Source organism: Anomalospiza imberbis, chromosome 8 (assembly GCF_031753505.1).
Source record: "Anomalospiza imberbis isolate Cuckoo-Finch-1a 21T00152 chromosome 8, ASM3175350v1, whole genome shotgun sequence".
NCBI classification, from domain to species: Eukaryota; Metazoa; Chordata; class Aves; order Passeriformes; family Viduidae; genus Anomalospiza; species Anomalospiza imberbis.
Window position 1 is genome coordinate 3,334,047 of NC_089688.1, and position 115,272 is coordinate 3,449,318.

The 115,272-nt window shown below is 48.7% G+C and overlaps 3 protein-coding genes across 6 annotated transcripts; 1 reads left to right on the forward strand and 2 right to left on the reverse strand.

The window, feature by feature from the left end:
- Positions 1-7,638: 7,638 nt before the first annotated feature.
- On the reverse strand, positions 7,639-56,681 carry PTEN (phosphatase and tensin homolog). 2 transcript variants are annotated; one of them, XM_068197005.1, is made up of 9 exons: positions 56,194-56,681; positions 40,370-40,454; positions 35,953-35,997; positions 31,090-31,133; positions 27,694-27,932; positions 22,222-22,363; positions 19,552-19,718; positions 12,409-12,633; positions 7,639-11,199 (listed from the first exon to the last, which is right to left on the reverse strand). In XM_068197005.1, exons 1-9 carry the CDS (start codon positions 56,270-56,272, stop codon positions 11,014-11,016), a joined length of 1,212 nt encoding a protein of 403 aa, XP_068053106.1. In that variant the 5' UTR covers positions 56,273-56,681; the 3' UTR covers positions 7,639-11,013. The 2 variants fall into 2 exon arrangements, with proteins under 2 accessions (XP_068053106.1, XP_068053107.1); XM_068197006.1 differs by lacking the exons at positions 27,694-27,932; positions 56,194-56,681.
- Positions 56,682-59,515: 2,834 nt separating this feature from the next.
- Positions 59,516-73,845, forward strand: ATAD1 (ATPase family AAA domain containing 1). 2 transcript variants are annotated; one of them, XM_068197009.1, is made up of 10 exons: positions 59,516-59,661; positions 61,989-62,159; positions 63,370-63,468; positions 63,706-63,826; positions 65,651-65,851; positions 66,461-66,567; positions 68,251-68,340; positions 69,901-69,951; positions 71,404-71,540; positions 72,402-73,845. In XM_068197009.1, exons 2-10 carry the CDS (start codon positions 61,998-62,000, stop codon positions 72,520-72,522), a joined length of 1,089 nt encoding a protein of 362 aa, XP_068053110.1. In that variant the 5' UTR covers positions 59,516-59,661; positions 61,989-61,997; the 3' UTR covers positions 72,523-73,845. The 2 variants fall into 2 exon arrangements, with proteins under 2 accessions (XP_068053110.1, XP_068053109.1); XM_068197008.1 differs by lacking the exon at positions 59,516-59,661 and having other exon boundaries at positions 61,984-62,159; positions 71,404-71,510.
- A 3,133-nt stretch (positions 73,846-76,978) lies between these two features.
- PAPSS2 (3'-phosphoadenosine 5'-phosphosulfate synthase 2) lies at positions 76,979-104,925 on the reverse strand. Of its 2 annotated transcripts, XM_068197010.1 has the most exons (13): positions 104,791-104,925; positions 90,533-90,638; positions 88,890-89,125; positions 88,050-88,188; positions 87,667-87,785; positions 87,435-87,548; positions 86,681-86,792; positions 85,012-85,032; positions 82,701-82,906; positions 80,633-80,768; positions 78,572-78,840; positions 77,869-78,098; positions 76,979-77,516 (listed from the first exon to the last, which is right to left on the reverse strand). In XM_068197010.1, the coding sequence occupies exons 1-13, from the start codon at positions 104,809-104,811 to the stop codon at positions 77,375-77,377; spliced, it is 1,851 nt and encodes a 616-aa protein (XP_068053111.1). In that variant the 5' UTR covers positions 104,812-104,925; the 3' UTR covers positions 76,979-77,374. The 2 variants fall into 2 exon arrangements, with proteins under 2 accessions (XP_068053111.1, XP_068053112.1); XM_068197011.1 differs by lacking the exon at positions 85,012-85,032.
- Between the last annotated feature and the right edge of the window lie 10,347 nt (positions 104,926-115,272).

Below are 115,272 nucleotides of genomic sequence, written 5' to 3' on the forward strand. Positions count from 1 at the left end.
GGTCTCATGTGCACAGGTACTGGATTCAGCCGCAAGCTTTGGCTCCTGCCACGAAAGCCCTCGGATGGAAGCCAGGTGTCTGCCACCTCCAGGCTGAAATGGTCCAACATCTCTTGGGAAAAGAGAGAAAAAACCTTTAAAAAGATGCTGTAGCTCAGCCTGAGGATGCAGCTCCAGCTGCGGGAGGCTGAGGAGGTCAGATCACAGGGGTGCCGCTGATTACAAGCCCAAAGGGATAAATATCGAGGTAAAGAGAGTGAGAGCAGCACACGTGGCACCGAGTGGCTCTGCTTTTATTTATTTGTGCCACAAAGGCTGAAGGAAAAGAGGCTCTGAGAGACCACAGCTCGACCTGTGCCGAGCACAGCGGGGCCGAGGCACAAATCAGAGCGGGGACCACATCAGCTCGTGGTGAAAGACCACAGATCAGATAAAAAGTCAGCTTTTGGCAGCAGCTGGAACAGAAAAACAGAAAAGCTGCAGCCCTGGTGAGACCCAGGTGTCCAGGGGCCGTAGCCTGTGCACAGCCTGTTTGCAAGAGCACTGGGCACCTCCAGGGACACAGAGAGCAAAATCCTCACTGGGGCTTGGCTGACAGCTGAGAGCACAGCACAAACATCACCCCTGTTTAGGACACCCCTGGAGGGGGGATTAACCCTTCCCCAGCCACCTGCACAGTGCCACGGCCACACAAAAGGAATGACAGCCTGGGCCACCTCCCAGATGCAGCAAAGAGGGAGAAAAGAGGTGAGGAGCGACTGCCACGTGAGGCAAAACATCCTTGTGAGGCACGAGCACGGCGAAAGCAGCTCATTAATTCCAAACGCTCATTCAAGAGCACCAGTCTGCCAATTAAACTACTCAACGGGCTTCAAAAGAAGGAAACACGTGCTGGAGATGCTGCAGATAGAAAGGGCTGACTTTGACCTCGTCATTTGGAACGCAGCACGCAGGGCAGAGAGGGAAAGCGCTCCAGCAGCGCACACACGGGGACACCTGTGGCCATGGCCCACACAGGGTTTGTGGCACTTCAGCACCCCTGGGAGAACCAGCCTGGCCCATGTCACCGCCAAACCCGTGTCACAAGGATGGTGACAAACTGAGTGGGAATGCCATTCCTGGGGAATGCGAAGGGTCCAGCAGGCACAGCTGTGCCACGAAGGACCAGGGGGAAAACCAGCCTGGCTCCTGGAAGGGGGATTCTGCCATGGCAGAAAACCTGGAGATTGCATTCAGGCTTGGAGACTTCAGCCTGGAGGTGGCTTTGCCAAAGATCTCCAAGAGGGCACAGAGGAGGAGGAGGAGGAGGAAGGACTGTGCTTCCACTGCCTCTTGCCTCACAAGGACTGGGAGTGGCTGACTGAATTCAGGAGATGTTCCCTCACTTCCCCCAGCACCTGTGAAACCCCTTGTCCAAAGAGGCAGAGGATGCCAAGAGTTTCTGCATCAGTTTGAGGGGAAACGGGAGCAGTGCCTTGCAGATGAACGTGTTGGAGGTTGCTGAATTCACAAACCACCCCAGGTTCAGGAGATCCCTGGCCACCAGCTGCTTCTGGTGAAGGGCCGGTCTCAAATGTGCATGCCCTGTTCTTACTCACCCCTGAGCAGTCACCTCCAGCACAGGGCAGGGCACCCATTTTGGTGAGCCAGAAGCCCAAAGGGTTGTGCAGTTACACAGCTGTACATTCAAAACTGCTCCTCTTATATTTTAAGGCTTTACAGCAAGACACTGAGCTAAATAAAACCACAAAACCAACCACCCAAAGCAAGTAGTCAGCAGTGGGCCATTCGATTCCTCTCGGGTTTTCCTTCAGATATCGTTATGTGGACATTCACCTCCTTTTACCTCCCTCACAACTCCTTGTCCAGACTTCTCACCTCTCCTCTTCCCTGCATTGAGCCAAGCTTGCTTTGTCTGGAGGACTTTGACTCTTGGAAAAGTCAGAAGGCATTAATCAAACGCTCTGTTGTGCAACTATTTCCATCACTGAGCTACATCTGGTCCCTGAGGTCTCTCAATTCCTCATTAAGAAAGTGCCCCATGTGGGAAGAGGCGAGAGAGGACCTGGGCAGCACTTCACAGGCTCTGCTGTGCACGCTTCTGCACGGCTGGGAGCGGATCCCTGCAGCCCCACCAGCAGCTGTGACGTGCAGAGGAGCCCGGCACCGAGGGGTCTGCCAGAAGGAAGAGGCCCAAGCAGCAGCAGGGCCGCTTCTGAGTCATCTCACAGGCAGGGTGATGGAGAGGAGTCACCCAGAGCTGCAGGGACAGAGCGCCAAACAGGGCACAGAGGAGTCTGACCCTGAGCACTGCTCCGGGGCTCACACCCTGCAGGACCAGCCCAGCTCCCCGGCAGCTGCTGCAGGAAGTGAGCTGCTTTGTGAGAAGCTCAGCTGCAGAGGAGCTGGGCACTGGGCTCCATCCCAAAAAGGTCATGAGCTTTGTCAGAAAGATGCACCTTTCAAAGGGAAGGCAAGCGTTGAGGAGAGGACATCAGGTCACAGCCACCAGCCTGTGACAAAAGCACACCTTGGACACCCTGGCCATGCATGCACGGTGCTTACTGCAGTCTTGACACTACTGAGAGCAATGCTAATTGCTGCTGTAGACAACTCAGGTATTTTTTAACCCTCTCAGAACACACCTCTACAACATAGTGAAATATGTGCACGTGTCTTTTTTGCGCTCCAGATTGTACCTTTTCAACAACCTTGGCTGCACTGTGTAATTTTTAGAGAAAAGCAAAAACGTCTCCTGAACTAAAGAAATGGGGGTAATGGGGCTTAGGGCAGCACTCCTCGGCCAGCTCAGCACCTGGGTGAGGGTGTAGGTGCTGCCCCAGGGCCCCCAGCTGCTCTCAGAGGACTGTCTTGTACTTCACAGATCCCCCAGATTATTTCCTTTCCCAGTCCCTTATCTCAGCCCCTCTCTGGCCAGTGGAAGTGACTCCAGGGCACATCCACCTCCTCATGCTGCATCTTCCCACCTCCCAGCCAGGAGCCACCTCAGGGGCTGCCTGAGGCTGAGTCCGCCCATCCACCTCCTGCATGTTGTCAAATCCCTAAAAAACAAACCCCACCTCCCCAGAGGGGCCTGGAATGCTGCCCTTGCTCTGAACCAAGGTGATCAAAGCTTCCCACTCCCAAGTTTTTTTGCTATGGGGACAGGGGAGAAGAGGGATGAGGGTGGATGGATGGAGAGGGGAAACCTCTGCAAAGCACACAAAGCTGAGCCAGCTCCCACCTTCAGCAAGGGCACGAAGGATGCAACATGAGCAGTGGGCTGGCTTAGGGTCATTCATCCTTCCCCCTCCAGCATCCAGCTGCCTTCCAGATATTGGTCAGGAGATGTTTTGCCAAAGCTCAGGTTTTTGTCCTACAGGTAGAGCTTTATCCTGTGTGAATGTCAGAGTTGGCAGATCTGATCATACTCCTCTACAATGAACTCTCCAGATCTTACTCTCGTGGAATGAAGTTTGTCGGGGGGAGCTGACAAAGAGATGAAGGTGACAAATTACGCTCCTTGCAGAGTCTTTCTTCTATGCTTCAACCTTCAGGGGAAGCCAGAGCATTCCCTGGAGTGCTGCAGCACAGACCCCACCCCCAGAAAAGGCCACAGACACCTTGGGTGCCATCCCTTCTCCTGCTTCAAGGCACAAACACATGAGCTGGGAGTTGCTGGGCAAAGCTTTTCCTTCCTTTCAACACAAAAGAGACAAATTAAAAGCCAAGAGGATGGACAAGCTGGGGTGAAAATAACTCCAACCTTCCTATTTGGCTTTGTGTCATTGCTCTGTGTTCCTCAGCTCAGTGCCCAGCTGCTTCCAGCCCTTTCCCTTTCCCAGGGGGGCTGCAGCTTCTCCAGGAAGCCTCCAAGCCCCCAGCCCTCCCCAGGCTGGTTTGAAGGGTGCCCACCTGTGAGTGAGGCCTGAGAGCCACTGAACCTTCAGACACTCAAAAGACATGGAGCAGAGCTGCTTTTCTGCACGTTCAGATTTCGGGGGAAAGCCACGTCCTTCCCAAGTGCTGATATTCAGGGAAGGGGAATAACTCCTTTTTGTGTGGTGAGTGGATGTTATCAGTCTCCTCTCACTGCTGCGTGATCTTTACCGTCCTCCAACGCAAATTCCAACGTTTTCCTAAGCTGGTTGCAGTCCCAACTCCAGTCTGGAGCTGTCAGCCCTCCTGTTTCCATAGTTTCAAACACTTTTTAAAGCAAAGGATCCCCAAGCCAACCTCTCAAACGCATCTCCCGCCCTCCAGATGCCTCTCAGACACCTCTCATCAGCTGCTCCATCCCATCCTTGCAAAACCCCAGCAAATCTCTATAAACATGTGCCATCACCCCTTTCCTCACAAGTTCCATGCCTCCACCCACGAGGTTTCACTCTCCCATTACCAAATCCTGCTTTACATTAGCCTTTGCTGCCTTCTCCTCCAAACTCATTAATTTCCCTTTAAAAGGCTCCTTCCTGCACAGATTTCCATGACAGAATCCTTCCCATTTTCCTGCTGCCACAGGAGGATGGGGCAGCCCTGATCTCTCGGTGCAGGCTGCTGGAATTCCTCAATCCAGCATTTCCCAGCTGCTCTCAGCCTCTTCCAGACCCCACATCACCTTCATGCTACCATTCCTTTGTCAAAGGCCAAAAAAACACCAGTAGGGCCCTGATGCAGCCAGAATTACACAAAGGGTAATTTAAAGCACAAAGCTCAGCCTCTGAAATATCACCTTTTACCAGCTTAAAACCCCTCCACGAACAAGAAATCATGAAAGCAAAGTGCCACCTATTTCAGGGCTTAGCCATGGGAGACAAAGTAAATTACCAAGCACAGGAGCCCTCAAACAGTAAAAATAAACCACACCAAGCCCATTTATTTTTATATTTCTGTAGCCACTACAGCCCATACAGCAACATTTGCAGCTGGAAAGTGTAGCCCAGCAGTTCCTTAGCAAGTTTTTTTTATTCAGGTTGCTCATCACGAGTCCCATTGTTCCCATTAGACCGGAGAAACACGTCCAGGTTTGTGCACAGCACCAGGAGCTCACCAAGGCAGACACATCTGCTGAACCTGCACAACCCTGACGTTTCTCAGAGCTGTTCTTTCTGGGAAAAAAAAAAAAAAAAAAAAAAAAAAAAAGAAACCTAAAAGTGTTTCTCCCTGCTATGCCTTCAGAATAAAGCTTGGTAGACAAAAAGGAAAAAAAAAAAACCACAACCAAAGAAAAACAACCAAAGAAATAAACAAAACAAAAAAAAAAAAGTAAAAAAACCCAGGCAGAAAATAATTACCTGTTCTACACTGCAGCACAGAGCAGTGGATGAAAAGTGGAAAATGAGAAGAAAGACATGGGAAAATGCAAAAACAATGAAATGCCATAAAAAAGCCCAACTAGGAAAAGTCACAAAGAACAGGGAGCAAAAGGCAAAGAAACAAGTAATGGTTTTTATTTTAGTGGACCCATCAGTTCAAAATAAAGGGATTTTCTCATCTGCCTAGCACAGGACAGTATAGAAAAATTAAAAAAAAAAAAAAAAAGAGCATAGTTACCAGGAACATATATGGAAAGATGGGGTTTGAGAAGACCCCAAAGAATGAGGGTGACAAGAAGCCACAGAAGCTATTCAAGTTCTGGTTTTGAGAAGACACTGAGCTGGCTCCTTATTTGACCTCCCTCCCTTTGCATCAATCTCCATCCGTAGGGATGGTTTGTTGGCTTTTTTTTTCAGTCCAGCTCCCACTGCACCCAGGTCACCTCAGGGAATCAGGTCAGACCGGCACAAAGAGCATCACTGGATCACTGGCAGGTGCCATCACTCATTTCAGAACCAACCAACTGCAGAAAAAACACTTTCAAATTCTCCTAAGGACATCTTTCCTTCTTAAAAGGGTGCAATTTATAGCTCTGCTGCAGCTTTAAGAGAAGACACAATTAATTATTAACCACCCCTCCGTGGCTGCCTGGAAAGGGACCTGAATGAACTGAGCTGCTGCTCCCTGGGGTTGGGAAAGCTCAGCCAGGCCCTGGAGCTGGAGAGGGCTCAGAGGACATGGAAAGCACAGGTGTGGGGATGGAGCACAGGGATTGTCCTCTGTGCTGGCACCCAGCACCTCCCTGGGAAGCTCTGTCACCACATTGGTCATCAGAGTGGAAAAAATGAGCATTTTTGCCTAGAAACCACATTTAGCTGCTGGGGGCTGGGCAACGAGACTCTCAGTCAATGGGAATAGAGTGTAAAAGTCAAATATAATCCTCTGGCCGTAGCACTGCTCGCTGTCTCCAGAGCAGAATCCTTCCACAGAGAGAGATCTCTGTATTTATAGGCATTCCTCATCGTGTTGAACCCTGTTCAGACTACTCTCCTTTGAACTTCCTGCCCTTCCCCTGCATCTTCCCACCCTACCTTCATTTTTTGGATGCAAACCAAGCTCAGCAGAGCAAAAGGAACATGCACTGACAGCTCGGGTAGCACCACGTGCTGAGGTGTAAACCCTCACCTGTGGGCTCAGCCCCACCTGGCCAACACTGCACCCCACAGAGCACCCAAACCTTCCCTGGCCCAACAGAACTGGAGATTTTTGGAGATGCTCAGCCAAATGTGGGCCAGGGCTGGCCTTAGCAGCAATGGGAAGGAAGGAGGAGTGACAAGAGCCACCCCAAATCACCCAATTTGGTGACTTGAGCACCCTGGCTCCTCTCCATCCCTCTCACAGCCCTGCAGGCCCAGGGTAACCCTGGGAACAGGGAACACCACCTAGGATTGAAGTGCCACTTTAAAATGTGGCTTGGAAACAGCCAAGCAACCAGAAGAACCCCAGAATCACCTACTTGACCTGTCCTGAGAGTGGACTTGATGATCTCGAAGGGCCTTTCCAACCTTTATAATCCTATGATTCTATGGAAAAAATGCCTCTCCTTGTCAATGTAAAGCCACTTTAGGAAAAGAATTCTCAGGTGGGATTCAGGTCTCATTATGCAGCAGATGCAACATTACCATACTTACAAGGTGAAATTTGAAATAAGTTCTCTTGGAGACGAAACAGAGAATCCCAGAATGGTTTTGGTTGGAAGGACCTTAAAGTGCATCCAGTGCCATGGGCAGGGACACCTTCCACCGTCCCAGGCTGCTCCAAGGTCAAAAGTCCAACCTGGCCTCCTTGGGCACTGCCAGGGATGCAGGGACAGCCACAGCTGCTCTGGGCACCCTGTGCCAGGGCCTGCCCACCCTCCCAGGGAAGGATTTCTTCCCAGTATCCCATCCGTCCCTGCCCTCTGGCAGTGGGAGCCATTCCCCTTTTCCTTGTCATTAGTCCGTCTCCACCTTTCCTGCAGCTCCTCAGGCACAGGGGACGGGCACCTGCCTGTGTGATTTGATGCCCCAGGAGGTGCCCCTGCCCCTCACCAGGACAACAAAGCGAGGGTTTGATATCCCTGCACACGTCTGGACCTCCACTGCTGCACTGGTCAAACCTGTGGGACACACCAGGCTTTGGAGCTGCAGCTCCCTTCCAACCCCTGGATGCACAAGGAGCACCCTTGGCCCCGAGCACCACGCTCCAAATTCCACAGCTTTACAAGCACAACGTCTCAGCTGTTTGCCAAGCTCAGAGCACTGCAATAAAACACCCACACAGTGACAAGAATGAGACTTTAATCAGTTTTAAGTGGAGTTTTAACACTAAGAGATAAAGGGTTGTTAAACACAATAACAAACGGACATCTGATTTGTATGAGGCATTATCCTGTACATGTCATACTTGGTTTTTGTGTATTCTCAGTTACACACAGAGCCACTGTTGCACAGCACAATAGTATTTGAAGAGGCTGAATCAGAGTAAGGCTGCTTAACAGACTGATTTTTTTTTTTCTTTTAGTATCTATATATATATATGCTATATGAAAACAGACTGGAAATTTGAACTGGCAGAGAAAGGCAGCTCTGCCAAAACGCTGCAGTTGGAGCCCCTTTTAGTGCACAGTCCCACCCCATCCATCTGCATGCACGACACTTTCCAACAGTATTGAGAAGGTAAACGAGGCACTTCGTGGCAACCACAGGCATCGTTAACATATTGCACACATTTGCTAGAACTAAACATGGAACTTGCACACCAGCATCCTCTTTTTGGATTATTTGAAGGTGGTTTGTTTGTTTGTTTTTAATTTGGAAAGCTAATTTTGATGCTGCATGTAAACTCCACTTCAGTTTACAATGTGTGCCCCGGGGAGGAATTTGGAGGCTATTTGTACAGCTGCCCTGGAGGAGCTGTGGCAAAGATTTCCACTGGGGCTGCCCAAGCCCAGGGGATGCTTCAGGGCCTTACAGTTAAGCTCTTACCAAAGTGATGCCTTCAAGTAGTTTCAGACATGTAAGCTCTTGCACATCCCAACAGGCTGAAGCGTACAGTCCGGAAACTCTAGGAAAGATTACCTACAGAATGCAGCTCAAGCTAATTATGAATACTGTCATAAATAAAGTTTTAATAAGGACTCAAAAACCTTTCAGTCATAGCAATTCTTGTCAACTTCTATGGGGGTGGTAACTGAAATAAAGTATAGGAGAGTATGTATAATATATATTTATATATATAATATATATATATATAATGCCATTTTTCCATTTCCAATGACTACACCATAAAATGTAAGCAAGGCTTTTCAAAGACGTCGAAACATTAAAAAACAAAACAAAACAAATTAAAAAAAAATCAAAACCCTCATTCCAACCTTCACATTCCAAAGGAAAAATAACAGTGCAAAAGCCCATCCTTGCGTCCTGATTCCCGATCCGGCGTCACCAACTGGAACTGCACCATCCAATCCTGATTATCCAAAGTGGGACACGCAGCACTGCCAAGATCCCAATGCTATCCAAGCAGGAGCAGTTTGCTTTATTAAGCACAACACAACTTTCAACTGTTATAAACCAGACAGGGTGAAAACACGATTGGAAGGGTAAGAGTTAAAATTCCTGTTCCCAAGGGAAAACCACAATGAGCACTGAACCTTGATCCATTAAAGTCTAATTAAACCTGTAAGTCAGAACGTGTTACCAGCTTTGTTAGAAGTTTGAATCATGAATCTGAGAAGCAGAATTGACCAACAGAAACCAGATAAGACAAAAATTCTTTAAAAGCCCTTTACACCTTGGTTTACCAATTGTAATTAGTGGAAGTCCTGCCTTGTGTGGCTCAAATTCCAACCATTAATGCTGCTGTACAGGGCTCTGACAGATCCCATTCATAATTCTGGCTGAGAACACAGCTCATGAACTTCAATGTCAGCACCAAGAAGTTAATTAAGCAGGGGGATGTATGTTCTACACCCTAAAAAAAGCGTCAAATTGGGGTCAGCTGTTCATGGCCTCCCTTAGAGAGGCCTGTTTGGGCAGTGACTTCACATCTGGATGTGCCAGCAGCTGGAATCCAGAGCCACCTCAGAATCATCCACCAGAAGCCAACTTTGAGCCCTACCCTAGGAACAAATAATCTAACATTGCCACTTGGTTTAGAAAAACAATTTGTTGGGTGATTTGAGGGGTTGTATTTGGGACAAGTTCTGCTTTTTAATCTTAATTTCCAGCATTGAGAATTTACTGCAACACTGGTTTCCTGTCTCTGGTGTGTAATGTCCGTTTTTGAAACATTGCAGGTAATGAGTATTCAAGTAAAATTCCCTAACAGTTAATGACTTTTTTTTAAAAAAAAGTGTGCAAAACTGCAAAACTCATTGTAATAGAATGTGTAAGGTCAAAGGGGTGGAACGGCTGACAGAGGTTTGATTGAATAAATGCATCAGAAATCTTCCAAACAAACACTAACCTGGAGAATCTCCAATGACATTTCCTGTGCACCATTACAAAATCTTTTTATATTCATGAGAGGGGAAAAAAAAAAAGCTTGCAAGGCAGCACATGAAGTATTCACAGCAGGAATATGATTGAAAAACTACTAATATAAATGTAAGATGTTGACTGATGTTTTTGCACTAAGAGCATCTGACTTTTAGCACTGGCCTTGATTACACAGGAGATGGAGCAGCCATTACAATTCAGAAAAAAATCCCAATAAATCATTGTCAAATTTTGTAACCATTTGTTTCAAGCTCTTACTTTAGTTGATAGCCTCCACATTTGTATGGTTAAGTCATTGTTGCTGTGTTTCCTTTTGGTTTTTTGTTTTGTTTTTCGTGACCCCAATTCCTTGTCTCCCTTCATAGCGCGGGTCTCGTGGGTGTCGTGAAGGTTCATTCCTGTACCCCTAGACAGAATCACTCTCTCTCTAGCTGCCTTTTCTAGCACCATTACACTTAAAAAAAATGAAAAATGCACAAACAACAAGCAGTGACAGCGGCGACTCCTCACCCATTGTCCCGGATGAATTAGGGCAGCATGCTGAGGAAAGGTGCATGGAACAGCCGGATATGGTACACAGGCCACGCTCCCTTCCGAGCATCACCTTCCAGCCCCCATCCAAAAAACATGCATTAGAATGTAGGAAAAACCTTCTAGAAACATCTCTTAGCCAACTGCAGACTTTTCTGTTGCCACACAAGTGCAAAAAAAGGGGCAGGATGTGAACCTGTAAATACTTTTTTTTTTTTTTCGGTTTTTGAAACTTCGTTTGGTGACAGAACACAAAAGGAAAAATTCCTACGCATACACATTAGGTCTGTCTCCACTTTTATAAAACTGGAATAAAATGGGAAAGTGCCATGTTTATAGTTCCTAATTGAAGTTTTAATGTCCTTTGACACAAAAAGGTATATACATAAGAGCTACGTAACCTTTCTTTTACCCCCCCGACTGGACAAGTGTCAAACCCTGTAGATTTGTAGGGCAAAACGAGATTGGTCAGGAAAGAATTGTTCCTATAACTGGTAATCTGACACTATGTCCTTTTGCCATTTAGAAAGGTCCTTTTTTTTTTTTCAGTTTATTCAAGTTTCTCTCTCTTCATGGTTTCTTTTTTTTTTGTATGGTTCTTTTTTATCTCTGATAAAAAAAATATTCAGACTTTTGTAATCTGCGTATGCTGATCTTCATCAAAAGGTTCATTCTCTGGATCAGAGTCAGTGGTGTCAGAGTATCTATAATGATCAGGTTCATTGTCACTAACATCTGGTGTTACAGAAGTTGAACTGCTAGCCTCTGGGTTTGATGGCTCTTCTACTGTCTTTGTGAAAAATAGCTTCACCTGGGGAAGGAAAAAACAACATTTAAAAAGGGAACCCGGACTTCAACTGAGCACAGGCAACAAAGCAACTTTTAACAGCACAGGTCCTCGCTACCCTGAGTCCCACCTGTGCTCCTCTCCCCAGAGAGAGGTTTGCCAGCCTCTCAATACCACCCCTGGCAAACAAAGACCTGGCAAAGCAGCAGATTTTCCAGCCCAGCTGCAGGAATTGTGTCAGGCTGAGTGCTCAGGTGCTCCTGAGCTGCAGCAGCAGGACATCCCAGCACACCCTCCTGCCTGCCACAACTCCCAGAGCACCAGGACATTGCAGCAAAGTGCACAGGAACGAACAAAACACTCTCTAATGGGTGACGCGTGCGCGGGAAGTCTGATCCAAGCACTACTCCAAGCAACTGTGACCATTACCTTCAAATGAGCTCTGGCTGATCTTTTATGAGGAAGTCAGAAAATGCTGGAATTCCTACAAATGCCTTTTGCACATTTCAAACACTGCTGGCAATGGCTGATACTCCCCAAAGCTAAAGTGCCAGGGTAAGGTATTCCCAGAATCACAGGACAGCTGGGGTTGAAGAAACCTCTGGAGATGATCCAGTCCAAGCCCCTGCCCAGGCACAGGAGCATTTCCAGGTGGGCTTGGGATCAATCCAGAGAGGGAGACTCCACACCCTGCCCAGGCAGCTGCTCCAGGGCTCTGCCACACTCATGGAAAGAAGTTCTTCCTCGTGTTGAGGTGGAACTTGTGTTTCAGTTTATGGCCTTTGCTTCTCAGCCTTCCCTTCTCCAGACTGACCAGGCCCAGCTCCTCTCCTCACCAGAGAGGTGCTCCAGACCCCAGATCATCCCTGTGGCCCCCTCTGCTTCCCATGGAACAGGCACAGCTGCAAAGCAGCTCAGCTGTTCAGTGTGCCCAGCCCACAGCTCAGGCAATGCAGCTGGAGCAGGGAAGATGCCACCTGGCCACCGGCTCTCCCAACCTCTGATGGCTTTGACAAACACCTGGAACAACCCGAAGACTTCAACCCCAGACTCTCAAAATCCATCAGCTCCCCAAAAAGCAGATCAAAGTACAAAGCTCAAAGCTTTGCTAAGGGATGGCAATACCAACACATGAACACAGCTTCTACACAGCAGTTTCACATGGTCCCTCCACAGTCAAGACAGACAAATCATGCAGCTTTTCAGCTTTGTTCACACATAAATTATACTGACCTTGAAGTTTGGAGAGAAATATCTGTTGGCTTTGTCTTTATTTGCTTTGTCTAGATCGTTTTTTGTTAATGTAAGGATTAAATATTCCTTATCATTATCTGAGCGCTCTGTACTGAAAATACCATCAAGTTCCTGATCTGCAACTAGACTTCCATTTTCTACTTTGTCTGAATTTTCATCCAGTCCTATGAAGAATGTATTTACCCAAAAGTGAAACATTTTGTCCTGGGGGAGGAAGAACACAGAAAACAAGCTTGCTTTAGTATTCACTAATGGCACGTTAATTAGACTGCTATCAGCATCTGGTCAAAAACAGATTTGTAATATCAGGCAAAACTTGGTTGGACAACAGTATGTCATTTGTTACATTGCATGCAAAGACATTTTCACCACATCTCCTGGACAACACACAAAAATCTGCATTCATCAAGCTCAATTTTAACCAATTAAGCTTTTAGAAGTCACTCATGGAGAGCTGGGCTCGAAACTATCATACCTGCAATAAAAGTAGATGATAATAAATTCAATAAACTTAAACTTGCAATTATAAGGCATAAATGATTTTTTTTTTTTGCTCACACCTTGCCAAGCAATCGCTAAACCCAACAGACAACTTGTGAAGGAGCTGAGGTGAGTAATACTGAATCTCCCCTGTAACAGAAAGCTTTTCTTATTTTTATACAGAAATATTTACAATTGAGCAAAACCACAAATCACTGAAGGATTCATGGGTGCTTTGCTGCGATGCTTTCACCCAGTCAGAGCTTTGCTGAGCAGCACTGAGAGGGAGGCAGAGCCAGTGCCTGCTGCCCTGCAGGAAGGTTTTAGGGAGAAGCTGAGGCAGGGGCAGCTGAAGGATGCTCAGCTCAAGCAGAATTTGACAGATGACCATCAGCAGTTTGATTCTCCACTCTGCCACAGCCCCAGCTGCACCAAGAGGCAGGTGGGGCTGAACCCTGTATCAGAGTTCCTGAAGGCTCTGGAGAGCCAGCTTTCTGCCAGCCCAGAGCTGCTGTTTCCAAGGTCAGCTCTCCTTGGCAGCTTGGTCCTGACGGCACACCAGACCCCTCTCCCTCTGACACTGAGCTACATCCTCTTGCTCTTTACACACAAAATCTTCTCTTTGACTTTGATGTGCCTTTTCAGGCTCAAGATCCAAGATGCAAATGGCCAGTTCTTCCCATAAGGGTCAGTATTCCTGCATTGCTGCTGAAGCTGCAGGGAAAGTAAGCCATTGCAGAACCCAACATTCCTTGGTATTACACAGGACCAGAACACAAACTCACTCCTTCTGAGCTAACTCACATTTTTTGGTTTACCAAGGAGCTCTAATTCCAATTTCTTACTGGAAAATCCATGTCCTGCCCTATCTTCCTCTTCATCTCTGCTGCTAAGGGAGCAGGGGGGAAATCAGAGGTGGAACAGAAGTGGTTCCAGTGTGTGTGACATGAGCAGGCCTCCTGCTGAAGACAGTTTGGCACCAGCAAAATACCACAGCATTTTCCTGAGCCAATGAAAGAGGGCAGGGAAGAGCTGGACTGCTTCTTAACTCACACTCATCCTCCTCACGAATTTGTTCAAACAGGATACTGGGAATGCACAAGTGTCCCTCTCTGCCAAAGGTCAGCAGAGTGATTTTTCAGTATTTTAGGTAAAGCCTACAAAACCACTTCCAGCTTGTCTGCATTTCTGTAAGCACCTGAGAGACCCCAAGACAGAAGTTAAAAATCCAGCCAGGAACTCTTCTGGTAGCTGAGTTCCCCACTTCACCAAGTGCCTCTCTCCAGCACTTTGGGAACAAAGCTCATCTAGCAAATGAGTTGTTTGGGGAGACTTACAGATGTTTCCCACTGCCACTGAGCCCCTTCAAGCCATCCCATCTCTGAAGAAGCCTTGCTGGAGCCCATCCATGGGAGGCAGCACTTAGCATGGTCTTGCCAGGCCCTGCTTATACATTTCACACCCTCCTCTTTCCCCAAGAACAGCCTTAAAAATGCCCTGCCTGGGTCTGGAGTTGAGGATGAATATCCTGGGTTCACTCTGCTGATGTCTCTGCCCCAGAGGAAGAGGCAGCAGACAAAATCCTGTGAAGACAACCTCAGGGTACCCAACCCAGGCTCCTCCTCATCCACACAGCGAGTCCTTCAGAAAGAACTCCAAGGAGGTGAGATGTTTACTCCTGCTCAAAGCAAAGGACCTGCTCAGGTCAAAAGAGACAAGCAGCAGCTTTCCTGCTGAAAGCCCCTCTGGTGCTGGTCCCCAGTGCCACCCGGGTCCCCTCCACACACTGCAGGGTGGGAGAATGGCTCCTGTCAGCAGCAGGAAAGCAGAGGCACAGCAAAAGAGGCCCCTGGATGGGAATCAATGCCAGCAGAAGCAGAAGGCAGAGTTTTGTCGTGCCTCACCTTCAGCTCCATGAGTGCAGAACCAGGAGGGATTTAGTTGGCACTTTAAGGGCTGGGGGGACTCAGCTTCACTGACAGGGGCTGGCAGACAACAAACCTCTCCCTAGACAGCTTTTAATCTGTGTTCCTTGGGACAAATTTGCAGAGGTCTTCAGGGACCCAAACTAAACAGTACAACTCAGCTGAGCTGGTCATTTCTCCTTTTATCTCCCTCCAGCTTTTTAAAGCATCAAGTTATTTTCCTTTCCTTCCCACTACACAACTTAATTAGCCTAATAAACTGAGTTTGTGGGTCTTGGAACATGGCACGGCAACTCAAATTGAGGGAAGACTTGGTCATGTTTTTTGGAATTAGCTCTTAAGGCTGATAACTGTGTCACTCTTTTCACAGAAGAGCAAATCCATTATTCAAAGTGAGGATTCAGCAGAAGCATCAGGACCCAAGATATTTCATGGGAGACAAGGAAGAAAGATGATGTAATATGGGCCAAAGATAGGAATTTTAAAAATCAAGGCATGAACTGAACTCAGGCTTTATATAGCAAATCAAAATACCAGACCAAGTGCTCACATAACACAAGTTAATGAATAGACTTCTGAAAAAAAAAAAAGTATTAGAGACTGTTTTTCAATGTGTTCTTCACTTCCAGTTACATCACAGACATCTGTCTTAAGAAAAAAATCAACCACAGATGTACTTCTTCCCATAACCAAGTCTGTGCCATAAATCTCCAGTGCAGTATCAGATGAGACAGAGGCTGATTTAATCCCACAATTCTGACAAACAGTGCTTGTCCCCACCTCGTGCAGTTTCTCAGACTGACACAAAAACATTCTCCACTATAGAGCTGGTCTCTAGCTGCAGATTGGGATCCAAATCCAAGATTTAAGGCATCAATCAGGAGTTCCCATGTCCTCCTGAGAGCTTAACTTTTGCAGAGAGATGCAGAGGCACTCAGTCACTCTGCAGCACCCGCTGAGGGTCTGGAGATGCTCTCCAAGAATGGGGATCTTGCTTCAGCCTGTTCCCTAGGCCTGCCTGATGGAACTTCCTGTACCATTTGCAGATCAACACTGAGTCTTCTGACATTTTCAGAGTTCATTCCTCAGCGTTTGCTTAACAGCAACTGCCCAAAGTCTTGTTGAACTCTGCAGCAGAACTTATCTCTACACTTGAGAGATGAAATGCAACTGCTCAAACAATGCTGTCAGCCCTCCTACGCTGGAGTCTGGGGATAAAACACCACTGACTCTCACAAATTAAACCCACATCAACATTTCCCTCTCATTTGTACTGGGAGGACTCTCAAAAAAAGGTCTCCTTCACCCCCAGGCTCTGCAGGCAGGAAGATGAGGAGATTTCGGTATTATTTTTAAACAGACTCCCATTGAACCTTAGAGTGATCTAAGGATACTCTGAAATACTTTCAGATTATCATGTCAACATTAATAACTGGAAGAAAAAGGCTTTGCAGGGATCCATGGAAGCAAAACTAGAGTGACTACAGCAGCAGTCTCAGATGGAAAAACGGTCAAGCTACAAGAAAAAGCCATGTTCAAAAAAAAAAAATCCCCCAAATTACAAACTTCTACCCATCAGAAATTCATCCACAGTCACGGCACTTGAGCCTCAAGCCATTTTGTTCTCATGTGGGCATGTATTTCTTTCTTGAAAGGAAGTAGCTACAGCTCACTGAAGAAATAGTCTGAGACTAAAGTAAACAACTTGATTAGACAAGAAAAGACCAAGAGTTGGGGCCTTCCTAACTGATACCAGGTGGCAGAAACTATGGAAGGGATGAAACTTTTCCAAGGCTGTCAGCCCTGTACCAACACCCCAGTGGCACCAATGGTCCTGTGGCTGAGGTCAGCTCCCAGAAGCCACTGAATTAGCTTAAATTAATTTTTTGCCATTAAAAGAAAGGACACGTGGCTGCTTTAAATCTCACACTGACTCTGCAACATTAGGTGTTTGAAGTAATTTGGTCCTTCAGGTTTGGTCTGGTTTATGGATAATAATTTTATCCAAAATTGAGGAGGGCCCTCCCTGCAGAGAACTCTGCAGATAATGCTGTTCTTCAAAGGATTGGGAAATTTGGAAGCAAATACAGGTGAGGGAATCTGGGGCACTTCAGTTGAGATTAGTGTTATCAAACACCAAACCAGAGCCAGGGCAATGAAGTTTTTTCATCTCCAGAGATGACACACAGCCATTCTCCAGCCTGAGGCTTAGAATGGATCAGGAATTACACATTTAACTGATCTTATCAGGTTTTTATTATGCTAAAGTGCAGACTGGTCAATATGTGATGACTTTAAGACTTCTTTAGCTACCTGTAATCTGCTAACAGAAAACATGGGAAGAACAAGAACCAGTGGCAGGCAACAGACTTATAATTCCACTTTTCATAAAGCCGGTTAATAAAGCAGAATCTCTGAAAGATAAGATGCTGTTACTCCTAATGATGCCGCTGCTCATGAATCAGGTGATCATTGCATAAAGGGACCTCTAAAAATACAAGTCTCCCCAGTGGAGGGCCTTCAGTTCTGGGTAAAAGCTGGGTAGACAGTTGATGTAGAAAAGGAACAGGCACAGATGTGGAACACCTGGACAGAGAAATGTGTTCAGTTTGAGCAAAGGTAGGTTCTCCTGGCACCAATGCTCCCCTTTGCCCTGTTCTCACCTTATCCACTTTATGCAACAACCTGTGCAAGGACCATGTGGAAGGATCAGCTCCTGCATTTTGCAGCAGAGCTAAGAGAGGTGATCTTAGCACAACTATGGAACATCTCACACCTATTTTCCTCTGTCCTCCATTCATACTGAAAGCTGAGCCAATAAGACACTTAATTCAACAGATATTTCAGAGAGATTATCAAGGTGTTTTTTTTACTAGGTGATGAAGGGGCAGTTTCCATTTCAGAAAAGTTTGCAGATGTGAAAAGAACCACCTTCACCCTTTCGTTGGGTCTACCAGGCCAAAAACACTGAGAAACTGAGCACCTCTGCGCTATCTGTAATCCACAGAACCCAGACAGTTTGGGTATTTGATAAGGAGACAAAAAGGAAAAAAAAAGACACACAAAAAAAAAAAAAAAAAAAAAAACAAAAAAAAAAAACAAAAACCCCAACCAGCTACTCAGAAACTACAAAGATTCTTAAGAAATGAAACCACAATCTGACACTGAAACTCCAGCACAGTAATCCTCCTGCTGTGGTTCTGCTCTTCTACACACTCCTGAAGACCCAACTCATACTGCAGAAACTGTGGGTGCTCATGAGGGGCTCTCTTTACTCTGTCTGTGCATCTCAGTGCTCTCTCCAGGGGCAAAACAAATACAGCAGTTTGTTCCTGGGGCTGCAGAGCCAAGATCCTGACCTGCACACTGGTATTTCAGGGATGGGCAGGGCAGCACAGCACTTCCCATCAGGTCTGTCTGCAATCCACGTCTTCCTGGAGATGGCAAAGGAACAACAAACTCACAGTCCAGCTAGGAGAGAGTAGATAAGTGTCTCAGCTGCTGGGGCTCTGCAACAGCTCCTCCCTTCATCCCTCATGTTCAGCCCACAGTACTCATCTGGTTACTCCCTCACAAGTCTCTTCTCAGAACTGGCTGCTTGCATGTCAATAATCTCAGCTTTGAAACAGAGTTTCTACTTTTAAAATGCTTTTGCAGCCTCTGCACTGCACATAACTGCACTGATCAACTAAAACATCTCCTCAAACAGGCAGAGAAGGAAAACAGGGCCACTAAGGAACTGTCCAGAAACTTTTGCAGACACCAGCACATGAATTGAACTTGTTCACATAAACAAGCCCACACAACAGTGTGCATGTTTACTCACAGCTGGCAGGTACAACCTGTGTGCACAGCTCTAAGTGATGTTACCTCATCTCTTCTTTGTCTCCTGATCCACTTGAGCATTTCTTCCTTTCATGAATTCACTCACTGAATGCTCTTAAGTTTTCTAACCTCCATTCAACAGCAAGTAACTACTGATGAGGAGTTTTAAGGAGCAAATACCAAGGTACCCTTTAATCAGCACAGTCTCATCCTCACTTTTCACTCTGGTAGATCCAAAGTGGCTCCACAAGCACCAGAACTGAAGAAACTCAAGGATTCATCTTTAAGAACTGGCTGACTTTGGTTTCAAAGTAAGTCCTAGGTTAATTTTTTTTCCATAACTGAGACCCCAACAAAATCCTCAGCTCTGAGGGAATTCTCTAAAGCTCTCATGTCAAGGCACTGCAGCTGGGAACAGAGAGGTGGTGGAAGAGATTGCAGAGATACTTTTACCAAGTGCGTGGGAACTCAATTATCTCAGAAATTCAGCTAAATTTGACAGATGGGTACAAATCAGCCAACAGCACAGACAGGATCTTCTGTGCCTGCTCAATCCTCAGGAAAATTTAGTGAAGAAAACAGCTGGAGTTAACTTGCTCAGTATGCAAGTCTATTTTTAGAAGGTGAATGTTTCTTCCTCAATTAGATTACTCACTACTATCCAAACGACTGCAATACAGACCCAGGATCATTTTTACCCAACCTTTGTACTTAATCTCACAACTCCCCAAACATCCAACTTTCATTTTGTGGTCGACTGGCTCCTTGGGAAAACCAGAACTCAAAGAATTAAATGCTGTGATTACACATCCCTGAAAAATAACCAACATCCCAACTCCCAGCATCAGGGGCTGGCTTGACAACATTTTCCAGAGAAAGCAAGGAAACCAACCTTTTTCAACATCTTGTTCTGTTTGTGGAAAAATTCCACTTTGATATCACCGCATACCGGCAGAGGTTGAGGGAATTCAAAGTACATGTACTTGTCTTCACGTCGTGAGGGTCCTGAAGGGGAGGTGAATATCTTTACCTTTAGCTGGTACACCACAAACTGAGGATCTGTGGGACAAAACAGTGTCACTCGGTGAGAAAAGCCTCCAAAGTGTCAAAAAAAGCACAGCACTGGTAGCAGAAACAAAACCGTCAGCTAGGATATTTCCAAAGTTAGCTAAATTTCTATTAAGGGTTTAACACCACAGGGGATCAAACTTTGCCAGATGCTACTGGAAACAACCTTAGAGATTTCTGTCCTTCATGCCAATGTTTTCAGGCCACCAGGGAGTTCCTAAAACATTATTCCTTTTTAATACAACGACTGTAAAATGAGACAGTTTTGTGACTGTTCCTTGCATTTTCCCCCTCCTCTCTATTGCACAGACCAAAGTGAGAGGTTTTATTCTCTCTCACCTCTTCCAGCTGTAGAGTGGCTGGTCAGCACAAACTGACTCTACTCTTACACATACAAGCAAAAACAAGGACAAAATTGAACATTCATACTGAAAACCAACCAGCAGAGCCTAAGCCGGTCCTGTAAATCACCATCACCAGACAAGTGCCAGCCATGGCTTAACTTCCCCAATTCAATCTGCAGGGGTAACACTGAAATTAAAAGGGGGTTTTGGTCCAGTTTAGGAAGAGGTGTTTTGGAAATGGTCAGGTCAGACAGCGCTGTAGAGCTGTGGAAGTCCCTGCTAAACACACGCACACTGTCCTGCTGAAGGGCCCAGTGATGACACTATTACTGGCAGGCTCAGAGAATCCCAGGATGGTTTGGGTTGGAAGGGACCTTAAAGCCACAGTGTCACCCCTGCCATGTCAGGGACACCTTCCCCTATCCCAGGCTGCTCCAAGCCCTGTCCAGCCTGGCCTTGGACACTGCCAGGGATCCAGGGGCAGCCACAGCTGCTCTGGGCACCCTGTGCCAGGGCCTGCCCACCCTCCCAGGGAACAGTTCCTTCTGTGTATCTCACCTAAATGTCCCCTCTGGCAGTGTCAAGCCATTCCTCCCTGTGCTATCACCACAGCTCCTGTTGCAGGGTCCCTCTCCACCTTCCCCTGTAGCCTCTTCAGACCCTGGAACGTGCTGTGAGGTCTCCACACACCCTTATCTCCCTCGAATCCTCAGAGCTGTGAAACTGTCATCCCCTCATTCAGCCCTAGAGGCTGGACTCTGCCCTGTCAGTGCCTTTAAAGCAGCAGAATGATACCAAGGAAGGCAGATTGAAAGTTACCACGTTGGTAAAACCACTGCCATCACAGCTGACAACACAACTGAAGACACAACACCATCGATTTCATATGCTGAAAAATCACTGAGAACTCCAGAAAAGCTGAAAATATTGCAGCATACAACTGCTGAGCTTGCTAGTTACTTTATCTTCTCAGGTGCTTGGGCAATCTGTTGTCTGGCCCAACATCCTCCCATGGCTGTAAACACCACCCCAGCAGCCTCCCATGGACACACAAGTCAGCACTCACTTGGGCAGTTCAGCCTCACAAGTACAGCCCAGCTCATCCAAAACATGAAATAAGTGGTAATTGCAGAAATCTGTAACCTCCACACCTCTTCCCTAAGGCAGAGGGATTTTGGCAGAGGCTGCTCCCTCCCTCCTCCTCTACAGCCTGACAAGCTGCTCCACTGTTTCTTGTGTGTGTTACATGTTCAGGTACAGTCTCACAACAATATTAACAGGGCAATTTTAATCAAAGCCACAGGAGGCACTGGAATTAATTACACATTGCTGTAATCCCCAAAGCAAAACCATCAGATTTTTTCCACCAACAAAAACCAAGCACGCAACACAAGGCAGTCACTGCCCTGTAACACAGCCCACAGGACAGAGCAGAATTTGTTTTTGTATTTCAAAACTTCATGAAATCTGCTGTTCCTCACTAACACAGTGTATCAGCAGATGAGATTAATCATTTACAGGTGTATTAATGCTTTAGAAACCTCCACATAAAGAAAAGTTTATTCCAGAGTTAATTAGCTATTTACCCAGTTGAACTGATTCATTTATTTTTTTTTTCTTTTGAACATCATGGGAAGAATGATGTTGCTGCATTGGAAGCCAACATGCCATCAGGCAAATGTTTTTCAGAAATTCATATTTCCCAAGAGTTGCTGTGTTAAAAAAAAAGGAGGCTTTTCATTAAAGTAAGGAGCAAATACCCAAATATACATAAAATGGTGGAGTCCCCAACCCTGGAGGAGTCCAAGGAATGAGTGGATGTGGCACTCAGTGCTCTGGTTTGGGTGACAAGGTGGGGACTGGGCACAGGCTGGACTCAATCTTGGAGGTCTTTTCCAGCCTCAATGGTTCTACATATGGAATCACTTATCTTCAAACCATTAAAACACTTGCATGTAGTAAAATAGTCATGAGCCCTTCACAGGCTACACCTGGGGGATCCCAGAGGACAGAGCCCACAAAGCCAGCAGATTTGGGACTGTGAGGTGCTTAGATGTGACTTCCTCCAAGATGTGCAGCTCTTGGTGCCATCACCCCATCCCAAATGCCAACAGGTTCCCTAGCAGAGGTGAAGGGCTGCTGGTACTTACTGCAAGTTCCGCTGCTGAACATGGGAATTGTTTCAAACATCATCTTGTGGAACAGCAGTGCCACTGGTCTGTAATCCAGGTGATTCTTTAACAGGTAGCTATAGTAGTACACGTAGCGTCTCTGACTGGGAATTGTCACTCCCTAAACAGAGGGAAAACAAGTGTCAAAAACCTTGGATCAGCATCACTGCCAGGGCTCCTGGCCATCCCCTCCAGCCCAAAGGAACAGGTCAGTCACTGCTGCCAGCCCCCAGCACACAGAGCAGGGCACTGGCTGCCAGGTACTCAGGGGATGGAGCACCTCCCCACCAGGAGGGAATTGGGATCCTTCAGCCTAGAAAGGAGAAGCTTTGGGGTGACCTCACTGTGGCCTTGCAGGGCCTGAAGGGGCCAACAAGAAACATGGAGAAGGAACCTGGAGTGACAAGGACAAGGGGGAATGGCTTCCCACTGCCAAAGCAGATATTGGGCAGGAATTGTTCCCTGGCAGGGTGGGCAGGCCCTGGCACAGGGTGTCCAGAGCAGCTGTGGCTGCCCCTGGATCCCTGGCAGTGCCCAAGGCCAGGTTGGACAGGGCTTGGAGCAGCCTGGGACAGTGGAAGGTGTCCCTGCCATGGCAGGAGGGCTGGAACAACCCTCTAGGGTCCCTTCCAACCCAAACCCTTCTGTGATTCTCTGCTCTCCAAACACCCATATCCAGCAATGAAGCAAAGAATGCAGATTTTTCTCATTTCTGAAAAGCAAACACCACAGACACCCTGAGGGTCATGTCAAAAATAGTCTCATGCTGCTGCTTTTTCGGGGATGGAGAGCAAAAAATGTTTAACAAGAGGTGCCTTGAACATACTCTAAACTTTAAAGCACCACTACATTAAGTAATTCTAAAATCTATCACTACAGGAATTACATTTTGACAGCACTTTATGTCAAAAGACTAATGTTTGCTAACATCACTGTACTCAAGACTGATGCTGCCTTCTCTTTACAAAACATCCTGGAATATTTTCCCAAAAATGTGGAAAGGTGCATTAAAACAGGCCCAACAGCCCGAAGTGTTCAAACTCTGAGGTAAACATTTGCTTTGAGAGCATAAAGCCTAAGAATGCTTTTATTACTGATTTTAAATCAGCTCAAAGCTTCTAGTAAGGGAACAGTTTTAAAGCTTTTAGAGCCAATACTTTCAAGTAAAATTGATAGAGATGAAAAATTGTTTCATTTCCCAGAAAATGCATTACATGGTCTAAAACAACCAGTAACTGCAGACTTACAACAGCATCAGTAAGGAATCTTTCTAGTTAAAACTGAATGTGGAATTGGAATAAACTGGAGATAAACAAAGATTTTTTCATACACAAGTCTGTGAGCATTTGGTGACACAACCTAGACCTCTTATTTCTATAAACTTTTAGTTTCACCTCACAACAGCCAGGAGCTAAGAGTAGCCAGAGTGCTTTTAATTTAGTAAATCTCTATTATGCACACATGAAAATAGTCACTTCCTGCCATTTAAAAAAAAATGTTGATCATTATGTCTCCTTATCACTTGAGCTGCTTCTAAACTACACAAAAGCCCTTTCCCTGCAGCACTTGCACAATGACCTTCCCAAGCAGCCTTGTACACTGGCCCTGGTGTTGGCTCAGATGTCCTCAGTGCTTATCACACCCACTCTTTAAGGGAGCTCTAAAGTTCTCCTTCCTGGGAGCTGAGCTTCAGGACTGAGCAAATCCCAGCCCCAGCAGTGCCTGCCAGGGCTGCCAGGCAGGAGGAAAGCACAGAGGTGAGGAGAACACATCCTTCCCTGCCCAGAGCTTCCTCGGGCCATAATGGATGTGTCCTATGGAAAAACCCCAGGACACCTGGCCAGGACAAGCAAGGCTGGCACCACAACCAAGGGAACACTTTCACACTGCCAGGCAAAACCACAGCAAAGCCAGTTCTTGTCCAACAGGGCAGTTTTAGCCCTGCAGCCACAGTGTGACTCCCTGGAGACACAGCCCTTAGATCCTGAGACCCTAAAAGCAGTCCCACTGAAGCACAACTCCGAGTTCTCCATTTCCAAAGGTCTGCATTCCCAGCAGAACACTTTCCTAACGAACTAACAATGTTCCAAGGGGTGCAATCAACCACCACACACTTTTACTCCAGAAGAGTAAGGACAGGGAAGTAGTTCAAGCTTGTATTTCCCATCTATCACCATTTTTAAATAGATGTGAGAGAAGCTCCTCTGGTTCCTATGCCAGAGCTTCCCAGGGCATCCCAAACATTGCCAGGTGCTGCTCCTGGAGCACAGGCAGGACTATGAAGAACAAATATTTTGGAAACAATATTCCCACACTCCCTTTAGGAACACACCTTACTGTGAGAGTGAAGCTGCAGCCTCAGAGCAGGCCTAGGGCATCAGGTTTGGCAGAGGTTGGCACCTGAGCATGTCCAACAAACAGACCCCAAGAGTGAGGAGCTCTGACATCAGACATGGGAACTCTGCCCTGCTCAGAGGGTCATTCTGAGGCTTCCTCACCAACGTAACTGGGTTTCACTTCCTGTTCAGTTATAGCAAACACAGCATAGTCTGGGTTGGAAGAGACTTAAAGCCCACCCAGTGCCACCCCAGCCATGGGCAGGGACACCTTCCACTGTCCCAGGCTGCTCCAAGCCCCAATGTCCATCCTGGCCTTGGACACTTCCAGGGCTCCAGGGGCAGCCACAGCTGCTCTGGGCACTCCTAACTCTCACAGGGTAGAATTCCTTCCCAAATATCCCATCTAACCCTGCTCTGTCAGCATGAAGCCATTCCCCTTGTCCTGTTCCTCCATCCCTTGTAGAGTCCCTGGCCATCTTTCTTGTCAGTTCCTTCAGGTACTGGAAGGCCACAGTTAGGTCACTCCAAGGCTGAGGAACTCCAATTCTCTCAGCCTTTCCCCTTTGAGAACTCTTCAGAGCCATCCTTGAAAATAAACCTCTATGGTGCTCAAAGAATGCTCCTGAGTGGATCATCTCCAGCATCTGAATAGCTGATCCCTATCCACTGAGCTTCTTTCCAAGCCTAATCCTCACCACAAAACCCTCCAAGGCAGAAGCAGGAATAAATAAAGACCTTCTCCAGCTGCAGGAAGGTAAGCTGCCACTCTTTTGTCACCACAGTAGTGTGTCAGTATCTATCATAAGGGAAAAGTGGGATAAACTAATCACCTCCAACAGTGGAAGCAGCAGCTTCTCTAGAGGACTTTTTGGGGAGGTTATTTCTTCCCCAGCTGTGCCAACAGACAAGTACAGTTCTTTATCCCAATTCAGAAAACCCTTTGTCTCCTTTGGATCAAAAGGAAAATAAAAAGTCACTTGTGTTCTACAGTGGTGGACACCAACAGACACAACCATGCAGCCCACACTTCCTAATCTTCATCACTCCCTTCTTCTGACTAAGTTCCCCCCACTACAATGACTTTCAGAAGCCAAAGGAGGCAGCTTGTAGAGGAAATAAAATACCTCACAAGAGGGTTTGCTCAGAGACAGCCTGGACTCTGCCATGTCTTATTGCCCAGCACAAGAACAGCAACTCTGAGCCTCACCTACAACAAGTCTCACTTGATGGTGCAAAGGCCTCCCTGGAGCTGCTTCTCCCAGCAGGCACTTGGGAAAAGCTGGCTCCAGAAGTACTCAGGGCTGTGCTCTTGACCAATTAGTCATACTTCCTCTTGCAATTACACTCACACTTCCTGCCAGCACAGCCTGAGCCCTCGCAGCAGCACTCTGCTGGGAGCATTAATGGCAGCGGTGGTTGTAGCTGGGTTGCTCTCAGCAGCTCCAGGTGCAAAGTCGTCCTTGCTTTAAACCAAGAAAATCTGGTCCCTATTAAAGCCACTTTTCCTTTATCATATCTATGTTGGCCCAAAATGAAAGAAAAAAAGGCATTTGCTTGTCCCTTTGTGCAAACAGCTCTTTTGATGCCTCGTTGACTTTGAATTGAGGAAGTCAGTTATACAAAGGTGTGGTGAAATATCAAATCAGAGAGCAGCACTTGACAAAGAACACTGAAATATGGGCCACAAGGGAAGAAAAGGCTCCAGAAACCTGCACTGGAATACCTGTTTATAAACACTACTGAAGGATTATGTGAATCACATGCTGCCCACTGGCCACATCAAGATAACCATGCTCAAGTGGAGCTGGAAAGGGAAAAAAGTCAACCCTTGCAGTAGAGACACTGAAACCAAAACAAGTTGCTGGTTACAGACAGTATTTACAGTCAAGTAAACAAGGCTCTCCCTACTCCTGTTTGCTGAGCTCTCCCTCCTCTCCAAGATGTCCAGGTACCCCTGGGGTACTGATAAACACCCAACTGGCCTTACCCCCAACTGGCAGAAATACAACCTTCTTTTCACAAAAGAGAAACTGAGGCTCAGCATTTCGTTGTGTATTTGTTCAGTTCTGTAGTTTTCATGCTGCTTTATCCAGCTTTGGAGATAACCCTTATCAGCAGGAGCAATCTACTCTGTTTATTCAGCACACTGCTCATTCCTAGCCTCTCTCATGCACTTTTACCAAAAGCCACAAAGTTTTGATGGGAAACCTTGATCTTGTCCCCACTTCAGCATTACACCACAACCAACTCAGCAGTACATGGAATAAATAACAGCTCCACCTTGTCAGCAGAGCAGACTGAGGAGTTTCTTACTCCTTCCAATGAATGAAGAGCCGAATTCTAAAATTCTTTATGTGAAGAGCCTTCAAACATGAAGCTCTTCTTATTGGAGACCAACACTGAAATTAATACCTTGTGTAAATACCCCAGGAAAAGAAAGAGCTCTGTGCCTGAGGAGGTGGAAACTGGCTTGCAGGTATGATCCCCTTGGGATGCTCAGCCAACACACTCAGGGAAATAGTGGAAGACAAGCAGGGAAACTTGCTAAAACGTCCTTAAAAGTCACATCCTATCATCTTTGGAGAAGATTTCAAATAAGGAGGTTAAATTCTCATTAATGAGGCCTAACCCTGCCAGAAAGGTCCTTAACTACTCTTTACTGACAAGAGGCATCCAACAGTAAGGGCCTTCCAGTTGGGATATTCCCCTATGCATCTCCAAACCCCACCACAGCAGTTAAGGGAACATGAAGAGATGAACAACTCATCCATTCAGGCAAAATCAGCTGGAACAATCCTCTCATTTGGCCTGAAAATGCTGAATGAGAAAGTTCACTGCCCCTCTGATGCACTGTGCAGCGGAACAGTGCTGAAAAAGCCATTTAAAATCAACTGTCCAGGTCTTCTTGAACAGGACATGTTAAAAGCAGGCTGGTTTAGTGTTGTGACTAAAGGCTACTGCTGCTTAGGAAAGCTTTTCCATTTCCAACTGCACTGATCCAACCCTATTGGAGCTGAATCAGACAACACAAAGGGTTTGAGCACCAAACGGATCCCAAGGAAGAAAAGCAGCAAGTTACAGGTAGAGGGACAGAAGAACAGCATCAGCTCACCTTCTTGTCTCTGGTCCTTACTTCCCCATAGAAATCTAGGGCTTCTTGGGCCCTTAAAAACTTGCCTCGATGCAACAAATATGCACAAATCATTACACCAGTTCGTCCCTTTCCAGCTTTACAGTGGATTGCTGCCACATGATTGTCATCTTCACTTAGCCACTGGTCAAGATCTTCACAAAAAGGTTTGATGAGCTCCAGCTGTGGTGGGTTATGGTCTTCAAAAGGGTACTGTGCAACTGCAGGGAGAAGGAGGAGTTCATCAGAACCTCAAAAGGCATAGCAAGCTCAGGTCACCTTTGTGACAAGCATGTAAAAAATTAAGTTATTCAATAACCCCCCCTCATCTCACATACTGATATGTATTTTTAATTCCAGTATTATTCAGAGTATCATAAGCACTGCAGACATTTCTCCATTAATCTGTAAACAGGCATCCTGCTCCATGGAGCAACTATTTCACACCTCTATTGAGCTGAGCTGCACAGGCTCTGTAACATGAATTTTCCAGAATTTAAGAGCGTGCTGGCACACAGAATAACCTTGTGAAAAGCCATTACCCCAGCAATAATTAAACTACCTGCTGAGAGAGAACAAGGCCAGACCTCAGTCACTGAGCAGACAACAGGAACTTTGCTGAAAAATTACTGAACACGGTTGGGTCTACATTGGGAACAAAGTCTCAAAAGCCGCTCAAAGGCCTTGTGAAACAAAAACCTGCCATTTCCATATTTCAGAAATGGTAATTGGGAGAGAAACCTCAGGTAAGGCACTGGCAATGCTTATGGGGTTTAGAGTCAAAGCACTTAACTCTGTCCTGTATTCACGCACACTTTTCCATCTAGGGACGAAAAGACTTTCAAGTGATGCAGGAAAAGCAAGAAAACTCAAGAGAGCTAAAAATAAGCGCTAAGCAGAGAGAAGCACCCAAACTTCTCCCACCTCAGATCAGATGAGGGACAATATCACCCTGACCAGCAGAACTACACACAATGTTCTGGTTTCAGCAGATGAACTTGATGAAAGTGCACCCCAATTCTCCACTGACAGCCTTGGGATCTTACAAACACAACTCTGGTACACTTCAAAATTCTCAGCTAGAAACACCATTTCCTTTTCTGGGCTAAAAATGAATACATTTCATTTTTTTGGCAAGTGTCTGTATTGGTTTCGTAAGCACCACTCTGTAGTCACGCATGCAAGGCTCCTTTTGATGAATCCCCAAGGACTCCAAGAGCACAAGGGAGGGATGAAGTTATGGAACTGCTGGAGGACTGCAGGACAAGTCCACAGCCTTTTGGAAGGATCACCAACTTTATTCACTCGCAGTACAGACAGCCCCCTTCATCTCCCAGAACAAATGGGGAAGGTGATAAACTGAATAATCTTTGCTAAAGAGGCAACACGTGTTCACAAACATGAACACGCAAACTCTTCCACATGGAAGATCCAAAGGCTCCCCAAATGAGCCCTAAAGTTTAATGTGAACCTAAAGATGGAATTTATTTAGAAATCCCTAAGAAAAGAAGTTGCAAAAATGCTGCAAATTTGTCTGTACAGCTTTGAGTCTATCACAACTACAGCCAGCGAGGTTTCCAGGGAAAGGGGAGTAAAGAAGTCCTGAAAGAACAGCCTGAAAACTCCCAAGTAGTAACAGGATGCTGAAGATGCTCTCCAAGATTTGGAATCAAAGGCAAACCTTGTGGTACTTTCTTCAAAGCTGGAGTGAGAAGAGGAAATGGCTGTCCTGGGATGGTGTGGAGGGATTAAGAGGAAGGAAATATTAAGCTGCACAGTCTTAGAGCAGGGTCTTGAGAAGGTACAGTTTCTCAACGGATTTTGATTCCTTACAATGGAGAATAATCCTGCTTGCTTCTCTCTCCCAGCCCCTGCACATTGCAAGAAGAATCCCATAGCACCCAGAAGAGCTTAAAAAAAGAAAATCTGTGGCAAAGCAGAAGACAATGCCAGCATGGAAGGATTTCAGAAACTGGAAAAACCATGGACACAGAGCTACTTCCCAAAGAAGATGAAGAGCTTTCGGTGTTTGGGGTTTAGTGTGATGCAAGATCATCCTGGGTGAATAATGAACTATTCTGGTGTTTCACACTCAGTACAAACCGAAGTTCCCCTTGCAGTCAGTTCACTTCAGGAGATTTTCAAGTACAACTTTTGTTCCTCTGCTTAGGGAAGTCCTGAGTCATCAATTTGGTTATCTGAGGTTAACTAATTCGGGGATGAAAATTAAAAACCTCAACATGTCTTGTGCAGAGGAGCTGTGAAAGGGGCTGTCACAAACAGCACTTGGGGCTGGGATTGACAGCGAAAGGGAGCTGAGCACCCCCGTATCAAAAAGCAGAAACTCAAGCAAACATATGTTGTGGCCATATTAGAACATGTCCTCTTCTCTTGTTCCCCACAAGGCACTGCTCAAGCAGATCCTAAAATACTTTTTCCTTGCTGGTGAGTATGGAGTGAGGTTTCAGGGCACTGTCATTCAACATCCTAAAAGCAAATCAGAAGCGCTGACGACTTCAACAAGACAATTTCAGTCCTTCTATATTCAGACATTAAAGCAGCCAATTACATTTTGGTCATGTTCTAAACCCTCTTCCATAACTAGATGGATGGTTTAAAATAATAATAATGGAAAATAGAAGCTGAGCCATTGCTATGATGCAGAAGAAGCCCAACATTTGTTCATCTCCTACGATTCCGTAGGCACAAGGACTCCTCATCTACCCTCATCTGAAGCACAGGAACTACAACTTCTGAGCAAGAACTGCTCCTCTGCCCAAAGAACAAAGGTAAATCTGCATTTATTTATTGCCTGGGGAGGTAATTCTGACACAACAGCTACATCAGTAGCCACCCACAAGGACCTGGTCAAAAGGCACCCCTGAAAGATTCCCCATTGCTTTTGGCAGCTCTGCAGAGTGTCTAAGACCCAACTCATCTCTAAGAGACATCACATGGGAATTAATTTTTATTTTAGCATCTGAAGGCTCTGCCAGATCTCCCAAAAGCTGCTTCATACACATAGTGATAATGGCTTAAACATTCTCCATTTCCATCCTCCATAAACACCAGACTCCTCTGAGCCTCACACGTAAACTGTACAAGGAATTTGTACTTCACTGAACTGAAACTCCTGTGTAACCCATTCTGCAGAATTTTTTTTGCAACTGCAGACTTTGTATGAGATCTTGATCTTTAATTGTCAGGAACACACTTTTTTGAAAGCAGCAAGAATATAGCCAATTTTTCCAATGACTCAAAGCAATCTGACATCATTCCTTGTGCCCAAATCTCCTACATGACTATTCATCAGCTCCTCCTTTAGGCCTTCATTCACTGAGGTTTAAAGAGAACACACATTAGGCAGTAAAAACTTACCTCTGCAGTTAAATTTGGCGGTGTCATAATGTCTTTCAGCACATCTGAAAAAGAAAAATAGACAAGAGTTCAACACAAGTCTCTGAGGCACTCCCAGCATCTGTCACACCCTGGAAAATCATGCATGCCCATCACCTTTATGATTTAAAACTAGAGGTTACACACAGAAAAAAAAAACTGTTTTGCAGCAGACTGCTCACTAAAATGTGAATTATTTTACTGAAAGGGAAATACTTACCCTCTGGTAATTGTAGTCCATGGCTATGTTTTAGTCAGTGTGACTCAATTCATGCAAGCACGAGTTGAGTATGCACCTTCTAACCCTGTGCACGAGCAGCTCCAGCACTGGAGCAGCTTTGTGCTGCCAAACACATGGAGAGAAGACAGCTATGACCTTCATGCAGGGATGCTGAACCCAGAACACAGCTCAGGGTGCCTCAGCAGCAGTGGGGGTGCTCAGAGCAATGGGGATCACAAGGATATCCACCACAAACCCCACTAATATTATCACAGAGATCACTTGGATCAAGCAGAGGTTGTGGCACTGCTCTGCCACTTGGCATTGATTCCTGAATTTAAGTGACCCCTGAAGGCCAGGCAGCCACACTCTCCCTCAGAAATGTGGGAAATTTCCCCTGAAAAATGACACGTTGAGTAGAAAACCATGAGGGACTAAAAAATAGTTTTGTTGATACCAAGGATACACAAGCAATGGCTGAACACAGCCAATGCAGAGCTCCTGGCTCAGCTGCACTAAATTTGTGGGTATTTGCAGCACATTTCTGAAGGCTCTGGAGATGCATCAGTCTCTCCCCACTCGAAGTGACCCTCTCCAGCTAGACAAGAACACAGCAAACCACACAGGATTTGCCTTGCCCAGGGATAAACAGCAGTGATGAGACACAAACCACCCCTCAGCTAGGCTCTAGACCAGCCAAACCAGCACACTAAGGAACAACCAGATCAGATCCTGGGCTAAGGGCAATGAAGGCAAGAGTGGATACCCTCCAGAATTTCCCTTGGAAGATGATGTGAGTGGAAGTGCAGTTCACAAAGGAAAACCGACAACAATCCTGCCAAGACCAGCTTGGATGGAGACCTGAGCAGCCCGATCTCAAGAATGGCATCCCTGCCCACAGCAGGGAGGTGGAACAAGATGCTGTTTAAGGTCCTTCCAACCCAAACCATTCTGGGATTCTGTGAAAGAGGACAGCAGGCTGAAGCACAACTGCTGGAGTCATTTCAGCAGACAAATCACACCTAGATCTTCAGCTCTGATTACAGCCTGTGCTCTTCACAGGACTCCAATTCCCACAGCAGTTTCAGGACTGCTATGAACTCATCTCTGCTTACCAGGTATGTTATGACTGCAGCCTTTGGAGCCATATGGAGCTTAGTTGACACTTTCAGACACACGAACTTCTGGACTGCTCCCTGTGTGACTGTAACTGGAGCCTGCCAGTGCTGCCCTGAGCTCTGCCCATGACACAGCCACAGGCAGGTCTGCTGGGGCTGCACATGATCTCAGGGCTTCCCTTTCCCTGAATTCCAGAGCCTTCTCAGCTCTACCCTCTGCTAGGGAAAAGCCTGGCAGCTTTCACAGCTCCAATCACATTGCTGACACTTCCTCTGGGTCAGAAGTGACCATGTTAAGCTGGCAGAGGGGACTCCCAAAAATATTATCTGCACTGGAGCCTTTGAGAAGAGAGCTGGTTGCAGGAGGTCCATCCAAGGGGGATGGAGCAGCCAGCAGCACAAGAGCTTTGGGAGCTGCTAGGAAGCAAAGCAAAACATCTTATCCAGGAAAGTTTCCTGCTTCCTTCTAAAGAAACACCCAGCTCAAATGGGCAGTAAGAGATGAAAGTCTTCAAAACATTTAAAAAATCCACAAATGGCAGAAAAAACATCAAATTTGGAACTTTGAGAGAATATCATTGAGCAGAGTATCATGAGGGATTAAAAAATAGTTTTGTTGATGCCAAAGATACACAAGCAATGGTTGAACACAACCAATGCAGAGCTCCTGGCTCAGCTGCACTAAATTTGTGGGTATCTGCAGCAGAAATCCCACCAACACAAACTGTGGGGATACTGGTGGGGCTTAATGCTTCAAGTGCATTTGGGGTGGGGGTTTTAAACACTATGATAACTCAAATAGCATCGGATCTCCAGATGAAACCTGAATATTTTTTGGCATTTTTGGGGTTAAGGAAGGGGTTGGCCGATTCTGGGGTTCTCCTTAGGATTAAAGTGAGTTTAAAGCAACCCAGAAGCAAAGTGCTGCCAGCCAAGCACCCTCCTGATCACTCATGGTGCCACTGCTGACAGGACTTGGGGCTTCCTCTGCCAGAGCCCAGCTCCAGGGACACAGCAAGCACAGAAAATCCCCATTTTCATCACAGCTCCTTTCTTTAACCACCTGCCTGCAGGACAGTTCAAGGAAACCCACTGGAGAAGATGGAGATGATTACAGCAGGGCAGGTGACAATCTGTCAGCATGGGAAGTCAGCAGATCCAAGTGGAAGAACAGATTTAAAGGAGATTTAAGGAGATTTAAAGCAGATTTAAGGAGAATACTGAAGAAACAGCAAAGGCAAACAAGAGAGGAGCAACACCAGAAGGAAAATTAAACTGCTCAAACTGCTGGGAAGTTAAAAGCCAAGACGTGAGGATGGGGCATAACTGACATTATTTCAGAAAAATCTCTAAATCCTTTTAGATAAAACTGCTCAATACATACATTATTATCAACTTCACGGAACAGCTACCTTAAGGGAACTCAAATCCCATGACAGATTTTGAAATAATTCTGACTATAATCACGTAACTCCTCTGAACTCCCACCTCCTCCTTTGAAACACAGACAATAGATCATTATTTACAAAGGATCAGCTTAATCTGAAGAAATGGAGTTCTCTGGAATACCTGATGGATGCAATTCCTTCTCATCTCCTGACCAAACATTGCCACAATTCACCTGATGGCATTTTATGTGTATAAATTTTGCCTGCATAAGCATTAAGATATCTCCAGACACTTTTATCCTCTGAAATGTTTCATCTGAGGATGAATAAAGTAATTCCAAATAAAAGCAAGATTAGTTTGTGATTGTTTTGCAGTTAACAACAAGAAAATCCATTTTTATATAAGGAACCCAAAGACAAAAACTTTGGCACACCTGGACAAGTTTTTTCCACAGCTGAAAACACACAAAGCAGCAACAGGAATGTCAAATTCATTTGTCTCATCACTGCTCTTCTCATTTAGAAACTTTAAAAAGCTGTTCCTGTGCACGGCTGGGGGACTGAGTTGTGCTTTTTTTACAGTAAAATGAGGCAGCTGGCAGACAGCAAAGTGGAAACTTAGCAAGGAGCTCCTAAGGGAGGTGGCACTTGAAAAGATGCTCATCAGTCTTCCTAAAAAGCCTCCTTTCTGACAAATTGACTCCAGCAGCCTCTGGCTGTTGCCTGGTACCTCTGGAGCCACACTGGAACAAGGGGCTCAGCACACCCAGACCCTGTCAGGGACACCAAAGCCACCCTTCCCAGCAGGTGACAGCTGCACTGGCCCCAGGCAGCAGCAGGAGATTGGCTTTAGCTGCCCTTGCTCTGCTGCTCAAAACAAGCAGGGGCTGCCAGGAGGCTTTGAGGGGAATGATGAACCAGGGGAGTTTGATTTTAAATGATCCAGATCTCCAGGAGATTCCAAAGGCAGAGAGCCAGGAGTTCCCTCCTCTACCTGCACCTCCATGCCAAGGAGCCATCAGCTCTTCTGGGAAGCACTGGCCTTTCCACCCAGAAACTTTATCCAGATATTAAAGGGGTGACACTCTGGAGAGCTCCTAAGCTGGAAAATCTAATCTGGCTACTGAACTCTATGAAAGGTGAGCAATGTCTCTCTTTTTATGTATCTTTTTCTGCCCCACAACAACTTCAATGACCACTGGATGGTTTCGCAGCTTCTACTGTCACTTCTCTCCAATATCAGGGAAAATTGATGCACAGTCCTTTAGCTAACTGAGAGGCAGATTTAAATCCTTATTTTAAAATATTTTGTTTTAATGACTGACAGATTACAATGTCATGCATTGCCTGGATTTCAGTACTACAGTAAATTTTCTATTAATTGTAGCTATTTAAAAACATATTAATTAAAAAACAATAAAGCTGTAACAGTTCAGAGACTCAATCTTCAACTTGGATTTTTAGGAAAAAAATGAGGGGCAGGAAAACCACAACTCTGACATCACTAAGTCATTTATACAAATGAAATTAGACTAAGCTAACAAATAAATTAGATGAAGGAACAGCAACAAAAAACAAACAAACAAACAAAAAACCAAAACCAGAAAACTCCTGTAACAGTTACAGCTTTCTGCAGAACTAAATATTCAGAGCAGTCAGAAACCACCACCAATTGTTCCAACAGCTTTTTCAAAGTAATAAACAGGGACACACAAGAAGAGGGAGGAAGCAAACAGAGCTTTGGTACCAATGCAGTTTGATTTAAAAAAATAGAGAAAATCCCAGGAAAATATTCATTTGGCAAATGGACATTAATACATGAGCAGAAAGCCTGCTGTGAATTACTTTTCACTTTTTAATCACATGGCCCAAGCTCCAGATGGGCTGGATGCCAAGTCATTTAAAAGCGTTCAAGTAACATGAATACACACCAGCATTTCATTTAACCTCACTCAGCTCCACTAAATGAAGTACCAGTGCTCTCAATCACGCTTAATTGTTTTAAGAAATGTGCAAAACATCTCCAGCTCTGCTTCAGGACAGCAACAAGCCACTTGCACTCTTCAGCTATTTTTAGAAGTCATTATTTTGGAGAATGTATCTTTAAGAGCATACTTACAGATTGTATATCTTGTAATGGTTTTTATGCTTTGAATCCAAAAACCTTCAAGAGAAAAAAAAAAAAAAAGTATGCATGAATATACATTGAATAATATTGACCTTAATTTGCAGCATCCTTAAAGCAGCACCCAGCATGTGCAATTCTGCATTCCCAGTCCCAGCCCTGCAGTGCCCCACAAATCAAGGAGGCAGCATGTTGGAAACCTCACCTCAAATAATCCAACAGCATGGATAACGCCACTAATGTAACTAAGGGAAGCAAGGTCTGACCTGAAGCTGAAATATTTACTGTACATGGACTGATTTCCTGATTCCTAAAACACCTGCAGGTCACCGTAAGAAGCTGAGGAAGGCTCGGTTATTTTCAAGCAGAAAGCACTGGTCACACCAGGTATCTGGAAACACTTCCTATTTAATCACCAATGCCAAATATTTTGCCACAAGGAAGAAAAGCAGGTAAAGTAACTCTTGTGGTCCAGTTCCAGCCAGAATCATTCACTTTAACCCCAGGTTTTTTATTATTTGCCACTGAAGTGCGTTCTCAGTGGTATTCTGGGTTTTGGAAGGAGGACCACTACACTTTTTCACACTCATTTCATTTCCATGCTCACTTTGGAACACAAACTTCCCAGACAAGCCTCGACGAGCCAAACTGCAAGCATGATTCATCAGAACTGCTGTGATTATATATGATGTGTCACCTGGCAATGTGCAAGAAGAAATAACATGCAAATGTTTACACTTAACATCATCAACAGTGTGTATCTGCACATCAGCCAGAAGGAATTTAATTAGCCATGACAGAACATGCTGTTCAAATTGAAAAGAAACACTAGCTGCTAAAATCCTGGAAAGCTCAAGCAAAAACAAGCTCTGGTTATCAGTCATAATATTCCAGAAGAACCTAGAACAGCTCTGTGGTTAAAGGCCTACACTAAAATAGGAACAGATGTGAGTGCTCCTCGTGAGTGTGAAACTCCAAGTGCAGCAGGAAAAAAATTCCATGACTGCCACTGGTGCCCCTGTTGGCAGGCTTGGAGAGCCTCAGGAAGATGGTAGGCACGGGGATTTGTTTCAGGAGATGTTCCTGTTTGTTAACACACACCAGAGAGTGAGGAGAGCTGGCTCTGCTCTTCCAGGAATATCCACACTGTGGAGTAAAAGCTTCCAGGCAAGGTTTTTAAGGACAAAATTCCATCCAAAACCTCTCCAAGTGTCAGTCACAGGAGACAGCCAGCAGTGCAGGTTGTACTTCCACCCAGCATTAGCCTAGAATTTGTCAGGGTACCAGCTATTCAGAAAAAGTCCACTGCTGGATCCTGGCTGAATACCAGCTGCTCAGGAGCTCGAGCACCTTGGATTTCTGCAAAAAAAGCACTTGGAAAGAAACTCCCCAATAAAAAGATGACTGGAGCATATGAGGACTGCAACATGCAGAATGCTGCATGATCACATTTTATTCTTGTTTAAAAAGAGAAGGCAACAAATGTAATAATACTTGACCATTCAGTTCCCTGCAGCCACTTGATTTACATCTCTGCTTATCTTAATTTGGCTGATGATGCTTTTAGGTGATCACTGCTCCTTTTGATCAGGGTTTATGGACAGCTTAATAATTATATAGGCATTCCAGTACTAAAATCTAATTTACACATATCTACCTACTCAACCACTAAAATATATTTTCCTTCATCCAGAAGCTACTGAAATCAAGGCTGTGAATGGATAGAGGGCCTTCAAAGACTCCTGCCTCTCAATATTTATTTACATTATTCCCATGTTAGATTAGATATTGGGAAGGAATTGTTCCCTGAGAGGGTGGGCAGGCCCTGGCACAGGGTGCCCAGAGCAGCTGTGGCTGCCCCCGGGTCCCTGGCAGTGCCCAAGGCCAGGATGGACAGGGCTTGGGGCAGCCTGGGACAGTGGAAGGTGTCCCTGCCATGGCAAGGGTGGAAGGAAGTGGGCTTTAAATACCTTCCAACCTAAACCATTCTGTGATTTATCCAAAGTCCAGCCTTTGCCCCTAGCCCCCAGTTTTCAAAGGTGGATTATCCAGGGACTGGGTATTCCATCAGCTTGAAGAAAAGGTGCCTCTGACTGCTGGGAAAGAAAACTGGCTGGAGAGGTGGAGTTTGTGGCTTGGGAGGGATCTTGAAGTCCATCCAGTGCCACCCCTGCCATGGGCAGGGACACCTCCCACTGTCCCAGGCTGCTCCATGCCCCAAAGTCCAACCTGGCCTTGGGCACTGCCAGGGATCCAGGGGCAGCCCCAGCTTCTCCAAGCAATGCTTTCCTGTGTGCACTAGAGAACACGGCTTCCCCCTCTGTTACCAATCCAGGCACACACAGACACACCCCAGGAGTGTCTCCTGCCTGCTGCACTGACCCTCACTGATCTGCCCAGCCCTGGAGAAGTGATGACTTCTCACCAGGGCAGCAGAGAATGCAGGCACTGCACTTCCCCCAGCCAGCTCAGCTCCAGGCTCTGACACTCTCAGTGCTATTTGGGGATGGTGATTTTCGTCATGACAGTGGAACATGCAAAACCAACCCCCTGGAGCCCAGCTGAGTTCAGCTGTGCAGGGAGCCACTGCCTCCAGAGCGCTGGCTGTCAGGTGAGGCTGACGAGTCCTCCCAGGGAGGGGATGCAGGAGCTCAGCTCACTTCTGTCCCAACCTGGATGCAATCCCCATGGAAATTCCTGCAGCTCTAGTTCTGCCTGCCAACAACTGTAGAATTATGGAATCTCAGAACAATTGGGTGGGAAAAGACCCTAAAGTCCATCCAGTGCCACCCCTGCCTGGCTCCAGCGCCATCAGCAACTCAGTGGCCTCCTCTGGACTTGCTCTAAGAGTTCCACATCCTTATGTTGGAGGCACCAGAATTCCAGGTGGGGTCTCACCTGAGCCCAGGGGCAGAGGGGCACAATCCCCCCCATCCCCTCCTGCCCACGCTGGGGCTCAGCCCAGGGCACGGGGGGGTTCTGGGTCCCAGCTCTCACCCCCAGCACCCCCAGCTCCTTCTCCAGGGCTGCTCCAGCTGCTCATCCCCTGGACTGATCCTGGGAGCTGCCCTGAGCCAGGTGTAGAACCTGCACTTCACTTTGCTGGACTCCATGAGGTTGGTGCAGGCTCAGCCCTCCAGCCTGTCCAGGTGCCCCTGGATCCATCCCTTCCCTCCGGCGTGTGACTGACACCCACAGCTCGGTGTGACCACTGGATGCGCTGAGGGTGCCTCAATCCCACTGCCAGTGTCACCCACAGAGCTGCTGAGCAGCACCAGCCCCTCAGAGACCCCCACTGTGCCCTGGTCTCCACAGGGACCAGGAGCTGCTGCCCACACCACTTTGCCTGCAGCCATCCAGCCAGTCCTGTATGCAGCGAGTGCCCACCCATCAAATCCATGTCCCTCCAGCTCAGACAGAGGATGCCATGTGGGAACACTGCACATTTATGAGACACTGACACCCTCTGTGGCACCTCCCAGCTGGGAGAAGCACCACCTTGCCCAGACACACCCAACACCTTCCCTGAAAACCTTCCTGCATGATCCCTTACCCCAAAGGCAGAGTCTCCCACAGAGCTACTGAGCTCATGACTCCAAATCATCTCTAAAGCACCACGGCTTCACAAAAATCACAACTTTGAATCCTAAAACCACAAACTTTTAGCAGTTCCTACTAAGTGTTTAGTTTTTAATGCAACCTCTCAAACTCTCCAGGTAGGGTTTTAGCTAAATGAATTACAATAGTGCTCCCACACCACTCTCCACCTCTTCCTCAATTGCAGCCAGCAGTTCAGAGTAATGACTTCATCTGAAGTTAAAAATGACAACCTATAGGGGCTTTTTTACCAGCAGTAAGAGATTTTAGGTCATCTTTCTCCTTGTCCATAATTATTCAATACAAGCAAATGTAAAAGCCTTTATTTAAAGTAACTTACTTTTACATTTAGTATTTAAAACATGTTTCAAATTTACTATTTGAAACAAATGTTTACTACATTTAAGATATGAAATCAAAATTTACTAATGAAGCACTTCACTTATCAACTGAAGAAAGGATAAGGGCAAACTTATCCTGAAATACCATCAGTTACCTGAGAAACTCTTGACACTGAAGAGAGTCATTGGATTGGTGTCTTTCTGTAAGTAAATAACCTCTTTTTATTCCAACACAACGTCCTGAAGTTAAACTTTCCCCAGTAAAAAAGCAGATTACATGCATTTTTTTTGCCATTTTTTGTTGTTTCCAACATTTTCCAGGATAGCTATTAAGGCAACATCTACAAGATGCAAAAAAATCTCAGCATTTCTACAAGTCAGAACACACAGCCTTTCCTCAGCAGGACATAAATGAGTGCAGAAAAGATTATTCAAAGTTTTATAAGTGAAGGAAAAGAAAAATAAAGCCTTACCTTACTACATCATCAATGTTGTTCCGGTACACTCCTTCAAGCCTCTCTGCAGGAAAGCCCATAGCAATTATGTTTGGATAAATATCTGAATATGCAAGTTATGGAAATATTTATAAAGCATGTGAAATGTCTACAAAAGCATTACATAGATATTAATCAGATGTTTAACTATAGCCAAATCAGAGCAACAACTCAACAGACTGCATGCAATAGGTGGGAATGTGCAGATCTGAAAAGGATTATATACCTTGCTTATTAAAAAAAACCCTAATAATCACCCACTTCCGAACAAATACCCTTATTTCTTATTCTGAACTACCTGCAATTCACTTGCCAAAAGCAACCCAAGATAAAAGAATTTAAGAAAATTACCTCTTAGCCAAACAAATCAATGGTAAGGGAAAAGAGCAAATAAGAAAATGTTAAGTTTACATTTAGAGTTGATATAGTAAAGAACTCACAACTGCTAGAAAATTGCTGGTATTTATTTTCCCTGTGGTGAAATGATATATGGATTTTTTTTTAAACAGAGTTCCAGAAAAGAAAGTCCTCCCAAGTTTAAAGCATTATTAGAAATGATAATGTAGTGCAAAAGCTCAGCTGAAGAGTGAACCAGAAATGAAAGCAGCAGCTCAAAACAACCCATACCCTGCCACATTAACATACTCCTCCTCAAACTAATTTTAGCAGGAGCAAGAACAAAGCATGATATGTTTGAAGCTGGCCCTGCTTTAAAAAAGGGGGGCTGGAGGAGGTGATTTCCAGAGGGCCCTCTCAACCTAAATTATCCCACCCTTTTAAGACTCATTTTTATTTTCATGGTCAAAATATACCAAAGCTCCAAAGAATAATCACATCAGAATGGGAGATAGTGCATTGGCTTCCAAGATACTAAAATTCCAGCTACTTGTGCACAAAGAAAAGCCTGAAGTAGGACACAAACTACTCTACTCCACCCTTGCAAAATTCCCACAAGTCCTCAAGAGCAGAGCAGCACAGACCAAGTTCTGCATTGACACCATTAACTGCAAGGCTTCAGAAAAACATTAGGAACTGAATACACGGAAATAATGTTTTGTACTCTTGAAAAAAAAAAAAATTAGCATTTACTGTGTTGTAATCCAAGTATTAATAGACATTGGTCTGCTTGGGCCATTCAAGAGATCATTTGTACAGACAAAGAGAAAAATATGAAAAAGCTTTGGAGTAAGCCAAATAAATATTTGTGGCTGCTTTAAATACAGACACTGAAACAGGCTTGTGTCCGGTTTCCAGTTTATTCTGTACTTGCCCAAACACTAAAAAAAAAAACACTTATTGGGGAAAAAAATCAAACCAAACATTAAAGTCCTTAACTTACAACGCTTGGGATAACCTCAAATCACAAACTTTGAATTTCCCTCTGATCTATTTTACTCAGCAAGCAGTTCACACCTCTTTAATTAACAAAAGGTGTGACATAATTAGCAATGTCTTCACTGTTTTATCAGTTATTCCCTGCCATAAGCAGAAGAAACTGGTTCTTTATTATATTAATTGTGAATTACCAGGCTAATACACCCCATCACTCCCTCCTCCTTCCCAATTTCAGCCTGATTCCTACCTACTCCCAGTTTCAGCGTTTATCCTCCAAAGCCCATCCTTGTGCATCCTGCTCTGAGCAGCAGGGCTACACAAACCATAAATTACCACAGCAAAATAATCCAGTATATCAATCTGCTTTCCACAGCACTTCTCATGGAAGGCAAGCCCTCATGCTGGCAACAGGGGGAAAACAATTTCATTTTGACACATCAAAACAAAACTCAGTTTCAGCTGCAGCATCACCCATGGGACAGATGCCCAAACTTCACCCAATTGTGAGTGACTTGCCTCCACTTCTATTTGCAATCATGAGCTTTCCTACATTTGTTCAGGCACTGCAGCCCGTGGTTGATGTTCAGATGCTTCTCCTCTCCCAGGGGCTGAGACAGGAGATACTTTCCAGGATTCCCAGCTGGTGCAAGATGGGAGAGAGGCAGACACACCCCCCGAGCCAAGGGAACAGAACATCTTAACAGCCTGCTCACACACTGCTCCAAACACCAAAGCCTCCAAACACGCAGGCACAGGCAGATAAAAAGTTCCAAAATAACCGGGGCGCTCCCAGGCTGCTGGAAGCACAATTCCTGCTCAGCTCCCTCACTCAAGGGCACAGCTCGCAGCCATTCCTGCTCCCAAACTGCTGCATGGCTGCTCCACAGCACCCAGCAGGCTGGGAAAGCCCTCTAGGATCAGCAGTGCAGCCTCGGAGTGACCACCACCTTGGCAACCAGGAATCACTGGCAACGCTTAAGCTGATCCTGGCACTGCCCCAGGCCAGGCTGGACAGGGCTTGGAGCAGCCTGGGGTGGTCGAAGCTGTCCCTGCCCGTGGCACTGGGTGGCACTTTAAGGTCCCTTCAACCGTTCCATGATTCTGTGACCATTACAATTATTTTTACATTTTAAACCAAAAGTGGGAATTGCAAAAGGTGTTGCCCAATATGCCAGTAAGGAAAGACAATGAAAAAATACTTCAAATAGGGTGGGGGGAGGGAAATATGAATCTATTTACTGAGGCCACCTCAACATCAGGAAGAGCAACTTCCCTGGAGGGTAACAGAGCACTGCCCAGGGAGGGTGTTGAGTTTCTCTCTCTCTCTGGAGACATTCCAAGCCCACCTGAAGTGCTCCAGAGTCAGCTGCTCCAGGTGACCCTGCCTGGAGAGAGAGTGGGACTGGATGATCTCCAGAGGTCCCTTCCAACCCCAGCTATTCTGTGAGCCTGTGATGTTGATTCACTGAAAGTGTTTTCTGTGATCTGGGGCTTTGCAACGTGACAGCACAAAAACCCAACTCAACTGTTGCTCAAAATTAAATATCCAACAGGGAGCCTCATGGGGAGGAAGGGCTGTTTTTAGAAAAACACGATAATTTTTTTAAACAGGCAAGCCAATGTCTCCCCCACCTAAATATAATCTTCCTGAAGCACCTCAGTGATTATCTCAAAGCATTAGACTGGAATGCAGCTCACAGCCACTGCTGACTCACCCTGGTGTCTGCACAGGGCTGGTGCCAAAGGACACGGCCCCAGCGACGCCCTTCCAGGCACCAGGCTCCCTGTGCTCCCAAGGAAAGCAGGAGCAGCAATCACAAACCCATTCTTACTGCTGACAAAGAGAATTTGGGGTCTTTTCAATACATGCTGACAGAAATACTCCTGACAGCACGGTGAAGAGATGCAGAACCATCAAATATCCCGAGCTGGCAGGGACCCACAGGGATTCATCCAGCCCAACCCTGGCTCTGCACACACACCCCAACAGTCCCACCCTGTGCATCCCTGAGAGCATGGTCCAAGTGCTCCTGGAGCTCTGGCAGCCTTGATGTGCTGCTCTGAAACTCCTGTGGTGGTTCAAACAATTAAAGAATGCCTTTGCTTTAGGGAGCATTAAGATGGAAGAACAGAATGGAAGTGGTGCTGCTGTTTGCACAGATGAATTAAATCTCTGAGCAGAAAGTTTCATCACTTAAATGGAAAAGTTGTCATAAAGCCAACTTCTTCCACCCATCCTATGAAAAGATACCCCAAGATCTGCAGCAAGTGGAGGGCATGGTTGTTCCTGCATCCCTCCCAGCTTGTTTTTATCCCTATGCTGGGGAATGAAACTCCTCTTCAGGGACAGGGACAGCCCCTGACCACTGCAAGGACCAGTTCAGGAGCAACCATCCACTGAGCATCACCTTCAGCAGGCTCTGCTCTCACCAGCCAAGCACAACAGCTCACAGACACCCCTTTTCACACCTCACTTCATTTAACATCGCTTTCCAAAGCTCAAATTAAGATATTCACTACCAAAATGAGATTTCTTACACAGGAGCTTGGGAAGCTGGGCTTCCATTCAAAGGAAGAACTCTGAGTCATCATGAAATTGGTAACCATACTGCCAATTTTAGAAATCTGGGAGAACTGATCACTTAAAACGTGCAACAAGCTCATTATCAATTCCAAGCTTTTTTTTTTTTTTTTTTTAAGACAGGAAAACAAAAATGGAAAAAGTCTCAGTCATTTACTGAGGCTGTTCAACACATGCAAAAACAAAGTCAACCAAAGTGGTATAACTACCAAAATTTCATAGGATCATAAGATATGCTGAGTTGGAAGGAACCCACAAGAATCCACAAGCATTAGAAATGGGCTTTCTAAAAAAACATAAAATAAATCCCATCACATTTTGCCAATATAGCTTTTTTCTAAGATACTCATTCCCAAAATTGGTTCTAACAGTTTTTAAAGTACTCATTCATTTCTCAGTCTTGTAAACATGGAAAGTGGGATTTTAGTTAGTGCTGATAAAAAAAAAAAAAAAAACCACACTACCATGGACAGGCCCATGATCACAGAACCACAAATATCCTAAGCTGGAAGAGATCCCCAAGGATCATCCAGTCCAGCTCCTGTTCTTGCCCAGACACCCCAATAACCCCACCCCGGGCATCCCTGGAGAGGTGTCCAAACCCTCCCGGAGCTCTGGCAGCCTCGGGGCCGTGCCCATTCCCTGGGGAGCCTGGGCAGTGCCAGCACCCTCTGGGGGAAGAACCTCTCCCTGAAATCCAACCTAAACCTCCCCTGGCCCAGCTCCAGCTGCTCCCTGGGTCCTGTCCCTGTCCCAGAGAGCAGAGTTTGGCTGCAGCCCCTGGTGAGGTCTGACCTGAGTCTCCTCCAGCTGAACAAATCCAGTGCCCCCAGCTGCTCCTCACGCAGCCCCTCCAGACCCTTCCCCAGCCCCATGTCCCTCCTTTGGTCACTCTCTGGCAGCTTTACACCTTTTCTGTACTCTGGTGCCCCATGACACACAAGGCAGAACACCAGAACGTCCTCCACTCAAGTTCTTATCACCAGCTACACAACTGCACTTCCAAAGGAGCCAAGACAACACTGTGCTGTGCCCAAGGAACCTTAAAATCACAACACCCAATTATCTGCTAAGTCACCCAATGCCACAACGATGCTTTGTCAATACTGACACCAGACCAATGCAAATAATCCATGTGCCACTGCAGAAATGCCTTTGCTCTAATGCTGCTCACAGGCTGAACAAAACACTCTCCTTAAAGCCTGAAATCATTCCCACATTGCTGAAGATGACAGTCTTTCCAGTTGCTATGAGAAAAATCCTGGATCATTATGCAAATCAGCTGTTATAATCACTTTCAAAAATAGCTGTCTATATATTCACATTATGCCAAGACCAAATTAAAGAATATGCAGTGTACACTTGCAATTTTTTACATACATAGATATATAAAAGTAAATTACTCATGTTGGTCCTGTAACTGATTTTGCTCACAAATTCAGACTTTTTCCTAATAATGGAAGGTGGCCAAAAAAGCATAGCAAAACATTTACCAATTCTTAATTCTTAAACAGTCACAAAGAAGCTGCAAAAAACCAACAGCTGCAGCTTTTCCTGCAATGATCCACACTGTCAGTTAGTAACTGTAGCATCATTATAATGTCTGAGTGATTTTATGAAGTTCTCTGTTTCCAAGTATTTAACCCCTGATCCTCACTCTGCTCTAAAGGTAGCTGTAACAGGAAAACAAAGAGCAAATGACCCCATCTCCTATTTTATAGGCAGGCCAGAGCATGCCGTGCTTCAGATTTTACACACAGCTTTTTAAACCCAACACCGAGAGAGGCTTTACATCAAAACACAAATGAAAAAACTTTAAAACTCATAGCCCTTTGCAATTTTACAAATATTTATTATTTACAAGGGCTTGGAACAAAAGGAGAAGGGGGAATGGCTTCCCACTGACAGACAGAAGGCTTATATTGGATATTGGGAAGAAATCCTTCCCTGGGAAGGTGGGGAGGCCCTGGCAGAGGCTGCCCAGAGAAGCTGTGGCTGCCCCTGGATCCCTGGCATGTCCAAAGTCAGGATGGATAGGGCTTGGAAAGAGCTGGCATCATGGAAGGTATCCCTGCCTATGGCAGGGGGTGGGACTGGATGAGCTTTTAGGTTCCTTCCAGCCCAAACCACTTTGGGATTCTGTGAATCAAAGGCTTCAGGAAGACCTAGCAAGCAGTAGATTTCTTATTTCTTTAGAAAGCAAATTTCCAAGAAGCTGAGTGTTCCTGAAGCTGTGAATGATGGGGCTGTTCAAGTTGTGCTCTGGAGCTAAAAACCTTACTGCACATCCTGAACCTGGCACCTGCAAATCAAACAATAACAGTCCATTTCTCCCAACCCTCAGCTTCCAGCTCCCAAACTGGAATTTCATTTAACAAAGAACAGCCTTAAATCGAGGAATCTACAGCCTGAAAAAAAGCTTCACAGCTGCCAGGAATGCTAATTTTCCCTTCCAGTTCAGGCTAGGGGAGGTTTGGCCTTGCTTTAATCTGCTCCCCACCAGCCCACTCGTCATGTGCTGCCAGCTCTGCTCCGTGTCACCCTCACCCTCCTGCCTGCGAGGGGACGCACCACCAGCGCGGGGTGGCCAAGCTGTCACTGCCAAGTCCCGTTTGACAGCAAAGCCCAGGAGCAGAGGCACAGCGTGGCTTTGAAGTGTCCCCAAGTTGCTCTGCTGTCTGAATTAGGCTGCAGGTTTCACAACCCTGGCTGCAAGAGCCGTGTGAGGTGGTCTGCCGGTGCAGCTGGGCCGAAACGATCGCCTGGTGACCTCCAGCCCTTTAACTCCAGCTTAAACAAGTCCACAGAGCAACAGCGAGGGAGAAAAAAACCAGCACTGTTCTAAGTGTTCAACAGCTTGACAGCCTGGAGCTACGGGGGGAGTGTTACAAGAAGTGTCCACACTCCATCCTCAAACAGATTTAAGAGCCCTGACAAATGGCCAAGCTCTTATTAGTGCCATTTGCTTGACAGCATCCCAACAGCAAAAAAGAAAATGACATAGGAAAATACACCCAGACAAATCTAGAAGACTTTCCTGACATGTATGCTGTTTGAGCTGTACCCACGAGTGCCTTCTTTATTTAACAGGCAGCATTTCTATTAGCCAGCATGAAATGCAAAATAAGTTTAGTATTCTTCTATGAGCCTGGATCATCAGGAAGTACAGAGGAAATGAACAGGAAGAAAGTTCTTCAGAGCAAAGGAGGATTCCTTGTAGCCAGCCAGCTGCACTTGTCAACTCTACCATCTGTGCCTTGAACAACAAGCAAAGGGACCAACTCAGATGTGGCTGAAACATTTTATCATTTAGAAGAAATGCATTTAACCCCTTGATGCTCCATACTCCAACACAGACTCTTTTTCCCCCCAATTTTTTAGGTTTTTTAAGCTTTCAGCCTGCAATTTAAATGCAACAACCTAGCTAAGAAGTAACTGCAATTCCTTCATATCCAGGAGGCAAAGCTGTCCACATGAGGTCATGGGGCTGACTACAGGTCTGGAGGGGAACTCAAATTCCCACAGCATAAAGAAATAAATCAGAAGGTGCCTCAGGAGGATAGGCCAGGTTATCTACAGGCACAGCTCACTTCTGGACCTGCTCATTATATTGCATTTGGGAGTCATCCCAGAGCAAGAGTCTCTTCCTTCATCTGTGAGGTGGAGCAAATGCGTCCAGGAACTCTCAGCCACATGGAGGCTCTGCTGGAGAGCTAACAGGGTCACGTTAAGACTGGGGGGGAAAAACCCACAGACCTCACAGCATAAATAGAAAAAATGGTAACAAAGGCATGAAAGATGATGGCTGCTCTAGAGAACAGCTTCTACTGACAAAAGCTGAGAAAAAGACACATGAAACTTCCATTTCAAAATGGTCTGGAATCATAAAGATACAAAAGCATGCACAGTAAAGGAAACATGAGCTCTTGTGTAGAGCTGCAATAAATGTTTGAACAATGCTCTTAGGCACAAGGTGGGATTGTTGGGGTGTCCTGTGCAAGGCCAAGAGCTGGACTTTGATGATCCCTGTGAATCCCTTCCAACTCATGAAACCCCTCTAAAATAGCAGACCATATTAAAGACACAGAAAAGCTGCCCTTCCCATTCAGAAAGAGCTAACTGCAAACAGGAGCATAATGACTCATCAGACTCTGTGTTATTGATACAAACTTTGACAGAACTCTTCAGCTGTGAAGGCAGAGACCGGGCCTCGACTCCCTAACTCAACCCCAAATCCAGACCTACAATCCCAACAGATTTCCAGAGGGAAACATGCAGAGGTCCAGTAAAGAAAGTTCTTTTGTTTCTGCTGACATTTGGAAAGGCCACATCCCATCTTTCCATAGCCAGCCTGGCATCCCAACAAGCTGCAACAACACATGGTGGCCCAAGGATGATGGTGCAGAATCCCATGATCAGTGAGGTTGGAAAATCCTCTGGGATCATCAAATCCACCCTGTGACTGATTCCTCACCCTGTCACCCAAACCAGAGCATCAGGTGCCACATCCAGGTGGGCACATGAGGCAAGACAGGGACTGAGCAGATCCCCTCCAGAGGAACCAATGCTGTGAGCAGCTGGACTACCACATCTCAATTTGAGCTTTTAAGTGCCAAACTGACCTGTTTTAACCATCAACCCAACTCAGTATGAGCCCTTTCAAGCAGAGCTATGAGATGTCAACGTGCGTTCCCCAGCACACCACCCCACTCTGCAGGATCTCCCTGAACCACCACTGTGTACTTAAGCATGTCCTAACCTCAAACACCCCCAGAAAAACACAGGAATTTTATTCAGTAAAGAGAAGCCAGCACAGAAGAGTCACTACTTTGATATTTACTGACAGGAAGTGAAAAATGGCTCAGACTCAACTTTTTGCAAGCCTGAAAGAACATCCAAAAACTTTCAGAGACAAGGGAATTTAAAATAGCTATGGAGCTGGAGGACAAATAGGGCACACAAAAAACCTTCCTAGAACAGAAACTACAAAAAGTAGGGTTTGTATGGATTTATCAAACCTCAATCTGTGGGAGGTGGATCAAGAGAAGATGAAAGGTGAATGGCAAAACAAGACACAAGGCCATTCTAATAAACCATTACTCAAACAATAAGCCCCAAGTAGATATTTTTATCCGAACGAGATCTGGTGTTTCCTCCTCTAAATGCTAGCATAAGAAAGGACATTACTTCTCTAACTCACCCACACAAGAAATGAAAGAACAGAAAATACACAACTCTTCAGTTGTAGCCCTATGTATACCCAGGCAATGCAATGAATTAAGCAGAGGCCTCTAAGAAAATTAATCATGCAATTAAAAGCTATTATACTACAGCTCCACAAAGGCAGAATTAAGTTTATAAAGACGTTTCTTAAGCACTTCACTACAAAAAACTGGATATTAAGCAGTTTTTCTGCACTGCTGCACGCTGGGGCTGTGGAGCTGGGAGTTCATCTTTAAAGGGAACAATGCCAGCTTTTGCAATAGTCATCATCCCAAACACAGAGCAGTTGAGTTTAATTTTTTTAGCTGCACAGTCAATTACCATTTGAATCACAGAGCCACCACTTGAGCTACATTGCCTAAGAATCGTTATTAAGATAACCTAGATTTATGCAGCATGATACAGGGCCTAATTGCACAATTATTTACTTCCATTCTACAAAAATGCCTTTTTTTTTTTTTCCAGGGCCTCACAGGCAAGACAGCAAACGAGGCAGATGACGACAGGAGCAAAGAGGATGCTGGCTTGAATTAGAAACTGGAACAAGGATTTGTTTACATCTGAAATATCAACCTGGGCCTAAGACACATCCAAAAACTAACAGAACCCAAAGGAGAGTCAACCACCTCAAATAATCCATGTTTCAGAAGACATCCTGCTCTACAAGGCCACACATTTCCATATAAATTCCCTTCTTACAGCCCAGAAATCACCATTCCAGTAACTCACAGGAAAGCACAAACGTGCACAGCTTTAATCCCAAAAAACCTTCACCCAAGTGCCAAATCAAAGGAGCCCACACCTCCCCTAGGATTTAAGATGAGGCACAGGGCATATCCAGGAATTACTATACACAACTCCAGGCTATATATCCTATTTTCCTCCCTGAAAAAGCCATGTAATAAATTAACCTTCAACATCCACCCTCTATCAGGCAGAGTAAATGAATAAAAATCACACAGAGCTCCGCGTTGCTCCAAACTAGAAAGGAGCTGGGCTCTGGGAGTTATTTATGAGTAATGACAGTATCTTTGGTCTCTAATGTAATTAAGGGATTTGACAGCTCAGCTGCCTATTCCCTCCCTTCTCTTCCAGTTTGTCAGAACACAACAATTGTCCTTTAAATCATTATACAACAACCATTTTCATGTTTAAACCTGTTGTAGGGGAAGACTTTGGCTAAGGTACCAGGGTATCATTTGTCAGCTTATGCAGCATTAGTATGGCAACAACATTAATCCATTATAAATATAATTTCATTTCAGGAACTATTCAGAAATTCACAACCTGCAAAAACTTGGTGGACAAAAGTTTTACATATAAAATTTCAATTTTGTATTTGTACTCCCTGAAGTTTAGTTTTGGCTTTATGCTTTTTAGCACAGAGGGATTTTAATGCAACATCCTTTCAGCCATATTATTACTGAATAAATTATATCAATTGCTTCCACAACAAAGGGGACTTAGGTGTCCAAACCAACCTACAAGGAAGAGAATGGAAAATACAGCCACCTCTCTTCTGGGAGAAAATTAAGACAATTCTGTACTCCTCAACACAGTGTTTTAAGACATCAATACTCACTGTCTCTACAGCAGTCACTGTGCTCCAGAACACTTCAGTAAGACAACCAAGTTCTTCTTGGTGTCCTAAGTGTAGCACTGGGTAGCAACAGGAATTTTGTCCCAAAGAAATGTGCCAGCCCCAGCCTAGCAGTTATGTAGAGCCAACTAATTTCTGTGCATGTATTACACTGCAGCAGCCACAGCAGCTCCCGTGTTGCATAAGCTCCACACTCAATGCTACATCCTCTCCCAGGTCAGGGGAAGGCAGATGGAATGATCCCGTGCACAGAAAGGCCTTCCTGACTAGCAGAGATTCCTAGAAAGATGCATTTCCAAAATTCACCACCCTCCAAGATTCCAGCTGGACCCAGTACTGGGGCTGGCCAGCCAACCACACAGAGTAAACGTGGGGTGGGATTTCCACAAGTCCTCAGCAGTGACAGAACTGTCCTCAGCGAGCAAACCCCACAAAGTAACCCCTCGAGTACCAACACCTCATCAGTCTTAATGCAAGCAAGAGAAAACTTGGATTTTTCTGCAGAAAATGAACACTCAGACCCAGTGCAGGTCTCAGCAAAGCTGGCACTTGATTCAGCATTACCCTCTTCACGTTTAACAGCAAAGTTCTGGATGTTCTGAAGACTTCACACACTTAACTGAGCTTAAAACCAGGCTCCAATCATTAATCACTTTGGCTGAGCATTTTCTAAGAGGTCACCATATAAGAAATATTATGCATGGTCCACTCATTTCTCTGCCCACCTTGAGAAGAGCACACAGCCACCACTTCAGCAGCTTCTGTCCACTTCAAAGTGTGCACAGGCAGGTATTTTTTAATTTAGAGTTTAACTTGTGTAAACAGTCTCCACATGCACTGAAAATTTCTGATGATCCAAGCTGAAGCATTTCCCAAAGAATCCTGTACTACATTTAAAAAAGTGCAAAGGGACAAGCTGTAATTTGTGAGGGCTTTTACTAAGTCCCTTTCTGAACAACAGCAGTGAAAAAGCAGGGCATGCAGGGGCTGAGCGACTCTGGATGGGATTGCACCCCACACACCTGCTGGAGTGTGGGGTTTGAAGGCTTCAGCTGCCCAACACCCCTATCCACACAACTATGGCACAGGGTTTGAGGTTTTCTGGGTTGTGAGGAGCAGTGAACAACCTAGCCCAAGTCAAACCCCAGAAGAGAAAATGCAGGAACACATTTGCAGCAATCACCACCTTGCTTTCTCCACCCGGACAGGTCAAAACCCTTCATCCTTGCTAAGTGCAGAAAGAGCAATCTTCCTGGGATCAAACACATCCTGTAACAAGCAGAGAACTGAAACTCTGCTGAGTCCCCAGCCAGCAGGGTCGCTGCAGTGCTGTCTATGCTAACAGACTTCTGAGATTAATTCAGAGCAAAACTGGCACTCATCTTGTCCAAACCCCAACATCATCCCAGGCTCCAGGAGCAAAATGAGTCTGTCAGGCTCTAAACACTGCTAAGTAACATGGTTTACTTCAGAACAAAGAAATACTTTCCCACCAATAAAATGCATTGCCAGCTGGTCTCTTCTAGTTTCTTCTAAACCCTCCCTGTGCTTGTGTGCAAGACAAACTCGTTACAAAACCTCTAACAAACTTCAATTTTAAAATGAGACCACGTCTTTTAAACAAATAGCATTTCCAGCTCGGCCTCTATTTTTAAACACAGTATGGACCTCATGCCACTAATTCACTTTTTTTTTTTTCCTGGAAGCTGAGCCATTTTGAGTCAAGTCCCATAATTTAAAATTTCATTAAAAATGCAAAGAGCTTTAGGACTGTGAATAGCATAAAGCAGTAGGAGATTCTAAGGAGCTTCCTCCAGCAATTTCAGCATTCCCAGCCTTTCATTCCACGAGAGAAACGACGTGTGAGACGTGTAAACTGCACCCAACATCTCATCCTGCCTGAATGTTGCTGCAGTTTGTAGCACTATGTAGGTCACGAGCTCCACATGCTTCAGTCAAGCCCTAGGCTCAGCCTAGCTGCCCGTTTGCAGCCTTCGACAAAGTTTAACCCGAGCTAGGACTGGCACAAGCAGCAGTTCCATGATTTTTTCCCACTTGCTAAACTCACACACAGAGCTCTTCAGACACAGGCTGCATGGAAGTGTTTTCTCTCTCTGTTCCCTGCAGTAAAAGGGGCATCACTAAGCTGCACAATTTCAGAAATAACACACAGAGTGCCTCAGAAAACATTCTGGTGCTTGCAGCATCAAGAAATGCAACCATCAGAGAAGGAAGACATGAATCCAAACTTTCCTTCTCACCCATGTGCACCAAAAAGTATCCAGTACTGCAGAAATTAATTAAAACCCAAATAAACCAGAAAGAAATATCTGAAGCATTAAACAGCTGATTTAATGTCTCCACCTTTAAAACCCTTTCTCCTTCTAAGTTCAAAGTATTTTTTTCCAAGATGTGCATAAAGACTGCTCAGAGAGAACATCTGATTAGGTGACAAGCAGCAGCAGTGTGGTTTTTAAAGACACACAGGCCCATTTCCATACTCTGCACTGATTTTGGGAAGATGCTGTCTCCTTTTCCTGAAATCCCACATTACACACACAAGGATTCTTAAGCAACTCCTCAGGAACTGAGGCTTCCAAGCACAACGTCCTGTACTGCACATACATCAAGATCACTTTTAAAAGGATCTGGCACAGCCCAGCCAAGGTTTTTGGCACTCCAGCACCTCACCCAGCCTGCCTCTGGCACCCAGGAGTTCCTGCAAGGCCTTTGGACAATATCCATGCCCAAAAGCCTCTGACCACAGGGGACACTTGAGACAGGAAGGGGCAGGAGAAAGGGCAGAGCACAGAACACAGGCACCTCACCTGGACTCACTGCAGTTCCTTTCACTCTCCAGCTCCCAAAGCCAGGCGAGCAGCAGCTGCTGAGTGCTCTGGAGCTGCAGGAGGAACCCTGACCTCCACGTCCCACACCCCAGGCAAATGCCCAACTCCTGGCTGCCTTTCCCTTTTAGCTGGACAGAGGCAGCTACCCTGAACTAACCAGGCATCTCTAACACCTGGTCCTCCTGCCATGCCTTGTTGAACAGCTCACTTGGGCTTCAGGTTTTCTCTTTTTTCCCCTTATATCACATGGTTGCAGAGCTAAATCCATGGCCATGTGTGTAAGGACTAAATAGGCAATTTCCCAGCTACCAGGAATGGTGAGCAACAATTCCATGGGAGCCCTGCAAAAAGAAGCCTGCAGAAAGTGATTGAAAAAATTCAACTTTCACTTCTGCAGCAACATCAGCCTTCAAGCAAAGCCACTGCAAAGGCAGAAATCTTCATTCATTAATTATCTGTTCAAAATGTGCAGCTACAAAGTAACCCCACTCCTTCCTATGATATTTTTAACATTAAATAAACCATACCGTCTTTTCCGCAAATTTCATGACAGAACTGCAGCCAGCTGCTCCTTTTAGAAAACACCAGCCTAAGCCCAGTGTAAGGGCCAGCTGTAACACAAAACCTAAGAATAAAAATTAAAAATAAGCAATCAGCTCAATTTGTCACATCATTAGGCAATCTTGAGCAACAAAGTTGAGGTTCAGCATCCACTAATTCTCTTGCTGGGAGCATATGACCAGTTAAAAAGATGTGTTTGGGTCAAAATATCCCTCCCTACCAAGGGTACATTTGGGCAAAGATGCCTGAAACACCAAACTCTTCAACTGTGAAGGCAAAACCTTTTGGTTTTGCTACCACTTAACTTTTTCCATAAAGCCAACAAAATCTTCCCAACAGCCAACAAAATCACCAAGTACAAACACCTAAAAATCCAGGCCTTGAAGTATTTTTATCACAAACATAACGTAAGAACAATGAGCCAGAGCTTCTGGGTTTTTAACTAAAAGCTAAGCAGCCACTTGCTCAAGTTCAGAACATTTGAGGTTGTTTTAAAGCCACCAAAATTTTAGGCCAAGGCTCAATGCAAAAGCAAGAGCTCTGTACTAGCTACAGCTTTGATCCTGCTCAAAAACTGGATTTATTTGGAGCACTTGCTCAGACCTGAATGTAATTGCTCCAAAACCCAATAAATTTCCACCTAATCCCGTTGCAGAACAGAAAACATCTCTCCACAGGGAGAAGTCCAGCTCTGAGCACTACTGTCAATATTCACTTTCCTAACTTCTAAGCAAAGTTCTTGCCCCAAAACCTTGCCCACAGCACCAATCTTTCACCACCACGGAGCAAGACGCTGCCGACAGCAGAGCCCCTACCCACCACGAACCCTGCGGGGCATTCCAAGCTAAACATCTGCCTGACGCCGCTCCAGCACATCTGTTCCAAAGGCCACCAAAACTACACACCGGCTTTTGCCTCATTAGCCGTAATTGCACGCTAATTACTTATTCCAGAATAAGTATTCTAAACAATTCTCCTCGATGAGACCCGACGCGCTCTCGTTTGTGACACATCCTCGTGCAGTTCACCGGGGGAAAAAAATGGTGGGTTTTGGTTGTTTTGGGTTTTTTTTTTGTTTTTTTTTTGAATTTAGAAGGAGCGATTGCCACCTCTTGTCATGGAGAGCCTCGCTGCATCCTAAGGTACAGCTCTGCCTTAGCGGAGGGCTGGAAATCAGGGCAGAGGACACAGGCTTCGACTGAAGCAACCCGAGGAAAGCCACAGGCCTGCCATGATTGTAATCGCAACTCAAGACGAGTTACTAAATTAAAAAATACATATATCTAGAAAGCGCTGTGCACGCAAATCACGGCGGGTCGGGCGCATTTGCTGCGTGAGCCCAAAAGCCAACCGAGCCGGAGATAAGCGGCCGCTCCGGAGCGGCCAGGGGCTCCGGGGCCGGGGGGAGGGGGGCACGGCCCCTCGGCAGCTCGGGGGGGCCGCGGGCCGGCCGGCAAGGAGCGCTGGCGTTAATCCTGGAGCTCCCGTTAATCTGCCGGGCCCGGACAAAAGGCGGCCGAGGCGGCGGCGGGGGAGGGCGCGGCGGCCCGGGCGAGCCCCGGCGGCGGAGCGGCCGGGGGCAGCGCGTTAGGTAACGCCGCGCGGGTCTGATGCAATCGCGGGACGTGCGGGAGCAGGAGCGGGAGGAGGATACAGGTCAGGTCCAGGTCGAAGCCATCCTCCTGGTATCGCCTTTTGTTCCTGCTGACGATCTCTTTGATGATGGCGGTCATGTCTGGCAGCCGGGGGCCGCTCCGGGGCAGCGCGCAGGGCCCGGGCGGCGGCCGCGAGGCACCACCGGGCGGCCCCGGGCGCTGATGCTCCGGCGGCTCAGCCCCGGGCGGGCCCGGCTCCCGGCGGCGGCACCGGCTGCTGCTCCCTCCTCCTCCTCCTTCTCCTCCTCCTCCTCCGAGCGCGTCGGGAGCCGCGCCGAGCCCCTGCGGGCGGTGCCGCCGCCGCCGCCGTGTTTGGGGCGAGCGCGGCGGCGGCGGGGGGAGCAGCTCTGCGGCGCTCCGGGCCCCGGCAATGGTGACAGCGGCGCGGGGCGCGCCCCCGGCCCGGCCCCGCTCCGCTCCCCGCCCCGGGGGCCGGGCGGTCGCTCCCTCGGCTCTTCCCGGCGGCGGCTCCTCAGGGCGGCACGGCCGCGCTCATCCCCCGGCCCGCAGCGCTCGCCGGCGCGGGGCGCCCATCATGGCCGCGGCTTCCGAGAGGGACGGCGGGCGGCGCCGCCACGCCCACGCGACGCATCCGCCAACACACAAAGTAGTCCCTCCCACCGCGCTACCGGACAAGCGGAGAAGCGGCGGACCGGGGGCACCGGGGGACCGGGTCGCGCTGCGCGCGCCGTCCGTAACCCTCTGCCCGCCGGCCCCTCTCGCCCCACGGAGGGGGCGGGGGAGGGGGGGACGGCGAGCGGAGGGATACGGGCGGTAAAGTGAGGCGGCACAGCGCTGCGCTGGGTCACGTGGGCGCTGGCGGCGGCGCCTCCCCCGCGGGCGGAAGTGGCCGTGAGGGGCCGTGAGGGGCCCGCGCGGGCCGGGGGCCCCGCGCCCCTCGCAGCGCCGGGGCTGCTCCCGCTCGCTCTCCTCCTTCCTCAGCCCAGCTGGGCGGGAAGAAGGCAAGGGGAAGAACGGGCTCGGTGCGGCCCCGCGGGGAAAGGGAGCGGGGGGGGTGGGAGGGAGGGCTCAGCCCGACGTCTTCGAGGGGGCTCGTCGTCCTCCCCTCACGCAGCCCCGGGGTGGCGTGGAGCGGGGAAGCCGCGGTGAGCGAGCGCCTGTCGCCCCCTGCAGCCACCGGGGCACGGAGGGAAGGGGGCTTGGGGCCACCTGCTGCCCTCGGAATGGCAGAATCATTAAGGTTGGAAAATCCCTCCCAGCCCATGCAGTCCCAGCTGTGCCCAGTGCCCACCTTGTCCCCAGCCCAGAGCACTGAGTGCCACCTCCAGCCCTCCCTTGGACACCTCCAGGGATGGGCACTCCAAAGCTCCCTGGGCAGCCCCTGCCAAGGCCTGAGCACCCTTTCCATGCAGAAATTCCTGCTGCTGTGCTCGGGGTAGTCTAGCTCGGGGACAGGGACACGCCAGTCCCCCCAGGTCAGGCCGGCGGGCCCAGCAGCCCGTGATATTTCCATGGAGCTTTCTGTCCGTTCTCCTTCCCCACACGGATCACAGTTATCCTGGCAAGGAGAACACCCTGCCTGTAAATCCCTAAATCAGTCTTTATAACTTTAAAACATTAGGGGATAAACCCCACTGAACAAGGCTCTTTGCACTCTAAGCTGAGAACTGTAACTTTTTGGGAATTTAGTGTTTTGCAGGAAAATGACCTTTAAGGGCTCAGAATAAAGTGGAACATCAGGTGGAGGGATTTCCCAGGCTGCTGCAGCCTCCAGCCTTTGCAAATACTCTACGATATAATTCCTTTCAGAAACGTATCAGGTTGCATCTTGAGATGTTTTGCCACCATTATTCCCACTGCAAAGCTGTTCCCAGAACCTCCTCCTGGTTTTCAGGCTAAATATATTTGGGGCAGGTCTGCACCCACTTGTCCTTGTGCCAACACTGGCCTCGAGGAGTGCTTTGTGGGCACAGAGGTCCCTGTCAGCCCCCTCGATTTCCACATTGCCCCTTTCCTCCAGCTGCAAACCCCAAAGTGATAACATGGAAGTGCCCAAGGCCAGACTGGAGCAAGGTGGGAGAGAGTGGAAGGTGACACGGGGTGGACTGAGCTGGATTGAAGATCCCAGCCGTCCCAACTCGTCCTGTGTCCGAGTTTTCACTTGTGTTCCCACCTCCCGGATCTGTTTTTAGGGGGAAGTGTTCCAGCGTGCCAAGGGCTTTGGGGACAGAGCTGCCACCAAGACTTTTCCCCCCAGGAGAACGCCGTGCTTGCCAGTGCATTCCTTTTCCAGAGAGCCCGTTTCACCGGAGCCATGCATGGAAAGCCCGCTCGGGGAAGGAAATCAGTCACAGCCCTGAGCACAATCCCTCAATATCTGGATAAACTGGAGCCCAGACCAATCCACGCCTCCTGCATCGCCACCACCCTGAAAATTGCACTTCCCCACGTCTTTCGAAAGCATTTTTGGATGGGATTTCTTTCAGAGGTTGCCACCACAAACGTAGGTTTCGAGCTGCTTTTCCTCCTCTGTGTGTGTGTGTTTGCGTTTCTCCTTAATTGCACCAAAACAGATGTCACTTTTTTCCCAGGAGTGGGAAGAAAACCAGAAGGGTCCTAAATATTTTCCTCCAGGAATGAATGAGCACAGTGGTCCACGTGAACTAAAAAACAAAAACCTCCAGAAGATGACAATCTTTTTTTTGTTTACCACCAAAGCCTGCAGGAGCAGCATGAAAGGGAAGGACTTGCCTGATCAAATCGAAATAGTTTCTTCCGTGAAGAAATTCCTGCTGATGTCCCACCTGAACCTCCCCTGGCACGGCCGGAGGCCGTTTCCTCTCGTGCTGTCGCTGGAAAACCTTGGCTCGAGAGCAGAAGGGCTGAGGAGAAATTGCCAAAACTCTGAGTTGATTACGGCTGTTAGATCTCGTCTTTTCCACCTTTTCCCTGAACATTCTTTCACTGTGTGTATGTTGGAAATAAGCGAGACATTTTAAATCGGTTGTGTCTACGTATGTATGTATAAAATATATATCTCTATAAAATATGGGTGGATATACACACACATGTATTGTTTTATATTTGTGTTTATATTACAATTTTGTGTTTCTCTTAGCACGTTGTATACGTTATGAACAAGAATGCCATGCGGTAGTGGGGATGGAGCGGAGCCGCCGCTGTTCCGGCCGGGAGAGCCGAGGCGCTGGGGCCGCTCCGTTCGGATCCCGGCCGATCCCGGCCCTTCCCGGCCGGAGCTGCCCCGCGTCCGCTGGGCGGAACCTTCGCGCGGGCCGCCGCCGCCCGGAACCTTTGGGCGGGGCAGCGGGCGCCGCCCGGACGGAGGAAGCGCCGGACGCGCGCCGCCGCTGCCGGGCCCTCGGCGCTGCCGCCGGCTTTTGCTCCGCTTCTCCCTCCTGCTCTTCCTCGTCCTCTCCTTCCTCCTCCTCCTCCTGCCGCTCGCCCCGCCCCGCGTCCCCGAGTCCCGGAGAGCCGCCGCACGGTGAGTGACCCGGCGGCACAGCGGCGGAGCGGCCCCGCCGCGCCGCACCTGCCGGGCGGCGGGAAGGTCACGGGCGGCGCGGCCCGGCCCTGCCCGGGGCAGCCGTGACGGGGCTGCCCGGCACCGGGGGGGATCCCCGCGCTGCAGGGGCTCCCCGGGCCCGGGGCAGGCCGGGCTTTCCCGGCACTGCCTCAGTTTGCCCTCGGAGCGGAACGGAAACCAGCGCCGCCGCCGCTTTTGGTTTCCCTTTTGCGCCTGAACGGGGAGAGCGGAGCCGCTGCGGGCCCGGCGTGAAGAGTCCTCGCCCCAGGGAGAACAAACGCTGAGTTCCTACGGGTTTGAGCGTTTGCTTGTTGTTAGGGCTTTGCTCAGCGAGGCTGTGCTTCAGTTTCTCTCGTGTTCACGCCTTTCCTTTCGGTTGGCGCTCAGGGCACGGGTTGCATAAGGAGGAGATTCTTGCACGGGGTTTTTGGGGAGGTTTTCTCCTTGGCCAGTGACTACAGAGCCCTTTTACTTTAATAAATTAAACTGACGAGGACACGCAGCATCCCCCAGCTCCGGAGCACTTCCTCAGATCCTTTAGCAGGGATCCAGGGATAATTTGGCTGTGGGTGCTGCAGGGTTCTTTGGGGAGGGGGATCCAGGGATAATTTGGCTGTGGGTGCTGCAGGGTTCCCTGGGGAGGGGGGATCCAGGGATAATTTGGCTGTGGGTGCTGCAGGGCTGCCCTGGGGAGGGGGATCCAGGGATAATTTGGCTGTGGGTGCTGCAGGGTTCTTTGGGGAGGGGGATCCAGGGATAATTTGGCTGTGGGTGCTGCAGGGCTGCCCTGGGGAGGGGGATCCAGGGATAATTTGGCTGTGGGTGCTGCAGGGTTGCCCTGGGGAGGGGGATCCAGGGATAATTTGGCTGTGGGTGCTGCAGGGCTGCCCTGGGGAGGGGGATCCAGGGATAATTTGGCTGTGGGTGCTGCAGGGTTCTTTGGGGAGGGGGATCCAGGGATAATTTGGCTGTGGGTGCTGCAGGGCTGCCCTGGGGAGGGGGATCCAGGGATAATTTGGCTGTGGGTGCTGCAGGGTTCCCTGGGGAGGGGGATCCAGGGATAATTTGGCTGTGGGTGCTGCAGGGTTCCCTGGGGAGGGGGATCCAGGGATAATTTGGCTGTGGGTGCTGCAGGGTTCCCTGGGGAGGGGGATCCAGGGATAATTTGGCTGTGGGTGCTGCAGGGTTCTTTGGGGAGGGGGATCCAGGGATAATTTGGCTGTGGGTGCTGCAGGGCTGCCCTGGGGAGGGGGATCCAGGGATAATTTGGCTGTGGGTGCTGCAGGGTTGCCCTGGCTGCCAGCTTGTTTTGGAGAGGGGCCAGGGAGTGGCAGGAGCTGCCAAAGGAATTGCTGCTGGTTTTGTCCTTGTAGAAGGGAAGTGGGGCAGTGCCCAAGGAGTGATTTGGGGATTCGCAAGCAGATCCTCCCCAGCAGCTGAGGAAGAAGTGGACCCTGATTTTACAAGTCTTTTCCCAGTGTTTCAGTCAAGTTCTTTCCTCTGTGCTTTTTTGTTCCCAAAACTGAGGTGCTGTGCTCTCTGGGCATGGCTCATGCAGCAGTCAGGCTTTTCCCTGGGTAGCTGTGTGCCACATCCAGCATTTTCAGGTTTCCAGGGATATTAATAACTCCCCATACATCCTGCCAGGTGCAGGCTCCAGCTCTTAACCTCGTTTCAATCAAATGTGAGTTGCTGATTGCTCCTTAATGTGGCAGCCGGGTGCCTTTCCTGTCAGCTTCCTCCTAGGGAAAACACCTTTCTGCTTAAACCATGGAGTTCCCTGGCTCCAGGACTCAGCATCCAGGGTCAGCAGCAGTCCCAAAATGTCAGTCCCAATGGGAATGTCAACTTTGTGCCCACTGTGAGCACAGAATCCCAGGATGGTTTGGGTTGGGAGGGACCTGAAAGCCAATCAGTGCCACCCCTGCCATGGGCAGGGACACCTCCCACTGTCCCAGCTTGCACCAGCCTGGTCTTGGGCACTTCCAGGGATCCAGGGGCAGCCACAGCTGCTCTGGGCACCCTGTGCCAGGGCCTGCCCACCCTCCCAGGGAACAATTCCTAATTCCCAATATCCCATCCATCCCTGCCCTCTGGCAGTGGGAAGCCATTCCCTGTATCCCGTCCCTCCGTTCACTTTTCCCAACTCCCTGCGAAACATTTTTAGCAGACAACATCTCAACACGAGGCAGGTGGTTTTTTTTTCAGCTCTGATTTTCCTTTTCCTTCCTTTCCCCTCTGATTTTTCCTTTCCTTCCCTCCCTGTGCTTCCTTTTCCCCTCAGGGCAGGGAAGGAGGATGGTGCACGCCGAGGCGTTCTCGCGGCCCCTGAGCCGCAACGAGGTGGTGGGGCTGATCTTCCGCCTCACCATCTTTGGGGCCGTGACCTACTTCACCATCAAATGGATGGTGGATGCCATTGACCCCACCAGGAAGCAGAAGGTGGAAGCTCAGAAGCAGGTAGGATTGCACTCTGCAGGGTTTCCTTGGGATATTGAGGCGTGTGCTGCTGGGAAGCTGAAGTTTTTTAGTCAGCCTCAGGGTTGAGGCTGTTGGTCTGTTCAGGTTTTATAAGAAATTACAGTATAGAACAAATGACAGTTTTATAACAAATTACAGTTTGCAGCTTGAAGTGGTGGCAAAGCTGTTGGTCTGGAGGCTGCTGTTGGCTCTGATTTTCAGCAAGTCTGTGGGCCTGGTGCCTTCTCTGCTTCTGACAACTTTGCTGAGCAGCAGTGACCTTAAATCATCAATCTCTTGGTTGCTTTTGGAAACCTTGAGCAGAAATAGCTTAATTCTTAGCTTAAAAGAGAACTTGAAAGCTCTGCATTTCTGGCAACTTAGTGGCAGAGACCTTCACCAGCAGTCAAAATGCCTGGGAAAGGGGAGGGAAAAAATGAAAAGCCTTGTTCCTTACCTTGAACTGGAACAATTTGTGCTCTGGAAAAGCTTTAGGGGCCCTTCAGAAGCAAAAGTTAATGTTTGCTTTGGAAATGTGGCAGCTTTCTTTTGGTTTGGTTTTTGACTGACAAGAACTTCACAGGTTTTGAGCAACCTAAGCCTGTGTTGGGTGGTTTTCCTCCTGTAATGAGCTTTTTAGTTGGAAACCAGCTTTCCCAATGGGTTCAGTGCCAGCTGTTACCTAAGAGGCTGCACTGTCCCAAAACCTTGTTGGACTTACTGCAAGTTTGAGTAGAAAGGAAACTGAATTGTGCAAGTGTGTTGGCACAATGAGTTTCCCTTGTAAATGAAGGAAAACCCACTGAACACATATTAGAAAGTGACTGGCTTCTGGGAATTTAAAAATACTTTAATCTCTCCTTGATTCATGTGAAAATACACAAATCCTTCCAAGTGCTGTGGAGGCTTGGGGGGCACACTCTGTGTTTTAAGGTTTCTTTTGGTTGTTTCTTTGGTCATAGCAGAGGAGTTGTGGGTTTGGGCATGTGAGGGTCCAAGCATTTGTTTGATGGGAACTGAGACATCTGACTTGGTTTCACTCAAGTGACAACGAAGTCATTAGGAAACAGCAGAACCTTCTGCTTAAAACAAGATTTCACCTCTTAGGGAGAAGCTTTCAAACCACAACCAGCAGTTCTTTAAAAAAGCTGATTTTTGAGTGAAGCATTCCATTTCTTTCCTTTGATTTTCTTGGTTTGGTTTTCCCCAGGCTGAAAAGCTGATGAAGCAGATAGGAGTGAAGAATGTCAAGCTGACTGAGTATGAGATGAGCATTGCTGCCCACCTGGTGGACCCACTCAGCATGCATGTGAGCAGCTTCCCTGCTCCTCAGGCCTGCAAAATTCCCCTTTGTCCCTGGCTTACATTATTTGCACCTCTGTGGAAATACACAGGAAATATTCCTGTGATCTAAAACTGCATCACTGAGAGCAGAGGGTTTTAATCCCTTCTCACTTTTAATTTCAAGGCACTCTTTGAAGCTGGTGGGTGCTTTTCCTTGGCAGGATCAATGCTGATCATTCCCATCACTGTTTTTCCCTTGCAGGTCACCTGGAGTGATATTGCAGGCTTAGATGATGTCATCACAGATTTGAAAGACACTGTCATTTTGCCCATCAAGAAGAAATATTTGTTTGAGAATTCCAGGCTCTTACAGCCCCCAAAAGGTGGGAAGGGAATGTGATGGATTTCTACCTTGCTTTTTGAAATATAAAAGGTGCAGTTTTTCAGAAAGGGAAGAGGAAGTGGGTCGTTAGGTCAAAATGCAAAAATTAGGACCAATGCCAGGGAAAACCCTCAGATTTTCCCTCTTCCCCTCCTTTAGTGAAGAAGTTTCATCTTCATAATGAAGCAATAGCTGGATTTTGGTTATGATGGTCCGTTTTTGTGCACTCATCACAGAATCATGAAATTATTTGGCTTGGGAGGAACCTTAAAGCACATCCAGTGCCATGTCAGGGACACCTTCCACTGTCCCAGGCTGCTCCAAGCTCCAGTGTCCAGCCTGGCCTTGGGCACTGCCAGGGATCCAGGGACAGCCCCAGCTGCTCTGGGCACCCTGTGCCAGGGCCTGCCCACCCTCCCAGGGAACAATTCCTGTCCAATATCCCATCCAAACCTCCTCTCTGTCAGCATGAAGCCATTCCCCTGGTCCTGTCACTCCAGGCCATCATAACCCATGTATCCTGCATTTTTAACTGCCTGAATTGTCATTTTCATTGTATTTACACCCCATGCTGTCCTTTGGCAGAGTTGAGCTCTAACTCTGCTCTACAGCTTTGACACTCCTAGAGATTCCCATCGTTCATCCCATTTTTCTTCTGGACATCCCATTTTTCCTCCAGAGATCCCTTGATTCTCTCCAGAGTTTGGTTACACAGTGTTAAGGCAGGTGGCACATGCCTTTTCCACAGTAAAACAGAAGTTGGACTCTGCTGAAATCCCTACAGCCATATTTGTTGTATGTTACTGAAGAAAAAGAAAAAAAAAAAAAAAAGCAGAATTTAAACTTAAAATGTTGGACAAAACACCCAGGTTTACAGCTTTGTTCCATGGAATATTGATTTCTGGAGCTCTTAATTCCTGCCTGGATCTGTGAGCACCTCAGTCCTGTGTCCCAAGGGATGGAAAATGCAGCACTTTGGTAGCTGGTTTAGTTTTTCCAGGCTGCTTTCTGTGTAAGTCACAAACTGAAGCTGTCTGGAAAATTACATGAATGCCATGATCTAATAAGCTGAAGGAAAAAATGATTTTTTTTTTTATTTCTCTTTTTAAAGCAGACTTTCCAGCTCAGGCTGCTCCCCAGTTTTATGAGTGGCTTGTGCTGGGTGTGAATAGGAAGTCAGAGCTCCAGAGTAATGATGTTTGTGGGCATCACTCACATAAACAGAGAAAAAACTTAATAATTCCCTGTGGTTTGGGTTCTTTTGACTGAATGTTGCTCTTGAAATTGTTTTCTTTATAACTGTGTTTAGAAAAACACTCCTGTGAATTCTTGCACTGTGACAAGTTTAAAAATAATACAAGATGTCATGTTTAATTGTGGGTAATTTGTTTAAACTGTCTGTGGGTCTGCTGTGTGATGGATTTTTCCTTTCCTCACTCCTCTGTGCTAAGGTTTACTAGCAGGACTGAAAGGAGCTGTAAACAAAGCCTGTCAGGACATAAATAGGGGTTAATTTTGTGTAACCTTTATAGACCTGGGAACGGAATAAAATGGAATCTTGGAGTGGTTTGGGTTGGAAGGGACCTTAAGGATGATGTTCCACCCCATAATAATCCAGTCATCTTTCAGATGTCTCCTCTCAGCTTCACCCTTCGTGTCTTTGGCTATTCTGAGCTGTAATTTAATAGGGATTATCTTAAAACCTCTGATTGATGGAACAGTGTTTCCTTGGTTTGGTTTCTTACCTTTTAAGACCTGGATTAAACTCGAGCCTGGACACCCCCAGGCCTGTCCTAGCAAAGCATTAACAGTGTGAATTTTCCAGGAGTCCTTCTCTATGGCCCCCCTGGATGTGGGAAAACCCTGATTGCCAAAGCGACAGCCAAGGAAGCCGGGTGTAGGTTCATCAACCTCCAGCCCTCCACGCTGACAGATAAATGGTATGGAGAATCCCAAAAACTGGCTGCTGCTGTCTTCTCCCTGGCCATAAAGCTCCAGCCATCCATCATTTTTATTGATGAAATAGGTAAAAATCTCTCTTTTTATCAGTAGCCATAGCAGAGTGACATAGAGCTATAGGCTCAGTGATGTATGGATCTGCTGTCATCCTTTCCTTCAAAAGAGTGAAGGCTCAGTAAGAGAAATAGAGTTGTAAAGGAATGGTGGCACATTAGGAAAAACAATGGGGTTTTTTCCTGGTGGTAGTGGAGGAATTCACAAGTAAAACAAGTTCCTGCTTATTTTTGGTTCACGAGGAAACCCAGCAACAAATACACTTCAGTGCTTTTGCTGTCAGGACACATACTGGGAAGTAAAATTTGGCTTTAGGAGAGCTCTGGAATAGTGGTTTCCTAGGGCTGAAGAGTGGGAGGGAAGGCTGCTTTCCATGAATTCAGGAAGGTGGAAATTTGGAGCACAAGATGTGGGGCGATCTCCTGTGATGGGTGCATGCTTGTGTGGTGTCCTTTGAAAGGGGGGCTTAGGAATGGGGGAGAATCCACTTTCAGCCTTAGCAGCACTTGTTGTTTGCTGACAGTGGTGATTAAAAAGGCATGTATGAGATAAGAGAGCAGCCCAGGTGTGCATTCCTGTGAGGAATTGGACTGGCCGTGACTGCTTCCCTGCTTTGGCACAGATTCCTTCCTGCGGAACCGATCCAGCACCGACCACGAGGCCACAGCCATGATGAAAGCCCAGTTCATGAGCCTGTGGGATGGGCTGGACACTGACTACAACTGCCAGGTGAGTCCTCGGGGTGCTGGGAGGAGGGGTGGAATTCCTTCAGCTGGGATATTGGCCGTGGAGCTGCTTGGGAACAGGGATTGCCAAAGGGTTCCTTACCTGTCGGTGATTCCCAGCACTTCGTGGGACTGAGGGGAGTTGTAGCCACAGGTCATTGTTCTTCCTGAGGAGATTGGCTTTGTGCTTAGTTTGGTTCTAATCAATAAATGGTGTTTCTAGATGAGATGGGATGGGCTTTAAGGTCCCTCCCATCCCAAACCGTTCTGGGATTCTAAATGACTTGAATGTAGCAGAAAGCCAGCATGGCACGGTTCTGAACTGTCACCTGGGATGATCTTCTTAAAGCCTTTAAACAGGATGTTTGTTCTCTAAGTTGAAAATGTTCAGCCTTTTTCATGTGTATTTTTCCATAAATGGGAAAATCCTCCTCTCCCAAGCATGTGCTAAAGATGTTTTTCAGCTGATTTTTTCCCAAAAATGAGTGAAATCCAGTGATGTATGTGTACTGAGGAGGGTTAAAAGCTTCTCATTAGTAAAAAGCCAGTGGTATGAACCCTTCACCGGAAACTGATATCATCTTCCAAGCACAGTGTATTACCTTTTTACCCAAAACACTGACAGTTCCTTGGAGCAAGTGAAATTAATTATTCATTCCCTGCAGTGAGACAATTTGGGCTCTCTCAAGCTCAGCAGCATTTGCCTTTTGTAAGGAAAACAAGAATCCCAAATGCTTGGAGGAAATTGTAAGGAAGTGATGAGGTGGATGTGTTGGTTCCACCTGGAATTCCACACGCTCAGCTGTGAGCTAAACCTGCTGAGGATGGATCTGGAGTGTGGCAGGTGAAGAATGTGCCTTTTGGCTGACAATAATGCCCAGAGAAGTGGGGATCATCCCCGAGCCAGCAGTCCCAGTGCCTCTAGGTGGCAGGGTGACTCTGCCGGGCCACCAGCCCTGCTGGCCCTCCTTCCTGCAGCTGCTGGGCCTGGCCCAAAGGCAGGAGCAGGGCAGGAAAGCCCCTGGAGCCCAGATTAATCACCCTGCCGTTTGTCACTCTCCTGGCTGGGTGTTTGCCATGTACACAGCTTAGAGTAAGAAATGGGAAAACAAGGCTGCTGTGAACGGGGAGTAAATTTGTTCTGGAGCTTGGCTTGGAAACCTTTAGCCAACTGCTGACCTGTAGGTCCTGGGATGCTTTTTTGAATGTTTAAAAGAATAAAGACACCATTTGGGTACCAGGTGAACTCATTGCCATGGTGGTCTCCTGGAAGGTGTCCCTGCTCATGGAGGGTTTACAACAAGATGACCTTTAAGGTCTTCTCCAACCCAAAACCTTCTGTGATTCTTTTTTCAGCACAGCACAAAACCACCACATTTTTAAGCACCTTCCCAAAACATCTCCTTTTGAATTCCACCAGGAACTAAAAGTGACATCACAAGCAGAAGTTTTAAGTTCCTCGTCAGGGTTTGAAATTTCAAGTTGGACTCATTGAAATCTCCCCCCAGGTGGTATTTGTGGCACCAGGGCTGCCCTTGCTGAGATCACTGCCAGGAAATCTTCATGTGACTTCTTTAAATGTCTATGCTGTTAATGAAGTGGGGGAGATCCCTGGCTGGTGCTGACGTTCCCAGCCTGTGGATGTTTCCCAGCTCTGGTTTCAGTGGTGTCTCTTGGTGTCACACAGGTGATTGTGATGGGAGCCACCAACAGGCCCCAGGACCTGGACTCTGCCATCATGAGGAGGATGCCCACCCGCTTCCACATCAACCAGCCTGTAAGTCCTGCCTGCCCTGCCCCACCAGCCAGCAAATCCACACCTCTGAGGCTTTTCCTCCAGGAAATGCTGCCTTCTGCTGAGCTGGGTTTAAGGTTTTTTGAAGCACATCCATAACTTGGCTTTTTAAGGTGAAGTTTTGATCTCTTGGGTCTTTTATCTGAAACAACACCATGAGAAATAACACCATGAGCTTCCCACCCCTGCTCTTCTGTGGGAATGGAGCTGTTTGGGTGCTGCACACTGGGAAGGGTTGGTTTGTAACTGTGTTCTGCTCAGGCCTCTCCACAGCAGACAGTGTGGAAAACCTGGTTTGTTCTGTCTGTGATGGGCTTGGAATGAGATGGACTTTCAGGACCCAAACCATTGCATGATTCTATGATTTATGCCCCAGTTATTAAGTTCTTTACCAATTAAGCAGCTGTCACAAGGTCGTCCTTACTCCAAAGGTTGCTCTTGCCATCCTTTTCCAGGTATTTCAGTCACCTTTGAATGCCTGCTGATGTGACCAGACATTTTTGTGTCAGTGTTATCAGGAGTTCAGTCGTGGTTGAATTCCCTTCTGGCTACAGAAATCATTATCCATTTTTGCTGAAACCCAGAGACCAAACTGGAGGAGTAAAATTCTTACTGATTGTGCAAGAGAGGAGTTGTGTTCCCACGCCTGTGTTGTTGGAACTCACTTTCACTCCATGGGGGTGGATCCCTTTGGGAACAGCATTTGTAACCTGGGAACTGCTGTGCTTCCGTACCTGTTCCACACACCTTCCTCCTCTCCTGCTGTTCTCCAGCATCTTCTGAGTTAGCAGGGGGCAAGCATGTGGATTGGAGTACTTTGTGGTGTCATTCTATCAAGCCCCATCTTTAGAAGGATGAATTATATTCATCCCTGGGATATTACAGGGATTGGCTTCCTCTCCCAGGATCAGGGTTAGCACAGGAGGTGTCATTTAGGGAACAGATTTTCCTTACCCCACTAGAGCCCTGCCATGAGCCTACTGCTTCTCTCTTGCTTTGTGATCAGCCCAGACTGGCCCTGACTCTTACTGAAGGTGAAATAATTGATGTGCTGTGGATTGGGAGCAGGCACGGGCAGCAGGGAAAGCTTTGCAGCCTTTATAACTGAGTTTGAGATGAAAAGGCCCCAAATTACTCATCAAGAATTACCTGCAAAGCAGAGGGAAATGGCAGAAGTGGATTTTGGGACAGAGTAGCAACTGCTCAGCTGCCAGATTATCTGTGGGGGAATTTCTCCCCTTTTTAATGATGGAAGTGAGGTTTGGCAGGCACAAAATCCAGTCTTTGTTGCCTGTGTTTGACCTTCCTAGGAAGGATCTGCTCAGGCCTCAGCTGATTCTTCAGTAACCACCTCACACAGAGTTGTGTGATTTATCAGGCTTAGAACTTCCCAAGCATCCCCTGTGGATCTGAATTTGCCATCAGAGAGGTTTCCTCAGTGTGGGAATTGTCCTGGGCAAGGGAACTGAAGGGACTGAAAGCCCTGGGATGTCACAAGTGTTCATTTTTGTCCCCTGGTAACTTCAGTCTCTTCTGTTTCAGGCTCTGAAGCAAAGAGAGGCGATCTTGAAGCTGATTTTGAAGAATGAAAATGTGAGTAGCCTCCTGTTAGTGGCTCATGGTGCATTACTGCCACCAGTGCAGCTCTGGCCTTGCAGAACGTGTGGTTTGTAATTGCCTGCCTTGCAGTGAGGCTGAGCTGATCTGCCAGGGCATTTCTGGTGAGAACTTGGGAATCTTTTGTGAATGTAGGTGTGGCCTTACATTAAAGCCCTGCAGTTGGCTCCTTTGTGAGCAGAGCCTTGGCTTGTGTGGTGAATCACCCCCTCTGGGCAGAATGACTCCATTTCTCTGTCTCCATTTGCTTGGTCTGTTACAACAGAAGAGATTTCTCTCTCTAAAAAAGGTGAAGGTGAATCATGTTTAGATCAGGGAAGGAAATTTCAAGGAAATCAAGAAGATGCTGACTCTTTAACTCTTTCTTAGCTCAAGTCAAGCAAGGAGGAATGACTTTTTTAACAGTGCTGCTTTTGATCCATAATTCAGATTTCCTTCAGAGGAGAGGAGAAGGATGAGGTGTGAGCACACCTGGAAGTGTCTGTGGCAGGATAGGCAATCCCTGTCCTCAGAGCTTCCTCCCAAATTTAGTCAGCAGCAGTAATTGCCTTCAAGTTTATGTTGCAAAGTGTCTGTAGGCTGAGCTCCAGCCTAACAAATACCTTTTATTAGTAAAACCAGCTTAAATTTTTTAAGAGGGCTAAAAATGGCAGCTCACCAGCATGTGGCAGGGAACCATACAAGTTAGTTTTTCAGGGAAATTAAAAGCCAGCCTGTATCGGTTATCCCACAGGAGGAGGAATTGGATCTCTCAAGCCCAGACTTCACATGGCAAGGGGAGACCTGCCCTCCCTTTTCCTTGCCTGACTTAAACCATAATTTTAAACCTCTTGAAAGAAATCATCCCAGAATTTCAGCCTTTTATTAGACTGCCTTGACTTTAAGTTTTTGAAAAGGAAAAACTGGATGCACATGGTGGGAAAGAAATCAGAAATTCCATAAAAAGATGGAATAAACCTGAGGTCTTGACTGGCAAGAGTTCAGCCTGACCCAGTGCACTGAGTTAGGCACAAAATTTTGCCTCTAAATCCCCCAGTTTGGGGCTGTGTAAAGCAGGATCAGGTGTCCAGATGACAAAGTTCTAAGAAACTCATGTGGGCACCTGGGAAAAGGGGTCACTATTCTTGGGATCCAGTTTTTGCCAGGCAGGAGCGTGCTTAGTACAGGATATAGCAATGTTCAGGGGTCCCAAGGATATGCCAGGGTTGGTACAGGATGGTTGGGGTTTGGGTGGGGTTTTGAACCAGTGGCAGAGTTGGGTGAGCTGAAACATCAGTTTCCTGTAACGGTGTGAGCCACTTGGAGGCTCAGAGAGTCAGGGAATAATCCACCTCCCCAAAATGTCACGTGAAGATGATCCCAGAGATGACTGCTGTAGAGCAGAGCTGGCTTTGGAGTGTCCATGGGCTGAGCTGGAGTTCCCCACAGGTGGACAGCCACGTGGACCTGCTGCAGGTGGCCAAGGAGACCGACGGCTTCTCGGGCAGCGACCTGAAGGAGATGTGCCGGGACGCGGCGCTGCTCTGCGTGCGGGAGTACGTCAACAACGCCTGCGAGGAGGACGTGTACGTGGGGGCTGCTGCACTCACAGCTGCTCCTGCTGGAGCTGGGCTTGCCTACAGGGTCACACAGAGCAGCACTGTCCTGTTTTCCTGCCCAGTTCCACTATACAACCCCCAAGCTCAGTTACTGTTACTGCTTTTGGCTCTGAAAATAAGCTCAAGTGCCTTGCTTGTTCCAAGGTGCCCAAGCTGGAGGTGGCCTGAGCAACCAAATCCTGCTGCTGCACTGGCTAGTGCCAGGCTGCAGTGTCAGTGCTGCTGACATGGTGCTGGGACATCCCTCTGGTGTTTGCCATGCCTGCAGCAATCCTGGGTGCATGGAGGGGCTAGAGCGTGGCCAGGGAAGGGAACGGAGCTGGGGAAGGGGCTGGAGCCCCAGGAGCGGCTGAGGGAGCTGGGAAGGGGCTCAGCCTGGAGAAAAGGAGGCTCAGGGGGGACCTTGTGGCTCTGCACAGCTCCTGACAGGAGGGGACAGCCAGGGGGGGTCGGGCTCTGCTGCCAGGGAACAGGGACAGGCCAAGGGGAAACGGCCTCAAGCTGTGCCAGGGGAGGCTCAGCTTGGACAGCAGCAGGAATTTCTGCATGGAAAGGGTGCTCAGGCCTTGGCAGGGCTGCCCAGGGAGCTTTGGAGTGCCCATCCCTGGAGGTGTCCAAGGGAGGGCTGGAGGTGGCACTCAGTGCTCTGGCCTGGGGACAAGGTGGGCACTGGGCACAGCTGGGACTCCATGGGCTGGGAGGGATTTTCCAGCCTCGGTGGTTCTGTGATTCCAGTGGGACACTGGATCCATGTCAGAGCTGCTGGCTGTTGGCACAGCTGTCACACAGCCCCTGGAGCCTCACCTGGCTGTTCTCTCTCTTCCCCAGCCACGATGAAGATGAGATCCGGCCCGTGCAGCAGCAGGATCTCCACAGGGCCATCGAGAAGATGAGGAAATCCAAGGATGTCTCTATGCAGAACCTGGCCATGGAGATCGTGTTTGATTAAGACAAAAGAGTGTGTTTGCAGTTCCTGATGTGATTTAGTTTGACTTCTCTAATCAGTTAGCAAAACCAGTGTCAGGGGGTGGGAGCAGGGGTGGCAAAGGGAGTTCTGTTCCTGGAATCCTTTTTATACAACAACAACCTCTTAAGTTATTGCAATTCCAACTGGAAGTGGAAGCACAGATCATGAGTGGAACAATTCAGCCCAGACCAAGAGCGAGTGCCTGCCTGTTGTCCCCAGGGATCCCTTGGAGCCTTCCAGCAGGAGTGGGTGGTCCCAGGGCCAGGGGCAGGAGCTGGCACGGGCTGTGTGTGTACAGATGGGTGTGTGAGTGCAGGACCTGTACATAGCCACACTTTTTTTATATATAGACATAATCTGTAGATAACTTGAGTATAGAAGATCTTTTCTACTTCCTGAAGCAAACCAAATCAGAAGCTGTATAGGGGAAAGATTCCTCAATACTCAGTTCACTTCTACCTTTTAGCAGCAAATGCCAGGATAGAAACTGCTCCTAGAACAAAGCAACATTTGAAATGCTACTGATTTTTCTTCCACATGACCACTTGAAATCTGGTGCCATCTAGTCAAAATAGTTAACTACTCTGTAAGAATGTTTGAATACTTTTAATTTTTTATGAATTCTGCTTTTGAAGGCTTTTTAAATGAAGGCTGATTTTATTTTTGATCTTCCCTTGCTGTGAGCAGTTAGAGTAGAATCCCACTTGCTCTTTCCTAAAGCCCCACGTCCTCCGAGCTCTCAGAAGCCTGAGCTTTCTGAGCTCCTGTGCACTGTCCCAAGGACTTGCTTCTCCCTCAGTCTCTGCAAGCCCCACTGTGGCACTGTCCCCTGAAGTGTCACAGCCCTGAGGCACAGGGGGGACACTGCGTGATGTTTGACTCTGTCCCATGCTCAGATCTGTGAATTTAAAGAGGAGGAAATGGGTTTGGGGCTTATTGGTGTGGTTTAGCAACGTGCTGTCCTTGCTGGTACCAGTTCTGGTGAATTCTTGTAACGTGCTGTTGCGATAAAGGCCAGGGGTTACAAATGTGAGTGGCAAAAATGTATGGGGTTTTTTGGGATTTTTTGGTGAAGTTATTGTCAGAGATAGTCAAGAACTTGAGGTTTTTTCATATAATGCTATGAACTGTGTACTATTTGACCCCAAATCTGTAAAGGGAATTAATTGTTCAAAGCCCGGGGTGGGACGCTGTGTCACAGCTCTGCTGCCTGTGAGGGGAGGGAAACATTGGAGAATGATGTAAAACCAAATGCACGGGAAAGGAAAATAAAGTGAAATAAGGAGGGCTGGAGCCCTGCCATGACACGGTGTCAGGGGCTGGTGGCAGTGTCCCTCAAGCTCAGCCTGCTGCCTGCTGTCCTGCCCTCTGTAATGCTGGCTGGGTGATGCTGCAGGGCTGAGTTTGCCCCAGTTTAATCTGAAAACCAAATGGGAGGGGGAGGATAAAAATAATTGAATAATTGCTTAGACTGCTTCCCTGTATCAAAGCAATGGGAGATGCACGATTGTCTAACACGGGGGTGCAGGAATTCAGGCACAGCAGAACTGCTGGGATATGGAAATGGGGAAGCTCTGGGATCTGGGATCTTAGTCCCATAAGTCAATTTAGTGCTGGGGCTGGGTGAGCCTGGGCTCCAGGAATGAGCCCAGGGGAGGCACCAGGATGAGCAGAGGGATGGAGCAGCTCTGCTTAGGAGGAAAGGCTGGGACAGCTGGGATTGTTCAGCTGGAGAGGAGAAGCTTTGGGGGGACCAAATTGTGGCCTTGCAGGGCCTGAAGGAGCTACAGGAGAGATGGAGAGAGACTCTGCAGAAGGGATGGAGTGACAAGGGGGCATGGCTTCCCACTGCCAGAGGGCAGGGATGGATGGGATATTGGGAATCAGGAATTGCTCCCTGGGAGGGTGGGCAGGCCCTGGCACAGGGTGCCCAGAGCAGCTGTGGCTGCCCCTGGATCCCTGGCAGTGCCCAAGGCCAGGCTGGATGGAGCTTGGAGCAGCCTGGGACAGTGGAAGGTGTCCCTGCCATGGCAGGGGTGGCACTGGATGGGCTTTGTGGTCCCTTCCAACCCAAACCGCTCTGGGATTCCATGAGTAACTTTAAACCTGCCATTAGTGCTACTTCCCGGGATCCCTGGAAGGCTGGAATGGCCCCTGTGCCCGGGAAGTTCTCGGGCTGCTCCGTGTGGTCAGGGCGTGCTCTCACCCTGCTCAGGGGTTGTTACACCCGAGCAATGCCAGCCTGGGAAGCTCCTCCTGCACCTCCTGCCTTTTCCAGGCTGTTTCCTGCTCGGCAAAACCCCAGCGCACGCAGGTTTTAATTGGCTTTAATTGAGTGTGAAGTGTGCCTCAGGGGGTTAATGTCACCCCGAGGGAAGGCACGGGAGCTGGACAAACCTGGGGACAGCCCCTGGTCACTGCCTGAGCCCTGATCTCCTGCTGGTGTCCCCAAAAGCCCGGCTCTGGGCACCGAGCTGCCCTTCCCTGCTGCACAAAACTCATCAGGGGCTGGCCGAAGAGGCACAAGGAGTTATTTCTGACTGCTGCTGGGGGCAGTTTCTGCAGCTGGAGTGTAATTCCCACTTCTCCAGGAACTCTTCCATACTTGTCCACTCTTGCTGCTGCTGTGGGAGTCCTTGTCAAAGCACAAACTCGAAAGGCTGAGGAAGCAGCGTGGTTTGGGACGTGGCTGCTTTAATTCCACGGCTCCAGAGGCTTGGTCCAAGCCTTAGCACCCGATCCTGCCTCTCTGTAGGGGGGGAGAGCCTGATCCCTCTCCCACAGCTCCCGGGACAGCTGCTCAAGCACAACATTGCCGAGGCTGAGCGAGCCTCCAGCAAAGTTCCACCCAAAAACCACCAACTGAGAGCTACTTACACATATAAATATTTATTTGTACTAAAAGTGAGTGTTTCATAGAGTATCGAGTTCAGAATATATTAAATCAGGAGATGCATCAGCTGAGGTACAAATTCCAGTCTCGTGTCTTTAATAAATAGACTATAAACCCCCCAGTCCACATGTTTTAATCAGAGGTAATTAGGACACTATGCTGGTTTAAAATGGTAATACAACATCTGCGTTTTGCTGTGACCACCTGGATTTACCGGGGGGGTAGGTTTCAACACTGGATTATTTTATGATGAGCAGCAACAGTGCTGTTTCACTCCTTCAGAACCCTAAATGGGAATATCACTTTTGGCTAGCTGCCAGAGGGCCCGGCTGGATGAGGCTGGAGCATTTGCCTTGGGGTAAAACACAGCTTTGCTCCAAATACTTAAAAAAAAAAAGACTTAAAAGGCCCTTTTGCAAGGATATCTTCCAGTCACAGACGAAGGCTTGGACACCGTGCCCTGGCCACAGCAGAGCAGGCCGTGGCTCACGGTACCAAGCAGAGCGGGCTGGCTTTGCTGAGCGCGGCTCCATCCGGCCGTCAAAGTGGAGCACAAGAGCGGAGGAACGCTGACTGCCGTTCCTCGGGCACATCCCCACGGCTCCCGGGGCAGCTGCCGAGCAAGGCCCGGTGCAAGACCCGCGGAGCGCGGCCGTGGCTGCAATGACCGAGCGCTCGGTTGTTCTCCGCCGCTGCCGCCTCACGGCCGGGGGCGGGCGGGACCAGCCCCGTCCCTGGCAGCCCCCGCGGCCGGCCCGGGCTCCCGGCAGCGCCCGGGGAAGCCCCGCTGTCGTGTCGCTGTCGTGTCACTGCTCTGTCACCTCGGAGGCTCCCGCGAGTCAGCGGAAGAGCCTCGGGCACGGCCCTGCCCAAGTCCGCGTCGGGTGCGGGGGGGAAGGGAAGGCCATCGTGTCCGCGGTGACTTCCAGAGCCAGAGCCGGGAGCAGCTCCGGGCTCTCGGCTCAGCAGCAGCACCCGGCAGGGCCGGGGGGCCCAAGGGCTTTCCTGCCATCCTCGGGCCGGCCCCAGCGGCCACACCCCGCGGACACAGACTAAATGAGGTCGCCTGTGGCCGCACAGCCGTGGGTGAGGGCAGGAGCTCCAGCTGGCTCTCCAGACCCACCTCGCCCTGCCCCGTGTCTTTGCTGCTTTGCCTTGGATTTGCGCTTGGGGTGGGAGGAGTGTGGGCAGGGGGAAGGGGATCCCATCCTGCCACGTGGCGGCACTTTTCTTTCCACACCTGCGAGCACAGTGACGGCATCCCTGACTTTTCCTTGCTGTCCAGAGCTTTCTTGGGATCTCAGGGATTTATGGTGCCTCCCAGGACAGGTTCCCCAGCCGGGCTGTGAGTGCAGGGATCACCATGGCACAACCTCACAGGCAGCTGAACTTGGAGCAACAGGAATGCTCAGCCCGGGATTTGTTTGACCAAAGAGGTCAAGCAGGACGAAGGAAGGAGGCAGTGAGGAGTTGGCTCAGCCACAAGGAACTGGAGGTGGTCACAGCTGATCTTAAAAAGTCCTTCTTATAAAAGGGGCATTAAAAAGATTCTGCTGTTAATTAGCAAAAACTGTCTAAGGCACAATGTGGAAAGGCACTTCTTCATTTCTGCTCCTGGCAGGGCACAGGCAGGATTGATCCTGGTCCCCTCTGCACTGGGAGCTGCTGGGTGGCGCTGGCAGCACCGTGGCCATCCCAGTGGCACGTCCTGGTGCCAGCTGGGAACAAAGGCCCCACTCCCCATCCCTTCCAGCTCCATGGGGACACTCCCAGCAGCTTTAGAGGGAGAAGCATCAGGCTCAAAGTAGTTCTGATTGGTAAAAAACACTCTGACCCAGGTAGGAAAATCCCAGGGTCATGCCAAGTGTGTCACAGGGAATCAACTGATCATTGCTCACTCTTAATACAGGTATTTCTAGGGAGGAGGAGGAGGAGGAGGAGTTAATTCTTTTTTTCCAGTGACTGGTAGTAGGTGGTGAGGACTTTCCAGGCTTTGGGGGCCATGAAGCCGTCCGGGGGGTTTTCCCCTTCCCGAGCAAGCTTCCTCATGCGTGTTCCTGAGATGAAGTCAAAATCATCGTGCCTGTGTGAAACAGAGACAGGTGACATCAGCACAGCTGGCCCGAGTCACCCCCCAGGGCTCCTCATCCCAGAGGAGCTGTAGTGTCCATAACACTTCCCAGCTGTGGGAGGCTGCCTTCCTACAGCCTCTCAGCCCCCAGGCTGTGCTGCTTTTCCTCCCTGGTGGCACCTTTCGTTTCATGTGACACCTGGGAGCAGCTCTTGGAGGAACACACAGGTGGCTTTCCCAGGCTGTGCCCCCATTCCTCTCCTTGGGAGGAACATGGCTTTTCCCTGTCCCCCGGAGAGCTGCGAGCCTGAGGCGCCCACAAACCCCACGTTGTGAAGAAACCACGAGGTCGCTGCCGCATTACCTTTTGGGGTCGTAGAAATCCATGGCTCTCTTGAGCTTGTTGTAGGCAGCCACCCGGAAGGGGATGATCTCCACGGAGGTGAGGCCGGGGGCCATGCTCAGCACCTTCCCGCCGTGCGTGGGCTCGTACAGGTCCTGCTTGGTGTCGGGGTGCGGCATTCCCGCCGGGTCGCGCCCCACGATGTAGAAGTTGGCCCCCGCAACCATCCGGGCTCGGCAGTGCCACTGCACCTGCAGGGAGGGACACGGGCACTGAGGGCTGGGGGAGAGGGAGGCCCCGGGGATCCACAGGCAGGGAGAGGGAATTGGGCTGGGCGGCAGTTTGAATTTGCAGCGTGCCGAAGCGGTGCCCCCCAGCACACGGAGGGGGAGGTTCGGCATCTGCCCCCTTCATCCCACTGATTTAGGGACAGAAGGAAAACCCCTGGGGGCAAACAAATGAACGTCCCTGCCCACCAGAAAAAGGAGAAGCCTGTTTGTATCCCTTCTCCCCAGCCCTCCACAGCCCAGGAGAGGATGGGAGCTGATGGAGCAGAGCTCTGTGGGGGACGCTGCAGCAGCAAGCGCAGGCAAACCATGCAGGGAGCCGAAGTGAGGACATGGTTCCATCCCCCTTCCCGGGGTTTTCCAGGCAGGCTGGGAGCACAACCCCCATGGACAAGGCTGCCTGCCTCGCCCTGCTGAGCAGCCAAGGGCTGCGTTACCTCCGTGGGGCCAGCATAGAGCATAGGAGAAGGGAAGATGGCCACGATGGTGGACTTGGGGTCCAGGACTTGCTCCTCCAGCACGGCCGCGTGCTGCTTCATGCGCCACTCCAGAGGGACATCATCGTCCTTGGTCCACCCCCCCAGGGGGTGCAGCAGGAGCACGGGGTTCTTGTAGCCCCTCTCCAGGAGCTGGCGCCGCGTGTCCTGCATCAGCAGCGCGTGCCCGTTGTGCACCGGGTTGCGCAGCTGGAAGGCGAAGACGGCGTCTGGAAGGGAAAGGTCGGGGGAAAACAGCGCTCGTTCCCACACTCTGAGCTTCAACACAGCCCTGACATGCCAGACCTGTGTGTGCCCTGTCCCAGCCATGCCAGACCTGTGTGTGCCCTGTGTGCCATGCCAGACCTGTGTGTGCCCTGTGTGCCCTGACAGACCTGTGTGTGCCCTGTGTGCCCTGACAGACCTGTGTGTGCCCTGTGTGCCCTGACAGACCTGTGTGTGCCCTCTCTCAGCCATGTCAGACCTGTGTGTGCCCTGTGTGCCCTGACAGACCTGTGTGTGCCCTGTGTGCCATGCCAGACCTGTGTGTGCCCTCTCTCAGCCATGTCAGACCTGTGTGTGCCCTGTCTGCCCTGACAGACCTGTGTGTGCCCTGTGTGCCATGCCAGACCTGTGTGTGCCCTCAGACCTGTGTGTGCCCTGTGTGCCATGCCAGACCTGTGTGTGCCCTGTCCCAGCCATGTCAGACCTGTGTGTGCCCTGTCCCAGCCATGCCAGACCTGTGTGTGCCCTGTGTGCCATGCCAGACCTGTGTGTGCCCTGTCCCAGCCATGTCAGACCTGTGTGTGCCCTGTCCCAGCCATGCCAGACCTGTGTGTGCCCTGTGTGCCATGTCAGACCTGTGTGTGCCCTGTCTGCCCTGACAGACCTGTGTGTGCCCTGTCTGCCATGTCAGACCTGTGTGTGCCCTGTGTGCCATGTCAGACCTGTGTGTGCCCTGTCTGCCCTGACAGACCTGTGTGTGCCCTGTCTGCCATGTCAGACCTGTGTGTGCCCTGTGTGCCATGTCAGACCTGTGTGTGCCCTGTCTCAGCCATGTCAGACCTGTGTGTGCCCTGTGTGCCCTGACAGACCTGTGTGTGCCCTGTGTGCCATGCCAGACCTGTGTGTGCCCTGTCTGCCCTGACAGACCTGTGTGTGCCCTGTCCCAGCCATGCCAGACCTGTGTGTGCCCTGTGTGCCATGTCAGACCTGTGTGTGCCCTGTGTGCCATGCCAGACCTGTGTGTGCCCTGTCTCAGCCATGTCAGACCTGTGTGTGCCCTGTCTCCACACGAGCAAGGCCCTGAACACCTCAGCTGAGTGTTTCACACGCACAGATCACCCTACCAAGGTTATTTTCACTGCACTCCCTTCCTTTGGGGCTGATTTCAACCCTATCAGCTCTCCTGCAATGTTTGTGCACAGCACTGGACACCTGCACTGATGGCTTCAGTGATCTGTCACCTCCCCAAGCTCGGTGGCACCAGCAGGAGGGCCAGTGCTCCTTCTCTAGAGTGAGGGTGGGTGTCTGACCCTTGCTATCCCCATTGGATGGGGCTTGGAGCAACTTGGGAATGTGTAAGGCGTCCCTGCCCATGGCAGGGGTTGGAATGGGATGAGCTTTAAGGTCCCTCCAACCCAAACCATGGTGGGATTCTATGGGTCGGGGAGCTGGGAGAAGACACCTGAGCTGTGCCTCAGGTGTGAAGGCCAAGAACGTCAGTGCAGAGAGGATCTGACCTGCCAGGGGGGATGTGAGCAGGATGCTCAGCACTTCCCAGCCCTCAGAGCAGCCCACTGAGGACACAGCCCATCACAAGCACTGCCCTAACCAAGGAGCCCTGTGCCACTTTTGGTGCCGTGCCCTGAGTCCCCTTTACTACCCACCCTCCCAAACAGCCCCGTTTTGGGAGCATCCAGAAGCCACTGGAAGTGCTGTGAGCTTGAGAGCACTCATGGATCAAGCAAGGCCCAGGGGGGCAGGAAGAGCCCTGTCACTGGTGTAACCCAGGGCACTCACCAGCATTCATTTCCCTGAATTTCTGCTTGAGAGCCAGCGGGGTCAGGCGGTACTGGTCCAGCCCATCGTTCCATTTGATCTTCTCCAGGACCTGCAGGTCTCCACCAACCAGCCAGTCTCCACTCTCCATCACCATCTGGGAATAACACACACCTTCAGTGCAAAGGGGACAGCACACTTTTCCTTCTCCCTCTCCCAGTCTCCTTTGAGAGGCGTGAGGCTGAACCCCGTTGGAGGATGACCTTCCCTTCCCTCAGGTGGAAAACATCATTGCAGTGGCCACGTGAACGAATGTCATGGGCAGCAAAACCTCATCAGGTGGGGCAGCAGCCACCCAGTCCCCACCCAGCTGGGTGCTGCACTCCCCTCTGGCAGCCAGCAGTCTACAGCCAGCACAAGACCTTCCTCCACCTCCCTCTTTGCTTTCCTCCTGGGAATACACAGGAGGAATGAGCCTGTTGCAAGGCACACACCTGCTGCTGATTAATTAAACGAGGCATTTTAAGGGAGGGGAAAGCAGAAAGCTCAAGTCACTGTGTGGAACCCAGAGCTCTCCCTTTCCGAGAGACAATGCTCCTTGTACTGCCACAGACGGGGTGGGAAGAGAGAAGCTGCAAAAACATACCAACCCTGCTGGCTGCCCGTAGGGAAAAGCCAAAAAATTCAGTCCTGCCTGCTCGGGATGGGCTGGTGGCCACAAATTCAGTCCTGCCTGCTCGGGATGGGCTGGTAGCCAAAAAAAATCAGTCCTGCCTGCTCGGGATGGGCTGGTGGCCAAAAATTCAGTCCTGCCTGCTTGGGATGGGCTGGTAGCCAAAAAAAATTAGTCCTGCCTGCTCGGGATGGACTGGTTCCCGGCAAAGAGCTGGGCTGGAAGCTCAGACAGGAAACCCACTGCCCTGAAAACCTTGGAAAAATTCACTTCTCCATCCCCTGGCCACGTTTCACCCCCAAGGCTGCGCTTCCCGTGGCAGGGAGGGGCCGGACCTAATACTTTGTCTATTCGAGCCAGGTCTTATGAGCTGCCAGAGTCAAGTATTTACACCCTTTGTAGCTCAGCTACCTCAGGTGGCATAAAAGCAGCAGGATGGCTCCTGTGACAGTGTTGGAAACAAAAGAGTTTTAATAAAAGGTAAAATAAAAAAGCTCTTTACAGAGAAAAACCGAGCCAGGGCAAGAGGTTCTTGCTCCTGCTAAAACACTTCACAAAAGCGATTAACTTCTTTTGTTCTCTGTCGGGATCTGTGATATTTAAATGATCCCGAGATTGTAAAATCTCTGTCTTTCAGCCCCGCTGCCGAAGAAGGACTCGTAATTCATCTGTGCTGGTTTTCAAGGGTGTTTATTTCTTCTTATCTAAAATGTTTTCTCTCTGACCTGCAGCAGGTCTGTCTCGCAGGACAGCGTGTGGGGCTCTGCCCCTCAGTGGGATGTTACAAACATTATATACCAAAAACTACGTGTGCTGTATTTACAATAACGTGCCAATACCTATCACCCATGTTGAGCAGTGTGTCCCCAGCCCAAACCAACAGAAGAATGCCAACACCACAGTGAAACATGGAGAGCATGAAGAAGAAGAAGAAGGACAAGGCACGCCCAGTTTCCTCCATCTTGCCTCCTTTTAACCCCTTATCTAGAATCCTAAAATTCTACTTTTGCACCCGTGCCACACTAATTACTACTTATATCAAACACTCAGAGCTCGTAATTCATCCTGAAAGACTGAAAACTCTTTTCCATGGACAGAGATCAGAGACAGTGTCTCTCGGGGCTCTGTACAGGGGGTTCCTGACCCCCTGCCAGGGTCCCAGACCTTCCAGGGCAGCCACAGGGATGCCCTGGATTCTCACAGTTCTCTTCTTTTCTAGTGAATTGCTTAGGTGGGACTTTTTGGTTCCTGTCCAACTGGCTATGCTAAAGTTTGAGGTGAAGTCTCCAAGGTCCTATGATGTGTCTTTTAACCAAGTTGAGGAGAGAAACTTCCGGGGCTTTTTTTCCCTTTATAAGTAGACCAAGGGTAACTTTTTAACTCCGTCAGCGAGGGGCACATCCTACATGGACCCACCTGGATGTGCGGGTGGCGGGGGCAGGTGGTGCCCCAGATGCGGGCGCAGCGCTCCTCCTTCCTGTGCGCGAAGAACTCGGGGCCGCGCAGCACGGCCAGCCGGCGGCCCTGGAAGCTGAGCGCCAGCGCCGCGCTGCCCTCCAGCCGCTGCTTGTCCTCCGCCGACAGCGGCAGCACGATGGGGATGCTCAGGTTCACCACGCCGTCTGCCGAGACACAGCGAGAGCAGCTCAGCAACCTGCAGGGTGTCCTGGGGTGACTTTCATGGTGCTGAATGGTATCCCTGCCTTGGTCACTCCAGGATTATCCCCATCCACATGTTTAGCCCAGAAATAAGTTTTGCACCTTTAGGAGTGGTTCTGAGAGTGAACCCTGCTCCCCTGCATCCTTCTCACAGACAGACAGTGGGACAGAGCTCTCCTTTCTTTTAGTTCGTTTTAGCTGGCTGAGGCAGAGAACTTCCCTGCACTGTGGTTTTTCCTTTTCTTTGGACCTGTTTAAATCTGCTCTGGACTGAACACCCAGAACAGCAGCGGCCGCTTGCACCTGTAGCCCACCAGGCTGGGCCTGGGCCACGGCATTTCCAGTGCCACAGGGGCTGGTAAGAGACTGATAAGAGACTGAGTGAGCTGAGCTCAGGGGACTTTCTGAGTTTGTCATCTCTTCAGAACAGCGAGAGGCTCTATTGCTTAATATTGTTCATTTTTTTTGCTGGTGAATGCTTTGCCTGCTAAATAAACAGGGTCTTTTTCACTTTTCTCCAAGGAAATATTTTCCTGAACCAGCTGGGGGAGGGGCTGCTTCAATTTGCTTTCTAGAGGAACCCTTTTGGAGGTTTTCTCCCAAATTTGCCCTAAGCCAGGACACAGGGACACCTGCAGCACTGTGGGGATGCTCACAACCCTTGAAGGGGAGGGGTTGAACACCATCCTGTGTGGACAAGAATTTTAACCAGCCCCAGGAACACAGGAAACAGAGGTTTTCATGGAAAATCAGTCATTGCAGCAGTTTTCTCTGCACTGCTAAAAAATGGTGATGTTAGCAGAATATCTAAGCTCCTTATCTAAGGGCCAGAGGTGTCTCCTAGACACCTGGAGCATCTCAGTTCCCGCACTCTCCCTTTCCCTGGTTCTTTGTTAGCTGCTTGTGTAGATGAAAAATTTAAATGTGCTGGAAAAAGCACATTTAAAATTAAAATGCAACCCTGGATAATTGAAAAATTTCAATGTGCTTGGAAAAAGCCTTCTCCTCCAGGAGAACCACCTCTGTGGAGATGGCTCCAGGCTGGTGTTCCCTGGAGCACCCCATTGCCTGCACACCTCCTGGGCTGCCTCTTCCACCACGCTCAGTTTTAATTTGGGGTTTTTTTTTTCCCTTTTTTGGGTTTTTTCCTGGCTATCTCTATACTGCTACTCCTCCTTTACATCTCTGCACTGCCCATTTCAAATCTGTTTTCTGTGTGAGTCTGTAAATGCACACCTAGTTTCTAATTTCAGCGTTGTCCCTAAATAGCTTGGAATCATGTTGGTTTTAACCAAACTCTCCCAATTTCCCAGTGTTCCACTGAGGTCCTCCCATTTCTCCTTGGATATTTGGATATTAACAATATTCCAATGTCAGTACAGAATTGATCTCTTTGATGGGTTTCTAGTCACAAACAAATCACTGATTCAATTCATTCTGATCTGACTGAAATCAGATTGGACCCTTGAGAGTCTTAATTTGAGGATTTTGACTATGACATAGATTTTTACTTTAATTTTTATTAAATTATTTGCATTTACTTTAAATTCATGACTGGGTATCATTCATCTGCCAGGCAGCAATTTTCATGAATAATCATAATTATATTCACATGGGATCCAATCAATATCAACTTCATACATTTAAATCATATTAATAATGATCAGTCAATGAAGCCAGCACAGGAAAAAAAAAAAAAAAAAACAAAACAAAACAAACTGCATTATTAAACCAACAAATGCTGCTGAAAACGAGAATCTTCAGGCTCCGTTCCCAAGTGCAGGATGGAGAGGTAACAAAAGATCACTCCAGTGCAGGTAATTACAAAATTACACAACTGGGATCTTTGTGCAGACTGGTCCCTAGGACACGGGGTGTGTCAGGCCACGTCATAACTGCCTGGATCATAAACGGGCCATGGCTGTAATAATTTCATAATAACTTCAAGTTGGTTTTTTGGTTTTGGTTGTTTTTTGGGTTTTTTTTGGGTAAATCTCAAAAAATTATAGGCAAAAAGAATCTCAACTGAGGTAATTTGTGCAGAGCCTGAGAACAGTTCCATACATACCAGCTACCAAGCGCCTCTTTCCTGGGAGAACACAAACATAATTAAGATAATTAACGCTCAGGGGCACGTTACAGAAACCATTTCAAGACTCAAAGCATTTAAAAGCTCCTACTGGTGTGGCCATGGTGCTACCACAGCCTCACACTGAGTGTGATCCAACACCTCCACTGTCACTGTCGCCCCTCTGACAGAGTCACGGGCCACTGCTGCATTGCTGCAGGTCCACCCCCTTCCTGGTGGCCCTACCTACACCACCCACCTGGTGGGGCATCCAGGAGGGATTTACTGCAGAGCACTGGCTTGAACAAGTGTCCCCAGAAAACCACAGGAGCTGCCCAAACCATCAGCCACCCCGTCAGGGCACAAGGGCTGTGCCGATGGCTCTGGGAAGAGCAGGCTCAAGCCTCTCCTTGGCAGTGCCACACCCCGGCCTCTGCACCAGGAGATGGAACCCTCCACCACTTCCCAAAGCTTCTCCAGGAGCACCTGGTGTTCTCTCTCCCACCCAGATGTCACCCTGAGGGCCTGGCCACACCGATGCTGAGTTTGGAGACACCCATGGAGACAGGATCTCCAGATGCTGCTGCCCTCTGCTACACAGACCTTGCTCTGGAGAGCTCATCCCCCTGCAAAGCTGCTCTCCTGGCCTTTGTCCCTGCTCCCCAAAGAGCTCTGCAAACCCTGAACATCTGCCCGCGGAGCTCAGAGGAGACGTGCTCAGGGAGGTTGGCAGGTTTGGGAGGGCACCCCAAAACCAGATGCGCTCTGGGATGAGCCTTCAGCGCAAAGTACGGGGCTCTGGAGCAACGTGGCCATCCCAGGGCCCTCTGCGACCTCCCCAGGCACACCAGGCAGCTCAAAGACCACAGAGGGAGCTCTGATAACAGGGACATGTGCTTCTGAATGCTCTTTGCACATTGGGCAGGAGGTGAAAGGCTGTGGCGTGTCTGGGAGCAGAGCCCCACACAGACACTCCCACAGTGCAAAGTGAGCAGTCCCGAGCTTTGCCTCTGCTGCACGGTGCCCAAATCTGAGCAACAGCAGCAAATCACTGCCCTGTGGGACCACAGGATCATCTAGAAGACATGCAAGGCTCAAAGGGACTTGCTTACCCAGATCCCTGAAGGCAGAGATCACTGCCAGGTCTACAAACCCCAATGTGAACACCCCATGTGCAGATGAAGTCACAGCAACAGCATCCACAGCTGAGAAATGGGGTGGAAACATCTGTACCCCAGTCTCAGCTGTGGATGGGCATCACCTGAGCCCTCTTTGCCTCTTCCAGGGATGAAGCTTCTCTAACAGGCTGCTAGTGCACAGATAAATCAGATTTACTTCAAGCTACCATGCTGGAGAAGCAGGGAAATGGGGTGGGGGGCAAAACCAGGCTCTGCTCCTGTTTCCAAGAAGCAGCTGCCTTCTCCTCCCACCTCCAGCTGAGCCTGGCAGCCTCCCTGCTTCCTTGGCCCTGGGTTTGCATCTCTATTTACACCCTGGTACAGCCAAGCACGACAAGAGCCACACAACAACTCCCGGGAGGTTTGAGCAGCACCGTGCAAGATGTCAGAGCTGTGAGCAGGGCTGTGGCCACAGCAGGGTGACCTTGGCCACCTTCAGGAGGTCTGGTGTGTGCCACAAGGCAGGACAGGAGGACACAGGGGATCCATACCGTTGAGCAGGGTGCCAAAGTGCAGCACTTGCAGGTACTCTGCCTCCCGCATGAATCCTGTCAGAGGAGTGGCCCAGCCTTCGCCCAGCACCTGCACCCACTGCAGATCCAGCTGCAAAACAAACCCAAAGGGGTCACACTCCTGTCACACCCTTGTCACTGTGTCATGCTCAGAGGTTGCTTTTCCTTCCCTTCTGCTGAAACAGCATTTTCATTTTCTTTTGCTTCAAATACAGGGCATTCATAAGGGGGAGAAAGACATAGGGGATGTATCTTGGAGCTTTTTAAGCCAGGCTCACACAGTTTCACAGCACAACTTGGAATCCCAGAATGGTTTGGGTTGGAAGGGACCTTAAAGCCCATCCAATCCCACCCCTGCCATGGGCAGGGACACCTTCCACTATCCCAGTCTGGTCCATCCTTGCCTTGGGCACTTCCAGGGATCCAGGGGCAGCCACAGCTGCTCTGGGCACCCTGTGCCAGGGCCTCCCAATATCCCATCTAACCCTGCCCTCTGGCAGGTGAACTTGTGGGGCTGTATGGACACAGCAGAGGAGACTGACACCCTGCAGCACACAGGGGGGAGGCATGGCAGAAAATGGCTGAGGGTCAGGAACCCACCTCAGCTCACCATAAACCACAGCCACAAAAGGTCAGGGCCATCAGAAGAACACAGGCCCCTCTGGCAACATCCTCCTGGAAGCTTCCACCCGTGGAGCAGCTAAACAGTGTCAGAACCTGTGTGTGACAATACCTTGGTGATCTCCAGCGCTGGCAGCTTCTCTGCCTCAGCCCGGACACTGCTGAGTTTATCCTCAGGCACAAAGAGCTCCAGAACATCCTTGGCTGAGCCTTGGGGCACGATGTTCTGAAAGACAGAGACAGGCAGCACTCGTAACATGCTGGTTTTCACAGGCACACCAAAAAGGCAGTGTCCCAAAGCAGGTTCCAAAGCTGCCAGTGGTGGTGACATAAAAGTGACCCACCTGTGCCTGGAGGAGCTCCACGACCTGCTGGATGCACTCAGACACCGATGCAACGTTTGTTTTCAGCACCAGCTCCGGAGCTTCGGGTTTCTCGTACTCTGAGTCAATCCCCGTGAATCCTACAGACAATTAACCCCCAAATTAAATGTATTTAATAGAATAATCAGTGCCTTGGAGCCAAGAACACTATACAAACAACCAGGGGGCATTCAACCATGCTGGGTACAACAAGTGACACTTGTCACAGTAAGATTAGGGGAACAGGATCCTCCTGTGTACTACAAAGGGCCTTTAGACACCCACCCCTGGGTGTGGCACTGCCAGGACAAGGCATCCAAAGCTTTGGAAAGCAAAAGGCAAAATAAGGTCTCACTCCTCCATACCTTTGATCTCTCCAGCTCTTGCCTTTTTGTACAGGCCCTTCACATCTCTGCTTTCACAAATATTTAGAGGAGCATCTACAAAGATTTCAAAGAAAGGAAGTCCAGCTGCCTCGTGAATTTTCCGTGCGTTTAGACGATCCTGTTAGAAGAAAGATGGGAAAAATCTGAATTGCAGCAAAAAGACCTCCCTAGATTTTGACACAAGTAAATTAATCTCTCTTATAGATTTATTCAATGTACACTAGTTCTAATAAGGGTTTTTCATCTCACTTCCCTCCTTTTCTTTAAAGATACTTTAAAAAGAAATTGTAAAAATCTACAACTTTGATCTGTTTTCATCTTTTCCCACAAAAAACCTCAAGATCTTCTCGTTAGGCAGGACAGCAGAACTTTAGATTGTGAATAATTATCTGCCCTATGTGAAAATGGTCAGATGTTTTCACAGATGATCTCAGAGGTCTTTTCCAACCTCAGTGATTCCCTGATTCTACGAAAAAAGGACCTGCTTGCATCGGCCTGATAACAGCAGCTACGGAAGTGAAAATCGCAGTCAAATCTTCTTCCAAAAAACCAGTGAGAGGTCTAGGACAGGCTGCTGCTTCTGTGACTCTTTTCTGCCTCTGAGGAGTTAATAGCAGGGAGATCTTAAACTCTTAGCTTTTCATCAATTTGCAACACTGAATTTATCCAACCCTCCAAACACTGCGCGCAGCTGCGTGTCAGCGGCGCTCCACCAAGCATCCGACGGTGCACTTAGGAAACCCCTCTCCAAGAACCATCTTCATCATCTGAGGTGAAGCTGAGAAGAGAGCAGGATCTCTGGGATCCTCAAACGCTTACCTTGGTGAAGGGAGAGATGAAGCTGGTGATGCAGACGAGCCCCGCGTCGGCGAAGAGCCGCGCCACCTCAGCGATGCGCCGGATGTTCTCCTCGCGGTCCTGGGCCGAGAAGCCCAGGTTCTTGTTCAAGCCGTGCCGGACGTTGTCGCCATCCAGGGAGTAGCACGGGATGCCATGAGCCACCAGGTACTCTTCCAGAGCAAAGCCAATGGTTGTCTTGCCAGCTCCAGAAAGACCTGGGGGAGGCAGAAAAGTGAGGGGTCAGGTTTGAGGTCAAGAGAGTGAAAACGAGTGACACCAGCGGCCAAGCTTCTTCTGTCTGAAGTTCCCTACCTCATTCCTTCCTAAAGGAAGTTGGAGTCATCCTTAACAGATGAAGGATGAACCTTCACCTTTTCAACCCTTGTTACTGGAGGGTTACTGGCATTAATGCCCTGAGGAAAGCATCTACAGCTCAACCTCTGGAGGGGTCTAACCCAGCAGTGGGTCTTGCTGGGCCATGCTGGGTTCCAGGAAGCAGGAAAGGTTTGAAAGGATGCTGCTTCCTCCAGGTCTCTCCTCATCTTCCTCTTCCTCCCCCTGCTCCCACTGACAAGAGCCAGCTGCTCTCCCATTCTGAACCCAAGGAGAGGATCTTGCTGCAGCCACGTGGAGTGGGACAGGCTCTGGCAGCAAAGGCCCCCCATCACCTCCTTCTCTAGGAGTGTGTTTGAAAGAATAATCATCAGCCAGGTGAGCTCAAACCTTTCAGACACAAGATTTTTGAGTAATACTCAAAAAAGGAAGGAAATTGCCTTGGGTAGGGCTTTTGCCTTCAGAAACTATATAAAAGCAGATTGGGCACTTCAAAATTGAGGAGGAGAACAGAACAGAAATCCAATGTGCTTTAATCCAACATCTACAACCTAAGGTGACAGGAAGGGAAATTAGAATGGCTTTACAAATCCTTCCAAGCATGTCCTTCAGCATCCTCCAGCAGCCAAAGAAAATGCCAATATTTAACAAGCAAAGGAACAACTGGAAAACTGGCAAAAGACAGACTTGTCTAAATATTAGAAATGAGAGATGCAATTGTCATTTCTGGCAGCCCCTAATCCCCAAACAATGAGTTTCTACTTCAAGGCAGAAGAGAAGGGCAACAAAACAAATGCAAGGGATTGCTTCCAGCGTGTCTCTGTGGCTGGGAGCGTTTATTCTCCCGGCCAGGTGACCGCCTCTTGCTGCCTCAAACACAGCAGACCTACATGTCCCAGAAAACTTCCCACTGCTCCTGAATGAAAACATCCGCGTTTTGGACAACCCTGGGTACGTTCCACTGCCAAAGACTGGCTGGATTTGAGCCAAGGCTTCCTCAGCTACGCACTTGGGAACAACAAGTGCTACCCCGTGGGCCTCTGACATGTTCAAAGGAGCCTGAGAGCGGCTGGGAAATCCCAAAAACCATTAGTTATGGGCAGCAGCTGCCAGGGAGAACATCTTGCTGCGCCAGCACCGCGTGTCTGCGTTTCCCACGTGGGGATGTTTTGCAATTCCCGGCTCGCAGGGAACGCTGACGTTTCCTGCAGATCCCAAATCCCCACCTGCCAGCCACGCTCCTGGAGTTTCACAGGTGAGGCCACGCTTTCACACCCGGACAAAAATACCTGTGAGCCAAACCGTGCAGCCTCGGAATCCTCCCCTGGTGCCGACAACTTGTCCTCTCTTACTCCTGCTGACATGATGGGCTTGGTAAACCACGTTGGTGGATCCCTGAGAAAACAGAGCAGAACAAAGCACTTCTGTTACCTTTGCTGCTCTCAGGGCAAAAGGAAATCTCTGCTGGGACAAACAGATGGGAGAGAAATGCAAATTCATTAGTGAGGTAGCATGGTGTGATGGTTCACATGGTGAACTCTGGTGCTTTGGTGTGAGTTGGATTTCTGTCTCAGCAGCACAGACTCATTTTTTGGAGGCTCTCTGCCTCTGCCCAGGGTGTTTCTGGTGGTGATGCCTTCGTGCCAGCAGGGAGAAGGGAGAAGGTGACTGGCTTTGCTGCAGGAGCACTGCCAGGTGACTGATCCCCCTGCGGGCAGGCAGGACACAGAGCCTGGGCAGGGACACCCTCCCTGCCTTCTCAACAGTTTCAAACACAGACAGACTCAACTATTATTTTAATCAGGCTTGCAAAACAAGAGCGACTTCAGGTGCTAATTTACTGGCTGTGTAACACGAGAACTGCAGCTGGGGCAGGAGCAGCCCCGAGTTGGGCACACACGGGATGGGAGGCAGAGGAAATGTGATGTGTCCATGTGCCATTCCCAGCACAACGCTGAGCCAGAGGCCTGAATTTTGGTGCTTCCTAATTCTGGTGGTTCCTAACCTCGCTGACCCCAGAGTCTCTGCAGGGCTGCAGGTGAAACAGCCTGGCTGTGCCCTGCAGCTCCAGCAACAGCACCTCCACAAGGAATGCTCCACATGAAATACCCACAAGACCTTGTTAATTGTGAGGATGATGTTCCCAACTGAGGCATGCAAAGGAAAGAACAAGGAGGGAACAAGGATATAAACATATCCTGGATACATATGCAGAGAGAGAGAAGAGAAGGTTGCGTGGAGACCTCACAGAACTTTCCAGTATCTGAGGGAGCCTCCAGGGAAGCTGGAAAGGGACTGTTCATCAGATAGAACACGGGGAATGGGCTCAGACTGAAAGAGGGGAATTTGAGGTTAGTTATACAAAAGAAATCCTTCCCTGTGAGGTTGAGGAGTGGTGCCCAGAGCAACTGTGGCTGCCCCTGGATCCCTGGAAGTGTCAAAGGCCAGCCTGGACAGGACTTGGAGCAGCCTGGGACAGTGGAAGGTGTCCCTGCCCATGGCAGGGGTGGCACTGGATGGCTTTAAGGTTCCTTCCAACACAAACCAGTCTGTGCTCCTATAAAAAACCCAAAACGTCTCTAGCCCTGCACCTGAAAAGGTGAGTGAGTGCTGCACATCCTGTGACTCAGAGAATAAAAGATCAAGACTTGCTTTCTGTTGTTTGTTCTGTTTTGTTGCTTTTTGTGAGGTTTTTTTGTGGGGGGTTGTCAAAAGTTGGAACATTTTGAGCTCTCAAAGGTGAGACAGCACCACCATGGATTAATTTGCTGCCATCCCCAGGAGTTCAGGCTGCGTCCCGCAGGAGATGAGCCACGGTAACGTCCGTGCCTGGGGAAGATGCAGGATCTGGCACATTCCTACACGGCTGATGTAAGGAGATTGTTCTAAGTACAGGTTGCTGTGCCATAAATCTGCGCTGTGTGAGCATCTCAGAGCTGTTATTTTGCACGCTGGCACCTTTGGGAGCTTGGGAAAGCACCACTGAGGGCATTTTTGTAATTCAGCAACACTGGCACACCTCTCCCACCTGCTGGGAGCTCCAGATGGTACCAAACCCCTCAGATTTTTCTGCTCTGTTCACAAACTTCCCAGGAAACTCTTCCCAACCCTCAGCAACTGGATGGCTGGGCTGGGAGCTTGCTTAGCTGGGAATGGGAAAGACCAACTTCCCACCTCATCATCCACCAGCTAGGAATGGCTTGGGAAGCCAGAGCTGAAGTGGGGTGGAAGGGAGTGAAGGCACCAGGAAAACTGATCATTAATGACCTGAGTGCAAATCCTGGAGAGATTTTGCCTAGGAAGAGCACATCCTGTAAGAAGGTTGGGAGGCAGAGAGAAGCAGTGGAGGGGGTTTAATCAGATGCAGGGCTGTGCTGCTCATTTGATTCTTGGGGTTTTAGCCCTGTCACTGCAAACCAGACATATTTAAATAGATAATGCAATCATCATCACAACATCAACACCTGGATGCTGGCCCTAAAGCAGGGACAATTTAGGACACTGGTAAGCATGTCTTGGATTATTCTGGGTCAAGGAAATGAGGTTTGGGAGAGGAACTTCTAATTCAGCCCCAAACAAGGCAATAAATGTCCCAAAGAAGGGCTGTGCATCCCCTGCCAGACAGATGGTTAAAGATGACACTGCCACGCTCTCCCCATTCCTTGGAAATCTGCTGTTTGGTCCTGTCTGGATGAGCTCAGTGCTCAGCCCACCCTGCCTTACCTCATCCAGGAAATGAGAAAAAAACAAACACGTCGCTCCAAACCTTGGGCTGAGGCTGCAGCAGACCAAGAAACCAAACCCTAACTCTGCTTTTGGCCTCCCCTCCTACTGAACCCTTCCATGAAGGTGGCAAACAGGAGGACACCAAGATCTTGGCTGTCTTCAGGATCAGGCTTGACTGAGCTGCCTGTCAAGGGTCTCTTGGCTTAGTTTCCAAAGGGAAGAAGCTTTCCATCAGCCACCCTGGTGGGACAAGATGCTGCCCTGCTATGTGAAAGCAGGTTGCAGCCAGAGGCAGGAGGTTTTTCCTGAGTAAAGAGATGTGGCCTCTGAAACAGGGGGGTCTTGCTGGAAATCAGGAATCATCAGTGTTCTCTGCTCTGAGAGCCACCATTGCTCAATTCACAGCATCCCAAAGAGTGACCTCAGCTCCTCCTGAAGTAATTGGCCCTGGAAGGGAGTAGCTGTGCTTGCCCACATAAATTATGTGTGACTACTCAAGATCTTATCAGGGAGCATCTTCTCTTCTCTTCTCATCTGACAGTTAAAAGCACGAGGTCTGTGGGGCCTCTCCCAGACATCACTGATGTTTGCTGGGAGCAGAACCACTGCACATTTAACAGAAAATGCACCAGACAAGAAACATTTATCATAGGCTTACAGAGGTGTGAAGGCTGGGAAAGACCTTGAAGATCATCAAGTCCAACAATCAACCCAGCACCACCACTGTGTTCACCACTAAACCAAGTCCTCAAGGGCCAGATCCACATGTTTTTTGAACACTTCCAGGGATGGTGATTTCACCACTTCCCTGTGCAGCCCATTCCAACGTTCTACAACCCTTTCCATAAAAAAAGATTCCTAATATCCAGTCTAAGTCTCCCTGGCACAACTTGGGGCTGTTTTCTCTCATCCTGTCCCTATTCCCTGGGAGCACAGCCTGAGCCCTGCAGGCTCTTCCCCGTCCTGTCAGGAGTTGTGCAGAGCCACAAGGTCCCCCCTGAGCCTCCTTTTCTCCAGGCTGAGCCCCACCAGCTCCCTGAGCTGCTTCTCATCAGAACCCCTCCCTGGCTCTGTTGCCCTTTTGGGCTTAGGGTTTTCCCAACAAATTGCATGGACATTTTGCCATCTCCCAGTGGGAATTCAAGTATAAACTCTGGTTCTTAGGGCAGCACCTCTTCCTGTCTCCACACCCCCAGTTCTTCAACCAGCACCACCATGGCTGGATGCCGAGTGGAAGCAAGGCAAGAACCAACTGCAAGTGCCACATTCAACAGCTGAGGGGTTGAAATGAAGGACAGATGGGAGCTGAGGAGGGCATTTGAGAGATCCCCTGAGTGCACACAACAGCCTCAGGCCAACCCTTGCTCAGCCACCCAGAGAAGGCAGAGCTCTGTGATGCTGCAGAAGGAGATCAGGCACCAGAAAGCCACGCTGGCCATCACGGTGGCCCATCAGGTCCAAGCCCATGTCCTTATGGTGCCCTCAATTCACCCCTGCCTGCTGCAGCTGGCACAGACATGGATCTGGAAGCTGTCCAGGAGCTGCAGCTCACGGCAGGCTGCAGCAGCATCCTGCTCTGGAGAGGGACTCGCTCCCGAAATCCCGGCTCACGCCGAGGCTGAGGAGCACTGCGCTCACTCAGCACAGGCATCCAGCTGGCAGCGCTCAGAGCCCCAGGGAAACCCTGACCCAAGAGCCAGGGCAGGGTCAGGACTCCCCCAGCTGCCTTTTTATTTATAGGGCAAGCTCTCAGCAGCAGGAATATGATTCATTTTTTTCCAGTCAAGCGTTTCACACACACCCTATTTTGGTACCGCAGCCTGGACATGTCTCCAGGAAGGAAAAATTAGATCTAAATAAAAATAGAGGCTTTTGAAATGTTTACAGCTAATCCTATTTGCAAATGGTAGAATGGGCTTTTAAAATGATAGAATGATCAAGCAAACCTTCACTTTCACAGGCAAGCAGTGGGATCAAGCACGTGGAAGGATTATTGGGGTGTCCTGTGCGGGGTCAGGAATTGGACTTGATGACCCAGGAGGTTCTGTGATTCTGAGTTTGAAGTCAAACACTTCTCTAAGCCTCAGGAGAGTGAGCTACCCTATCATTATAAAAATCCTCCCAGCTCCTCCCAGCATACTGAAAAAAAAAAATTGTTCCTACCAGTTGCATTCGATGCATAAAAATTACATTTATCAAATTTTTCCTTTAAAAAATATTTTCTTTTACCAGGGCTGCTGTGGCAAAAGGGTGATACTGTATCCATGAGCAACCAGGGGAGAAAACCTCCTGTAAAAGAGTCATTTGCTGAAGAAGAGCAAAACTGATACTCCAAAGAAAAGGAGAGGAGAGGGAAAACCGGGGTTTTGTATGTGGAAGCAGAGATTTGATTACAATCAGATTGAAGAACAATGAGAAATCTTGGCATCTCTTACACTCTAGCTTAGTTCTTGTAACCCTACATTTTACAAAACCTATGGACTTTCCCCAGATATTCATTTACTGCACGAAGGCAGAAAATGCTTCAAACAAGGCCAGCCCCCTTCTTTCCCAAGGGAAAACCCCAGCAAGGAGGAGCTACCCTGGAAGTTTTGCCTGTTTAACCCCTCAGGATGCAGGCCCAGATGGGGAAATGGGAACCTTGCAAGCATCTTTTGTACTGCCCGCCTTCCTGCTCCCATGCTGGTGTCCCCACTCTGCCACCGCCTTCCTGCTTCCCATGCTGGTGTCCCTGCTGTGCCACCACCTTCCTGGTGTTCCTGCTGTGCCACCACCTTCCTGGTGTTCCTGCTGTGCCACCACCTTCCTGGTGTTCCTGCTGTGCCACCACCTTCCTGGTGTCCCCACTCTGCCACCACCTTCCTGCTTCCCATGCTGGTGTCCCTGCTGTGCCACCACCTTCCTGCTTCCCATGCTGGTGTCCCTGCTGTGCCATCACCTTCCTGCTTCCCATGCTGGTGTCCCTGCTGTGCCACCACCTTCCTGGTGTCCCTGCTGTGCCACCACCTTCCTGGTGTTCCTGCTGTGCCACCACCTTCCTGCTTCCCATGCTGGTGTTCCTGCTGTGCCACCACCTTCCTGCTTCCCATGCTGGTGTCCCTGCTGTGCCACCACCTTCCTGCTTCCCATGCTGGTGTCCCTGCTGTGCCACCACCTTCCTGGTGTTCCTGCTGTGCCACCACCTCCCTGGTGTCCCCGCTGTGCCACCACCTTCCTGCTTCCCATGCTGGTGTCCTCACTCTGCCACCACCTTCCTGCTCCCATGCTGGTGACCCTGCTGTGCCACCACCTCCCTGGTGTCCCCGCTGTGCCACCACCTTCCTGCTTCCCATGCTGGTGTCCTCACTCTGCCACCACCTTCCTGCTCCCATGCTGGTGACCCTGCTGTGCCACCACCTCCCTGGTGTCCCCGCTGTGCCACCACCTTCCTGCTCCCACGCTGGTGTCCCCTGTTCCCTGCCCATGGGATGAGTCTCCTTTCCCAGCACCTGGAGGTGCAGGAATTGTGTTTTCTCTGCAGACTGAGCTGAGCAGTGACACTGCCGTGTCACCACAGCCCTGCAGAGGCTGAGGGGCTGCCAGCATTCCCAGTCCCGGGCGGGATGCTGGACTGGGATCCCTTTCTCCACCCCGTGCTCTGAATAAAGCCCAGCAGGCTCAGTCTCTCCTTGGCACTCGCTGCTGTTCCTTTTGGCATCGCCCCCAGGGCCCTGCCAGGAACGTAACACACAAAACCTTAAGGAGAGCAGCAGAGCCATCCCAGTGCCCCAAAACAAGCAGCCTTTCAGCCTGGAGACAGACAGCTGCAGATGCCAAACCACGCTAACACAAGATTTTCAAGCTGCTGTTAAGCTGAAGCCGTGTTTTCTTAAGCCACAAGAATTTCTGAGCTCTTAGCAAGCCCTTATTTGCTGATGGCAGCTCAAATATTTTTCTCTTGGCATAAATTCACACAGCTTGGGTTGTCACAATCAAGTTTTATACAACAATGGCACACACAAAAAAAGAGAAGAAAATCAACAAAATCAAGCTCATGTTCCAGTAACTTCACAAATCAGATGCTGATTTCCACACTGTGAGTCCAAATCAGCAGTTGGGTACTGAAATCTGCCTCTCTGAAGGCTCCCAGCTCAGGCCTTTTCTTATCTTGGGATGAGATGATGTCACTACTCTAATTTCCTCGATGCAGAAAAGCTAGTGACTCATCCTGTGCTCCTACATTTTTGGGATAAACTTGTAAGGCCAGGACAGATGTTATAAAAACAACCTCCCTGTCTTCATTCCTGAAATCTCAAGGGACAGCTGCAGGGACGAATATTTAACAAACAAAGCATTCTGTCAGGCACTGACAAAAAGAACAATTTAAACACGAAACCCCTCCCTGGTGGCCCAATGTTTAATATTCAGAGCGGTTCTGCTAAATGATCTCCCCCAGATGAACCCACCTGAGCAGTTGGGCCCCTGCTCCTTTTGCAAACCATGGGTTTGACATTGCAGAAGAACTTGCCTTGGTTTGATGCCTGCCAGGAAGACCACCCAGAACACACGGCCCTGCTTCTCTACCTTCTCCTGGAGAAAAAGATCTGCTTACAGAAATGGGAAACTGAGTATCAGTCCCTCAGATTGCAGGAACAAGAGGAAAAGAGGGCAAAGGTACAGATTCTGACTACACATTAACTTCGGTATCAAAAAGATTTCCAGGTAGGAATTGTATCTACATGTAAATATTTTTTTCCCCTGAATAGGAGATTCAGGAATTTAATTAGAGGGTTGTGGTTATCTATGGTAAATATGGCACTGTACATGTCCCACCTCCTGCCGTGGCAGGACAGGCACCCTAAACCTGAGAACAGGTCTCAGTGATATGGGGATAAGATACCCCCTTTTATGCCCAACAGATCCCTCTCAGGAAAGAAATCCACTGTCTTCAGAGAAGCTCCAGTGGTTTCATAAGCAGCAGGAGCTACAGAGGATCTGTTTTTCAAGCAGCTTCATCAGGTTTTAAAATGCATCTATTTCTGAGGCCAGGGAAGGGAACGGAGCTGGGGAAGGGGCTGGAGCCCCAGGAGCAGCTGAGGGAGCTGGGAAGGGGCTCAGCCTGGAGAAAAGGAGGCTCAGGGGGGACCTTGTGGCTCTGCACAACTCCTGACAGGAGGGGACAGCCAGGGGGGGTCGGGCTCTGCTGCCAGGGAACAGGGACAGGACAGGGGGAAACGGCCTCGAGCTGTGCCAGGGGAGGCTCAGCTTGGACAGCAGCAGGAATTTCTGCATGGAAAGGGTGCTCAGGCCTTGGCAGGGGCTGCCCAGGGAGCTTTGGAGTGCCCATCCCTGGAGGTGTCCAAGGGAGGGCTGGAGGTGGCACTCAGTGCTCTGGGCTGGGCACAAGGTGGGCACTGGGCACAGCTGGGACCCCATGGGCTGGGAGGGATTTTCCAACCTCAGTGATTCTGTAAAAGAACTCATTATTGTGTGAGGCTTCTTCTCTGCAGGACCTGGTGGCAGCCTGAGGAAAGGGAAAAGCTGGGCTCCAGCCCAGGCTGGTGGGCTCTCAGTGTGCGGCCACGCGGTGCCTCTCCCTGCCTCAGGTGGGATGTCCAGCCTTGAGCCCGGCCTCTTGTGCCCCATGTGCCTCACTTTGCAGTGGTCAATGGTCACCAGCAGGCCACGGGACACCTCTGTCCACCTCAGCACCTTTTCTAGGGTTTTCAAAGTGCAAAAGCAGCAGCAGGAAGGAGCTCAGGGGAACTCAGCCAGAAGCACCACACAGGACATGGTTAAATGGGGGAACTTTGCCTGGCGGGCCAAAAGTTCACTAGGCTGGAAAAAACCATTATGATGAATTCATGGAAGGAAAGTTCATCAAGGACTATCAGGAGGAAAGGCACAGCCTCTGATATCTCGGGTTGTAAATCAGTGGAAAGGGGGACAATGCATTGGTGTCCCAGCCATAAACTCTTTCCTGGCTGCCACTGGGAACGACAGACAGGGCCAGATCTTCCCCTCACTCAGCACCTCCTCAGTCCCCTCAGAATTCCTGCTGGATGAAGACAGGGCTGTTTTCACTGCTGTACCACTGAATGTGCTGCTCTACAAAACCAGCTGCAGCGGACAAGTCCAAGTTGAGGACTGCAGGAGGATGAAGCTTTCCTGTCCCATCTCCCTGTGCATCTGAGCCCTACAAGCTGCAAGATGGGTTTTTAACGTGTGAGCGCACACAGGGTTACCTAGCCCCTGGCCTAAGTCAGCACCAAGGATGTTGGACTCTTCCTGAACGAGTGGCTGCTCAGCATTTCCCCTACCCCTCCCTAAAGCAGGTGTGGGCACAGCCCTTGGTCATTCTATGCTGCTTAAAGGCTGGTCCAAGAGCAGTTCCACATTCTCCTTGGAGATTATTGTTAACTGGTCCCTCAAAAGTTCATGCAAACTCCCAGCACCTCTCAGAGAGTGGCATCACCCCCAGTTTTACAACCACAGAAGGGTAGTGGCGAATAAGGCCAACAGCAGATGAAGACTTCAGCTCCCACAACATTTAAGACTTAAAAACGACATATGTTTGAAGAGCAGCTCCCCTGGACTTCAGGCTGCACCCCTGAGAGCTCCACACCCCTCACATCCATCCCCAGGGCCTCAGATCAGCTTTCCAGAGATGCAATGAGCTGCCCCAGCCATGGCTGGGGGGCTCATCATGCCCAGAGGCAGGTGCCCAGCTCAGACCCCCGTAGCAGCCCTGTAAAAACCCCTCCTCTAAAATGACTTTGTCCCCCTCTTCCCACGCTCACTGGCAGCACAGCCTAATGATCTTCCCATCAGAAGGGTTGGGCAGGCCTGAAAAATGACCTCCCGCCCAAGCACACTCTTTGCACCACAATGGGAAGCTAAAATACAGTTTGATATCGAAGAAAACATTTTGTTCTGCCAGAGAGGCCATGAAGACCTCCAGCTCAGAAAGTCTTGGAAATGTAGGTGCAGATGGTTGTCTTCCAGCAATGCACAGAAAAATCTCAACAACCCACAAAGTGCTGCAGCTAACAGAAAATCAAATCAAATCTGTGTAAAACAACTCCTTCCTCAAGCTCTGCTCTCCAAACACATTTTGGCACACATTCAGCAGACAAAGCTTTTGACACATGGAGCTGTAACTGAGCCAAGCTGTGAGCAAAGGAGCAAAGACCACTCTGGGAGGGACAGGAGGCAGTGCTAGCAGGGAACTACCAGCCCCACAGGCAAATCCCAACTTCCCAGCATCCCGTGGCATGACGCACAGGCAGGGCTTTTTTGCATCTCTCCTTTTGTTAATGATACACTCTGTGTAAATTTTCACTTGGAAATGATTAAGCTGTGAACCCATTAAAGAGCTATTTCTCACTCCCTTCAGCTGTGACACCCCGCTCACGATAACAGCAAATTCATAGATGGCAACCTGAAGAGAACCTGAATTACACAGCCTTTTTTTTAATGGGTTTTTGAGAAGCAAAGTGTACGAGCAGTGTGACCAAAGTACAGGTTCAAGCATTCACACAGGCCCTGCATGCCACTTACCTTTTGGGGGCACGTACAGCTGTGAGTTTATCTAGAACACCTGGTTTCAGATAGGCAAGGGCTTTTCATTTCTAAAGGCACCCTCCAGGATCAACATCAGCCCAGTTAAAATAATAGTAACAAAAAAAAAAAAAAAAAAAAAAAAAAAGCAAATATGCCAGCGTTTGTCTTGAAAACCCTCCAGAAAAACAAAATCTCTGCGACCTAAATCTAAGCTGCAGCTGCAGTGCACGTGTCTGGGTAGTGTGGGGTCTTCAGCTTCATTTGCTGATTGACTAAATGCTCTTGCAGGGGCACGGATGGACACCCACACCTGTGGTAGGGGTTTTGGCATGGACCTGTGGCTGGCTGTGACTTGATCTGTGCAGCCTGAAAACCAGAGGAGGCTGGAGTCTGTATTTATGCCAGAGCCCAGCAGCAGGACAGGAAGGAACACGCTGACTCAAAGTGCTCCCACTCAGAGCTGCAGGAGTTACAGCTGGGTTTCCATGCCTTGGCCACCTCCTGGGATGGCAGCACCACTCCAACCACCACCACCACCAGAGGTGCTCAGACCACACCAAGATGGTTATTTAATTCCCCAACCCCTGGAGGGCTCAAGCAGGAAAAGGAGAAGGCATTCATAATTAGGAACCTGCAACTTTTCCTGTCTTTTCTTCCCTGAAATTCCCCAAATTGAACCTGCTTGCTCTTACAGAGCAGAGTGTGGTTATTAAACACTGGTCTGGCACACTGGCAGCCCAAGTGAATGAAACAGCAAGGGAACTTTCTAATAGTGAAGGGCTTCAGAAGAAATTGGAAGAAAAGGGGAGAAAGTTATAATTAACAAAGCAACAGAAGTTAATCACCTCACCTTTCCATGGTCTTGGAAGAAAAGAGATATAAAGCAAACAAAGTAATAGAAAATAAACCAAGAAATCCCAAGCGTAAGATGAGCAGCTGGGAAACAATCACCTTTGGACGTCACGGTGCAATGAGCTGGGCACCGTGTTCCACAGAATAAATCATGCTGTAAGAACAAGCAGCTTGTGACTCGCTGGATAAAACATGAGTTTTAGAAAACTCACTTTATTGAGTGACTCAGTGCAGAGCAAGCCACGCTAACTGCCTGAAATCAGGGCTTTGCTGCCCTGTCCCCTAGGCAGTGTCACTGTGATGAGCTACTCAGAACTGCTTTGAAAATAAACAACTTTCAAGTTGTTTTGCTCTTTACGTTCAAGGCAACAGTTAAGAGTAAGTGTGAGAGGAGATGAATGCACGGTTTGGGTGTTTTAATAAGCTTTTTCTTTCATGTTGCTTGGCAATTAAATCGATGGAGATGTACATATGCTCCTGCTCCGCCTGGGGTATCACTCAGTCCATCTGAACTCTGCCCTGCAGCTCTGTTTTTTTCAACATGAGAGTAGTTTTTAGGCAAAGAAACGAAACCTCTTTCCTGAGGGTTGATTTGATCTTGTGGGTTTGTTGCTCGTCTTTAAATAAATTTGAATAAGCCCACATCGTTTGCATATAAGCCCTACACAAACACAAGTGAGCTAGCAGAAGTTACAGCTCTGTGACCTGCCGGGCTGTGGAAGCACATCCCACTGCAAGCCAGGGATGCCACACCAGTCTGATTCCGGGAGATGCTGCTGCCACACCAGGCAGGTGACAAAGCTGAAACACTTCTGAAAAAGGCAGTTTTAGTACCAGGCTCTCATTCTCCCTAAGCACCTGCAAGGGGACCCGAAGAGAAACTTCACTGGCCGGGAGCAGGACTCCCAGTGCCTCCATCCCGTGAGATGCGCTGAGCTGCACTTTCCACACAGCCCTGGGGACACAAAGCCACGCAGGCAGTCACCCTGCCAGGGCAGGGCTGTGGCTCTGGGCTCCGTGGCGAGCTTCTCTGGAGCACAGTGCTCCATCTGTGTCCTCCTGGCCGTCAGGAAAACGCCGCTCGCTCGGCGGGCACGGGGAGCGAGCTGCGGAAATACCGGCGGCACCGCAGGTGTGGGGAGAAGGAGCTGCTCTTTCCACAGAGCTCAAAGAAGCCCTCAGCCCTGAAAGCCACGCTGTGCAAGAGCCCACACAATGAACAAGGGCAGGCCCACAGCTGCACCTCCCTCACTGCACTCCCTTCACGGTGTGCTTGCTCCTGAGAGCAGGGCTTGCCACTGAGGCACACAGGAGGGCTGTGTGAGCGACATTAAGGCTTTAAGGTCATCGTTACAGAACTGCCCAAAAAGTCAGTCCTGAAACTGGCCAGGAATAAATGCTTTCTGTCAGTGAGGGCTGGGAATAGGAGGGCACTGCCTGGCACGTAGAGGACTTCATGCCTCTTGCAGTGTCATGAACAGAAATGAAGAGAGCACAAAGCGTTTCCACATTAACCAGCCAAAGAGAGATTCCTGCACACCAAGACTCTGATCCTCACACGAGGCAGCATTAAGGTACCATGCTCATTTTTAAGGACAACACATGCAGAAGCAAAAAAAACCAAAACAAAACAAAAAAAATTCTTCTTTACACCTTATCATATTATCAGTTAATAAATAGGTGTGCAATTAAAGCATCCTTAAACCAGATTCAAACTCCAGAGAGCATTATTCAGGCTGAATTTAGGATTTAAATCCCGGGCTTCTAGTTATTCAAGTTTGCAACTTGAGGAGCACTGTCAAATAACACAGTGGTCCAGCTCACAACAGCTGGCACTGCTGTGCCTTTCCAAAACTGACAGCTGATCGACATCACCTGCAAAACCCAGCTCTGACATCCCCTCAGCTGATGAACAAAGCTGGTAACATCCAGCCTCACAAAACCTGCTCCGTGGGACAAACACACCACGAAACTGTGATAAAACTGAGGTTTTAGTAGCAGCAAGGATTTTGAGGAGTAATAAGGATTCATGTTACTGGGAGAACAAAGAATGGATGATCCTACTGCTGTACCAGTAGGGATCTCAACAGGATAAATTATTCATTTTAAAATGGAACACCTTTGGCTGTTGCAGCTACAACAGGTGTCACGACAAATTGTGGGCACAAAAAAAGGTCGAAGGACCCTGACCAAAGTGAAATTCTTTATCCAGGCCTTTGATATAAACTGGAGATGGCTGAAACCAAGAAGCTGCTGAGGCTGCAGTTTGGAGAGAGAACTTCCTTTACACTGTGCAACCACATCTTCCTGGCAAGGGACAGGAAGATCACTAATGGGACATCACCGTTTCACCATCACTCCCCAAACCTCTTGTAATTAGCAAAATCACGCCTTTTCTCACTCCATCAGACACCTGGCAGATAAGCACACAAAAATCCGCCCACAACTGTCAAGCTGATAGCATCTGTTTTGACAGCCACGGCACAAAGGTCAGCCAGAAACTCCCTTATAAAGGTCATTTTTCCAGCCCAGGGTGGAGGCAAAGGAGAGGGATTATTCTGGAAGTTCAGCAATACCTCTCTCCTGTCACAGCAATAAACAGAACTCCCATACACAGCTCAGGGCTCGCACCTCCCCTGCCTGAAATAATCCCTAAGCCACAGGTTTTCGCGTTTCCACGAACGCCCTGCTGCACAGGCGCGCTTTGTTCCGTGTGGGTTTGGGTGCATTCCTCCCCGGACAGATTACCACTGTGTCCAAAATGCATCAAATCCATCGGAAAAGTTTATGGCAAAGTTAAAAAAAAAAAAAAAAAAGAAAAAAAAAAAGAAATCAAATCAACCAGCAGAAAGCAGCCCGAAAGTCTTACGTCAAGAGTTCTTCTGGTTCTGATTTAAAACCTGGAAAACGTACGCACAGCCAGAGGGACCCAGAGCTCCCATCCCACATCCAAGGAGTAGGGGAGGGCAGCTGGCAAGCGGAACGCGATGTCTGGCTGCGGCTGCGATTTGCAATTTTAATTTCTAACTGAGCTGTGCCCTGGCTATGATTGCTTTGCTTTGCCGTGTGGCTGCGCAGCGATGCTGAGAGCCTGCCGGCGGCGGTGAGCGCCTCGCCAGCTCCTTCCCCCGGCTGGCACCGGGGCAGGGGACACCCCAAAAGCCACGAGCGAGGCAGGCGCTGCCTGGACCTCCGGCCCCGCGGGGCACAGCGGGACAGGTGCGGGATGCGGCCGAATGCCAGCGGAGGATGCTCGGAGCGCCCGGCCAGCGCGCCCATGCCCGAGTGATGGATGGGCTGGCGAACTCCCGAGCGGCGCCGGGACGCCGCGGCTGCCGCTGCCCGGGGATCCCAGCGCGGGAGAGGGAGAGGGATCCGGAGGCATCCGCAGGGACCGCCCGCCCCCCGCTCCCCGGCGCGTCCCTACCGTGCGCTCGTGGCTCGACATGGTGCTGCTGCGGCGGGCCCGGCGGGCCGGGGCTATAAGGGCTGCGGGACACGTAGCGCGGCCCTGGGCCGGCCCCTCTCGCCCTGCGCCCGCCCCCGCCCCCGCCTCCTCCGGCCCGGCCCCCGGGAGAGCCGGGCAGGGCGCTCCGGGCCGGGGGGCGCGGCCCTCGCCCCCCGAAGGAGCGGGCAGCGAGCGCACGGCGAGCCGCGACAGAGCCGCCCGGGGAAAAGCGCCCTGCACCGAGGAGCCTGGGGCTCTCCTGCCACGGCCAGGGAGAGGAGAGGGAGGAGGAACAGCAGCCCACACAACGCTGCTGGGCGAAAAAGCACCTCCCGAGGATGATGATGATGATGATGATAAAAATGATGTTTAAAACCAAGCAGTGCTGGAGGCTGGTCCCTGAGGGTTTGGCCAAAATACCAAAAAAGTTGAAAGGAAACAAAGAGGAGCCTCTCAGCAAATAAAGAGCAGCAGGTGAGGGGGAGAGAAACCCAGTGACTGACAGCTTTGCCCCAAATCCTCAGTTTTGCACTGCTGGAAAAGCTCAGGTCCCTGAACTCTGCTGAAACAGAGGAAAAGGCAGGCAATGTCCTGGTGGAGAGAAATCGCAGTACAACCCTGGCATGGCGCGGGAGCCAGGGAGAGAGAGAGGAAGATCCTGGTGGGTGGGTGAGTAATTCTACGCCTGAGGGTGAACGGTGCCATCCAGCATGGCACTTGTCCTCCTGGACCACTGCCTCCTGCTCCGTACCCATCCATGGATCCCTCCCCGGGCCACAAGGATGGCTGTGCCAGCTGTGCTGCCTCTCCTCTAGGAGGAGATACCTCACTTCTCATTGTGCCTGCAAGAGCAAATGCTCCCTCCAGGTCCAACATGCTGAGCCTACTTTAACTGTTCAGCACATGATCACCAGCAGTGCATAAAATACTCCTGTCTCATCTCTGTCCTTCATTCCAGCAGAGTTTAAAATAATTGATGCCCTGACTGAGCCCCAAGTGAAGCCCCTTGAAGGAAAAGGAAAAAGGTGTTGGGATTTTGCAATGCTCCCCATTCTCCTGATGAACTCAGAAAACAGAAAATAGGAAACCCCAAGAGAACAGTGAAGGCATAAATGGGGGTTCCCCAAATGAGGTCTTGCTGCAGGAAGAACAGGGCCCACTGTGGGAAAACGTGGACAGGAAGGAATGAGGCTGGAAGGAGGCAACAGCACCTGCTCAACAATTCCCAAAGCCAGGCAGCTATTAGAGTGTGATCAGCTATCAGCTGAACTAATCCCCAGTGTAATTCCAGTTAAACCCATGGCATTACATTCAGGATTAACTCAGCTAAATAATACCAGGGTTGCTTTTGAGCATCACTCATTCCTTGATTTTCCTCATATTGTTTTTCTCAATTAAGGGCAGATTAAATTTCTGCCATAGAAACAACACAGCAAGTTTGGAAGAACAGGGAGAGAAGGCTGAATGCAATATCCATTGGAAAAGTCCATTCTGGTACATTTAAATTCTCACCTTTGTGAATTACCTTACCTTTCTGAACCTTCAGTAAAGCAGAAGGGTGGAAAAGGTGCCCAACAGACCAAGGCCAGCAGGGAAACACATTTACTGAAGAACAAGGAGCAGCACAAAGGGGATTGTGAAGAAGAAGAGGCACAAAGAGGGGCATCTGTAACAACACACCACTCTAAACCACCCTGGCCTGACACACAGGTGGTTCAAGAAAGAGCATTTTTGAAGGTAAACTTTTTTTTTTTTCATTAAAAGTGAGCTGTAGAAAGGAAAGGAGAAAGACAGAAAACTAGTGTTACAATGTACCAGAAAAATTAGCATCCAGAGCATGTAACACCTCCATGTTTCCCCTAGATACCCATCAGTGAGACACAAAATGAGTCAACATTATCTCCATTTGTTGCATCATTCTTCACTTCTAACTTCAGCAAAGTTATTTCCCTTCTAGGAATTAAATTGACTGCTCATAACCTTCCTGAGAATTCGAGCAAATAACATTTTGTGTATAAGAGATCCAAGGGTTTTTCACCTATTTTGCACTCATTTTCCCCAAGCACAATGGAAAGAATGGTGTGAACTTTCATTACAATCAACTATAATAACTAAATATATTTGGCCATTGTCCTAAGTTTTAATTTGTGTGGGGCTTTTCAAGGAAATAACTGATGAAACAATCAGAAATGAAGCAAGCAAGAAAAAAACTCTAGCTGCTCACATCAAGAGACACACAAATTAGTGACTCTCAATTTTCTTCAAAGAACCTCTTGGGCTACTGAACAAGAGCTTCAGCCTCACACAGCCAGGGAAAGCAGCAGCATCCCAGCAGAGCAGCTGTGGCTGCCCCTGGATCCCTGGCAGTGTCCAAGGCCAGGTTGGATGGGGCTTGGAGCAGCCTGGGACAATGGAAGGTGTCCCTGCCCATGGCAGGGGTGGAATTGGACTAGCTTTAAGATCCCTTTCAACTCAAACCATTCAGTGATTTTATGATTACAAGGAATATTTTTAATTTGTGAGGATTTTCAATCTGTTTACAGGTGACTGTTGTTCCTCTCCTTACTGGAAAAGACAAAAGGAAGTCATGCCCCCATGACCTGCCCTTGTGCACTGGGATTCAGCATTTTCCTGCAAAGTCTGTACTGCCCTAACACCCTGATCTCAAAGAAACAATAAATCCCTAGAGAAAAAGCTGTGTCAGGAGCCTGTTGTGCACCTTGTTACACTAACAGAGAGCAGAATCTATATATAACTCCCCCAAACTGGCCCAGCAAGCAGCTGCTTGTGAGGCATTTGCTCCATCCATGTTCCCCATTCCAAATCACCTTCTCAGCCCAAATTCCTATCCCAGCATTACCCAAGAAATTGCCCCAAAGCACCAACGCTCACATCAATGTTTGCAAGCTGGCCACGACCAGTGGGATACCTTCACCAACACCTTTTGCCACCTACCAGGCAGCAGAGGTGGAAATGAAGAGGCCACATCCCTTCTGCTCTGAGCTATCAGCCCCAGAAGTGCTGCAGCTTCTGGGCAAGGCCATGGAAGGACAGGGCTGTGCCTGGCAGAGCTCTCCCACATGGAAGGACAGGGGGGAGGTCACTGTCTCTGAAGCTGCACAACCATACTCAGAAATCCTTGCAGGAATTCCCTTATTTGATGACTGCTAGGTGGAAAAGCACTCCACTTCTCCCTGCACTCAAACTACTCCTGTTCTGCTGCCTCTGCTCTTGTTAATTTGCTTTCCTAGCACTGGGGAACCTGCAGATCAAGGTTCAGTGCCTTGCTTAGTTTTTCAAGTGATGGAGACACCGTTGTTACCTTCAGCACCATTTCTTCTCAGATTCTCTGGCTTTGTTTTTCCAAAGTGCCAGGAGAAGCTGTCACCCAGTTAATGGAGCATCCTGCAGTCACTGGGAGTGTGACAAAGTCTGCTCATCCTGTCCCCAGTGCATTAGGTACCTTTGAAATCTGAATGTTTCCCAAATGAACACACGTAACTCCTCTGGCATCAGCCTGCAGAGATACCAGAGATACTGAACTGCCCCAACAAGCACTTCCAGCTTATCCACCTCACCTTTCACCCTCTGCACAAAGGGGGTTGAATTCTGTGCATAAGTCAAGGGTGGATCTGCAGCCCTAAAGCCTCACTTGTGAAATGTCAAATCAGAAATAAGCTATGAAAGCAAAGCACAGATTGCTGGAAGCACCAGAGATCCCAGGTTAGGGCATTACCTCCTGGAGTCAGCAGTCAGGAATTTAATGAGAACAGGAAGCATTTTTCCTTTCTTTGTTCTATAATTCAAACACATGGGATCATCCCCAACTTTCAGAAAGCTGGTTGAGAGAACAAGAGCTCCAGAAGTGACAGGAAATCAGCCACTGAAGCCGCCAGCACTGGCAACACCCACTGCAGTTGGGGACTGCTACAGCCAGAAACTGAGTTCCAAACCAGTTTGCCAGGATTTCACAATGGGAGAGAGAAGCCCAAGCCAGGAACAAGCTCTGCACCTACCTGGGTCTTCTCAAAGTGCTGCAGAGCTCACTTTAAACAATCCCAGGCCAGGTTTTTAATGCCCCACTGACACAACCACTCCTGCTCCCCAGCAGGATCTTGCTTTCCCACACACCCTCTGGGCTCCACTGACAGATCTGAAGGTTCCCAGTGCAACTGGTCCAGCCTTGGGGATGGCATCTCACACATACCAGATCCCCATAATCATTAGGGAAACGGTAAAAATGCAAAATAATCAATCCCACAGCTGCTTCTGTCACTTTCTTTTTTAGGGTAGGTACAAACATGTCCTGTCCTCTGAGCACTGCTCAGCACAGCATCCCAGGGTGGCTGGGGCTGAAGGAGCTCATGGGCACCTGGAGGCACCTCCCTGCTCCAGCAGGGCCATCCCAGAGCTCAGGGCACAGCCCTGTGTGCACACAGCTCTGCACAGCCCCAGGGAGGAGAGCCCCCAGGCTCTGTGCACAATGTGCTCAGGGCTGGGCTCTGCCCAGGGAAGAAGTTGTGCCTCCTGTGCAGGGGGAATTGCTGGCCATCGGCTTCTGCCCACCAGATCTGTAAACTAAGTTCTCACAGGAGTCCTTGATTTTTCTCACTCACCTATTTATTTTTTCTTTTTGTATTCATGTTTCTCCTTTTCCCTTTGCCTGTCCATAAACTTGCAGTGCCTTTGAGGTTTTCCAGCCAGTCCCACAGAACCTAGAGCAATCCCAGCTCCCACTTGCAGACAGACCACATGCTCTCCTTCTGATTGTACACCACAGCTCCAAGATACAAAATATATAAAATATATGCCTACCAAGGCCTGGACAACACTCTACAAGGAAGGGACTATTGATTTTACAAGTATCTTTGCTCGGAAGCAAACCAAGGATTCTTACCCTTTTGTGATGTGTCATATTGCAGTAAAGATATTTATTTATTGAGTGTAGTAATCTACTACTGTCTGTTGCCTTTGCCCTATGTGATTTCTTATCCCTATCACAGACTTTGGCCCATATCCCTACCTTGTTCCTTTTACAATACCAGAATAAAAATCCCAGCTCCTGAATTTTTTTCAGATTCACTTTCCCTACAGTAATCTGGGAACTCAGCAAGTCAGATCAGAAGCCATGTATGTCTTCTTCCAAAAGCAGGCTGGCAGAAGAAAAGGCCAAAGGTATCTACAGAGATACCAGGCTGGCTAAAACTGCCACCAGGACAGTGGTGACTGAAGCAGAATCAGTTATGGAAGGGCCAATTTAAAATCCAGCCTCTCCAGGGCCAGGCAGTGTTGGAGCTGGACAAGCCCAGACAGGTAAGGAAGTCAGCTCCTATCACATTTTGAAGTCTAATTTCATCCTAATCCTTTCACAAAGCAGCCAGCTGTGACAGCAGCTCCTACCTGTCACTCCCTCCATCTCCAGACACTTGTGAGCAGGAGCACCAAGCCCTTTTCCAGGTAGCACAGGGAAAACCCCACAGTCCTCACCTGTTTTCACTCCTGTGCAGAAGCAGATTTAGGATCTGCAATACACTACTGGATTGTAGCACTTTCCCCCCCTGTGCCATTCCCTAGTGAGATTTGTCACACAGACTTCCAGACAAGCTGTCAACCATGACAGATGTGTGCTGCCACCAACTAAGTGACTGCTCTCACAGGAAACCAAGTGAAAGAAAACTTCTTCTGCTTTGCTAAACTCAATCGCAATTTTGCTATTTTTAGAATAATCCAGAGAAACGTTTTTACCACTCTCATAGAAAAGCCACTCTTAGGTAGAGGTGATAAGCTTTAAAAAAGTCAGGGTGATGTTTACTGTTTGTGACAGGTGTTGGGTGCTTTATTCAAACACTGATTTGGAAGGGACCTTAAAGCCCATCCATTCCCACCCCTGCCATGGGCAGGGACACCTTCCACTGTCCCAGGCTGCTCCAAGCCCTGTCCAACCTGGCCTTGGACACCTCCAGGGATCCAGGGGCAGCCACAGCTGCTCTGCACAAAGTGGCCCAATAACCATGATGGAGTTCAAAGCTCCCGAAAGCTCTCCATTGCCTTGCGGGATGAAAACAATTCCTCATTTCCCAGCAGAGCTGTCTCCTGCAGCTCAGGTCTCTGCTCTGCAGGCTGTGTGTGAGAGCTGAACAAGTAGGTCACATGAGCCTCCTTGTCTTGCCTCATCCAGCTGGAAGCTCCAAGCACACCCCCAGATTTGGCTTTGACACCCAACTCCAACCCTGTGCCCAAGGCTGGGTTGATCAACACATGCAGCACCTCCTGGGGGAAAAGAAAAAGATAAGGAAGAACCTGAACCTATCAAGAACCCCCTTGAGTCACCACCTTGTTCCTGCCTGAGCAGGGACATGGAGCACAGGGGCACAGGGCAGTCAGGCCATGGCATGCTGGGAGTGGCATTTGCTCCCAGTTCTGCCTGGAAAGGATGCAGATGGAGACAGGGGAGATCAGCCCCATGGGAACACTGGAGGATCCATCTCACCTGACCTCAAACCCAGGAGAAGAAAGGCAAAGGGGAAACCTCCTGATTATCCCCAGGGACAATCAACTCCTGTAAACCCAAACATCCTCACTGGTGGGTTCAGGGCAGAGCTGCATTCCCTAGAGAGGAAAGATGTGCTGATCTTTGCCACACCAAGGCCCACGAAGGCTGAAGAACAGCCTGATAATTCTGGGTTATGGGAGATGAAATCTGAACCCCAAAGGCTTTCCTGCAAAGCCAAGATCCAGCAGGATTTTGCATATGCTTCATGCTTGAGAGGGCTGGGAGCATGAGGAAGCAGGTCCTAGATAATAAAAGCAGCAGGTATGCAGGCAAACAGAGAAATGTAGGATATAGTTAGCAACACTCTTTATATTGCAAAAAATGAAATTTGTTCTACGCAAATCCATGTGCAAGACATGACCTGTGGCATCTGGTGAGAAAGTTCTGTAGCAGAAGATAGGAACCAGAGCACAAGACGTCCATAGGGCCACAGAAAACAGCCCTTGACCAACCAAATAAATATAAAACCCTCACTGGCCTAATGATTAACCTTCCTGAGGAAAAAAAGGTAGGGAGACCTCCCTGCCAGCAGCAAGCTGGTTGCTGGACCTCATGTGGAAAACCAAGTACAATGGTGGTCATTAAAGTTCAAAAGAACTGAAGTGAAACCAGCCAGCACACACATGAAGTAAGTCAGGTGAGGAGGAGAGATGAAGAGGGACCAACTTATCGGATCTGGCAAAGCAAAGACTGAAATGAGATGCAAGTGGCATCTCCAGAGGAATCAGGTCAATGGCTATGTCAGGATACAACAGGGAGACAAAGGGTGAGTATAACATTACAGGCCGCAAACCAAACCCCTAAGGACTTCAAATCTCCCTTCTGGCACATAAACCAGGAACAGGAGCTTAGGGGGTTGGGCTTTTAAATTTGATAGGTGAATGAGAGGCTGGACATGACCTGGCAGCCCAGAAAGCCAACTCTGTCCTGGCGGATCCAGCACAAAGGCGGGATCACAGAGGATCAAGAGCCACCTCCCTCTGCTTAGGACAGAACTATCTGATTGTTTGAAAACATTCCCTCTACCTCGTCCCTTGTATATTTATTCTAACAAACCAATGACTCGTTTCAAACAACCATAATTTAAACAATAGAGGATACTGCACATTCATAAATAATAAAGTTGTTCCAATTTTCAGAAGTATTTTTAGGCAACCAAAACCCTCAGAGAGCAGCAAAATAGCATTAATAGCAAGAAGGAGCAATACATCATACACAGAGCATATCTTTGGGATGCTATTTTATGTGGGGGAAGTGTGAAATAAAAACCTAGAAAAGTTCACAAGAATTATCATTTCACTCCTTTTCAAGTCAACAGCACAGCCTCACCTTGAACAGTGTGAGCAAGTGTGGCCCAGGAAACGTATTTATAGGCACAGGGGCAAACCAAGCCAAAAGTCAAAGCAGCAATGAGAACATAATAACTTCAGCACAAGGAATAAACGAAGCAAGATGAGCCCCTCCCATGTGGGGAGAGGAAAATCAAAGTCACAAGAAGCGCAAGCGCAGTGCAAAGAGGTCAAGTGCTTAACTCCTCTCCCAATAAAAGTGCTCCAAGGAATGGGATGAATTGCTGGTGTTGAGGAAAACAACATTGAAACAAGATCAGGATCACAAGAGGTGCTGCAGAACACATGCCAAGCCTCACCATTTGCATATGGGAACTAATTCTCCTAACTGAGAATGCTGGAAGCTCTCACTGATTTCAAATCACAGCGCCTGGAAACGTGGCTGAAATTCCAGTCTAGCAGGAGACTCAAATGAGAGGGGCTGGACTTTCCCAAAGCTCCAGCTGAGCTCCAGCATCCACCACATCCCACTGCAAAGCAAGGCATGGAATCCCAGAAAGGTTTGTGTTGGAAAGGACCTTAAAGCCCATCAAGTTCCACCCCTGCCATGGGCAGGGACACCTCCCACTGTCCCAGGCTGCTCCAAGCCCTGTCCAACCTGGCCTTGGGCACTGCCAGGGATCCAGGGGCAGCCACAGCTGCTCTGGGCACCCTGTGCCAGGGCCTGCCCACCCTGCCAGGGAACAATTCCTGATTCCCAATATCCCATCCATCCCTGCCCTCTGGCACTGGGAAGCCATTACCCCTCATCCTGCCACTGCAGGTCCTTGTCCAAAATCTGTCTTTTCTGTAGCTCCTTCAGGCACTGCAATTCCACAATTTGGTCACCCCAAAGCTTCTCTCCAGGTGAACAATCCCAGCTGTCCCAGCCTTTCCTCCCAGCAGAGCTGCTCCATCCCTCTGCTCATCCTGGTGCCTCTCCTGGACTCTCTCCAGCAGCTCCAGGTCCTTCCTGTGCTGGGCCAGCTCTGCAGGTGTGGTCTCACCTGAGCAGACAGACTCCTGCTTTGGGCTAGGAAAGCACCAGGAGAGCTGTGTAGAAGATCAATTCCTTAAGAGAAATATATAAAGCTAAACACAAATCCACTGTCCTTAGCTCAATAAAACCCTGTAGCTGCAATCAGGAGTGGATGGGGAATGTTTGCTCTGTCCATATGCTCAAGGCACCATGTCCCACCAAAAGCCAGGGGGCACCAAGCTAAAGGACCTTGAGGAGCCTGATCCCACCTGGATCCTCTTTCTGGAGTGGTTTCCTCCCAGACCACCTGGGCACCTTCTGCTTCTGTAAGAGGTTCAGGGTCTGTTATCACAGCCAGGGAAGCATTTGAGAGCTAGAGATCACCAACGTGGACAAGCCTGCAGAGCTTTTCTGACCCCTAAATAAATAATGCAAAATTCACCTTGCTCCCTCCATACTCCTCCTTCTACAGTAATCCCTTCCCTGAAGATAAGGGATTTGTTTCTGTTAACTGAACACAGTAAGAGGCGTGCTCTAACCTTTCAGCACAATGTCAAGAGAAACAATGGTCCCTTGAAACTCAAAGGAATTGCTGAATTCAATAAATGAATGAGTCCACCACTCTAAATGCCCCATGCTGTTAGCCTGAACCTTCCCAGTTCTGACCTTCACTCCAGGCCACTCAGGTCAGGAGAAAATCTATAATTTAAAGCCCAGGAAAGCAAGAATTTAACGCTTTAAAGATAAGCCACTGTTCCTGTCTCAGCAGCACCTGATAATATTACCTTCCTTTTGAAGAGTTAGACAACAAACAGAACTCTTTAGTGTATTAAAGACCCAAAAAACAGAGAGAGGGGAGATGGTTGGTGCTGATCGTGTTCTTTCCCCCAGGGTTCTATGTAGGGTCTTAATTTGAGAGGCATTTCCCTCTTTGCCTGTGACTGCACAGTTTGGGGGAGCTCTTCCCTGCTTTAAACAAAACATCCTCTCTTGTTTTCCATTTCCAGCTGTCTTACAGACTAATACACCTTCACAGAAAATACAGAAACAGCCCTTAATCAAAGATGATGCCATCCCAGCCACCGCACCCTTTTTGCATCTGCAAAAAGCATGTCAGGAAATTGTTACTGCTTTTTATACCAGGGTTCCTGGAAACAAGAGTAAATCTTTAGTCCCCTCAAAATATGAGCATAAAAATCTAATTACAGTTAGGTTTTTACCTAATTAAGGCATTTTCTATTAACCACCATGAAAGCTGATGACTTAAAATAATCAGACACCAACACATTTAACAGCAACCTCTCAATTGTATTTTGAAGAAAAACAAAACCATGATTCCAAAGATCATGTCATTATTGCTGCTCAGAAAACAGATTAAGAAAGTGTGCAGTTTTATTTCACAGCGCTAAAAATCCACATTTCAAGTGCTCCAAATTAATCCAGTTAGTTAGTACCAGATCATTACAAATCTGCATTTGACAGCTCCATGCTAACCAGAACAACAGCAGCTCTTTATAGACAGAAAAAAAAAATCACTTGCCAGAAAGATAAACAATTTCACAAATTAAGATGTACTTCACACATATTGAAGGCCAGCATAC

Coding starts and splice junctions, on each gene's coding strand:
- PTEN (XM_068197005.1), bottom strand. CDS start 56,272: ATGACCGCCATCATCAAAGAGATCGTCAGCAGGAACAAAAGGCGATAC. Junction 35,998..40,369: donor AACATTGATGATGTAGTAAG/GTAAGGCTTTAT, acceptor TTTCTCTTGAAG/GTTTTTGGATTCAAAGCATA. Junction 22,364..27,693: donor TAAGGACCAGAGACAAGAAG/GTGAGCTGATGC, acceptor CCCTCTGTTTAG/GGAGTGACAATTCCCAGTCA.
- ATAD1 (XM_068197009.1), top strand. CDS start 61,998: ATGGTGCACGCCGAGGCGTTCTCGCGGCCCCTGAGCCGCAACGAGGTG. Junction 62,160..63,369: donor AGGTGGAAGCTCAGAAGCAG/GTAGGATTGCAC, acceptor GGTTTTCCCCAG/GCTGAAAAGCTGATGAAGCA. Junction 63,827..65,650: donor GCTCTTACAGCCCCCAAAAG/GTGGGAAGGGAA, acceptor TGAATTTTCCAG/GAGTCCTTCTCTATGGCCCC.
- PAPSS2 (XM_068197010.1), bottom strand. CDS start 104,811: ATGTCGAGCCACGAGCGCACG. Junction 87,549..87,666: donor TGGAGCTCCTCCAGGCACAG/GTGGGTCACTTT, acceptor TCTGTCTTTCAG/AACATCGTGCCCCAAGGCTC. Junction 86,793..87,434: donor CAGCGCTGGAGATCACCAAG/GTATTGTCACAC, acceptor TTTGTTTTGCAG/CTGGATCTGCAGTGGGTGCA.